A 144,179-nucleotide genomic window follows, 5' to 3' on the forward strand; every position below is an offset into this window, starting at 1 on the left:
TACTGCACACAAAGCCTCCTTGTAAGTCCCTCTGCTGCCCCCGAATCACCACGTTCGGAGTAAGAAAAATAGCGCTGCTGCTCCCGTCAGGCAGCCAGACAATAGGGGCGGGCGGGCCCCTCCACGCCACAGGGCAAAACACCGTCATCTTTGTTTCCACTGCATCCCTAAAACGAAGTCTCCGGGTACTATCGTAGCGAGGAGGACGTGGAGGCGGCGAAAACGACTGCGGACCACGGTCCTCATTCGTTCCTTTCTGGGGACAGGGACGTGGCGGCCAGCCCTGGAAGTGGCGGACGCTGCGCGCTGCCCGCGCGCTTCGTCGGCTCCCCTCGGCCGCAGGAGGCAGCGCGGCGGCGACGGTTGACGCCGCGCCCCCGCCGACGACTCGGCGCCCCTCCGCCCCCGCCAGCCCCCGGGCCCCGTGGCCGTGGCGGGAAGTAGCGCCGTCCGCGCGCGGAGGGAAACGCCCGGGCGGCCCGGGGTGAAACGCCCGGGCACGCGGCGCGATCGGGCGCCCGCGCCGTGACGCGTCCGCAGAAACGCGGCGGGGCCGGCCCTCGGCCGCCGGAGTCCAGCCCGGCGTGGCTCCGGAACCCCGCGGCCGCCCCGCCTCCGCTCCTGGAAGTGGCCGCTCGGCGGGAGCAGGCAGCCGGGGAGGCCGGCGGCTGGGGGCGGCGGCTCCGACGCCGGGGAGTCTCCGCGGGGCCTACGTCCCGAGCTGGCCAAGGCCAGGCCCCATCTGCCCCGTCGAACCGGACAACAGGTGCCACAGGTCGGGCTCCGGAGCACGGTGTGCGGAGCCGCCAGGCTGCCTGACTGGCAGGAGTCGGCCCCGGGCCCCTCCCCAGACTCCGCTGCTGGGCTCCCTGAGCCTTGGGTCCTTCCACTGTGAAGCGGGATGGTTGTGAGAACTGCAGGTGAGAGAATGCGGGTAAAAATGCCCCACGTCCAGCATACATAGTAAGTTCTCCAAAATAGGAATAAAAAGGGACACACTCTTCATACGTGGATGGACCGGAAAAACTTGGTGCTATGGGGAAAAAGGTAAACACGGAAGGCCTTAGTCTGTATGATGCCGTGTATATATGAAATTCTAGAAGAGGCCAAGCTGTGGTGTCGGAAAGCGGTTGGCCTGGGATGGGAGCAGGAGCGGAGGAGCAGGGGAGAACTTTCTGGGGCGTGATGGGACGGTTCCGTATCTTGATAGGCGTGGTGGCTGTAAGACGTGTAGTTGACAAAATTTATCTCACCGTCGTCTCCACGGGGGCGAATTGTAGTATATCCAGGTTACCCCTCAAAAAAGGGGGGAGAAAAGAGTTAAAAGTAGTTGCTAGGGATAGTTGAGGAATAAGGGACGTGCTGGTTTACAAAATCTGAGACCTAAATGTGTGCCCCCTCTGAATTGAGGGGCTCCTCCTCCCCTAAGAATCAGTGACCACCACCCCTGGGAATAGCTCAAGTCCTAGAGGGATACACTGGACCAGACCCGGTTTATTATGCACCTCCCCAGATTTGCTCAGTCGCACCCCCAAGCCCCCTCTTAACTTCGCGCTCAGGGCAGAGGCCTGGCCTCTGCTTCCATGGCTTCCTCTTGGGACAGCCTCCCCTCCCCCGTTGAGGGTCAGGCTTCAGCACTGCCTCTCATACCATGGTTCTGAGGTAGAAGCCTCTGGCTCCTTCCATCAGTCCCAGACTCAGGTGAAAAACCTTGGGGTTCAGCATGCTCTTGCTTCCCAGGCAACAGCGTGGACAGGTCATGTGGCGTACTCAGAAGAGCGGAGCCTTAAAGCCCCAAGATGCAAATTTGCGCCAAAAAGGACGGGAAGTAAGAAGTAGCCAGCATATAAATTCCTCCCCTTTTTCTCCATAGACAGGTCTCAAGACAAGATGGTTTTGTATGGTTTGTCTGGAAGCGCTCCTTTGGGACTGAGCAATCAGCTCTACTTTCTAGTGAAGTTGTTTTCAGCTCAGTGATGTACTGCTTTGTATTTGCTTCCTTTGCATTTCCCTTTACCCTTGCTGCCCTGGGATTGTACCTCCTAATAAAGCGTTAGCACTTAAACTTGGCCTCAGGCTTTGCTTTCTAAGGTAATCCTTTAGCAGCATTTGGCTTTAGGTCTGTGCCTTACTGAAAATTTCACAGCCACGATAACAAACAATTACGGTTATTTTTGGTTCTGGCTCACTGTCTTGTTAACCCTAAACTACTTTAAAAGGCAACCAGTTACGACCAATACTGAATACATAAATTTATATATACGTGCCTCTGTTTAAAGCTGGTAGAGATAAAAGTTTGCTTTTCCATTTATTGGTTCCTAATGTCTCAAAAGAAAATTCCTAGAGCACAGACACTTATAAGTTTTAAACATTTGGAAGCTTAAAAAACTTGAAATGCATGTAGGTGCAAAAGAAATATATGTATATTTCAAATATATTCAAAAAAATGTTTTCCATCATGATCATAAAGTTACTAGTTGGGGGGTGTCTAGTTATGTTTTTGGTTTATTCATAAAGCCATGTTCTGTCTTCCCTAAAATTTTATGTAAAAGCCTTTTGAAACAACTTTTTCTGGAATGCTTTGCAAAACAATTTTTCTTTCCATTATTTTAATTATTGAAGATTTAAGTAAGTTTGTATTTTTAGTGATAACAGCCACTTGCTTTGTGGCCTGTGTTTTTGCAACTTTGTCAGACGTTTCTCTTCCCTCCCACCTGGCTTGCCAACCATCTGTAACTTGATCAACAGTTACTTGAGATGGGACTCGTCAGGGTCATATGTTAAAAAGGACATTTCCACTTTCTTGTCCGCAAAATCCTTCCTTTCCTGGCCACTTACATACTGTTACATAGTCTACAAACGCGTGGATCTGATGATCTTCTGCTACATATGTTGGCAAAGGTCACACTTGCAAATCTGCCTTTCTCTTGGCACAGTATTTATTACTTCTTTTTATTGCTTATAATGTGGCCTATCAGAGTGTTAAAAATTATTTTTTTATGAAAGGTTTTATTTATTTGACACAGAGTGAGAGAGGGAACACAAGCAGGGGGAGTGGGAGAGGGAGAAGCAGGCTCCCCGCTGAGCAGGGAGCCCGATGCGGGGCTCCATCCCAGAACCCTGGGATCATGACCTGAGCCGAAGACGTTTAGCTGACTGAGCCACCCAGGTGCCCTAAAAAATTATTTTAGAAAAAATGTTCTGCCTTCATCTACATCATCATAGTGAATTGATTTTTGCAGAGAAAACTTTGTCATCCTATCATGTGAACAATTTTTAATCTTTGCACTTGAAAAATCTGCATTTCTATTTGGGATTAATTTCAATTACAAGCAAATATGAAGCCAGGCTGTACACAGAAGGTATGTAAACACATTTTCACAAAACTAAACATTATTTAAACATATCTTCAGTTACAGTAGGCAATATCAGAGGACATCCCATTAAGCAAATGTGAGCTACTCTTTAAGTCCTAGCTTAGAATCAAGAAAACTTGATTCTTTTCAAATATGGAAAGGCAGATGATGTTCTAGCAAATGCACAGATTTTATATATACAAATAGATGTTGTCCCCTTCAGAATAGGCCATAAGCTTGCTGCAATTGTATTTCCATTACTCAAACATTTAAAAATTTCTTTAGAAATGTGCCACAGGAGACTGAGTAACATTTCTTTAAATGACATCATCGCATCAGTGATAGAAAATCTTCCTCCTCTGAGATTAGATTTAATTTTTAGAAATACCCAAAGTCATTTGAAACCAGACCAACCTTAGTAACATTGTTTAGCAGGAGAAAATTCAACAAGAAAGAATAAAAATAAGTGAACTGAGTAATGCTTAAATTAACTTTGAGAAAAGGAAAACTAAGGAAAGACTGAAGCAGAAATCAGTGAATTAGAAAACAAACCAAAAACACAATTATTGATCAATTCCAAAAGTAATTTTTTTGGAAAAAATAGGAAGAAAGTAGAGAAATATCTGGCAGACCTATTTAATAAAAAAGAGAAAGTGTAAATTAAAAAGGAGAAAGACATAATAGCTATGGAAAAGTTTTTGGGTTTTTTTTTTTAATTATATGAGAATACTATGTGTAGTTAACTACATGCTGTTAGATTTTTTTTTTTTTCCTGGAAAAACATGAATCACCCACACTGAATCAAGAAATAGAAAAAAATAAGTAGATCAGAAACAGAAGAAATCAAAAAAGGCTCAGCCCTGTAGGCAAATCTTTGCAAATTTTTAAGGACATATAATTCTCTTTCTAAATACATAAAGATATAACAATCTAACCCATTTTATGAAGCAAATATAATTATTATAAAGCCTGTCAAAAATACTACAAAAGTACACTCAGAAAATACAAACTCATAAGAAATTCAATGCCAAAATTCCCCTTGAAAATATGACAAAATCAGGGGCATCTGACTGGCTCCGTTGATGGAGCATGTGACTCTTGATCTCAGGGTTGGGAGCTCAAGCCCCACATTGGGTGTAGAGATTACTTAAAAAAATAAAATCTTGGGGGTGCCTAAGGTGGCTCAGTTGGTTAAGTGTCCAACTCTTGGTTTCAGCTCAGGTCATGATCTCAGGGTCATGGAATTGAGCCCTGTGTTGGGCTTCACACTCAGCAGAGTGTCTGCTTGAGGATTCTCTCTTTTCGTCTGCCCCTCCCCACCATGCTCTCTCTGTCTTGAATCTTTAAAAATAAAATCTTTTTTAAAAAAAAGAAAATAGCAAATTATTTTCAATGAAGCTAAGTAATTTTTAGCATGAACAGGTAGATTTTGTCCTAGAAATGCCAGGAATTTTAATAACACAATAATTGAAGTAACATATCATACATTAAGTCACATATGAAAACCCCTATCATGGGGCGCCTGGGTGGCTCAGTTGGTTAAGCTACTGCCTTCGGCTCAGGTCATGATCCTGGAGTCCCAGGATCGAGTCCCGCATCGGGCTCCCTCCTCAGCAGGGAGTCTGCTTCTCCCCCTGACCCTCTTCCCTCTCGTGCTCTCTCTCATTCTCTCTCTCTCAAATAAATAAATAAAATCTTTAAAAAAAAAAAGAAAACCCCTATCATGTAAATAGGTGATAAAAATCTAACATTCCTGATGAAAACAACAACAAAATTTTTAAAAACTTCTTGGTAGATACTAAACCAAGAGCTAACATCTTATCCTTTAAGGAAGTTTTGTAAAAATAATGCTAAGGGTTTGGAAGAATCATTTATCCCATTTTTAGAATGCTAGGTTTTTGTTGTTTTTATGTTTTGTTTGTTTGCACATCATTTCATGTGATGATAGTTGGATTACAAATGCTTTTTGCCCATTTTCTTTTTCAAAGGCACCCCTAGAATATTGTGCTTCCTGTCTCCTCTGAAGGAGGTTCACTTGATTTATCTCATTACAAACCCAGGGGCAGATACGCTTACTCTCCCCATTTTCCAGATTAGGAAGGGTTTATCTTTGTGACTGTATGTTCAAATAGGCAGCAAACTGAAATATCAAGATAAATCATTCTAAACAAAGTCATTGGAGAAGAAGCCAAGGCAAGTGGACAAGATTTAAGAAAGAGGCAGGTGTTAAAGGTACCTGCCAGTTTATACGTGTGCTCAGCCAGGATTCTTAGATCCTGCTCCAACCTTAGCTGTCACAGACCATGCCCAAGGGATATAGCCTAGCATTCCATAGTTACTAAATGAGGACAGGTCCCCGAAGGCCCAGGCCTGGGGGGAGATGAAGTTGTGGACGTGAACTGATGCCTACACTTGTGCTAACACTTACTGGGGCTTAAAACGGGGACTGTTCCATGCATGTTCTGACCTCGTAATATGCATGAATTGTCTCATGTAACCACCACCAAACAACCCCACGATTTAGGTACTTTTATAATGTCCATTTTCCCCATTAGGAAACTGGAGTCCAGAAAAGTTAAGTAGCTTGCTCAAGTTGTCACAGCTAGAAAACAATATTTGAACCGGGCAGTTGGAGCTGGAGCCCAAGCTCTTTGGCCACATGTAACCATGTATAAAGTCCTTTCATCCACAGGAGCTCATTTGACCCTCACAACTTTGTGAAGTCAGGAAAAATTCTCCCCAGTGTACACCAAGGCAGTGGGAAGCCAGAAATAAATGGGTTATTGGAATTAGTGATCTTTTTTTTAATGATCTGAAAGAAGCTGACAGGAGCATGGATAAGCATGTGATAAGAAATGACTGCAGGGAAAACAAGGCTTCGAAGGCTTGGATCAGAGAAAGAAGTGCCCTAAACTTTAAGTAGATTAAGCATAAGCTGCATGGACGGGAAAGGAGCTGGGAACAGCTCTCCTTTTTACCAAGGGGAGGTTATCCTGAGCACAACTAGCTTCGGACCCATCAGCTTTGTAACGATGTAAATATAACGATGCTAGATGATAAACAGCGAAAGAAGTCCCACCCATCATGTCGAACTCGTCTCCCTTCCTGAAATACTAGCTGCTACTCCGTGTCACTGTTGGTCTGAGAAGCCTGTTGTTAATTTATGTCTCTGTTTATGTACCTGGCCTTTGCTAGTTCAGATAACAAGGCTAGCAGTTGTGTAAACCACCAAAACAAAGCTCCCATTGCACAATAGGGTTTTCACCTAGTTTTTAAATACAATCATGATAATAAAGTTTAGATGAATACTTTTAGAATTTCCTTACCTATAACCAAAATAGTATTAGTTAACTTCTGAACTTGTTGCTTGCTTTTTGATTACATTATTTTTTATTCTGCAATGTTGCAAATACAAAGGAACTTCTCAAGAAGCATACATGTTCTGAGAAACTTTTATAAAATAATCCATGTTAAATGCACTGGAACTGTATTTAAAAGTAGGAAAATAAAGAATTGTTTTGCTATATGACTCTCACCTTACCTGATTTTGTTCAAGTTTTAATTGATAGGTATCAAAAAAGATCAATATATCCTAAACTCATTTCAAAATATTCTTAAAGTCAATATGTACCATCAATTACAAGGGAAATTCTTTTACCTACTATAAATTACAGTATTAAACTCAAGTTTTATGTAATGTTGTATCAGTATCATAAGATTTGTCTTAACATTATCTCTTTATATATTTTCATAAATAAATTTCCGTCTAAATTGTCTCTCAAAAGTGAGTAAATTCAGGGGCGCCTGGGTGGCTCAGTCGGTTAAGCATCTGCCTTCAGCTCAGGTCATGATCCAGGGTCCTGGGATTGAGCCCCACATCGAGCCCCACATTGGGATCCCTGCTCAGCGGGGAGTCTGCTTCTCCCTCTCCCTCTCCCCTTGCTTGTGTTCCCTCTCTCGCTGTCTCTGTCTGTCAAAAAATAAATAAAAAATCTTTTTTAAAAAAAGCGAGTAAATTCCATGTAATAAGTCCTTCCTAACTTCCCTTTCCTGCTCCAAACACACTTTCTTCTATAATTTTTGGCCATCAAAAGCTTTCAGTGACCTGTAGCAACCAAACAGGTTTCCAGTATTTGATCTCAAATAGTTAAAAAAAAATGGGGGGATTGTTCAGACTAAAATATTTGGCTATGCCTCAGGGGAAAAAAATAAAAGGCACTCTTAATCCATGGTTCTAACAACACTGTTCTGATTTTTTTTTCTTTTTTTTTATTGCTGGTGCTGGCATGAATGAAATGTAGGATGATTCATCTCATGAGAATTTGAACGCTGGTGGAAAACTGTACAGAAAATCCAGGTGAGCTGAAAGAGAAAGAGATCAGGGATTTGTGAGAAAATTCAGTCAGAACTGAAGAGAGGCTCTGTGAATGCCGGAAAACAAACATAGCTGGCAGGAGCTCTAATATTTGAAGCCTGCTAAAGGCCAGTGACATAGGACACCAGGATAGCAGAAAAGCCAAGGGTGAAAAGTTTCTGAGCTGGCTATTAAATAGACGTAACTCACGGACGAGTGTGCCCATGTGGGATTTTAATTACTCAGACATCTGTTTAGCGAAGTGTACTACTAAATAGGGATCAAATACAGAGATCAAATTACGTGGGGAGGAGAGTGGGGATGACATTCATGACTCAGAAAGGAGAGCTATCGGCCAGGGGAAAATCAATCCCGGCTTTACATCTCACCAACAGAGAAGCAATTATTTTAGATGTGGGGCTGGTTAGCATCCTAGGTCATGAATTTAATTAAATAACCCTCGAGTGGCAGAACACAGAACAAACCACTGTATTTAACTGTCAGTAAGACATGCTGCAAATAAATGGTCCAAATTCCTCCTCTCTTCCTTCCCTCCTCCCACACAGACTTGGTGTAGTTTTCTCTTAAATTCACAACTCTCTTCCCCTTCCTGATTTAGCCCGCCCTTCCAGCAGAGCCAGTAAACTCATCTAAGTAGATGGCTTGAGCCAGAGGCAGGATTTGACTTCGACATTTTCACAATGAGATGCTTGGGAAGATGGAGAGAAGGGGTATGGATTCGGTCTGAGTTCCCTCCTCAGGCTCAGTGAACATGGCTGATAATTCAGAGAAACAATCCCGGAATCAAAAGAATTCTGTGGCCCTCTTGTTGGCAGCACCTTGGAAAGAAAAGAAGCTGAGGGAGGGAGACTCAAAACAAGTAGTTGGAGCAAGAACTGTTGGAGAGATTCCTAAGCAGAGAAGAGAGGAAGACATTCAGCTTTTTTTTTTTTTTTAAGATTTTATTTATTTGACAGAGACAGCGAGAGAGGGAACACAAGCAGGGGGAGTGGAAGAGGGAGAAGCAGGCTCCCGCTGAACAGGGAGCCCAATGTGGGGCTCGATCCTAGGACCCTGGGATCACGACCTGAGCCGAAGGCAGACGCTTAATGACTGAGCCACCCAGGCGCCCCAACGTTCAGCTTTTAAGATGAATATTTAAAACCCACCCTTCCTGGGCGCTGCCCCTGGCAGGCCTCTGCTGAGCTCCAGTCAGCCATCCACGTGCAGCCCCTTGCCTGTAGCTGAAGAAAGGTGATTCTTCTTAGAGACTTCACCCCAGCTCCACTCACTTTCCTTCCTGCATCCCACCTCTTCCTTCGGTGACACCATCATTCTGGACGCTGGTTTCCTCTACAGCACTTTGCTTCCATTTGCAAGTGACAGAAACCAAATGGAGAGAACCTAAGTAAAAGTGCAGATTTACAGGAAGGATACTCAGGGCCTCGTGGAATGCAGGGAAGAGTGGAACAGCCAAGCCTTCCTCTGGGAGACTTTGCCCAGGAAGTCCACTGGTTCCTCCAAAGCCCAGCACCAGCGACTCAGCCACTAGCCCCTGCTCAATGTTTCTCTGTGTCAAACCCGAAAATCCCCGTAGAGTTTGATTCACACCCTTGAAGTATGCATTCAAGCTCACACAGTTTAATAAACTCTGAGAATTATTCTACATGGGGGTTCATTCCTTTGAAACTGGGCCTTTTTGCTATCATCTTAAAGTCCTAAGAACTACGTGAGGCAGCACTAACTTGAGTTGAGGGGCTGTGGCTGACAATACAGCCAGATTCCAATGCCCAGTGTGAACAGAGTGGCAGCAGTCTGGACAGAGTGCAGCTTGGAAGGAGCCTCTTCTTGCTTGGGCAGGCTACTTCCCAGTGTCCTGGCCAAGGTCCCTGCTGCCAACAACCAGCATGGCTCAAGGAACTCTGCAGTGACTCTACTGATCTACTGAGGGCCAGGCAGCCATGCTAAGTGATATGTTGGATACAGAGATGAATGGTTCCTGACCTCGTGCTGCTGAAACCCAGACCGGTATCTCTCATGTGAGCAGCAATCTAAAGACTTCTAAGAATAATTTCCCACATGAATACTGTTTAACTCCCTCCCTACTCCCACCCCCACCCCTGCCCTTGGATGAGAAGCCCAGAGATTTTTCCTGAGCTGTGAGGCAACCTCATCGTAAATGAGGTTATTTCACCCTTTATATTCAGAGCCTTCGTTAGGCTAAATCAAGGAGAACCAAGATGACTTTACAATTAACCACTGCCAGGTGTCACTTACTTGTAGATGTGACTTGGGTGGTATGATGTTGCGTGGGTGTGGAATTACTTTTGGAAATACAACTGATGTTTTCTTCCCCATCTGAGTAAGTTAGAAGCTTCTGATTAGCAAGAGTTACTAAGGCCAAAGAGAGGCTAGCCAGGGTTAAATGTGCAAAGTGTCTGAAACTGTGGTTTGGGTTTAGATCTGAGAAAATTTGATGTTCTGGTTTGGTTTGGTTCCAATTTAAACTAGTTGCCTAAGTGTTCTTAAGCTTTGGGGGGGTTCAACTTAAGGTGTTAATTTTAAGAGTTAGCAAATTATTAAGGCTCATTCAGGTTGTGGGTTGAGTATTTAATTCAGTTTATATTTGTGGTAAGGATAGAAAAGGTCTGCCTAGGAAAGAGCTACAGCTGGGGAATGGGTGGGTGCGTTGGCCCTTGGCTTTGAAGAGGCGCGTCCATTACAGTTCATCCCTGCTTAGACCCAACTGCTGCTTCTTTCCTTGTTTTATGAAGTGTAGTTGACACTCCGTGTTAAATTAGTTTCCAGGTGTACAACGTAGTGGTTCAACACCTCTATATATTACGCTGTGCTCGCTGCAGGTGTAGCTGCCATCTGCCCCCAGATTACACTCTTACAGCACTGCTGTGTTCCCTGCGCTCTACCTTTCCTCCCCGGGACGCATTCATTCTGTCACTGGAAGCCTGGGCCTCCCACTCCCCTTCCCCCATTTTGCCCAGCCCCTCGCCCTTCTCCCTTCTGGCAACCATCAGTGTGTTCTCTGTATTTGTGGGTCTGTTTCTGCTTTTTATGTGTTTCTTTGTTCATTTGTTTTGTTTTTTAGATTCTCTGTATAAGAGAAATCATATGGTATTTGTGTTTCTGTGTCTTATTTCACTTAGCATGATACTCTCTAGGTCCATCCATGTTGTCACAGTTGGCAAGATTTCATTTTTATAGCTGAGTAATGCTCCAGTGGGTATATATATGTGTATGCATGTGTATGTATATATGTACACACATTCCACACCTTCTTTATCCATTCCTATATTGATGGACACTTGGGTTGCTTCCATATCTTGGCTGTTATAAACAATGTTGCAGTAAACATAGGGGTACATATATCTTTTCAAATTAGTGTTTTCGTTTTCTTTGGGTAAATGAATACTGGATCATATGGTATTTCTCTTTTTAATTTTTTGAAAACCTCCATACTGTTTTCCACAGTAGCTGCACCAGTTTACATTCACACCAACAGTGCACAAGAGTTACTTCTCCACATCCTCACCAACACCTGTTATTTCTTGTCCTTTTGATTTTAGCCATTCTGACAGGTGTGAGGTGATAGCTCATTGTGGTTTTGATTTGCATTTCCCTGATGATGAGTGATGTTGAGCATCTTTTCACATGCCACCGACTGTTTCTTATAATAAATTCATCCACCTAATAACCAGCAAGTCTAGGATTCTGGTTGGCCTTTATTGCTGGGGAAACTTACAAGACGTTTTGTGGGAAAACTACAGTTGCTACAGATGCAGTGGATCTCAAGCCTTCAGTAATTGATACTTTATTTCCTTCTCCACCACCCATTCTAGATTTGCCTCAGCTAGCACCCATGTTGGTTGAGGGATATTGCCTGGTAGGTGACCCAGGCCCTCATCTCCAAGAGTCTTAAGACCTGGTCATCATTCCCATCTTAGATCATGGCTTCTGTTCTTATCTGTTTACTGTTAAAACTGGGCATGGGGGGTGCTTGGGTGGCTCAGTTGGTTAAGCGACTGCCTTCGGCTCAGGTCATGATCCTGGAGTCCCAGGATCGAGTCCCACATCGGGCTCCCTGCTCGGCAGGGAGTCTGCTTCTCCCTCTGACCCTCCCCCCTCTCATGTTCTCTCTCTCTCTCTTTCTCTCTGTGTCAAATAAATAAATAAAATCTTAAAAAAAAAAAAACTGGGCGTGGGGGCGCCTGGGTGGCTCAGATGGTTAAGCGTCTGCCTTTGGCTCAGGTCGTGATCCCAGGGTCCTGGGATTGAGTCCCACATCGGGCTCCCTGCTCAGTGCGGAGCCTGCTTCTCCTTCTCCCTCTGACATTCCCTCTGCTTGTGCTCTTCTATCTATCTCTCTGTCAAATAAATAAAATCTTGGGAAAAAAAAAAACTGGGCATGGGAGTATCAGACTTCATTGGATCATTTGTGTGCCAAACATTGTTCCCTCTCTGCATTCTGTAACAGAGCTCTACCTTTTGATGATCAGAATCAATGATCTTTGCTAGTTTAGTCACTCCTTTCCTTCCTCCTGGTCTCTTGGCAGAGGAGACTGAAGTGACTAGAGTTGCAGCCATCGTATAAAGTACAGTGGGACTTTGTGTCCACTGATGAAGCATTACCCCTCTGAGAACAAAACCTTTTGACCCACAGAGTCTAAAGTTTTGGGGACAGGAAGCACAAACTTTCCAAGTGTACCACTGGGAACTCTCCAGGTATACCACTGGGAATGCCACCTACTGAGGGGCCATAGGAAACAATAGAGGCCGCGCGCGCAGAGCGAGCGCCCGTAGCCTCCCCGCCCCTCCCGCAACGCTCGACCCCGGGATCCCCCCAGCTTGCCTGCCCGCCATGGCCGACAAGGAAGCAGCCTTTGATGACGCAGTAGAAGAACGTGTGATCAGCGAAGAGTACAAAATATGGAAAAAGAACACCCCTTTTCTTTACGATTTGGTGATGACCCATGCTCTGGAGTGGCCTAGCCTAACTGCACAGTGGCTTCCAGATGTAACCAGACCGGAAGGGAAAGACTTCAGCATTCATCGACTTGTCCTGGGAACACACACGTCAGATGAACAAAACCATCTCGTGATAGCCAGTGTGCAGCTCCCTAATGATGATGCTCAGTTTGATGCCTCACACTACGACAGTGAGAAAGGAGAATTTGGAGGTTTTGGCTCAGTTAGTGGAAAAATTGAAATAGAAATCAAGATCAACCATGAAGGAGAAGTAAACCGGGCACGTTATATGCCCCAGAACCCTTGCATCATTGCAACAAAGACTCCATCCAGTGATGTTCTTGTTTTTGACTATACAAAACATCCTTCCAAACCAGACCCTTCTGGAGAGTGCAACCCAGACTTGCGTCTGCATGGACATCAGAAGGAAGGCTATGGACTTTCTTGGAATGCCACCTACTTTCCCCATAGTTCCTGGACCCGTATATTCTACCTGTTGGGGACACAGTACCATCTAACAGTTAAAGGTTTAGGGTTGCATCTCAACCTCAAGGCGTATCATCGCCTAGCTGGAGCCTCAGCTATGTCTTTAAGAGGCCATTCTACCCTTCTGTCATGCCAGTGATTTAAGATGCAGTATGGGATTGGACCTGTGTACTAGTGTACTCTTTGGTCCAAAGCAGTGTTGTATGGGATCTTGTGTCAGTAGATCAAACATTCTTACTCCTCAGATGGTGATGTTGGCTGGGTCCTGTAGATAGAAAAGGAAAACTAATTCTCAGACAATATAACAACCCTAGTCAAGATGAACACAGAGGTCCACTGTAGTCAGTTTACCTCCAGGTGGTTGGTTGGTTGCCTTAAGGGATGGTGTTGTAACTGGGGGGGTCAGCATTCATTTCTCTGATTGACAGGTTGGATATTTGGCGGCAGCAGTGGCTGGATCAGCCTTGGTGAGTCGAAGCCCTGTTCACAGCCACCGTCCCCATTACCATGGCTACTCCACTTAAGTACCCATTAGTGCTAGCACTACAGTAGCTGATGAGAGACTGGCCGGGTCATGAATGTTGTTTAGTGCCTACCTGATAGTGGCACTTTGATATGCATGAACCTGGGACACAACATTCTTTACACTTTGTGTCCACACCTTATCCGTGATATTCTAATATTTCTCCTTCCAAGCCTCTGGCCCAAATTGCCACTGCATTTACCACTGTCCATGAGCCTGTGTATATTCTTACCTTGAACTGTTCTTGTTTCCACACAAAGCAGACAACCAGGTACATCGCCAGAAATTTTCCTTCAACACTGTTTTCAGGGCCCACCTAAGTAGACCTGCAGTGCAGCAGCCCCTTTTTGGCTTACACTCTTGTGCTGGGCCAACCCATTTGTAAATGAAGGTTGGCCTTTCTCCTCTTCTGTCAGCTGGCCATAAAAGACACCCCCATGTAGCCACAGTCGTGAGCTAGTTGTGAACCCATAGTTGTGAATGCCAGCACAATAGTGGTAGAAGACGTGGCAATCTGGGCCACCAGCTGGAACCACTGACTTGTGGCCTCTGGCCCTCCTGCCCATGCCCAATCCTGGATCTTACATTCCCATTTTATGATGGATTGCTGCTGGGCCCACCCAAATCATGACCTGATGGGTCTGATAGAATCTAGTCCATGATTATCTCTGGTTGCAGAGTTAGTTACTTGATGTCCCATGGTCAGTTGTTCTGTCTTCAATCAGGGCCCTCAGTCTATAAGAACTTCTTCTCAAATGGTGTACAGTTCATTACTATAGACGGTATGACCTTGCTCCCAAATCCCAGAAGCCTATGCTCTGGTTCCCCTATTGGGATTAGCAGTAACTTTGTACAGCATCCTTTCCCACCACAGATCCCTCTAATACCACAGGGCCTGCTGAGTGATCTGGCAGGGCCCCTTGTCCTGGGGCCTACCCCTGCTGCAGTGCTCTGTCACCCACTAAAAGGATGGGGGCAGTATTTTGAAGTGCATGGGAAATAGCCCCTCAGTACACTGGATGAGGCATTTCAGGCTCCATCCTCATGGTGACCAGCCTGTCCTTCAGTCAGTTGGTTCCAGATCTGAGAATTGACTCAGGTCTGGAAACTGGGCAAGTGACTGTGACTAAGCTGCCCTTAGCCTACTGACCATCCATTTTTCATTTATTTTTATTTTATAAATGGATACCCTTAATGACTACCTCTAGAAACACCAAGTTCCTTTAACTGTCTTCATGGCTATCTACAGATTGGATCCTTGGTTGCCACTCCAGTTTTGCAACTCATTGCAATAATTGTACACACCTTGCTTCTTCTGACAGTTAAGTACTCACCTGGCCTCCATTATTTCAGGACCCCATCATCCCTACTAAGGAGCTCAGTTTTCTAACACTGTCTCCACCAGTCAACCCTGGCATAGGAAGAGCATTACTACTGAGATTCTCAATGGCTGTTACCCTCTTAACAGTTCATTTCTTACCAGCTTGGTAAATGGGGTGTTCTCTGGGCTTCTCTTAGAACAGAGTCTGCCAGCCAGTGGGTTTTCCGGTCCTATCTAGGGTCTGTGCAGCAGCATGCGCAGCCCTCAAGTCATGTGATACCTTCGTCCTGTCTGCCATGGCAGATGCAGCATTTCCACTTCACTTACTATGGGAAGTCGCTTCCTCCAAGCTTCCAAGAGCCATCCCAGCTCCTAGGGTCCTTGCCAAGGAGATGAATCCTGTATCCTGAGAGAGTTCCCATTATCAATAAACTCTCCCTTACCCAAATGTAGTCAATCTTCATGATTGGACTGCTAGGTATGAAAATGAGCCAGATTTTCGCCTTTTGTGTACAAAAAGGTCCTAAAATGACCCCTTCAATGAAGGCTATTTGGCTAGAAGAGAGAGTACGCGTCATATCCCAGCCCAGGTTCTGGGATGAAGAAAGAGTAGCAGAGCCCCATCAGAGTTGCTTTCCAGAGATCTGCCATTTTGCATTAACAATGTAATATTCTGGAACCAATTTTTAAAATCAAGATTAAAATGCTATATGGATCATTCCAGAACATACTTTGATTTTGCATATATATGTCCCCTATTTGGTCTTTCGGTTTTTATAAATGCCAGAATAATGGCTTAGTTTGTATCTCTGCTAACTTAAATTGCAGGTTTTACTGTAGAACATACCTTTCTGTGTGGGAAGTGGGAAGCGAGAGAAGTAGTAAGCTCAAATGTTTCCAGGCTTTGTAACAAAATAGAGATGAACTATTTATAGAGATTAACTTTGACTCCTTGACTTTTTTTTTAATGAATTGCTTCATACAATAGCATTGTTTATCTGGAATTTTCTTCCAAACCCCATTTACAAAAGTGAAAAGAAGAGTAGCAAATATGATCTACTGAGCATGTATGTGCACAGTTGTGCAGGTTGTGTACTGCACAAGGGCACCTGCACATCTAAGGGGATGTGGTTCACATCATAGAAATCATGGATTTGCATATTTACTAAGAGAATTTTCCAGCAGATGGCAGTAAAGTGTCTTAATCTAAAAATCAGAATATTACAACAATTTCTGCTAGATGAAAGTAAAGTGTCTTGAGAAGAGTGCATCTTTTTCTAATTACGCAAAGACACCATATAGTTAGTGCTGTCACTGCTTACTACATGCTAGGCCCTGTGCTCATTCACCCTGTTTAATTCTCAGGATCCTATAAAATGGGTACTATTGGGAACTAGCTGAAGGCCACTGAGTCAGGGTATAGAAGTTTTGAGATTCTAAAATGGGTCTCTAACTAGAGCCTGTGCTCTTCTACACTAAATGATGGTCTTTCAAGGGTGCCTGGGTGGATCAGTTGGTTTAAGGGTCTGCCTTTTGGCTCGGGTCATAATCCCAGGTGCTGGGATCGAGTCCCACGTCAGGCTCCCCGCTTAACAGACAGCCTGCTTCTCCTTCTCCCTCTCCCTCTGCCTGCTGCTCCCCCTGCTTGTGCACGCTCTCTCTATGCCAAAGAAAGAGAGAAAGAGAGAGAGAGAGAGAGAGAGGAAGGAAGGAAGGAATGGAAGAAAGAGAAAGAAAGAAGAAAAGAAAGAGAAAGAAAGAAAAGGAAAGAAAGAAAGAAAGAAAGAAAGAAAGAAAGAAAGAAAGAAAAGAAAGAAAGAAAGAAAGAAAGAAAGAAAAAGAAAAAGAAAGAAAGAAAGAAGAAAGAGAAAGAAAGAAAAAGAGAGAAAGAAAGAAAGAAAGAAAGAAAGAAAGAAAGAAAGAAAGAAAGAAAGAAAAAGAAAAAGAAAGAAAGAAAGAAAGAAAAAAGAAAGAAAAAAAAGAAAAGAAAAAGAAAAAGGGAAAGAAAAAGAAAAGAAAAAGATCTTTCGGTAAAGCAAGGTGTAGGGACTTGAAGAGACGTGACCACAGAGGGCTGCACTGCCGTGATGCTCAGCCCAGCCAGCCACTGGTTGCTCCCGCATGCTTACAACAGTGCTGGGTGGCACTGGGGACAGAAAAGCACAGGGCGCTTCATCCAAGAAAAAGATCATACTTAAGTTTATGAAGAAAAAAAAAATGGGAGAATGATAACATTCTCTTTGGAATTTTAATTACACTTGTGTGATTTAAACTATATGTGCTACAGAAATTCAAAAAGCAGAGAAGTCAATAACAGGTTACAGTAGTTCTCAAAGGATTGGACTTCTTTATATCCAAAAATACTTTGAGTAAATACTTACCATCAGTAATGTATACATTCTATATTTTAGTATAAATTTTAGCAGGAATGTATTACCACCAATTCTGTATACATGGGAAAAATTATAAACTTTATTTTAATATATAAATATCTACACCAACCCACCTTGCAAAATGTTATATTTTTAGTGTAATATTGATCCAGTGTTGTAAAACTGATAAACCATAAATAGCACTCAATTTAAAATCTCTGTAGCATTTAGGGGTGCCTGGGTGGCTCAGTCGGTTAAACGTCCACCTCTTGATTTCAGCTGAGGCCATGATCTTAGGGTTGTGAGATCGAGCCTCGTGTTGGGCTCTGTGCTGGGTGTGGAGCCTGCTTAAGATTCTCTAACTTCCTCTCCTTTTGCCCCCCAACCTCGCCATGTGCACTCTCTCTAAAAAAAATAAAAAATAAAAATAAGAATAAAATCTTTGTAGCATTCACAAAGTCATAGCTTCAGTCATGAAGCGGAAAGAAAAAGACATTAAACTTCATGGTTTGTTTTAATAGAATCATTTATGAACTTATGAAATAAAATGTCTGCTAAAAAAACCCCAAAAATATAAAAGATAAAATCTCTATAGCAAATACTAGTCAATCATTAATAAAAGGAGCCCACTTATAAATATTTTATATTGATCCTTAATTTACCACCGAGGAGACCTTTCCCCTATTAGACCCACTAAAATAAAATAAAATAAATGAAAAAGCTCCATCTTTTGTGAAACAAGCTATTACAACTTTTGCTTTTTATTTTAAAACAGCACGGATAGCACGAACACACTTCTCTAAAATATCTGTACAAAGTCTCAGGGAGGTATCTAGGATTATGTCAGCTTGTTAATGACAATTATTTTCTGGGTTGTGAGATTTGGAGTGATGTTTTTGCTTTTTTCTTTATCCTCTCGTATACTGCCTAAATTTTTTAAAAGATTAAATATAATAAAACTTACCATTCTTTAAACCAATATCACTGAATATTATCTAATTTTATGCCCTGTGAGGTCCTCTTAAAAACAAAAGTGGGGCACCTGGGTGGCACATTTGGTTAAGCATCAGACTCTTTGTTTTGGCTCAGGTCGTTATCCTGGGGTGGTGAGATTGAGCCCTGTGTGGGGCTCTGCGCTCAGTGCAGAGTCTGCTTAAAAAATGCTCTCTCCCTCTTCCTCTGCCTCTCCCCTCCCACTCTTGCTCTTTCTCTCTCTCTCAAATGGTTCTTTTTTTAAAAAACCCATAAGGGGACGCCTGGGTGGCTCCATCGGTTAAGCATCTACCTTCGGCTCAGGTCATGATCCCAGGGTCCTGGGATTGAGCCCCGCATCAGGCTCCCTGCTCAGCGGGGAGCCTGCTTCTCCCTCTGCCTGCTGCTCCCCCTGCTTGAGCTCTCTCTTGCATGCGCTCTCTCTCTGACAAATAAATAAAATCTTTAAAAAAAAATAAGTATCCATATTACTAGAAAAATAATTGCATAGCCAAATCATATTTTAAAAGTCCAAAGTCCCTGAATGGACTGGTAAATGTAATAGTTACAGTTATGACTGTCATTTAATCCTTTTAATCTCTGAAACAGAGTAGCTACAAATCAATATTCTCTAGACAGTGAATTTTGTGGCAAAATAAGCTACAGTATACACCAGCCTCAACATTCACTAGCACCTAACTTACTCAGAGTTGGTGATTTGAAAACAGACAAATCACTCTTTCAAGGTTAGTTTCTGAACTTGACACATTGGAATAGGGATGGCCTCACCCAGGAGTTTAAGGCCAAGGTTTATGTTATGCAGGACCTCAAATCAAGATTAGAAATGAGCAAATCTAATCCTTTAAGGGGGTAGTTTGAGAGGAAAAGATTAGAAAAACAGGTCAAAAGCAACTAGAATTAAAAACTTGAAAAACAGGACAACCTCTTGTAAATATGAGACTGTCATTTGCTTTTACATGAAATATGCCTGTTTTGTGTTCAGTATCTTGTGCCTATTTTATTCCCTGGGTCTGGGCAAAGTGTTTCTATTAGAAAACTCCATGAGGGCAGGCAATGTAGCTTTTCTTTATCCTAATCATTTGGTATCAACTCCACTTACCTAAAAGGATGTGCGCAACTGCCGGTCAAAATGTGTGATCTGTTATTGACTGTCAAGATTCCCCTTCGTTCATATGTCAGTTTGCACAGAATGGAACAGTTTACAAAACTGTTACCTGTATCATTGGAGGTTAATTCATAAGCATCTTAAGAGTAAGCTGAACGAATATTATCACTCCTTACTCTGTAACAGATATGTTTAGAACCTAGATTTTCAACATCTCTCTTCAGCACCACTGATATGCACCTGTTTTCATAACAAGCAAACTGTATGAATAAGTTTCAACCAATAAGATTCAAGTATCCTATTCCTGAAGTTGTAAAAATAAAGTGTTTATATAAGCTAAGTGAGATATCTAGGGAAGATCATTGTAAGGAATGTCCTTCTAGATCAAAAGACAGACAGACAGACACACACACACACACACACACACACACCAACTAGCCAGAACTTTTAAACCTAATCATGTAATCCCCAAGATCAGAAGTACACCACAAGAAAAAAAGGCAAAGGAGATTCTAATGTTGTTTTTATTTAAAAATTTTTTTGAAACTCCCTCTCACCTCCTTTCAGCTCTCTAAGTGAAAATGCATGCAAAGTCTAAGTCTGGTGGTTTTTTTTTTTAAATTATTTCTTAAATCCCTGAAAATGTGGCTTTTAAAACTTGGGGAAGTGAAGCGAGGACAGGGTATACTGAGGACCCCTTTTATTTGCCTGCTTACTTGTTTTTTCATGAGCAGGGCTAGACTCAGAAACTTTTCAATGAAATGGGAAGCATGTCTGTAGTGGAATAATGCTTAATGTTGACTCCCTCCCTCTCCAGCCCCATGAAAGGTAAGGAAGAGTTTCAGGGAGGTGAGAAAAGAGCTTAGAAAATTTGCCACGAAGAGGAGAGCTTCCTAAGTTATTGGGAGAACCTGACAGGTTATCCATAGATTCCCTGTGTTTGGATAATGCACTGATGCAAAGAACATCAGAGTCTCTTCCAGTGCCCCATACTTCTGTCATTAGTTTTCTCTTTTGGCTGTTTCCCGTCTATGTCCTGCTGAGGAATTTGCAAGGCCAGTTTTCCTTGCCTGTGTCTAGGAGGAATTGGCCAAAGTAACTAGAAGTTTTCAACACCATCTTTCATCTATATGTAGTTGGGGGTGTAAGTGTTTGGGGCTGTGGAGAGGGGTTTAAAAGAAAAATAACAAATGCCTTAAGACCTTTTAGTGTCTTCGAAAAATTTACCCTTAGAGCAAATCCTATACAAATGACCAGTAGTTCATCTATTCAGACCACTAATTTTTCAAAGTATTACATAAATTTAGAAAATATTATCCAGAGGTATTTCACACTGAATAAATCCAGAATGCACTTAGTTCAAATATTTAGAAAGAGCTTTGACAACTATCATTCATAAATACTCCATTGTGAATTAGAGTATGAAAACAGAACTTTGCTTAGTGAGTAAGTGGTTGATAGCTGTCCACTCTCTGCAGAAGTGTGTCTGAATATCCAGGGGAATAATACCTGAAAAAGAAAATTTTCTATTAGATACTTATGAAAAGGTTCAGCACAGCAGGCACAAAAGATGCAATATAAGATATTTATCTAAATTAATTCTATCAGTGAAACCTCAAATATACTCGGAATACTTATGCTCCAGTAATGCTTTGTGCATAGGGTTAGAGACTATCAAGGAAGAGAACACCAACTCACAAGACTGTGCTACATAAATAGCAAAACATTGAAAGGCTATTAATGCAGTGGCACAGAAGGGGTATTTTCAAAGCAAGATACTTGGATCCAGGGCTAGTGTTTTATTACAGAGACTGTTTTTATTATGTTAAATGACTGGTGTTGCTTTAGTGATCATAGCTAATTGTTTTTTTCATAAAGTAGACATTACTAATCAATGACTGCATTCTGATTGCCTTACAGATTATTCTCACTGTATGTCTTAATCAGATCTGGTCACCAATAAAAAAAAATTTCTGGGAGTATAATTCACATTAAAGAACTATTTAATAAATGGTTTACAAATATCCCATCATACAAACTTAGGAAATTAGTCATTTTCATTGATTTGGGGCATCTATAGTACTAAAAATTTATATTTATAAATTGAATGTTTTATAAAATAGATAGTATAAAAGTATTAAATATATTGATCAATGCATTATGGAATGCTTCATATCTATGGAAAGAATTTATATGCACATAAAAGTATGTCAAATAAAATTTGTTAGGCATTCTAGAATATAATAAACAAAAAGTCTAAGTGTAATTTAAAATTTTCCAAAACACTCAAAATAATTAAACTTCCTAAGGTATTCTCTCCAGATAAAATCTAATGTTTAAGATTTGCTTTGTCCTTGTTAGTTATCTTTACCCATCCTCAGATGCTTGACTTAAAAACTCACAACTTGTATACTAATTTTTCCCACAATTTGTCAAGTGGAGGTGAACAAAACAACAGTATTTTCTGTTAGAGTAAATAGAGTATTTATAAATAGAGTATTTATAGGCAGTCATAGTTAAACAGACACATACAAAATTTACCCTAAAGAATGTTTCTCATCTAAAGGCATCCTACCCTTCAAAAAACTGTCCTTCAACAGTGGGTCTCTCTGAAGTACTCTTACACTGAGGAAGTCACAGCTGTTTTTCTCAATGAGTTAGCTACAAATTTTAAAACAGGCCTCACCTTCCTAGACCTGATAAATGGGTCAGATACAAGATAGGTACCTTTTATATAAATGGTAAGAAGTAGATTTAGAAAAACCAAAACTTAAAAAATTGTGCTGTTTCATGTGGTAGCCCCTAGCTACATGTGACTATTGAGCATTAGAAATATGGCTAGTGTGACTAAAGAACTGAATTTTTTTATTTAATTGTCATAAAAATGTGAAACTGATATTCAGTTCAGATATTTTAGGTGAAACTTTTTTCAAGAGATTGAGAGGGTGTGCATGAGTGGCGGGGAGGGGCAGAGGAAGAGGGAGAGAGAGAATTTTAAGCAGGCCCACACCCAGCCTACATGGGGCTCAATCTGACGACCTTGAGATTATGACCTGAGTCAAAATCAAGAGTCGGGCACTTAACCCACTGAGCCACCCAGGTGCCCCCAGGTGAAACTTTTAGGTGTCTTTGAAACAACTTGTGAATCTATCTTTTCAACTGTAAACTTTATATACTCCAAATACAGATAGGTATTTCTAATAAAATTCAGCATCTGAATTGAGATGAACTGGAGGTGATAAAATACCTACCAGATTTCAAAAACTTAGCATAAAAAATGAAATAACTCATTAATAATTTTTTATATTGATTACAATATAGTCTAGTCTAGGCAGAGATCCAGAAGACAGAGGAGTTCCAGAAATATTCCTGGCTGTGGAATGGGTCAAGATTAGAACTCAAGGCTTCTAACATCTAGGCCTGAGCCCCTTTCTGCTCATCACACCAGCCACCTTTATTAGAGATCTTTAAAGATTACTAAAACTGCAAGGCAATATGAAATAAATGTTTAGGCTAATAACAGCTGAAAGAATGTATCCATTGATAATCTGTCTTATAAAGAATAATTAGTTCTAAAAGTCACCAAGTGATTCTTGAGAATCATATGATTACAAAAATAAAACCATTTTGAGCTTATATTTGTCCATTTTCATAGACAATGTTTCAAAGATTTCTACAAAACACCTCTAAGTTCTATAGAACCTAATGTTTTAAAAACATAAGAACCACGAAAAGTCAGCTAATCAGAATTCTTCAAGATAATTAGCCAGTTTTTAAAATGAAGTCAAACATATGATACTTTATGAGGAAAACCCAAAAGGCTCCACCCCGAAACTGCTAGAACTCATAGAGGAATTCAGTAAAGTGGCAGGATATAAAATCAATGCACACAAACCAGTGGCATTCCTATACACCAACAACAAGACAGAAGAAAGACAAATCAAGGAGTCGATCCCATTTACAATTGCACCCAAAACGATAAGATACCTAGGAATAAATCTAACCAAAGAGGCAAAGATTCTGTACTCAGAAAACTATAAAATACTCATGAAAGAAATTAAGGAAGACACAAAGAAGTGGAAAAACGTTCCATGCTCATGGATTGGAAGAACAAATATTGTGAAGATGTCAATGCTACCTAGAGCAATCTACACATTTAATACAATCCCTATCAAAATACCATCCACTTTTTTCAAAGAAATGGAACAAATAATCCTAAAATTTGTATGGAACCAGAAAAGACCCCGAATAGCCAGAGGAATCTTGAAAAAGAAAAGCAAAGCTGGCGGCATCACAATTCCAGACTTCCAGCTCTATTAAAAGCTATCATCATCAAGACAGTACGGTACTGGCACAAAAACAGACACATAGATCAATGGAACAGAATAGAGAGCCCAGAAATGGACCCTCAATTCTATGGTCAACTCATCCTCGACAAAGCAGGAAAGAATGTCCAATGGAAAAAAGACAGTCTCTTCAACAAATGGTGTTGGGAAAATTGGACAGCCCCATGCAGAAGAATGAAACTGGACCATTTCCTTACACCACACACAAAAATAGACTCCAAATGGTTGAAAGACCTAAATGTGAGACAGGAGTCCATCAAAACCCTAGAGGAGAACGCAGGCAGCAACCTCTTCGACCTCAGCCGCAGCAACATCTTCCTAGAAACATCGCCAAAGGCAAGGGAAGCAAGGGCAAAAATGAACTACTGGGACTTCATCAAGATAAAAAGCTTTTGCACAGCAAAAGAAACAGTCCACAAAACCAAAAGACAACCGACAGAATGCGAGAAGATATTTGCAAATGACATATCAGATAAAGGGCTAGTATCCAAAATCTATAAAGAACTTATCAAACTCAACACCCAAAGAACAAATAATCCAATCAAGAAATAGGCAGAAGACATGCACAGACATTTTTCCAAAGAAGACATCCAAATGGCCAACAGACACATGAAAAAGTGCTCAGCATCGCTCGGCATCAGGGAAATCCAAATCAAAACCTCAATGAGATACCACCTCACACCCGTCAGAATGGCTAAAATGAACAAGTCAGGAAACGACAGATGTTGGTGGGGATGCGGAGAAAGGGGAACCCTCCTACACTGTTGGTGGGAATGCAAGCTGGTGCAGCCACTCTGGAAAACAGTATGGAGTTTCCTCAGAAAGTTGAAAATAGAGCTACCATACGACCCAGCAATTGCACTACTGGGTATTTACCCCAAAGATAAAAATGTAGGCATCCGAAGGGGTACGTGCACCCCGATGTTTATAGCAGCAATGTCCATAATAGCCAAACTATGGAAAGAGTCAAGATGTCCATCAACAGACGAATGGATAAAAAAGAGGTGGTATATATATACAATGGAATATTATGCAGCCGTCAAAAGGAATGGAATTTTGCCATTTGCAACGACGTGGATAGAACTGGAGGGTGTTATGCTGAGCGAAATAAGTCAGTCAGAGAAAGACATGTATCATATGATCTCACTGATATGAGGGAATTCTTAATCTCAGGAAAAAAACTGAGGGTTGCTGGAGTGGTGGGGGGTGGGAGGGATGGAGTGGCTGGGTGATAGGCATTGGGGAGGGTATGTGCTATGGTGAGCACTGTGAATTGTGTAAGACTGATGAATCACAGACCTGTACCTCTGAAATAAATAATACATTATATGTTAAAAAATAGAAGAAGATAGTAGGAAGAGAAAAATGAAGGTGGGGAATCGGAGGGGGAGACGAACCACGAGAGACTATGGACTCTGAGAAACAAACTGAGGGTTCTAGAGGGGAGGGGGGTGGGGGGATGGGTTAGCCGGGTGATGGGTATTAAGGAGGGCACGTACTGCGTGGAGCACTGGGTGTTATACGCAAACAATGAATTATGGAACACTACATCAAAAACTAATGATGTAATGTATGGTGATTAACATAACATAATAAAATAAAAAAAATGTAACCCCAGATCACAGAATGTGAGGTTAAAATTATACAAAGGTATTTTGACAAAGCAGCAGATTAAATTATAATATGACAGAGTTTTCATTTTCCCCTAGTGCTCTGTAAAATAATTCTAGAAAGGAGTAGAAAGAAGACTTCTGTTCAAGAAAGTACATTACTGCTGGTTAATTCTAATAGGTCATTCCATTTTGAGCCCTTTAGCTTTTTTAGTTTTTTTCCTATAATTTTGTTTATGTTAGAAAATTACATTGAAAGCCATTTTATTTATTTACTTTTTAAAGATTTTATTTATTTGACAGAGAGACACAGCTAGAGAGGGAACACAAGCAGGGGGAGTGGGAGGAGGAGAAGCAGGCTCCTGGCTGAGCAGGGAGCCCAATGCGGGGCTCGATCCCAGGACCCTGGGATCATGACCTGAGCTGAAGGCAGCCGCTTAATGACTGAGCCACCCAGGCGCCCCCATTGAAAGCCATTCTAAACTTACATAAAATAGCATTCTCCCTGAAGGGATGAATGTATGCAAATTAACTTTATTTTCTTTTCCTGATAAAAGATTTTCATTTTTTTTTCATTTAGTGGTTTTACACATATTTTACATAAGCTTTTTTGTATATTATTTTATCTGTATATTATATGTAGTAGATATACATTTATGATATACTCCTTAGATATATTTTTATATATTAATATTCTTAAAACTAACTCATTGGAACTCTTTTGGTCAAGCAGTACTCATGAACCTCACAAAAGTATATGAACTCTACCTCTAGAAAGAATTTGCTGGAAGAATATATATGAACAGAAAATTAGTTTTGTGATTTTACAATGAGTCTTACCATATACATTAAAAACCACTGATATTAAATAGGAAGAAGCATTTATATAACATATATAAATTATAACATAAGGTTTAAACATTGTAATATACATTCTCTAACATTAACTAGGGAAAATAAATGAGTGTAGGACTGGACAAATATGGATAAATATGGCCTTTAATTCTGAATGTTTTACTGGTGTTTTTCAAGATTCAGTTGTTTAGGGTGCCTGGGTGGCTCAGTTGGTTAAGCGACTGCCTTCGGCTCAGGTCATGATCCTGGAGTCCCAGGATCGAGTCCCGCATCGGGCTCCCTGCTGAGCAGGGAAAGGAGTCTGCTTCTCCCTCTGACCCTACCCCCTCTCATGTACTCTATCTCATTCTGTCTCTCAAATAAATAAATAAATAAAATATTAAAAAAAAAAGATTCAGTTGTTTAAATCATTCTATCTTTTCTTGGTAACTTTGCTTTTGTTTATTTTGGGTTTAGTGGTATAGTTCTTCTTTAGACTTACAAGGACTGAGGCTTAAGTTTAATGTTCTGTAAATCAACCTTATTAAAAAAATTAATCTTGAAAAGAACTTCCTACTACATTACTATGAGGCACCTGCATATCACAAACGTTTTTTTCAAATATAGATAGTAACTTTCTTTTTGCCACTCAACATCTCTTTTCTATTTGTAATACTCCTGTTGATATAAATGTGAGCTTAAGGCAGAAAAATAATATGCAGGGAACTATGAAAATCAGGATCTACAGGCCCCTTCTAAATCAGGGTCACATTAAAGATTGCTAACTTAACTTGCACTCTGTATGCAGGTACTCTTTGGTAAAGCATGTGTTGGATTAGTATAGATATGTCTCAAATGACATTCCAGTTTGATTTGGAGAGGTGTGTGTCAATCAGAACATTATTAAATTTGAGGGGAAAAAGAGATCATGAGAGAAGTAAATGTGTACATTGGTCTTATGTAGTATTTCAAGACCACATTTTGACACAATGGATATAAAATCTAGATTTGAAAACAGAAAAACTACATTATAATTTTGAACTACTCAAAGTCCATTTTTCCCACCTTACTATTTCCTCTGGGTAACAGTTGTTAATACTGTTGATGTATTCTTGAAGGAGAGAGCCAGGCTCTGCTTTTATCTCTTGAACCTTTTTAAGTCCACCACTTGTTACAAAAAGTCGTCGAGCTTTGCTGTCATGTGGCAGTACCTTGAAAAGTCAAGCACATGAAAATACTCAGCTTTTCTTTTCCAAGTGGGATTATTATTAGTGAAAAGAAATAATCTATCTGAGAAACTATAAAGGAGAATTTATGTACAATATATCTGTAACAGAACGAGCCTAAACTTGCTAATGATTAGAAGTAAAATGTAGTGTTTGTAGATATGTATTAGCCTTTTATGTTGTGGAGTTGGAGTAAAGGCCTTGAACATGAGCGAAGTATGGGGATCCACTCATATATGTAAGATAAATCAGTGTCCCTCCTTTGCTTACACCCATTCAGGGTCTCTCCACTACCCACAAAATTAAAGGCAAGATCCTTCAGCAGGCACAGAGGGCCTTTTGTGACTCAGGTCCTAAATACCTCTCCAGCTTCCTTCCCTACCAATCTCTATCCTAAATTTCGATTCGGTAAGCTCGACAGGTGCATGTTGGGCCATTTCTTGCCTTTGCCGATACTGTTTCCTCTTCCCAGAATGCCCTTCCACCCTCCACACTTCTCCCACATTTGTTTGGCTCTTACTCATCTCTTAAGACTCAGCTCAGGCATCCCCTCCTTTAAGAAACTTTCTCTGGGACATTCCTATCTACCCTCTTATCTCAGGATGACGTAGATAACTTCTCTTCTCTCATAGCATTCTGTTGAACAACTGTCAGTGCACTTACCACATAATATTTTAACTACCAGCTTCTATGTCTGTCACACATAAATGTCATTGAAGACAGAAATTATATATTCATTCATTCATTTTTTCATTCATTTCTCTAGTACCTGATGCCTAACAGATGCTCAATAAATGTTTAACAAATGAATGGACATACTAAGGAGTAAGCAGAGAAAGGAAATTGAGGAGATGTTAAAAAGGTAAGACAAATCAGAAAAGTAAGGAATCAACAAATCCAAGAGAAGATTTTAAGAAGCAACCAATGAGAACTTTAAAAAGTCACTGGATTTTTTTTTTTAAAGATTTTATTTATTTATTCATGAGAGACAGAAGGAGAGAGAGAGAGAGAGAGAAGCAGAGGGAGAAGCAGTCTCCCAAGGAGCAGGGAGCCCGCTGCGGGACTCGATCCCAGTACGAGCCGAAGGCAGACACTTAACCATCTGAGCCACCCAGGTGCCCAAAAGTCACTGGATTTGACAGTGGGTGTTCGTGTGTTGAGGGGAAAGAGCCAGTGGAGATGAAGAAATAAATTAGGCAAGACAACAATGACTGACCAGACAAGAAAGGTCCTGAAGAGGGGGCAGGTTTGCATTATGGGAATCCCTGCTCCCTTCTTTGGTCATTGCTACTATGCTCTCTGACAGAAACACCCTTTCTTTCCCCCTCCATTCCCTCTCTTTCTTCAAAGACCAGCTTTATTCCCTTGTACTTCCTGCATTGAAGGCCTCTCTGAATACTTCAGACTGCATTCACTTATTCCTTCTTAAATTAAAAAAAAAAAAAATCATGAAATCTAGCACAGTGAAGTGTTTTTGAATTGTTTTGTCTGGTCTCTCAGCTAGATTATAAAGTTCCTTGAAGAACTTTGTCTCATTGATTTTTTTTAATCTATCCCCCAATGTTTAACAGAGTATTGGGTACGTGTAGGCACTTAGCAGATACTCAAAATTACAAAAAGATCTTGATAATACACATCAACTGGACAATAAAAGATGACACTAGTGGGGCGCCTGGGTGGCTCAGTCAGTTAAGTGTCCCACTCTTGATTTCAGCTCAGGTCATGATCTCAGGGTTGTGAGATCGAGCCCTGCATAGGGCTCCATTCTCAGCGTGAAGACTGGTTAAGATTCTCTCTCTCCCGCTGCCCCTCCTCACCCCCCCTAAGCTCACACTCACGCCTGTGTTCTCGCTCTAAAAAAAAAAAAAAAAAAAAAGATGACACTAGTATGTATTTCTAAAAAGTGAAATAAGCCTATAGATATATTTGTTCTAAATATATTGTTTGGCCTGGAGAGTTTTCATTACCTCCTATCTCTGACCCCAGCCACATTAAACTAATGTCTTTTTACCTTTTGCCTAGCTTTCTCATCTCTTCCTAGTGTCCTGGTATCCTTAGATTAAGAAAACACAAAATTCTGCCTGAAGCAAATATTCACAAGGCACATTTGTAAAAGTGTATCATATGTGGTACTGTATTTTATCTAGGCTGCCTAACGTCCACAAATCCCACTGGTTTACTCTAGTGACTTATTTTGAACTCAGTTCAGGTTAGTGTTCATTTTCACAGTAGGTTCAATAAACTAGAATATCTCCCTCAGTAGCCTAAAAGATTAGACCATAAATTAAAACTTTCAGAAATAATGTCAGCTACTCATTTTCAAGAGCTGATGACACTTAGATGAGCCACTCATCAACTTACTCCCTCCCCCTTTTAGTTGATCAAATTGACTGCTCAGTTTCTTACCTAGTACCCAAAGGGGGGGAAAAAAAAGGTTTGTTTATTTTCCTAGAAGGGGAAGACAGAATCTAAGTGTTTGATACCTAGAACTATATCCTGAGGCAGCCTCAGCAATGTAAAACCTTCTGCTATCCAGTGACTGTGGTGCTTGAGGGTCAGCCTATTGGAGATCATGGAAGACAGAGAACAGAAGGCTGTTAGTAGATAGTATTATCTTTCAGATGAGTACCTGAAACTAGACCTATTAGCTGCGGGGCCTCGTTTAAAGGTTGTAACAATATGTAGTTTTTGTTTATTGTTTATAGAAATACAGTATACAAATAGTAATACCTCCTTTATATAGCATTATACCTAACTATTCGCATGAATTTGCCCTCCCCATTTTTATTAATTTTTAAAAATTAACCTTACCACTTCTATGTTTTATTTCTTAAAAACAACATTTTGGGTTTTTCAGTGGGGAGAGGGGGTTTGAATGCTTAATATGTGCCTGGGATTAAGCTAAACCCTTTACATATAATATCTCATTTAATCTTTACAGTCACCTTATAAAATAGGAACTCTTATTACCCCTATTTTATGGGTAATCATACTAAGGTTTAGAAACATCAAGACTTTGCTAAAGATATTACAGCTGGTAAATAGGAGATCCAGGCATGCTAATTCCAGAGCCTGAGCTCACACTATGGGATGCTACTTCCAAAGACCCCATTTTCTTAAATCAAATCTCCTGAGCACAATGTAATTAGTTCTTTATATTTAGGGTTGCCCCCTGGCCATCAATGGCTATGGGGAAACAGTTGTTCTTTCTCAGCCTTTGCTATCAATAGTGGGTCCTGCTGGCTAAGTGCACGTCCAGCAGCTTGACCTTTCTACCTTACTACTTTTAATCTGCAATGATCTAAGAAATATGATGGCTATATTTGTTAAAACTGTTCATAAAATAAGTCAATAAACTCCAAATGAGTGTCTGAGAGCATCTCCAAAAGTGCATGGACTCTGTCATAAATGGCTCAGAGACCTTTATATTTTTCTTTATAAGATCTTTGCAGTGTTCCCAGGTGAGTGAGACTAACAGACACCAGGATAATTACTAAATTACTTATCAATATAAATTATCTGTATTATGAGGTGTTTATATGTTGGCATACTATTTACCCTGCAAGAACACTGAGAAAGACAGTACAGAGGCTGTAAAGAAAATGTGAGGAAGAAGGAAGTGTGAATCATTTATATGTGAACTTTATTAATTTATGTTAATTTTATTAACCTATGTTACCCTTCCCGTCACTACAGTCAGTGAGAGCTAAGAAGTAAATGCCTGCACCCATCTTTCGGAAGACATTGACCCAACAGAAAAAAGTTAACAAATCATTTAAATTTTCTTCCCCTACTTCCAGAAAAGAGAGCATTTCTTACCTTACTGAACTGTCCAACCACGTGCTTCAGAATATTGGGAGGTGCATCATACAGAAATGGCTCAAGGGCTGGTAAATAGGTGCATTTTTGTAGGATACTCTTTATGGCTTTCTTACTCTATTGAAATACAAAGCAAAATATAGACCAAAGTAGTAATCAAAGCTTGACCAAAATTCCTGCCTCATGTTCCTAGAATTTGAAAATGAAATGAACTTCCAGGTCTAACCTGCAGTTATTTCATTGTTGAAGAGAGCTGTCAGAGAGACTTCTTATCTGGCATTGGTTTTACCATAGAATACCCTGCCCGTTGTCTTCATGTTAAATTTTAGAACGCACAGTGTATCACTGATGTCCTAAAATCACCCGTGAGGAAAGTAAAACTAAAAAGCATAAAGCTATAGACTGTAACTGAATACGTCTTCTATTTTATTGGTACAAATGTACAAACTGTGAGATAACCCACACGTCCTACTGCTCCCAGTCAACAAATAGCAAACAGTTTATTGTACAAAGTCATTATCAACCACTCTGTGTTCTCTAAAGGTTTCGTGGCCTATAGTACAGAGTCAGGAGGATTCTACTGTGTGCGTGATTCAGTGAACATTTGCAGACATGCGGCTGTAGCTCGTGGGGAGAAACTGCCCCATTCACAGGCACAGCAAAACAGAGAGGATCTCCTTGGCTGCAAAGGAAAGCTCCCCTCAGCAGCAGGGAGCCTATCACCCACAAGCAAAACAGCAGGCACCTTCCCCATTCTCCCCAGCACTCTGTACTTCACAGTGACACCGGGCGTGACCAAGAAGGGTCCTGATGTGACTGTAGCCGTCACTGCGGCCAGCTCTCAGGACACAGCTCGTTGTGACTCTGTTTCCTTGTCTTCAAGCCTGCCCTCTTCACTTTGGAAGGCTTCGCAGTTGGGTTTGTCTACAGCTGTTTTCCACTGGAATTCCACACTTGCTTGTAGGTGGTTTTATGCATCGGTGTATCCTTTCCTCTGATCTCTCAGATTCTTTGATTCTCTCTCAGGCCTTAGCCAACCTGGTCTAGTCCTTTTGAAATGTCAAGGAGCATTTTGATGTTTTGCTTTGTTTTTCCCAAGGAGCATTTTGATTTTCACATCACGAATTTTACAACTGGCAAATGGATTCAGGAAAAACTTTCATCACATTTATGCTATCAGTAGAGGCTCTGTTAATTTCATGGTTTCCCAGAGGCCCAGGCTAAGCAGTCCTGTGTAACCTCTTATCTCTTGACACATTTGTCCTCAAACATTGTTTCATAAACTAAATGAAACAAAATAAGGAATGTAAGAAATGCCACCCAACTTTCTTCCACAATAGCATAACCTAAATTGGAATTAAACTCTCAATGCCCAACATACCTAGTTATAGCTTTGTGAGCCATCTTAGGATCATGGTGACCTTAGCAGGTCAGCAAATTTAACTTAACTGCTCTTGGTAATAAGGTCTACTAATTGTATAGCACAGATCACATCCACTGTGCCATGGTGATGTACTGTCAAGTTATTAATTAAGAACTCTAAAAAGGGTCTAATATCCTACAAATTCACTGAGGTTTACTATCCTTTGTCAAGAAATATACTTGATTTATGACTACATGTACTTCTAGATAGGAATGCATGTCATGATTAATAATCAGCTGTATTTCCCAACATGAAAGAAATATTAGTATATTAGTTAAGATTTTATTTACTTGTCAATTTCTGGGCTTAAGATTTTTTAACAACCTTATTGAGATATAATTTACATACCATAAAGTCACTCATTTTAAATGCACAATTCAATGGATTTTTAGTAAATTTACAGAGTTAGGCAACCATCACCACAACCTAATTCTAGAACATCTTCATCATTCCAACAAGGAACCTCATTCCATTTGTAGTCACTCCCCCACCAGCCCTGGGCAATTGCCAACCTATTTTCTGTCTCTATAAATTTTGCTTTTGTGGACAATTCATGTAGGTGGAATCATTTAATATGTGAACTTTTGAGTCTGGCTTCTTTCACTAAGTGTAATGTTTTGGGGGTTCCTCCATGTTATAGCATGTATCAGTGCTTCATTCCTTTCATTGTCAAATAGTATTATACAGATTTATCACATATTGTTTATCCATTTACCAGCTGATAGACATTTGGGTTGTTGTTTCCACTTTGGGTAATTATGAATAATGCTGCTATGGAGATTCATATACAAGTCTTTGTGTAGACAAATGTTTTCATTTCTTTTTTTTTTTTAAAGATTTTATTTATTTATTTGACAGAGAGAGACACAGCTAGAGAGGGAACGCAAGCAGGGGGAGTGGGAGAGGGAGAAGCAGGCTTCCCGTGGAGCAGGGAGCCCAATGTGGGGCTCGATCCCAGGACCCTGTGATCATGACCTGAGCTGAAGGCAGCTGCTTAACGACTGAGCCACCCAGGTGCCCCTGTTTTCATTTCTCTTGGGAAGATACCTAGGAGTGAAGCTGTTGGGTGATGATGGTAAATTTATGTCTACTATTTTGAGAAACTGCCAAACTGTTTTTCAACGTGACTGTAACATTTTACATTTCGACCAGTAAGGTAAGAAGGTTCATGATTCTCCATATGATAATCAACACTTGTTATTATCTGTCTTATTAATTGTAGCCATTCTTGTGGGTGTGATGTAGTAGTAGCTCATTATGGTTTTGATTTGCATTTCTCTAGTGACTAATGATGTTGAACATTTTTTCATGTACTGATGGATCATTTGTTGGTGAAATGCTTATTCAAATCTTTTGCCCATTGTTTAATTGGGTTATTTGTCTTCATATTATTGAGTTGTAGGAGCTCTTTATATATTTTGAATGCAAGCCTTTCTTGAATATATTATTTGCAAATAATTTTTTCAAATCTGTGGCTTGTCTTTTGGTTTTCTTAATGGTATCTTTTAAAGCATACCAGGTTTTAAATTTGATGAAACCCAACTTAGGAATGTTTTCATTTATCACTTGAGCTTTAGGTGTCATTTCTAAGAAATTAATGCCTAATCCAAAGTTTCAAAGACTTCTCTATTTTCTTCTAAGAGTTTTATAGTCTTAACCCTTATATTTAGATCTATGATCCACTTTTAGCTACTTCTGGTGTATGGTCTAAGACAAGGGTCCAAATTAATATTTTTGTTGGAGAATACAGTAATTGTCTCAGTGCCATTTGCTGAAAAGACTATCCTTTTCACATTAAGTTGCCTTGGAACCTTTGTGAAAAATCAGAAAAGGGTCTATTTCAGATTTTCAAAATTCAATTACATTGATATATATATCTTTATGCAAGCACCACACTATCTTGATATAGCTGCAGCTTTGTAGTAAGTTTTAAAATTGGGCAGTATAAGTCCTTTTACAAGATTGTTTTGGCTAGTCTGGGTCCTTGGCATTTCTATATGAATTTTAGGATCAGCTTCTCAAGTTTGGGGTGGGAGAGGGAAGCCAGTTGGGATTATGATAGAGATTGTATTGAATATTTGGATCAATCTGGGAAGAAGCATTGCTATCTTAATAATATTAAATCTTCCAGTCTATGAACATGGAGTGTCCCTCCATTTATTCAGACCTTCTTTAACTTTTTTCAGCAATGTTTTGTAGTTTTCAGTGTAGAAATCTATACTTCTCTTATTAAATTTATTCCTAAGTATTCTTTTTGATGCTATTGTGAATGAAACTCTTGTCTTAATTTCATATTTTTTTTTAAAGTTTACTTATTTATAACCTCTACACCCAACATGGGGCTGGAACTCACAACCCTGAGATCAAGGGTTGCATGCTCCACCAACTAAGCCAGCCAGGTGCCCCACATGTTTGAATTGTTCATTACCAGCCTATGAAAATATGATAGATTTTTATATATTGGTCATATATGGTGATCTTTAACTCTTAGTAGTTCTAGCATTTTTGTATGTGTGTGTGTCTGTATTCCTTAGAATTTTCACAAACAAGATCATGTCGTATGTTGGGTTTAAAATTTATTAGCCTTTAGAAAATGTGCCTTGTGTTTGGTTATTTATGGCACTGAGCAAAATAAAATCATTCTTACAACTTCATACTGTGAATTATACAGAATTTATATGGAGTAAACACACCCTTTTATTCTCCTATTTCAGTAAATCAAGTAATATTTTACTTTGAAATAATAACAGATTATGAATTTTTCTAATTGTCACAGCATTTAGTAGCTTGTGTTTATCCTTAGACATGTATAATAGATGATGATGTTGGAGAAGGAGTCATGAGCTGTCTATTGAGGGCAACTTGGGTTTGAGCCTGGTTTTCCTATAAAGTAGCATAGCATGTACCAGTTCTACATTCATTCATTTTTCTGTCATTTCTAAAAACTGACTCTGTCCACAATGATAAAAGCTATTGTAAAAACCACAGTAACTAGCAACACTATTTTTTAATCTCTTAACAACATACTTAAGAGGAGTAATTAACAAACTAAAATTGTCAATACTATGCAAATATTTGATACCATTTCAATTGTTTTTCACAGAAAACGAAAGAAATAACAAAAATTATTCATTGTTGCTTTCCTTAATGGATGATCTTTAATGAAAATTGCCTAAAATAAATAATGTTTCTTATTCAAAAGTTAATTTTGTTCTGAAAGCATTCTGGCCCAAAGAGTTATACTTATTAAAAGGAAGGGGGGCGGCGCCTAGGTAGCTCAATCGGTTAAGTGTCTGACTATTGATTTTGGCTCCAGTCATGATCTCAGGGTTGTGAGATTGAGCCCTGCGTGGGGCTCTGTGATGGGCATGGAACCCAAGATTATCTCTCTCTTCCTCTCCCTCTGCCCCTCCCCCCAAAAAATTAAAATTAAAAATAAATAAAAGGAAGGGGGAACATAAGAATAAATCTTCATGACCTTGGGTTAGGCAAAGTCTTTTTAGATAAGGCTCCAAAAGTATAAGCAACAAAAGAAAAAATAAATAAATTGAACCTTTAAAATTTTAAAGACTTTTGCTGCAAATAATACCATTAATAAAGTGATGATAACCCACAGAATGGAAGAAAATACTTGTAAATCATACATCTGATGAGGATTTGTATTCAAAATATATAAAGAACACTTATAACTCATTAATAAAAATATAATAGCCCAAATTAAAAATGAGCAAAGGGTCTGATTAGACATTTCTCCAAAGAAGATATACAAATGGCCAATAAGCACATGAAAAGATTTTTCAGCATCATTAACCATCAGGGAAATGCAAATCAAAACCACATTAAGATGCCAATTCACACCTACTAGAATGGCTACAATAAAAAAAAATAAATAAAGGTAATAACAAGTGTCAACAAGAAGGTGGAAACATTGGAACCCTCATGCATTGCTAATGGAATATAAAAAGGTACAGCCGTATTGGAAAAGTTTGGTGGTTCCTCAAAATATTAAAAAGAGTTATTGTTTGATCTAGCAATTCTCCTAGGTTTGTACCCAAGAGAAATGAAAACATACATCCACACAAAAACCTGTACAAATATGTTCATAGCAGCATTATTTATCATAATAAAAAGAGTAGAAACAGCCCAAATGTCCATCAACTGGTGAATGAGTAAACAAAATGTAGTATAGTGATACAATGGAATATTATTTGAGAATAAAAAGGAAGAAAATATTGATACATGCTACAACATGGATGAACCTTGAAACTTACGCTAAATGAAAAGAAGCCAGGCACAAAAGACCACTTATAATGTATGATTCCATTTAAATGAAATGTCCAGAAGAGGCAAATCTCCAATGACAGAAGGTAAATTAATGGCTGCCTGGGGCTAGGCAGGGAGGGTATGGAGTGACTGCTCACGGGGGAATGAAAAGATTCTAAAATTAGATTGTGGTGACGGTTGCATCTGTGAATATACTAAAACCACTGAACTATAGACTTTAAATGGGCGAGCTGTATGGCATATGAACTATAATTCAATAAAGCTGTTAAAAAATGAAGGGAAACAACCATGATGACAAGAACACAATAATTAAATCAAATAATCTCAGAAATACTTTCATAACTAAGGTGATAGAATGAACTTAACTCAAATGGCAAACTAAGATGGACCGTTTCAATATGATGCCTCTAAATCAAAACATATGAAAATGCAACTGTGTGAACATTTTCAAAATATATGTAGGTGAGCTTATTAGATAAAAGATGGAATTTTTTCCCATTTTTAATAAGGTGCAGGCAGATATAAAGCTATGTGAAAACATGTGAGCAATTCCAAGGGACTGCTCATTGGTTCTCCTGGATCAGAACCAATTAGAGAATGCTTACAGAAGCTGACATGCCTTTGGGACAAAATGAACTTGAACATGGCCTTTAATTTGAAAGCTGCCACAGAGTAACAAATGAGAAATACCATTAGACAGTTCCTAAAGCTCTTGGATACATTTTTCCCTAACTGAGATAATGTCAAACCAAACAGACTTGGACTTTCATTCGAAAGCCCTTAAAACAACCAATGTTAGAATCCAAGAAAGCTTGCAGAAGCAAAAATAATAAGTCCCTACAATAAGAAAATATTTGGATGGACTTAAAGCCTTGGAAGGACTGCTGACAGGATAACGATTAATAAAGATCCCACTTTTTAATTTAATACCCATTGTATATCCTGAAAGTAAATATTCTATCAAATACAGGCAGAAGGAACCTTAACTTCTATTAGTGAACCTGAATGTTTTAATAAAACTACTTCTGTTAAACTTACAATAAAAATGATCTTACTTCAAAAGGTGAAGTTTTCAAACTTATTTTACTCTAGTGATATTTATACAACAAAACAGCATAATAATTCATTAAAAACCAAGTTACATAAACTTAGTAGTATATAAAAAGTATTTAGTGCTACCTAAGACACTATTTGCAAGGGTTTCTCAAACTACAATTACTATCGATTCCACTATTACTCATGCTGTAGCTGATATATTCCTTTATTTCCAAAACGTAAAGGAAAATAAAAGTTGTTACATGCAGGAATCTGAACGTGATAAAGACTATTAGTAATTTGCCTCATGATAGTCTAGAAGTTGAACATGATTACTATTATATTTTGGCACAGCTTATACCTGCAGAGACCCTGCAGAGGAGACCATAGTCATTGGACCGCGAGCGAGAGGAGGGAGGAGGCGTGAGGAGGAGGAGGCCGGGGGTGGGAATGAGAGGGAAGAGGGAGCACGAAAAGGCAAGCATGGTAATGGGCTAAAGAAATATGAGGCAAAAAGTGAACTACATGCATAAGCTAAAATTATACATATGTAAATCAGCTGTACTTGGACAACTCAAAACTGGAAATGTAATTGTGGTTTCTCACCAGAAAGCCAAAGAATCACAGAACTGTTAAACAGGGAAAGGCCTTAGCATATTGTCAATCGTCCTCTCTACCAAGCATTGCAAAGGAATATACTCAACACTGTGGAGAAATGTAAGGGGAGCCCCAAATCTATTAAGTCATTGCTTTGATCTAGAAAGTCTTATAAAAATTGAAAAAATGTTGTTAGAAATTCCCTTAATGAATGTGTAGAAAAACAACACATAAACATAACCAAATAAACATAAAGTCACCTTTATAAGATTTATAAATCCAATAAATGACGCACTATATACTTTCAGAGTCCCTCAGCTATATAGTTCAAGTAAACTTCCTGCCTTACTATACCATCTAAAGTTGCTTCAGGAAATGTGCTTTCCTATTTGTTAATTTATTGTTTTAACTAAATTTAAATGTCATTTAACTTATTCGTGTTAATTTTATTTTGAATTATTATTATCTTTTCTGTGTACTTTCCTCAGTCTAAGTCAATTCTGAAAACTGCTTTCAAAAAGGTACATGTTTTCTTAAGGGAGTTATGCTGGGGAAACATTTTTTTCTTTCTTTGAAATTCTAAAATTATTAAACAACCCATCCTAATTAAGTGTATGTTTTGTGAATCATTCTAGAAGTTAATATTTTTTTAAGAAACCTTGCTTTTTAAAAAACACATGATTTTAAAATGTTTAACTTAGTGAATTTATGGGCATTTTTCTTGTAAGGAACAAACATAAAACATATAATTAAAAGATCAAGCAGAGTTAGGAGAGGTAAATCATAGCTTCAGGAATACCCTCTGACAAGCTGCATTATGTCTTTCGAAAGCACCTTAAATTCTTTTGGACTCAATTTTTTAATATTAACTGGACTAAAGTTCTAATTCCACCTTCAAAATCCTATTATTCAATTCCTATTCCATAAGAAAAGTCAACATGAACGTAGAATGCAAAAACCAGACATTCATTTTACAAACCACTTTGCACCTATAGAGAACTTCCTTTAAACTATAGCACTGTTAGAGATAAGGGTAACCCATTTTCAAAGAAAAGCCACCTCAGTTCTTCTGATAAATTTCTATTTCTCGACTAATAAAATCAATATTATCCATAATGATAATTAAAACATTTAAAATTACATATTTTTCAGAATGAGTCAAATCTAACAAATCTTCATACAACTGTTAAAAATTAAGCACTTACCTTTACTTGAAGATCCTCGGAACTTTCTGTTGACATGTACAATGAAAGCAGAACCGGCAAGGTGTTTGTGACTGCAACAGCCCGGGCGTGCTCTGGAGTGTGTCTCCCGATCTGTCCTAAGGCCCAAGCAGCAGCAGCCTTAATATGATCTTCTGGTTCTTCTGACAAGCAGACTGACAACTGGGGCACACCCTGCAGGGTTGATCAAAAGCGCAAGTGTTATGAATCTAGAGCAGGATTAAAGAGTCTTCCATGTCTCTCAAACATTAGAAGAAATCATTTTGGCCTTGATCCTTTTTTTCCTAAATGGTTCAGTAAATGAGCACATCACAGGGGCTGTCATTTTTCAAGTCAATAAAATGACTAGAACTAATTTACCTTAATTATCTGTAACAATCCAACTAAACTAAGAATATCTCTGCTAGCATTTACTCCCCAAATAGAGAGGCATTTAACTAAACAACAGATGCCCCAGACTAGTATGTTATAGGCAAAACCAGATTCCACTGTGACAAAATAAAAGTGTTCAGGATTTTAAAACCTTTCATTGTCCTTTATTTAAAAAGTTAGAATCCTTTAAAAAAAAAATGCCTTTCACCAAGTATAATAGATCTGAGAACAAAATAACCACTATAGATCCAAAATCAAATGAATGAGCAAGAATCCTATTTAAGTAACTTTTAGATGAAATAGATTCACTAAAAACTTTCCTGAAATAGTAAATAATTTTCACTTCTTTTGGCTGAGTTTTAAATGATAATTTTGCCCATTTTAACATGACTAAATGTCAAAATAGAATGATTACTTTTGTTACATAGGTATCATGTACTTATATTTTACACAGGCTTCAATTTTATCTCAATAATCAAAACAGAATTAACTAAAGGGTTATATTCCCAAGGAAGACTCAAATAACCAAATCAAATTATAATTCCAGATTCTATATAGGCATCATTTTCTAGTGAATTTGAGACTATAATAATTATCACCTTAAATTTAGTATCACAAAAGCCATTATCACAAGGTCAGGCTACCATAGCAAAGGCCAAATGATCATATATATTTTCTTTTTGTCCACCTTAAAATTCAGTTATTAGTAAGACTAATTTCCTGAAGAAATCTGCCGTATCTCTTCATTGGCTTCTTTCTTACAACTAAAAATGTGTGTCTGCCAATACAAAAAAGGTCAGATCTGTCTTCAGAATGAGGCAACTTCCAGAAACCCCATACTTCTGGGATATATCACGAATGAAGCAGAGGAAGAGAAGACACCTTTATCCCCATCCCCCAAATTCTGACTTATGGGCCTCCAATGTTATGACTATCAAATGATATAAGGAACATGAATGTGCTTTGAGAATTATAAAGTGTGATGTAAATGGGAGTTGTTGTTACTGGTCCTTACAGTGCCCCATAGGGCAAGGAAAGAGTCATGCAGCCCATTCGCGTGCCTCGAACTGCTGCCGCCACCACCCCCATCTTCACTAACTGAAAGGCAAACTAGGTAGGAGAGGCCAGCGGCAACCCTAGACCAAAGGAGGGAAGTGCCTCCTGGTTAGTTGGGGGAAGAAATACAGGAAGCAAAAGTAATTGCTTCTTTCATCCTTCTTCCTATGTGTAAGCTTTCTGACTATGCACAAAAGAACTGCAAATCAAAAATCCCAATAACATCCCCATGGCGACCCTTCAGAAAGCACTACTGCTCTAGTCACTCTCATAGTCTTTGGTAATAGAAGAACTAAAGGAAAAGCGCAGGATAAAATGGGAGTGAAGCAAAGAATTATCAAGGAATTGGTAGAAAATAAAGATCTGAGGTTCCTCTTTATTCTGAGGATTAGCAAGAGATAAAAGAAGAAAAACACACCCCCCCCCCCCCCCGCACTTCTGTTTAGCACACAGCAGCAGGTTTTCCATGCTGATAAGAAACCCACACCCTAGAGGGTTGCCAGAGACACTGTAAGCATACAGCCTTTGAAGTATTCTTTGGGAAATCAATATTTATTCATTCAACAAATATTACTGAGCACCTACTATGTGCCAAGGCTACACTCCATGCTGGGTTAATACCTACCTGAGATAAGGCCAAATCCCTAGAGCAAGGAAACAAAAACATTACTATCTGATGTGTGCTCTGAATTGCCTCCATCTAAGAAGAGAAATCAGTTCATGAAAGCTAACAGAGAGAAGGTAGATAAAGAAGGGATGTCCTAGCCCTGTCATCTTTTACCCAAATGACAGGAAAGGGGGTAATGTATAGACCTCAGAGAATAATGAAAATGAATACCAGGCATGTCATTTATAACAGCTGTATTTTTAAAAAATATTTATTTATTTGAGAGAAAGAGCATGCGCAAGCAGGGGTTGGGGGGTGGGTAAGTGGCAGAGGGCAAGAGAGAGCATCCCTAAGCAGACTGACTACCCACTGACCATAGAGCCAACGTGGGGCTCGATCCCAGGACCCTGAGATCATGACCTAAACCGAAACCAAGAGACAGATGCTCAACGAACTAAGCCACCCAGGCGCCCCTAAAACAGTTGTTTTTAATCAAAGTTTGCTTTATATGTCTGTAAATATGTAGTCAATCCTTTGAGATAGATACTTAATATTTAAGTACAGATAATACTAAAACTCGGAAGTGTTGATAGTTTGTCGATACTAAACACTGGCTAAAACATTAAACTTCTGCAAAGTAAATCTTACTTCAAGCATTGCTTTGGGAAACTTACTAATAAGCCTTGAAAAAAAGCTGAAGATTTTCTGAGGTAATTCTTTCACCCCGGTCAGTTCTATTTTATTCTCTGTGGGAGGGCATTCACGTGTTGTTCTGGGTTAGCACATCTCACTGCAATAACTAGAGGAAACAAAACAAGCACAGACCTTGGAAATGATCACTGCCATTGCCAGGTTCTCAGAATGAGCCGCTACATAACCAAGCATCATGATGCCAGGCAGTCTTATGTTTCCTTTGCAGGACCCGATACAATCAATCACGGCAGCCACTCCTCCGGCGTTAACGATCAACTGCGAAAGCTAGGAGGAGAGGAGAGTCAGAGCTTCGTGACCATGAAGCATGAGATTATCTTTAAATCTTAACTTTAGTCTTGCCCAATTTTTTTATTTAGGACCTAAAAACCATCTGGTGAAATCTGAAATACCATTTAGTGAGACTGTTGTATTCATTAAGGAATATATAAGTAGAATAATCCTGCTATTTCAAATGTGCAGACATACTCATTGTGAGGAGCCACTCTGTGGTTCAGTTTTTCATGCATCAAAAGCACAACTTTTATCCTTATTGCAATAGATGTCAAAATTCCTCACCTAGGCACTAAGCCTAGGGCTAGTTCATAACTAGCTAACTACTGAAACCCCCAATCACAATGTGTGAGTGTGAAGCACATCAATCACTGAATGCTAAAAGACAGTGTCAGCCTTGAACTATTCTAGCTGAATTATCCCCCCTTTGCTAGCAATGACTACTAGCGGATTGCACTTCACTCTTGAAAAATCTCAACCAAATGAAGATGTTAGGTGACATAAAGAATGAGGACTTTAAAGTTTCGTGAAATGAAATTGATTAGTCAAAATATACACAGAAAAAGATACAACTTCAGAATCCACCCAGATTTCCTTCCTCTCTACTCCTTCAGCATCTGAGAACTCAAGCAGTACAGAGGTTGTCCCAGACTGTGGGCCTGGTGGTCCCCTCAGACCTGGAGGCATGCTGTCTCTCACTACTCCCAGCTAACCTAGGATGACAAAAGTCCACGCCCCCCCACCATCTAGAAATGGAAAGCAGGAAATTATTAAAAACTGAGATTTTAGACTCAAATTCCATTGATATAACCCAGCGGTTCTCAACTAGGGGCACTTGTATCCCCTGGGAAACATCTGGCCATATATGGAGACTTTTTTTATCAGGATGGGGTTGGCGTGCTACTGGGATCTAGTGGGCAGAGGGCAGGGGATGCTGCTGAACATCCACCCTACCATGTACAGGACAGCCCCCCACGACAAACAATTACCTAGTCCAAAATGTCCATAGTGCTGAGGATGAGAAGCCCTGAGCTAATCAGATCATGTGGCACAGCATTTGTGCCCTGTAAACAAGTTGATGTTTTGTTTAAATACTAAAACTAGCTATATATTACTGTATTTTAAAACCTTAATTTTTTTTTTTTTTTACCTCAGGTGTATGTTTTGCAATCTCTCTAATTAAAGTAGAAGCATTTTTCTTCACGTATTCGTCTTTGTCCTTCAGGCAGGTGAGTACAACTGGAAAAATCTCTGCTTCCACCACCATTTCTGCCAGATCCACAGAATGTTTTGCAATCTGACTAAGAGCTGAAAGGACCTGACGCTGTTAAGCAAAAACCAAAATAAAACCAAACATGACACAGAGCTTGCTGCAGAGTTCTGATTTAAACAGCTTTATACACACTCAAATTCCTTTATAAAAAGGAAAAAACAATTACTTTTCTAACAGAACCTTAGATTTAGGACCCTTGAGACTATCAATTCCTAGTCTTATACCTAGACAATTTCTTAAATTTCCTAATTCCCAAATTAAATGCCTTCATTCTTCTGTGGACTCTTTAAATTCCTTATCTATGCAGATGATCGAAGAATATGATCTTTGGATGAATAGTATTCTTAATTAATACTTACATGGTTAATTTATAACACATGTAGTACAAAAATGATCAAGCAGAAGTAACATCTTACTTTTGGCATCATGCTGATAACATTTCAAAGAACTTTCCATTACTTAGTTAACATTAACAATTTTAGAATCTTATAGAATGTAACTACTAGAATGGCAAAGTATAATTAACTATTTACTGAAAATCAAAGTTTAGAAAGCTATAAAAAGACTAAGATAAATATGGCAATTTTCATAAGAAACTTACATAAAACAGTGGTGGGCTAGAAGACCTTTAGATCCTTTCCAACCCTGAGATTCAGTATTATGTAATTCCTTATTTTGATGAGTAATGTTAATACCGATGCTACTCCCAGTTTTCAGCATTGGGCATATTTTAACCAGATAGGTCCGTCCACTGTCCGATCTTTACAGCATAAGATTCACATATTAAAAGACCAAACACATAACATACCCTCTCTGTTTTAAATGATAAATTTTCTAATTATTTCTAAATGTGTAATATTAATCTACCCACATTTCTATTTTCTTAGGTAATCAGAAGGCTGATTTGTTTGTTTTTTAACTTTATTTTTAAATACCTTTAATTTAGAATCAGGGTTCAGGATCATCTGGGCTAAGTGAGCAATAGCTCCTGCGTCCACTACCGTCTGTGCTAACTCCGGAGAATGCTTTGAAATATCACTGAGGGCCGAAGCAGCAATCCTTTTCAAAGCAATTTCTGGCTCCTGGATACAGAGTACTAAAAGAGGAACAGCTCCCGCATCCACCACAGCTTGTGACAGTTCTGTGGGTCCAAGAAAAGTAATTAAGTGAGTATGGGTGACTGACCCTTGTGCAAGCCATTTTTCACCCTGACAGATACAGCAAAGAAAAAAGGGGAGGGTGTACTTCACTGTCTCGACATCTGCATTTCAAATCAGCCTTTCTGGTTTCATAAACCATGTGGACCAATCCTGAGCTGAAAAGAATACAGGTCAATAGATGGACCTCCATTTACATGAACACATTTGAGGTAGATTAGGCTGAAATGGCTTGTTATTCTTTTTTTTTTTTTTAAGAGAGTAAGCAGATGTCAGCTGTTTAAGCTCTGACAATTCTGCACTTCTCAATAGGCAAGCATTTTATGCATGGTTTACAATAACAGAGAAAATTAAAGTACCAAAAATTTACCAACCACACTAATTAGGCAGTATTTTGTGCTATTTACATGAGTAAACATTAACATGAATCTTGTGCCAATAATGTCAATTTTTAAATTCCTTTCATCTTATAGTACTTTTAAAAGATTTTAACTTATTCAGAAATTAAAAGGTGCATTTTCATTGTACATATAAAATGAGATCTACAACAGAACAACATATTTTATCTGTAAATGTTAATGTTTAAAGGAATAAATTTATCGTAAACTTTCATATCAGAAATAAAATATTTTGAATATACATGTTGATTTGCTTGTGTGTCCAAGACAAACAGCTATAAAAATAACACATTTTAAATTGTAGAGAATGGGAAATGAGCAGGCAGACCCATAAAAATATATGTAGAAAATGTCTTTTGAGAAGCATAAAACACCATACATAGTTATGGATTCTCCCCTCATTGTATCCATGGCCTCTCTTACTAAATCACATATACCCATTTCTAGAATCTCTTCCTTTCAAATTATGTTCTCATCTTCCCAGATTTGTAGTGCCTTGGTAATTTATGTCTTAATAGTCAAGCTAAGATATCTATTTAGCATATCACTTAAAGTCTTTAATTAAAAAAATAGTATTAATTTTTCAAAAGATTGGTGATATCACATTTTCTAAAAGGAAATAATGTTAGAAAATACAGGTTATACTATCCAATATTTGTTTTCCTTCAATTATTATAATTATCTTAGAAGTTCTAGTATTATATAAATGGTTCATTCATCCTTTCATTAAACATGTATCAATCAAAGGTTATTATGTGCCAGACTCAAATCTGGTACAGATGACACACTTGTACAAATTAACACTACGTTGATTAGCAAATATATTTCAATTAAAAAAATCTAACGTGGAATACGAACTACAATGGGAAGTCAATATGTAATCTCAAGAACAAGAGGCAGGTAAGAGGACGATGGTTAAAAAAAAAAAGACAACAGCAACAGACTGGAATATCAACCTCGAAATATAACAGATTCCTCAGAAGCTTCTCTGGGATTCTGCTGTGATTGCCTTAAGACCAATAAGCCAGCAGGTGAAACAGGTGATTACTGTATCTCTCCTACCACCCCCACCCAAGGGAAATGGAAAGAAAGCATAAAGTGTGATATTATATGTAATTTATAGACATAATTTTCATATTTTATGTTAATTAACATAAAATAGGAACATAATAGTAACTTAATTCAGTTCAGTCCAAATTATACAGGTGTCGTATGGTAATATCAACTTTATGTGTACATATTTAAGGGCACCTGGAACATATACACAGACAGTCCCCAACTTAGGATGGTTTGGCTTAAGATTTTTCAACTTTATGATCATGCAAAAGCAATATACGTTCAGCAGAAACTGCAATTTGAATTTTGAATTTGGATCTTTTCCCAGGCTAGTATACATACACAATACAATACTCTCGTGATGCTGGGCAGTGGCGAGCCTCAGCTCTGCCAGCCACAGGACCGAAAGGTTAAACAACCAATACGCTTACAAGCATGCTGCACCCACACAGCCATTCCATTTTTCACTTTCAGTGCAGTATTCAATAAATTACATGACACATTCAGCGCTTTATTATAAAAAGGGCTCTGTGTTAGATGGCTTTGCCCAACTGTAGGCTAATGTGTTTTGAGCACGTTTCAGGTAGGCTAGGCTAAGCTATGATGTGCAGTAGGTTAGGTGTAGCAAATGCATTTTTAACTTGGGATATTTTCAGTTTCACAATGGATTTACCAGGATATAACCCTATTGTAAGTTGAGTGAGATCTGAAACAGGCTGCATTTATTTTGGGAGAGTATAAAGAGTAGTTTATCTATTTATGTTTGCTCACTTTTATTTCTATTTTCTAGGAGTAAGAATGTGCAGTAAACTACAACTGTTTAAAAGTACTATTAACAGGGGAGCCTGTGTGGTTCAGGTCATGATCCTGGGATCCTGGGATTGAGCCCGGCATCAGGCTCCCTGCTCAACAGGGAGCCTACTTCTCCATCTCCCTCTGCTTCTCCCCTTGCTTGTGCTCTCTCTCTCTCTGTCATATAAAATATTTTTAAAAAATAAAAGTACTATTAATAAAAACTAAGGTTCTTTTTAAAAAAAATCTACTATCTTTGTAATTCCCATGCATTTTATCCTTTCCTTGAATAACTGTTAGAGTGCCATATCCTCCTTTTCCTGAAATCTATAATGTTATTAAGAAAGCAAACTCTGTTCTTCTGACTTGTTACCCAGTCCCATCCTCAGCTGTTTTATATTCTCTCCAGAATAGTGATGGTAAATGTGGGGAAGGCTGGGGATCGCACTGGAGAAATATTTACAGTGAGGGTAATGAAGCTTCCAAGAACATGGGTTGGGCCTACCAGTTCTGTACTTGAGATCTCATATACATCACATCTCCAGATTTATGTGGTCCTATAAAAACTGGGATCAGAAACACACTGTTATTTATAAATGATGGTATTCTATTACCTTCATACACATATAAGGCATAAAGCAGTGTATATACAGGTAAAAATACAGTAGGCCTAAAGAATGCACACCGTACTATATTACACACACTACAGACTATTTCATCCTCCCTCCATTGCTACTCGTTTTCCTATGGCATATCTTTCTCCTCTTCCCTATGGTTGCTTCCTCTGGCATTTCTGTGCCAGTCACTGTTGGTGTCGACCCAGTAGCCTTTGTCAGCCAAGGCATGAGTAGAAGTCAACTAGAAGCATCTGTGAAAGGGTTTTTTCTCTGTCGTCAATAGATACACACAGAAGGAAACTCTGACTCTTTGCTGGACATGGCCAAGTGTATGAATGACATCTACAACTCCTACATCCATCTTGCAATGATAATGGAAGAAATCACCAATATTCTGAGGATGACTGAGTATAAAAATGAAAAACACTTGGGTCCTCCATGACACTGTTCAGCTGCATAACCAACCTTGGAACTGCCCTGACTCTGAACTTGTGTGTCATGTAAAATAAAAAATGTCCTTATTTTTAAGCCATTTGTACTTGATATTCTGTAACTTACAGCCCAAAACATCCCAGTGTAATCCTGTCCTCTCTCATGCTCGGTACATTTACATATTTTCCTCTCTTCCTCTGGTCATTGGGTGTTCATTAAGGGCTTACTATGTGCTAGAAACCTGCCTAGATCTTGGGGAAGCAGAATAGAGTAAAACATTGTTCTGTTCTAACAGAGTTGGCTCAGGGTGAAGGTACAAACAGACCACACCAAGTAAGAGCAAAGAGTCAAGTCTGTGGAGCAGGCGGGGAAACCGCATATGTAGGGGTGTCACAGGCCGTGTTTCCCATATTACTTCCTTCTCCCCTTTCCTGTGTCCTACACTTCTCTATTCGGACAAAAGCAATGGTAACCAAAGCACATGCCAATTCTGGTACATCTAAAAATTACTTCCCATAACAGAAATCTCACGGAGTTCATTTCTAGCTCTAATTTGAAAATAAGTTTTGGTTGTTAATTATCATACTTACAAAATCAAAGATTGATACAGACTCAGATGCTGATTACAGGTTTGACCAAAGCAAAGCAGTGAATCAAGAAGTTTATCTTAGGACCCGAAAATAGCTTCATTTTAAATTTTAAATAAATCTTCAAAAATTAGTTTTAAAAAAAATAAATCTCATGCAATAACATTCAACATAATCATTACCGTTAGATAACAAGCAAGATTAGGAGTTATACAACGAAAAATGCAGAGAAAGAAGGTTATATATTATACCAACACACTAAGAATTTATAGTGAATTGATGGTACCATTGCTGATATATTTTTCTTCTCAATTTGCCAAATTTTCTTCGATGTGGTTATAAATTTTTTAAAAATAAAAGAAACGTGAACACGTCTTTTGTCCATACACACAGCCACTGCTGCGTTAACTATACTAGTATTACTATTACAAAGGAAAAATAAACATTTTAGCTTATTTCTCAAGATGGCAGGAATTTTCTTATTTTAAAAAATGGTGGGAATCTATGTCTCCTTTAAGCATTCTGAAAATTAAAAATCTTGAAAATTATTAATACATAGTAGAAGTATTATCCGTTTACTTTTTCACACTTGCCCTCTTGCCTTAATTTACGCCCTTATTACATTTAAGTTAAAATTACATTTTTAAAATGTGAAGCATTATTCATTTGTAACAATTTTTTAGACTGCAAATTGTCAGAGGGAATAAAACTATCCAATAGCACTTGCTTTTTCATCAATAGTAATGAAGGCCATTTATTGCAGACATGTAGACAACTGAATATCCAGTCCTCAGACCTGATGGTCAGCTGTTTTCAGTAAAGGAACAACTGTTCTACTGGGCCGCGTGAACAGCTCACTGTTGAGTGAAGGAAGGAAGGCAGCCTCCCCCAGGGGACTGTGACATGGGTGGTCATCCGTCACACTTCTCTCTGCCTCTCTCAATTTTTCCATGATCCTTTCTACTAGCATTTGTAAAGGCTTATGTGCATACAATTCTTTGAATATTCTTAATATGAAATTTTTGGGTGAGAACTCCTTGCTTCTCACAGAGTTGCTTTTTCTTAAGGATTTTATTCTGTGCTGTTCTTGGGACCTGGGTTTGTGTTTTTGTTTTTGTTTTCCTAACAAAATAAAGGCTGAACTTGTGGCACTCTCTCACTGAGAGGTGTGAAGGATTACAACTTCAATGGATGAAAGTCTTTAATACAGAAAAATAAAAAATTCTCAGGACACTTTGATTTTAAAACAAAAAGACACAGCATAAAGGGAGGACTTTTAAGAACAACAATACTCATAAAATTAGTACTGCCTAGAGCTGGATGAATGGAATATTAGAAATGGCTTTATGCTGGCCAGAAGAGGCCAGTGCCCATCAGTGTATAACAGCCATGGCTATAGCAGGAAAAACAGGGATTTTGCTTTAATGGTGCTCCCGGTGGCTTCCACCCCTCCTCTTAATTGCTGTGGCTGTTTGTTTAGATCTGGAGGGGTGAACTCAAATGTCCACAGGGCCCAGGCAAGGACCTCAAATAAGTGAAGTCAGAGGGTATAAGAAAAACACTGAGAAGGGGAGCAGTCGAAGCCTGGAAAAGCACACGCACCAGCTCCCAGCAGCGGAATTACTTCGCTTGAGCCGGGTGCTGCCACGTAGGAACATAAGCCTACTGTCATCAGACCCTATGATGTTTCAAGAGAAGCCAGAAATCTGGTTTTTAATGTGAAATCACCTGGTTTTTTAAGTGTGGGCAACCTTTTTTTTTTTTTTTTTTTAAGAACACTCTGTGAGACCATATAGTGCAGGCCAAAAAAAACACATCCAACTGTGGGCCAGCTACAGCCTGCAACCATCATTTCACAACCCTGGGCTTAAACTTTATACCTTCTAAAATGACCTGTGGGAGGCTCTGGATGTGGAAAGGTAATGTGCTTTCTACCTTTGATTCTTGAAGTCATGTTTTGGAGTCATAAAAGAATCACTATAAGTGAAATAAAAATAAAAATTTCAGCGCCAAATTTCAAGAAACTGATGAAAACCTAATAGTTGGCCTGCAAAAAAAGAATTAACCTAAATATATATTATGATACTTAACTAATTTTTCTGCTCATAACAGAGATGTAGGAGAGAAGACTGTGCAAAACTAAGTGATCTAGCAGGAGAATTCATAAAAAGGACTCAAAATGAAGAGACTCTCCAATAAGAAAAAAAGGAAGAAAAAATATGAATTTCGCACACTAATTCAGAAATAATTAGGCAAATCGAACACCTCAGGAACTCTAATTTCTTTTAACTTTATTGCTTTTTAAGATTATTTTTTCAAACACCATTTTTAATCAATGTCTCTAAGCCCTACAAGTTATATTAAAGACTAAAAGCAAGTCATGAATCATCATTTCTCTGTTTATCCATTTAAAGATAGGACGGTTTTTGCATCTGGATATAAAAGATATCACTAGCATTTCAGAAATAAAGCAGGTAAAAGATACATTTAAATTTGACTACACACTTATGACGTTAATCTTACGTTATAAAAGTCACCCCATTCAACCAAACTTTTCATGATTTGGTAAAATTACAGTAAAAGCCAAATATGGTGTTGCAATTGCCAAAGCTGGTTATATACCGACCATACTCCAGTGTGAGTATAGGAATGTGACTTCCAAAGTGGAAGAAATTTGTCCTGTTGTTGGTCTAACCCAGCAAATCTACTGCTTAGTTATCTACTGCTATGTAACAAATCACACCAACTTAGCTGCTTCAAACAGGAAACACTTACTATGTCGTGGTTTCTGTAGGTCAGGAATGTGGGAGCGGCTTAGCTGGGTGGTTCAGGCTGGGGCCTTTCACGGCTGCAGTCAGGATGTCCGCTAGGGCTGCATTATCCGGGGCTCCACTGGGTCTAGTGGATCTGCTTCTAAGCACACTCACAGGAATGCTGGAAGAAGCCTTCATCAGGTCCTCCCCATTTCTGGGGCCTTTCCATAGGCTCCTTATGATGAGGCCTCTCCCAGAGTGAGTGATCCAAAAGAGAGAACCCAAGACAATGCCTGCAGTCTTTCATAATCTAACCTCAGAAGTCACATAACATCACTTCTGCTATATTTCACTGGTGAAATGTGGGAGGAGGCTACACAAGGATGTGACTAGGAAGAGCTGGGCATCATTGCGGGTTGGGAGGCCATCACAGAGGCTGGTTTTATTCTTCGCCAACACATCTGCAAGAGGCAACATCCCTCTGTAGGTAACAAGTCTTCTATAATTCTGAGCTGAGACACAGACCTCTCCAGTTTCAGGGTGAGAAAAAGGTGGAGAGATAATTTGCATATTATTATGAAAAAAATCTAATATATGATTTTTATTTATTTCCCCCGCCCCTCAGATGTCGTTTTTCCTACTCTCATTATTTCCACACCATGTCTCTCCAGTCCTCAGAGCCATTGGTCTAACTCGTACACATGGGTTGAATGTTTGAGAGATTAAGGGTTAACATACATACATATGCTTTGAAGGTTAAATAATTCTGGCTCCTTTAAAAAGACAAGTGAGTCAAGTAAGCCATTGATCTGGAGTTAATGGTGCCGTAGTAAGAAATTACAATCAGCTGGGATGGACGGTGCACTTACAGGGCTCAAATATAAAAGGCAGCTTCAAAATATGCTAAGGAAAAGAAGTGGAGACAAGAGCAAGAGAATGTGGGAAATGAGAAAGACCTGGTCATGGCCTGGAAGTTAATAGGTAACATAAGATTTAGAGCAATTTTTAAAACCCCCAAATTTTGGCAATTTTTTTGTTTTTGACTTACAACGACTTCACAGCTAAGACTAAGCTGAAGAGAAGGAGGCAAAAGCTAATTGTGGTGCTCTATCCATGAAGAAACTGATGATAAATTACTGGGAATCAGATCTTTTACAAAAAATAGTTTTTGTATCTAGAAATGTTTTCATTTTGTTTTCCAATTGCTAGATGAGTAGATAATATTGCAGCCATGGCTGTAGCTTTCCTCTGCCTGCAATTTTGCATGCTGCTTCAAACAAAGTAAACTGAAGTGGAAAGGGTGCATTTTATGATTGCGACATCCCTGGCACACTTTCTTTGCTCCAGCCCAGTTTTAAGTCCCTGCCTTCAAGTTGCTCAGGCAAGGGTGGCCGGAGGAGGCTAGACAGTCAAGAGCGGCTGGGGCTCTGCTAGACTCTCTACAAGAGCACACAAAGAGAGGAAACAGAAAAGGGAAACAAATGGAACACTGGATGATTAGAAAGTTTGCCAGGTGCTTTTATAAAAATGGCCCCTGGTCGGAGAGGTTCTTGGTGTGACTCCCTCTGAGTGGTTCCTAGAAGCTGCCCATGGGCTTCCTCTGCCCACATTTATTTCTAAGGATGGATTCAGCTCAACATTTTAATAATTGCATAATATCCCACTGAGTAAGTATATGCCATAATTTACTTAACCGTTCCCCGCTTTAGAACATTTAATTGTTTTGTTTGATTGTGGTTTGGGTTTGGGCCATTATAAAGTACAGTGTAGTGAACCTCTTTGTGCATTAAGATTATGTATTAGTTATCTATTGCCGTGTAACTAACGACCCAAACTCAGCAGCTTCAAACATCATCATCTATTATCTCACATTTTCTGTGGGTCAGGAATCCTGAAGCAGCCTAGCTGGGTGCTTGTGGCTCTGAGTTACTCATGAAGTTGCTATCACACAAATGGCTGTAGTCATTCGAGGACACAACTTGGGGAGGATCCGTTTCCAAGCTCACTCAGCTGAGTGTAGTTGTTGGGAAGCTCCAGTTTCTTGCTGGTTGTTGGAGAACTCAGCTCCTCACCATGTGGGCCTTTCCCTAGGTTGTCTGACTGTCCTCGTGTCAAAGCAGCCTGCTGTCCTCAGAACAACTAATGAGAGACAGAAAGGGAGAACAACGCCAGGACAGAAGCCTCAGTCTTTTGTAACTGGTCACCTCTTCTCAGAAGAAACCTGCCATCCCCGCTGCCATATTCTAGGGGCCACACAGACCAGTCCCGGTATGAGGGGAGAGGGGCCTATACAAGGGTGTGAATACCAGGACACGGGAGCTCTGTGGGGTATCATGGAGGCTGGTTTCCACTGGTCATACATACACACATCTAGAACTCCACAGGTTACACAAACACACATGCATGTGTGTATTTACTTCCAGTAGTGGCTCAGAGCTACAATTACTAAGGGGGAGAGTGTTGACATTTTTTGAGGTTCTTGATATTTTTAATCACATGAAACTGCTCTTTTTGTTAAATCAAAACCAATTGAATATAGGTAATTTCATGTAGGTCAACCACTCAAGTATGTGACAGTAACATGTGACTAGTGCATGACCATATTGGGTAAAGCTGTAGTTTAAAATCAAAGGAGATACAGAGAAATCGCTAGTAATAGAATTATCACACAAATAAATAACTGCAGTCAATACTTTTTCAAGGCCAGAGGTCCTATCCTCAGCAAAATGCTTTGATGCAATTAACTTAACACTACATTTTTATAGCAAGCTGGTTCATTCATCTACAGCCACAGATGAGAGCAAAGTAGGCCAAAAAGTTAACTGCAAAATCAGCCAGATAACATGGTAATTATACAATAACTATTTTCCCTGGAGACAATGGATTTTAAGATTTATGGTAAGATAAGGATGAACACGACTTATCTCAAAATACAATCCTTTTTTTTTTTTTTTTTTGGTGGAGGGGAGGCGCAGAGTCTCAAGCAGACACCCTGCTGAGCGCAGAGCCTGAGGTGGGGCTCCATCTCACCACCCCTCACAACCTGAGCGGAAACCAAGAAACCAAGAGTTGGAGGCTCAACCAACTGGCCACCCAGGCACGCTCAAAGCACAATTCTTATGCTAACAAAGTCCTAAGCTTTTAAGAAGCAAATACTCTTGTAGATGTTTGTGAATGCAGTACTTTCAAATTTCAGTCAAATACACTATGACTAGACTACTTCTAGAAATTCAAACATAAATAAAGAGTTTTTTCCCCTCAATATCTAAAAGGTGTTGGAAGGTTTTATACACTAGTGACTGGAAAATAAACCAAGTCTGAAAAACATTTTTGTTCAAACCCTAAAAATATGTTATGATGCACCGTTCAAACTTGATTTATTTCTAGACTAGTAGGATACAAATACCCTTCTCTTTATCTACTTAGTACACAATTTCGTGACATTTCTTGTGCAGATATTTGCACCCAACAGAAAACAAAGCCTCAGACTAAAAGAATATTAGGTGGCATCAGGTAGGGGAAGTATTTTGGTGGGTAGAGGGCTTTCCTTTCCTATAACTGTACGATCAATGTCACTTCTTTTTATTTCTATGCCCAAAGTCTGTCCAGCGGTTATCTGGAGGTAACAGGTTCTTAAAGAATAATATAAAGATTGCCCTTTCTGCAATGGTACAAAAAGGATAACTCTTAATTCATTTTTCACTTGATCCAATTTAGAATCACCCAGTGTATTATATATGTACTCTTAAGACAGTATAGTACATTTCTGTCTAATGTGCCCAGCTGTCTAGATGACTTTTATGCTCATCTCTATCAATTTTTCTATCTTAGATTGTAAAGTCCTAGAGAGAAGATATTAGCCGACTTACTTTACTTTGAAGACATGGTAACATACACAGAAGACACATAAGTGCCTCAGACACTTTTTGATGATTACAATGATGACAATGGTGATAAAGAAATTGTTCGCTGGCCTCATATATAAAGTTAAAGGTCTCAGTGACTTAGGAATCTGAGATTACAGAATGATATGGTATTGTTCTATATTCTGAATCATAAAAAAAACACGCACAAAAAAATCTCAGAAGATTTTGTCAACTAAGAGTTTATAACTTTAAAAATCACAATAAATAAAAATACAGAAGAATTCACAACATATCTTTTCTTCTACTAGCATGCAAACTACCCTAAAAATGACTAACAAATGAGGTAACTACTGAGTAGTTATAATTAAAGTGTTACTTTGTTTAACACATTTGGTCTCCATGCCAAAAGAACATAGACGAGACATTTATTTTCACTTCATCTTTTTTTTCACCAACACTTAAATAAGTAGAAAACTTATTTGTGGAAATCAATGTTGGGATCAAAATAGGTGTAACATGTAATACATATAATCCCATATACATCATTTGCCTCTATGCTTATGTCTTCCTCAACCCCTCCAAGATAAAAGAAGTTGTAAAAACAAAAAGATAGTACAGAAACCAACATTATTATCTACAAGCATCAGTAAAGACAGTTGTCTGTAGGGCTTTTAAAATAATTTTTAATTACCAGGCTGTAGTCCCCTTCACCCCTTCATCGCCACCACACAAAGTCCCTTGTTATTCTGAGATAACACGAATTGTCATGAATATGTGGATTTTTCAAAAGTTAATTACTGCTTCCCAAGCCTGTTCTACATGATTTGGCCTACTGGTATTTATAGATGGGTGACATGAGAATATTTGCAAAAATTCTGAATTTTAAAATTCTCTTTTCTTTTTATCACATCATCATTCTATACAAGACAGAAAAGAATCAAGCTGGCCAGCTTGGTCTGGATTCCTCGTTTATATTATCTGTTTAGCAAATAGAATATAATCTACTAAGTGTTTCTCTAGTGTCCAAACTGGCCAATTCCTGTCAGCACTGCTCATCTTGGCCATCTCTTCTCCTAACTGCCACTGAGCTGGGATGGAAATCTCTCATTTGATTTAGTCCTGTAGACATCAATCAAGTCTATAGGAGAAAGGATAGTCACACATGTGGAAACCAGCCATCAGGGATTAAAAACAGAGGTATCTGGCAAGACTTTCAGATACAACAAGGAGCTTAAAATGAAGAATGATGAGCTCTCATACACTTTACTTTCTCACACTATAAAAAAGAAAATCTCTGAAAGATTTTGAGTAATTGCCAAGCAGTTCCACCATAAATTGCTGTCTGGTCAAAATAAATCCTTCCTCTCTCTACTTCAGTTTCCTCATCTATATAATATGACAATTATATTAATGATTAAAATGTTTTAGAACACCTAACCAAATGTACTGTATTCCTCTTTGCCAGGTTTGAGAACAAAGTTTACTCTGAGACAGCAAAAGTTTATAAGAGACGGCATATTTAGCTAAAGCTCCCAAAAGAAACACTTAAAACTTATTTTTGAGCCCGAATGTGGAAAATGATTCCTACAAAACCCTTGTATGGCTCCTCCTTCTTCACCCCTCCAGCCAGGCTATTGCTCTCACCTTAGTCCCAAGTGCGGCCCTCACTGCGGCCACACCCTTGCTACAAGGTCATTGGAAGCTCTCCTCCATGAAGCTGCTGTGCTCCACACACTAAGGAAGCCAGAGAGAGGCTGCCAGTGGGGAACAGGGAAGCAGGGCCTGGAGAGGGCGAAGCGCTCCTCTGGGCCTCTCCGGGTGGAAGCCCTGCACCTGCAGAGTTCCTTCAGGTTCCTTCCTCACCCCTCACACTTCCGGTCCACACAGGCCTCTCGCCTCATCCCTTTCATCTCCAAAAGCAAGACTAATCCTCAGAAACAATGAGAGGGTGACACTGATGAGGTAAATATGTTAATAGAATAATGTCACTAGAATAATGCTGCAGAGTGGGAGAATCCAGCAAGAAGGAAGAAGAACCAGCCTGAGAAGACTTTACCTCAGCTTTTATTTTAAAAGCCAGAGAAAATATAAAGAAATAGCTTATTTATCTTCAAATTAAGAGGTACATACATCAGGAATATTCGATAACTGGTGATTCAACCACAGAAATTTAAGGACACGATTTATACAGAGTTAAAAAGAAAAGAAACCCCACACCATTTTGGGCTGTTAGTCCCCAATTCCCTTTGATTATCTAAAATACTTTAAAATCTACACATAGAAGTAACTTTCAGAAATTGTATTTTTCAAATAAGAACAAGTCAGATGGTGCCTATTGGTTTTTCTCTTCTACCAATTGCACACTTAACTTTATTTTTGTTTCCTAGACATAAAATGTTTTCCTTCTATTGCCCGTAAAGGTACACTTTATTTCTTTTGCATCTCCATTTAAGGCTTCTATTTCTTGAACTAATAAAATGTTCTTCTAATACTAAGAAGAAAACACTGAATGAATGTCTTCCCATTAATCTAACATATTCTATTTTTAGGAAATCATTGAAAAAGAAATCAGATTATTTAGAAGTAAATCCTCTATTTTCACTGATTTGGGATGTGAATGATGACTTCTTTTATTGCCTACTGGGTAACAATTCCTTTTCCTTCTGAGAAATCTATGCAGTAATCTCTTCAGGGAGCTTCTGGGTCCCAGACCCCTAACTACTGTGAAATATTGAAATTACAGTGGGAATTCCATGTGGGAGCCAGATTATAGCAAGAAATTGGAATGGAATCCCTAAGACAGATCCTATTTATGAACTATAATCATTTAGCCTCAGACTCAGCGAAAGGGAGATATGGAAAGGTTATCTATAGGCACCTGCCTGAGAGTATATCTGTACGGCAGTCCCTCAAAGCTCCTTTGCTGCACCTCTTGAAATACTCATGTTACAATCTGTTTGCCATAAAGTCTTCTGACCAAAAGCAACAATAACAACCACAAAAACCCCAACCTAAATATGATAACCAGCTTCCCATGATAACCAGCTTCTGATTTAAAACACTGCCTTAGGGGTGCCTGGGTGGCTCAGTTGGTTAAGCATCCAACTCTTGATTTGGGCTCAGGTCACGGTCTCGGGGGCGTGGGAGCAAGCCCCCTGTCGGCTCCGTGCTCAGCGGGGAGTCTGCTCAAGATTCTCTCTCTCCCTCTGCCCCTTCCCCCACCCACTCTCTCTTTCCAATAAATAAACAAATAAATAAATCTTAAAAATAAAAAACTGCCTTAGTTTCCTCTATCAACATATATTAAACAATAGTGCTAAGGTGACCCTATTTGGAAAACCAAAATCCAGATATTAAGGAAATCATTTTAATATACTAATTCAGAATCATTCTAAGCATGACAATAGTTTTCTTTCTCCATTTATTTTTCTATCATTTTCTTTCCTTTTTGTCTAACGGTGCCGCCATTTTAAGAACCAAATTAAACATAACCATGGGAGACCCTCTTCTATTTCCATTTTGAATTTCTTCTTCAATGCTCTTTTAAGAAATATGTAGTGACGCTGTTATGGTCAATGGTGAGCATGGGCTTTGGAGTCAGATTTAGACTCAAATTCTGGTTCCACCATTAACATAACTTCGGGTACCCTCTCTGAATTACATTTTCTTCCTCTGTTTAACAGGGAAAGTAATACCTACCCTATGGGTAGCTGTAATCAAAATGAGATAACGTATCTGAAGCATACTGCACCGAGCCAGGCATACAGTAAGTACCCAGTAAGTGGTAGCTATTGTTTTATACATACACACACACTGAAAAATCTGGAAAGCAAAGAAAGTATATCCTTAATTCTATCACCCTAGTAACACAAACATGTATTTCTCTGTAATTTATGTCCACATAAAAACTTATTTTTATATTATTATAATTGCAATATATAATTTTATCTCTCTTTTTACATTACAATCATGTTTCCATATTACCATGTAAGATTCATAATTACCTTTTTAATTCGCCAAGTGAAATTCCATTAAGTAAAAACTACCATAATTTAACCGCTATATTCCTGCCAAATATTTGAGGGTTTTTGATACTACAAATATTACTACAATAACATTTGCATGAATATAACTTTTTCATTCTGTGGAATTCTTCCCTTAGGATGAATTCCCAAAGCAGGCTTTTTAGAGTAACCACGAATTCTTTCATGACTTAGATTAATTTTGCCAAACTGCTTACCACAAGTTTAAACAATTTGTAGTGCCTCCACCAACGGCCACAAACATCAGTATTAATACTAATATCTTGTATTTATTGAATATTTACCATATGCCAAGTGCTTGTCTAAGTGCTTTGCATATATTATCTCATTGTGCTCACAATAAATCTCTGAAACACCTACTTTTAGGTACCATCTTTTGCAGATGCGGAAGTTAAGGTTCAGGAAGTTTAAAAGCCATGTCCAAGGTTATACAGAAACTAAATGGTAGAACTTGGACTCACACTCAGATCCTGTCCACAGTACTCTTAATCATTTGGCTATATTTCTGCTTTACTCTTTTTTCCCCCTAAATAATAATAATAATAATAATAAAGTGGGGAAAGACATTTTTACTGATGTTTTAATATGCATTTCTTTGATTACTAGCAAAGTTGATCGTTTTTACATATGTTTGTTTTAAAACTGTATTTTCTTGTTGTATTATTTGTTCGTATTGTTTAGCAACTTCCGTAAAGTGGTGGGGGCAGTTTTGTTCTCTCTGTATTCTTTACCAATCAGGTGTGTCAGCACAAACTTCACACAAGAGTTCCATGTCCTTCTTGATGAATTCATTGAGCTGTCAGTTTATAAGAGGAGGTACTACTCTTTCCCCTCCCTCTTGCCCAGTATGGGTTCAATACAAATATATTCCAGAAAGTTATCATGTCCATATCTCTTTAACATTATTCATTCATGCGATATGTCTCCTGCTTGGTTTAGAATACCCCTGTCCTGAGAGAAAGTAAAGACCCAATATCCCCTGAAGTGTGAAAAACTAAAATTTTTTCAGTGAACAAATTTACCCACATCTTTGAGAATCCATCAGTATCTCACTCTCCTCATTCCCCACTACCATCCCTTTCTATCTTCAAATTTCTCTTCTACTAACTAGGATAAGGACTGAAATGTGCAGGGGTTTTTTTTTTCTTTTCAAATTTTTATTTAAATTTTAGTTAACATATAGTGTAATACTGGTTTCAGGAGTAGAATTTAGTGATTCATCATTTACATGTAACACCCAGTGCTAATCACAAAGAGTACCCTCCTTAATACCCATCATCCATTTAGTCCATCCCCCGCCCACCTCCCCTCCAGCAACCCTCTGTTCTCTATAGTTAAGAGTCTCTTACGGTTTGCTTCCTTCCCTCTTTTTTTTTTTTCCCTTCCCCTATGTTTATGTTTTGTTTCTTAAATTCTATATATGAGTGAAATCATATGTTATTTGTCTCTCTGACTGACTTATTTTGCTTAGCATAATCTCTAGCTCCATCCACATCATTGCAAATGGCAAAATTTCTTCATTCTTTTTGATGGCTGAGTAATATTCCATTATATATGTATATATTATATATGTATATATTATATATGTATATAATATATATTAATAGATTTGTATTTTATTTATTTATAGATTTTATTTAAATTCATGTTAGTTAACATATAGTGTATTATTAGTTGCAGGGGTAAAATTTAGTGATTCATCAGTTGTATATAATACCTAGGGCTCATTACATTAAGTGTCCTCCTTAATGCCCACTGCCCAGTTACCCCTTCCCCCACCCACCTCTCCTCCAGCAATATACCAAATCTTCTTTATCCATTCATCAGTTCATGGATATTTGGGCTCTTTCCATAATTTGGCTATTGTTAATAATGCTGCTATAAACACCAGGGTACATGTGCCCCTTCAAATCAGTATTTTTGTATCCTTTGGGTAAATACTTAGTAGTGCAATTGCTGGGTTGTAGGGTAGCTCTATTTTTAACTTCTTGAGGACCTTCCATACTGTTTTCCAGAGTGGCTGCACCAGCTTGCATTCCCACCAACAGTGTAGGAGGGTTCCTCTTTCTCCACATCCTCGCCAACATCTGTTGTTTCCTGTGTTGTTAATTTTAGCCATTCTGACAGGTGTAAGGTGGTATCTCATCGTGGTTTTGATTTGTATTTCCCTGATGATGAGTGATGTTGAGCATCTTTTCATGTGTCTGTTAGCCATCCGGATGTCTTCTTTGGAAAAATGTCTATTCATGTCTTCTGCCCATTTCTTAACTGGATTGTTTTTTGGGGTGGTAAGTTTGATAAGTTCTTTATAGATTTGGGATACTAACCCTTTATCAGATATGTCATTTGCAAATATCTTCTCCCAAGACTGAAATGTGTAGGTTTTTGTGAATTTGTGATCCAAATAACTTGGCCATCATTCAGAACTTATCTCCCATAATGTATGGAAACATCATTAAAACTGCATCTATAGTTCACCAAGCAAAACCAGATTTACCTAATAAATCTAAATTTTAATAATCCTGTTTTCAGATATGCTCCATTACCTGCATTATGTCTTGCAATATATCCAAGTGCCCAAGCTGCAGCCTCCTTGACTCCGGGGTCAAAATCTTCCAAGCATATCACCAGTGTATCCAGTGCTCCACAGTCAACTATAGCCTGAGCTAGTTGAGGAGAATGTTTACCAACTGCTCGTAACACAAAGGCAGCTGCTTTCTTGTAAAAACGCTACAATGATAAAATAGATAAAACTCAAAGTGAATTAAGCACTTATAAAAACAGAAGTTAAAATAGACCAAAACCAGCTTTTTTATAAATTTTTATAAATTTTATCTATTAATATAAATAAAGCTCAACAGCTTTCAAATCCAAAAGATGAAAAACATCCTGCAAAATTATTTTTTGATGTTCCCCTATTGTTTTTGTTCAGAAACTAAACTGAAATAATATGTCTTAAATTACATTTCAAATGTTTTATTCTGAAATATTCATTTGGAAACTCTATAAAATAAAATATAAACATTGTATTTCCTACCAATTCATAAAATAATGAGACTTTCTGTATCTGCATCACACTGAAAAGTATTTGTTTGACCCATGGGAACTCTTAGATTGTTAGCATGTGCAACAAAACTGTCCACTGACAAATTCATTTCCTTTACTTGCCCTCAGTCTCTAAGCATGGTAGGCTTTTCATGACCTCAACCAACCTTTTGGTGTCCCAAGTTATCCTGAAATAACAACCATGTTTCAAGATGTACTACCAATTGCTGGATAAACATAAAGGCGAAACACTCATGATACATTTTTAAAACCTTTCCTGGTAAATAAACTAACCAAACAAGGAGATGTGTTATTTATCCCCTCTTAGAAATGCTTTTTTAAAACAACAAATACAAATGACTTACTGTTAGGTGAATTTTAAGTAATGCTTCATATTTATAAAATTTTCTGTATAAAATTTTATCAGATTGAGAAATAATAAAATTGAAACACAAGACTAACATGTTTTTCTTCATATAACTAAAAAAAATTAAATGTATAAAGTATTTGGCTATAGCATTCACTGTTGTTTCAAGGTTGGTATAATGACACAGTAATGGTCTCTGTCTTTTATTAATAGAATCCAATTAACCCCCTATTGTAGATTCCAAGTTTTTATTTCTTTACACTGATGACTAAAAGTGATTAGGTGACTATAGCACCTGTTTTGAAAGCATGTTATTTACTTTGGCTAAAAGATTAAGATACAACAAAAATTATAGGAGAGGGAAAAAATACATCAAGTATATTTTAACATATTATATCTCAAAAATTGGTATATGTTGATGATATAAGAAATATGCTGTGTTAATAATGATGTTTTGATTCGATATATTTCTTTAGTTTCTTAAATGTTAACATATATAGATATTAAAATATTTGTTATAAAGGTTACTTTTATGTCAGTAACCAAATATCTACTAACTTACTATAAAACTTAGAGTTTTAAAGTAGCTTTCCATTATTTTCTTATAATCATGGAAAAATAATGGTGATACATTTCCTGTCATCACCTTAAGCTAAGGTAACTTTTATATGGCAGAATTTTCAAATTCACAATTTACTGGCCATTGATAGATCGTCACTGCTAACTACAGTGCCTATAATTCACACCTGATCTCATTTCCCTTTTCTCCTAATTTCCACTTTTCCAAATTCCTCTCTCTTCTCTCTCATTCCTCACCAAAAGAATTGCCTTAAAAAAAAAAAAAAAAAAAAAGCTCCACGCAGGGACTTTGTACCTCATAAAGAAGACATTAAATCCTGTGAAAAATGAGTTAAAGGACGGGTAGGTGAAGGACACAGAAGCCTGGGAATCCTGACTCACATTCTCACTTTCTCCTCACTTCGACCCTAGCACTTTTTTGTCTCTTTACAACTAATGGACATTCATTCACATTTAGATCTATTGAGAACCTTCTTTGTGGGATACCAAAACACAGACCCTGCCCTTGAAAGAAGGAGTTAAGAGTCCAGGAAGAACAAAGTCTAACAGTATTTGACTATAGAAGGAACATCTGCAAGAAAAATAAAATTTCTGAGATTCCTTGTAGAGAAAAGACAGTCAGTAAATGACTCTCCAATCTATAAAAATAAAGCAAAATTTTAAACAATTAGGATTTATTTTTTCTATTCTGGTAAAATACACATATTTACTATTTTACCCATTTTAAAGTATACAACTCAGTGGCATTTAGCACATTCATGGTGTTGTACAAACATCACCATCCAGTTCCAGAATATTCTCAGCAGCCCAACAAGAAACCTCATACATGTTAAGGAGTCACTCTTCATTCCCCTCTCCCCCCACCCCTGGCGACCACTAATCTGCTTCTGTCTCTATGGATTTGCATATTCTGGACATTTCCTATAAGTGGAATCATACAACATGTAGCCTTTTGTATTTGGCTTCTTTTTTTCAGTGTAACTTTTTCAAGGTTTATCCATGTTGTAGCATGTGTCAGCACTTCATCCCTTTTTACGACTGATAATATTCCATTATATGGATGTCCAACATTTTGTTTATTCAGTCATTCTTTTGTTATAGTGAATAATGCTGCTATAAACATTTGTGTACAAGTTTTGTTTGAACACCTGTTTTCAATTTTTTTGGAAATCTAACTAGGAGTAGAATTGCGGGGTCATGTGGTAATTATGTTTAACTTGACTGCCAGACTGTTTTCTATAGCAGCTGCACCATTTTATACTCCTATCAGCAATGTATGAGGGCTCCAATTTCTCCAAATCTTCACTAACACTTGTTATTTTTTTCTTTTCCTTTTTTTTTTTATCATGGCATCCTAGTAGGTTAAGTGATATCTTGCTGTGGTTCTGATTTGCATTTCCTAATGACTTATGCTGTTGAATATCTTTTCATCTTCATTGGCCATGTGTATATCTTCTTATTATGTGTATAGATGTCTATTCAAGTCTTTTGCCCATTTTTAAATTGGATCGTTTGTCATTTGGTTACACAAGTAGGAATTTAATCTTAAAAATATGTCAAGAAACATATATCCTTAGGTTATGATAAACTAACAGAACGGAATAAACAGACCAAGACCCTATCTATAGGGAGGTCCTTAACTGTTGTTAGGTGATACTGTACATAGAGTAGAACCAGACAGGAGGGGGAAAGATTGGGGCACTCTTAGATGACCCTTAAAAGGACTGATATGTTTACATACTTGGTATAAAATGCTTTATCAAACCTTCCACTACATGTATTCTCCTTCCTTTTGTATGCCTCTCTACCCCTCGCTTCCAAGCTGTCTCTTACAGTTTCCACTAACCAGATTTCACCTGCATATAAGGAATGCTGAAAACAACTTTTTATTTGCCTAAGGCTCCATACAGCTCTCAAAGACTGATCCCACAGGTTTAAGACTCTCATATACAGAAATACTGCTTTATATATAATCCCATTAAAAATTGTGTAATCTTTTTTCTTATATTAACAGTAATAGAAAAAAGCTGCCTATCACTCCCAAAGTAAAATACCCTAAAGGTATTATTATGTGCAGTTTAAAGAATTAAAGGTTGTATTAACATCCTAAAATTCTAAAGCCTATAAGCTTACAACTGTACCCAAACTAAGCAGATTTTTAAAAATCTAAAACAAAACAAAAAAAATAACTAATTTTTTAAAAATCTTACATTCTGTTCTGCCAGTGAATAAACAAGCTGTGGAAGGATGTCACCCTTCACCACTGCTTCTGCTAGGTCATCATTATAATTAGCCAGTCTCCCAAGAGCCAACGCAGCAGTCTGTTGAATTGTTGGGACCACATCCAGAAGAAGAGGCCTCAGCAAAGACATTACACCTGAGTTTAGTTATGAAAGAACAGAAGTCAGCAAAATTTAAATGAAAAAGCAAATATACAATTCAGCATATATGCAGATAAGAAAATTGTAGGAAAAAATCAGTAAAAACAAAAAAAAATTATCCACTAAAAACTAGTGGTATATTTAGAAGCATCTAACTGGCCAAGACAAAGAATAATACAACCTGTAATTATCAAAGCAGGAGCAAAGCATGACAAGAAAGGCTTTGGAGTTAGGTTAAGAGTTTAAATCCCCGATTTGGCAAATAGTAGCTATGTGACCTGATAGGGCTGTCATGAGGAATGCACAGAAAGATTGTGGAGCATGTAGTTTAATGCCTACCTAGCACATGGTAAGGGGTAGAGGGGAGTTGTGGGGGATAGGTTTCCCCCAGCTTTTGCAACTCCTATCTTTCAGGGCTCAGTTCAGGTCCTTCATCTCTATGGAGTCTTCCATTTGTTTTGTTTGGGTTTTTTTTTTTTCCTCTGATTCCAACTGTTGGATCTTTACTGTGATTTCAACTGGCTAGGGGCTCACATTCATGAAGGGACGTAAATTCAGATTTCTGATAGTATTCCAAAGAAACAAATTCTTTGAGATAAGTATTTTGTATTACTAGCTCTCATAATATTCACTCTAGGGTTGAATACATAGTAGGTATATCATCATCACAGCAACAATAGTAAAAGTTAGCTTATATTTATCCAGCACTTATTATATGCACATGTTGTTTTAAGGACTTGTTTTCCATATTAATTCACTGAGCTGTCATAACAAACCTATGAAGTTGGCCCTATTATTATATATATTTTACAGATGAGGAAATGGAGGCTGAGAAAGGTTAAGAAATCATCACAAAACTAATAAATGATGGAGCACGGTTAGAAATTCAGACTTTCCTCATTAATAATTGCTAAATAAATAATACATATTGAAAGTTGAGGAGGTGGGGAAAGGGAGATAAAAAATAATTACCTTTTAGTCATTTGGCTATTCCAACTCTTTATAGTACCTTTGCCTTACTATAAAATACCCAAAATAGTCAACTGCTATTTGGGCCTTAATGATGCTGTTTTAGTCTAAGGTTACAAGAAAGGTAATGACAGAGTTCAAACTGGAACAAAACACCCCTTGACTTTCTAAACTTTACTTAATTTGCAGCAGGCTATTCAACTAGTTGCTATTACATCTCTTCTTTAAAAACATACCACAGTGATCTAGAAAAGCAAATATTATCAATATTCTTTTATAATGTTATATCCAGAAACATTTGATATAGAATAAAAGGCAAATATTTATAATAACAGGATTAGAACAAATTAAGATGAACAGTACTACCAATAACATAAGCAGAGCACAATGATGCTTATCACAGATACATGTAATGATGTGACCCGTGGCTTTTCACAGTTTCCAGTTTCATTTAGTGATCATTTTTATGGCTAGGGTAGCTTGATGAGATCATCTTACATAAGACCACAGTTGCAAGTCTGAACCCCACTCAGGCTTTGCAGGCACACAGCACTTCTACTCACACCTAGGTCATAGCTCACATTTAATAAATCAACATCTCTCTACTCATAAGTGTTGCTAATATTACTATCTATACTTTTTACAGTGATAATTTCTGAAATACCTCACAACAAAAAGTTTAAAGTGCAGAATAAGGTATTAGAATGACTACCAAATGTTAACATGGGTTCTTCCTAGAAAGTTGGATTTGGAACAATTTGTTGATCTCTTCTTTGTAGTTGCTTTATTACCTGATTTCTTTTTTTAGTTTTTTAATTGTGGTAAAATACACATAACATAAAAATTACCATTTTAACCATTTTTAGTGTACAATTTAGTGTAATTATCACCACTACCTAGGAACTGCAGAATTGTTTTCCACAGAAGCTGCGCCATTTTACAACCCTACCAGCAAAGTACAAGGATTCAAATTTCTCCACATCCTTACCAACACTTGTTATTTTTTGTTTTTTGTTTTTAATTTTAATAATGGTCACCCTAATGGGTGTGAAGTAGTATCTCATTGTGGTTTTGATTTTCATTTCCCTAGCACTCATGTCAGTGAATATCTTTTTATGTGCTTATATTGGCCATTTGTACATGTTCTTTGTTGAAATGTCTATTCAAGTCCTCTGGCTATTTTTAAATTGGGTTGGTTTTGGTTATTGTTGAATATAACTTGATTTTTTATAACAAATATGTATGGTTTTAAGTAAAATAAGTCAATACTCTAAAAAACGAGCTAAATTTGTTAACATATATTTGAAGTTTCATAATAAATACATTAACAAGGTCAAAAAATATAAAGTATAATAAGTATGCTTCAAACAGTTTTAAAAGAATTACTATTATGTTTCATGTTACTTTTTCCTGATGATTCTGGTATTTCCTTTTTTTCCCCTCATTTGATATATTTATATATATGTGTGTGAAGGCAGTGGCTTATTGTCTTTTGAAATATAATTTGGAAAATCAATCTATACTGGGTTATTCATCCTGGTATTTTGAATTCAATCTCAAAAACTTTGAACTTCTGTGTTAAGAAGTTGAAGAATGAATTCATCTATCTGGGTCTGTAATGCTTAATTTAGTTATAAGTGTTTATTATTAGTTACAGTATTTAGCTAATATACCATAAGTCTCCCAATTTTGGAAAATTTCAATTTGCAGTTTTAGCAGTAAAATATTTTACCCCCTACAGGTATTTCACCTGTCCATATATTCAAAGGAATTTTTTGCTTTATATATTTTCTCCTCCATTTTTCTACTACATCCGGCCCAGGAAAAATAAGATCAACAAGATGACACACCACTCCTTTCCTTCTATCCCTGTATTTAGTATCAAAGTGAGGCCTCTACGAAGATGCCTCTGCTCTATCATTCTTTTCCTACATTCCTTAGTTCAGACAGTAGCACAATAAGACTTTTGAAAAATTTAACACTTCTGAACCTATAAAAGTAAAAGCTAAAGTTTCAGTTCAAAATCTTTGTTTGGGGGCACCTGGGTGGCTCACTCAGTTAAGCCTCTAACTCTCAATGTGTCAGGCTCCATGCTCAGCGGGGAGTCTGCTTCTTCCCCCACACCTCTGACCCTCCCCCGCTCAAGCTCTCTCTCTCTCTCTCAAATAAATCTTTTAAAAAATATATCTTTGCTTGAATAAGGTCATCTTTATTAGAGAAAATATTGCCCAAATTTCTAGTCCTTGAATTGCCTCTAAGTGCTTCATAATTATCAGTCCCCAGGGACATGTTTTTTTAATCTCTTACACAGATTAAGCATGGAGACCTCGTTATTCTAATTACAAGTGTGTCCTAAAAATACAGATAACGATACAAGAGGAAGGAAGGAAGGAAGGAAGGAAGGAAGGAAGGGGGGAAGGAAGGAAGGAAGGAAGGAAACACGTGAGGGAGCAGGGGTGGGAGAAAGGAGAAAAGAAGCATATATAACATAAAAAGAAATTTTTCCTTACCTGCCTGTCCATTAGGTATCCATAGCGTCTGATCCTTGGTGAATGAATGCATGAAAATTTAGAGTCCATAAATTACAGCACTTTGAATAGTGGCTACTACAACATCGGATAAGCAAGGGCTCTAGTGACAGCTAATGACCTCAGTAAGGTCTCTACTGAAGGAGCCCACAGGTACTAATATTAAAAATAATAATTCACGGGGCGCCTGGGTGGCTCAGTCGTTAAGCGTCTGCCTTCAGCTCAGGTCATGATCCCAGGGTCCTGGGATGGAGCCCCACATCGGGCTCCCTGCACAGTGGGAAGCCTGCTTCTCCCTCTCCCACTCCCCCTGCTTGTGTTCCCTCTCTTGCTGTGTGTCTCTCTCTGTCAAATAAATAAATAAAATCTTTAAAAATAATAATAATTCACATATTATACTCTAATATCGATAAAACAATTGTTTCCTCTATAAAAACTGATCAAATGGTGTGAAAGTCTTTCTGAAACTTCTAGATAAATCTTTACAATCTCTCCCCTCCCAACTTTATAGCTCTGAGTTTCTTTTCTCTTTTTCTTGTTCCAGTGCCATACTGGTGACATTGTTTGTAATATCCACATTTCAATTCAGTTATGAAAAAAACAACAACAAAAACAACTTTGCTGATCCTGCCTCCAGGCATTCATTCAAAAAATAGATCAGAGCTTATCAATTGGCAAGCAATAGGATTACATACCTGAGCAAAGGCAGTTCCTTCCCTCAAGAAACTAATAACCTAGTGGAAGAGATTATAAACTAGCCTCAAAATAATCACAACTCTTTAATTTTTTTTAACACAACATAGGCCTAATTACTTTGATTGTACACACCAATTACAGATATAAATCAGGAAGGAAATATCAAACGTTTCCAAGACCCAAAAAATCCCCTTCTCGTATTACATGTATATAGTTTATATACATATTACCTCAATCTGCTGTGCTTTATAAAGATAGTTAACATCTCAACTTTGTTTCTTTAGAAAAACAAGTACCTGCAAACTGGGTCTTTGGGTCCACATAAGTCCTAGTAAAGATTTCTGCTTACCCTGGTTACCTCTCACCTTCTTTGTTTTTTAATCTTTAAAAATTTTATTTTTTTATTGTGGTAAAATATACATAACAAAATTGATAATTTTAACCATTTTTAAATGTACAATTAGGTATGCATTAAGTAAAATTGTGCAACCATCACCACTATCATTTCCAGAACTTTTCATCGTCCCCTAACAAACACTCTATAATTCCCCCTTTTCCCCTTTTCTACCATATATTTTAGAATGAATGAATAATTATTCAGCATTCAAGAAATATATATTAAGAATATACAAGGTATTGAAAACCCAATCATCCTTGACCTCAAGGAACTTAAAGATGGGTCAAGAGAAATAAACAAATGCAACACATTATGATATATGCAACTAAAAGAGAAGTAGAGGGTGCTTTGCAAATATACAGTGAAGCATCCAACCTAGGCCTTGAGCGACACAAGGAAGACAACCCCAGGAAAGGGACATCTACGTGGAGATTTGAAGGCTTTCAGGCAGATCACAGATTGTCTGAATAATTGGAGGGAATGGAGAAGGGAAGGACTGGACAGTTTTCCAACCAGGAGGAACTGTATAAATGAAGCTCAGAACCAAGAGTTTGATATGTTGACAAAACTGAGAATGCAGTATGACCATAGTACAAGAGGGGACCAAATTGTTGGGAAAGAAGGCTAAGAGATTAACAGAGACAAAAGTACTGAAGAGCCCAATAAATTATCTTAAGTATTTTGAATTTAATCTGAACATTAACATCAGTGTTTCTGTACTTTCTTTGTTTTGTTTTGTTTTAAAGATTTTATTTATTTATTTGACAGACAGAGAGAGAGAGCACGAGAACAGGAACACAAGCAGGGGGAGTGGAAGAGGGAGAAGCAGGCTTCCCGCTGAGCAGGGAGCCCGATATGGGACTCGATCCCAGGACCCTGGGATCATGACCTGAGCCACCCAGGCACCCTGTGTTTCTATACTCTGTAAAGAAGGATCACTGATTACACTGGGGAGAAAGGATGAAAAGAGACAACATGGGAGGCAGGAAGACCACTTAGGAAGCTATTGTATGAATGTAGGCCAGATGTGAGGATAGCCTGGAGAATACTAATGGCAAAGGGAAAGAGAAAAGTGAAAGGTCTAGATATTTACAAAACAAACTGATTATTGTGAAGAAGAGGGCGGAATTAGTGATACTTCCAAGTTTCTGGCTTAGACAAAAGATGCATGATTGTTGCAGCCTGTTGAAGAAGCCATGATAAATTCATGCTGGCCTGAAATATGAAGTGGGAGGGAGCCTGAGGTGGGGCTTGATCCCAGGACTCTGGGATCATGACCTGAGCCGAAGGCAGACGCTTAACCGACTGAGACACCCAGGCGCCTCCCACAGTAGGTATTTCTTGACTGATCTAACATACACTTACATAGCATTTATCATGTGCCAGGGACTCCCTTAAGAAATTTACAAATAGGGCGCCTGGGTGGCTCAGTTGGTTAAGCGACTGCCTTCGGCTCAGGTCATGATCATGGAGTCCCGGGATCGAGTCCCGCATCGGGCTCCCTGCTCGGTGGGGGGTCTGCTTCTCCCTCTGACCCTCTTCCCTCTCATGCTGTCTCTCATTCTCTCTCAAATAAATAAAATCTTTAAAAAAAAAAGAAATTTACAAATATTAACCCATCAATCCTCATTACACTCCTATGAGGTAGAAACAATTTTATAACTCTAGCATCTATGCTCTCCTGTTTCTCCCTCCTCAATATCAATCACAGCCCATTTGCCAATGAAAACTAGCCTATATGTGCCAGGTTTCAAATGCATAATAAAGGGTATAATCTGTTGAATTCATTTAATTCTACCATTAACATTACTGTAGCTCTCTTCCATGATTACTGCATTAAACTGAAATTTCATTCATTCTTCCAGTGCAACTGTCTGACTCTTGGCTTAGGTCATAGCCACCACTGTCTATATGTGAGATTTGAATTAAGTACACAGATCACAACAGTTATGGCAACTTCAATTTACATGATATTTTAGATAAAATGATTGGAACTTACGTGTTTATAATCACATGAAGAAATATAAGATGGGCCTTTAAGACAGTTTTCAAATGAACATGTTAATTCCACATATCCAAACCTCTCTTTCCAAGCCAAAATCACTCTCGTGAGCTCCAGAGCCCTACATATCCAAACTGTTCACTTTAGTCACTGGCACATAGATATCCCAGACACTTCAACTTCTACACTATTAGAGAATGAAGTCACCATTTTCCTCTGCTGGCAACCAGAAGACTGTGAGTCACCCTGAACTCCCTCTCTCCTCACCTCCCCCTCCCCTTCTACTAAGTCACAAATCCTACAGATCTGTTATGCAGTACAACAGCTGTAACAAAAATGGGCACATGGTCTTCCTGATCCTGTTTTAATTCTCTCCAATCAATTCTCCACACTGCTGTGAAAATCATCTCTCAAAAACACAAAATGGATCCCTTCATTTCTCTGATGAAAGCTTTTCAGTGGCTTTCCATCAATTCCAGGATAAATCCAAACTTCAGATGAGGTCCTTCAGAGGTAGGCCTGTTTTCCTCTCCAGCCATGCCTTGCCTCTCTGTAGCCCTATTACCTCAAGAGGCTCCTGCCATATCTAAACATTCGCCTTTTCTATCAAGCACCACCTTTCCTCTTGCCCCTGTGCCTTTGCTCATAATGTTCACATTATTACAGTTTTCCTCTCCGCCTTCTTCATCTGGCTAACTCCTAAGAAATTCAGCCAGATAATACCTCCTTCTAGAAGTCTCCCATGAAAGTACCCCTCCAAAGCTTGAGTTAGGTACCCTTCATGTGTGCTCCATATGTCTATGTAATGGACACGTATCAAACAAGATTCATATAGCTCTCCTTTAGCAAATAAGCTCCTTAAGGGCATCGTCTATGCCTTCTATTTTTGCATGATCAGTATCTAAGCATGCATCTGGCCCTTGGACACTCAATAAATTTTGAATGATGAATGAACAAACTGTGAAATTTAATGTGCCATTTTCTCTTTTTAGGCAAATTTTAGTTAAAAAAAACAAAATGAGCTTCTGTTTGGGGTGACTTTTAAAAAGTTTTGGAAATAGTGGTGATGGTTGCATAACATTAGGAATGTCATTAATACCACTGAATTACACACTTACAAACGGCTAAAATGGCAAATTTTGTTATATTTTACCACAATTTTATGAAATTAACAATGTATTGGGGTACCTGGCTGGCTCAATCAAAACAGCCTGTGACTCTCAATCTCAGGGTCATGAGTTCAAGCCCCATGGTGGGTGTAGAGATTACTTAAATCAAAAAATTTTCAATGTACCAAAAACCACTGAATTTTACACTTAAATGGGTGAAAGATATGGTATGTGAGTTATATCTCAATAAAATGATTTTTAGAAACTTTTTAAAAATAAAAAATAACAAAATGGATATGTTCATAGTTCTTTTTTTAGGTATATGAGTCATTTAAACATACCCTTTGCCCCACAGCACCCCAAACAGATATAATTGTATCTTAATTTGGAAGTTTTCTAGAGGGCTGCAAATATTGAATTAGTCCTGTCTTCTTTTGTCAAGGTGTTTTCTCTTTTACGATTTGTACCTATAATACCCACCTGCCTGCAGAAAATTGGAATGTTCGTGAGTGGGGTAGGTAGAGAATAACTAGGGCAATTATAAGAGGGCTGTCTGCTCCAAGAGGTTTCATGGGTAATATTTGAAGAGGTCACTTTTGGAAGGTAATCAGTTCAAATTCTTTCTTCAAATAAAATGTTTTATTTTATTCATACTCCACTTACTCTAAAAATTTTTGAGAAAGTTTTCTCTAAAAGATATATATACAAAGATAACGATGTAGTAGGAGCGCCTGGGTGGCTCAGTCTGTTAAGTGTCTGCCTTTGGCTTGGGTCAGGTCATGATCCCAGGGTCCTGGGATCGAGCCCCGCATCGGGCTCCCTGCTCACAGGGGAGCCTGCTTCTTCCTCTCCCACTCCCCCTGCTTGTGCTCTCTTTCTCACTGTCAAATAAATAAATAAAATCTTAAAAAAAAAAGAGCCATGTACTAGAGAGATGAGAACTGATAATTTTACAAAAATATAGGTTAAAAGTAGCTGCTGCAACTCTGAACTCTAAACATATCACTGAGTGTCCTGGAAGCAAAAGTAAAAAGGGAACCACTGTGAAATAAAGTAGGAACAAATTTTTTTCCTGAAATTTCATATGTAGGCCTAGCTTGACACATAATAATAAAAATTGGTTGAATAAAAGAGTGTATCTTTACATAAAAAACATTTAACATCAAAATGGACAATGTCTTCAATGATAGATTTAAAGAAACTATGGGGAAATTTATTTTTTAATAAGCCCTCAAAAAAAGGCACATTATTAGACTCATTCCACAAAGACATTTCAATGGAAAACTAATGTAAGCTAGTCTATGAATATAACTTAATAGTGATTCTCGGGGCGCCTGGGTGGCTCAGTCATTAAGTGTCTGCCTTCAGCTCAGGTCGTGATCCCAGGGTCCTGGGATCGAGCCCCGCATCGGGCTCCCTGCTCCGTGGACAACCTGCTTCTCCCTCTCCCACTCCCCCTGCTGTATTCTCTCTCTCGCTGTGTCTCTCTCTGTCAAATAAATAAATAAAACCTTTAAAAAAAATAGTGATTCTCATGACACAGAAATAGAATATACAGAAAAAGTGGATAGAAATCATTTCCTCTGTAGACACATGTACACGTACATACAGCACAAATATGACTTGTTTTCACCTGGATTTATAACAGAACTTGAATAAAAAATAAATTTAAAATTGAGCCACCCTATGACAGAAAGCATGGGGCATATGGCAAAACCAATATGTCACTTTGAAATTAGGGAAGTCTGACATGTTCAGAGGGGCCATCCCACCCAGTACAAGGCAAGACTAAATTTTTTTCTCAAGGGTGGCCCTGGATTTCCCCTAGGGCCAGTACATCTACTCAACTGAAATCCCAAAGTTGAGACCCCAATCAACGTGGAGTAAAAATCCTTCACACAAAGCATGATTAAGTAAAAAACAAAGGGAAGTATTAAATATAATCAACCAACAAATACCAAGTGCCTGCCTCTTCATGGTGCTCTACACCCCATGTTCTCAAAAACAGAGCAGACAGTTACAGGGTAGCTGACCACCTTGGGCTTTGACGAAGTCTCCGTCTGCTGCACTCTCCCTGATCCCAGCAGGGACTGAGTCCAACAACTCTCTGAAGTATTATCTCGGTTTGCAACTTCCAGTGGATTACACACTTTTCCCGGGGTGCTTTTAAAGAGTTCCTGGCTTGATAAGGCTTTCCTTAGAAGTCAGAGGAAGCTGAAGGTCCTCTAGAGTTCTAAGTCCAGTGTAAGCCCTAAATACAACTCCCACTCCCTCAAACCTCTAGATACTTATTAATTAAAGTTAGTTCTCTGCATCTGGACTCCACTCAAGCTCCCATAACGGTCCTCAAGGAAATCTCAAAAGCTAATTACACACAATTACTGGATAGCCTTTGGTACCCAAAGGCCTGAAAAGATGACTTGTTTTAATAGTTAACATTAAGGTTTATTAGGAACTCCTAGAACCATCTAGAAATAGCTTACTAATACCTACAAGGTAACACAGAAAGAGTGCAATGTCAGGCAGCAATTAAACATCTTCTAGTCCCAGTTTGTCTGAGACTAACTCAGTGATGAGGGCATTTACCCAAACTTTTGGGGGCTTAATTAAGAAGATACCTATTCTACCTATCTGAGCTGTTATAATAACCTAATTTTTTAAGAGATGATGTGAAAACACTTAGAAAAACAATTACTCCTGGGGCACCTGGCTGGCTCATTCAGTAGAGCATGTGACTTTTGATCTCAGGGTTGTGAGTTTGAGCCCCATGTTGGGGACAGAGATTACTTTTAAAAATTAAATCTTTTAAAAACAATAATAATAATTATTCCTTTCATTCTATTTAAATACCTTGAACATCTGCTCTATACTAAGCATTATGTTAGGCATGGAATTTAGTTTATGGAGAAAACAGAAACTAAATCATTGCAATTGTAATGAGTATCATGAAAGAGAAATATCAGGAGCAAGGAAAGCATAAATCAAGAGACTTAACTTACTGACAGGGCTCAAGAAAGGTTTCCCTGAGGAATCAACATCTAAACAGAGCCATAAAGAATGAGTAGAAATCACTTAGACAAAGAAGTACAAGAAAAGGTTCTAGTCAGAGGAGCAAAAGCCATGAGAAAACACTGAAATGTGAAGAGAAGTTAGGAAATACCTAAATAACTTTTCAAAAACATTAAATTGTCACATTTCCTCCCTCTCTCACTCCCCTTGCTTGTGTTCCTTCTCTTGCTGTGTCTCTTGCTGTCAAATAAATAAATAAATTCTTAAAAAAATAACCCACACAAACTTGCCATTTCTAAGCCCCACTCTTATAGGGTCATCCATAGCTTAGATTTTTCTTTTTTAATCATCCAGTTTTTCCTAAGAAAACAAGGATATCCTAGCCCTGGCCATATTATTTTCTACTTATGTACCAATGCTTAGATAACAAAACAGATAAATGTCCATGTACGAACAAGGGTTTGGAACACAGAATAAAATTTTGAATGATCTTGTTTTTAGGACATATTATTAGGTGCATACAAGTTCAGAACTTTTATAGTTCCCTCAAATGTTTTCCACTTAAGCATATGTAAAACAAGCAAAACACAAAACCCACCATCCCTATCTTTTGAGAAAAGATCAGTACTTTAATTATCATGCATTCAAAAGTCCAAGACTCCTTTTATATTCATGAAATTTAAATAGCATGATTGGTTAAATTTTTTTGAAGTTGCTCTACTAATTATCTTTTCAGTTTCAATATCCTTTGGAACAGTGGGTTTTGTAAGAGAACCATGGTACTTGTACCTACCAGGCTATGTTTTAAACATATTATAAATTCTTACCACAGACTTTTCCTTCTCAGCAAACTGAGGTGTTAAATCATTAATCTGAACACTTTCACCCTGCCCCAGACACGTGTAACTTAAGATCATTATTATTTTCTTGAATTGTAAACTCATTAAATTGCCTAAATTTGCAAATTAGCTTCACAGAGATGCATATTTAAAGTGTTAGCAATTTTCTCTATTCCTACTCTTCTGAAAATGTGTATAACTAGTGATTAGCCATGTTTATTGTTCTGCTATAGGTTATATGTTAAATATTACAAAGTATTAATTTAAACTTTATCCCAATTTTTCTTACATAAATAGTTGTTTCAGAAAGTTCATTTTATGAAACTGAGCAATTTAAAAATAAGTTTTTATATTAGCTTAGTATAAAAGACTTTCTAAACAACCTAAGTAAGAGAGCCTGATAGTCCAACATGCCACAAAACTTGATTAAATTCCGTTTTATAACTAAACAACCACCGCCATTTGCTGAAATTCTACAACTGGTAGAAATAATAATGTATTATCTCTACTATTTAAATTGTGTTACATGTGTTACTGATTATTCAAATAGGGGAAGTATCAAAATTCATTTTTTTAAGTAGCTGCAAGATGTAATGGTTCAAACGTACAGGGTTGGAAGGTGCATAAAGAGATTTTATAACAAACATCAAACTTTAATGTTTTCCTGTATGTATTTGATTTAGAAGGAATAAAATCTCAGTAAGAAAAAAATAAGTCTAGGTTATAGACACATTGTACACCGTTCTTTCTAGTAACAGTTTTGGCTAGAAATCAAACTTATTTTTGTCCAAAGACTCTGAAGAAGATATCTTGCAACACTTTGTTTGCTTTAGTAATTACTTTCGGCATATGTAACAAAGCAAATATTCTTATTAGCACATCAAAAATATAATGAAAAAGATCAGAGATAGAAAATGAAATAAAACTCCATTGATAATTTTCACCTTTAAGGTTCCTTTCACAGTGAATGACTTAAAAAATTCTTAACAAGTGAATTACTGATTTATCATGATGCCTATATAGAAAATTTTTTTACCTTATCTCGGATCCATGATACATATTTATTTAAGCAGTTCATTAGGGGAGAAAAGTGAGAAAACAAAACAAAACCTTCCCAGGTATGCAGAGAGTATGTCAAAGTCAGGAATAAAATGCAGTGGTATTTTACGCTATCAAAATGAAGTCACCTGACTGAAAAAAAAACTTGATCAAAATACGTAAGTGATGCATACGTATTGTGGCTCATTCAAAAGTATTTTTAAATCCATGTTGATCTTTTTTTAAAGAACAAACCATTTCAATAGTTTATAGGCTATTAAGGTTTCATAACAAAGCTTACAGTTTATTTTAATTAAAAGAATAAATATACTGGAATATTCATTAGCTGTATCTATTTAAAATTATTAAAGGAGTGCTTAAATTGAATCTAGATAACATGAATTATGTTAAAATAAGTTCCTCAAGAAAAATTTAGCATTCCATCAACATTGGTCAAGTGCAGACAACTTCAAAACATTGTTATATTCCTTTTGTGTTCCATTCCTTCATAAGCCAGACCATAAGTGGAAATAGGTGGCTATTTAAGATGTCATAGGTAGGTCCCTTATATTTTGGTGATCACTTAGCCTAATGGTTTGGATTGATTAAATTCCATAGTACATTCTATATTGTACACTTATAGGAAGAGATAACCTGACACTACTATATTAAAATGTTATATTCTGTATCTTAAGTGTTACTTATACCCCCATATTACAGTATCAAATTTTTTAAATAATTTCATTTTCCCTTTTAAAAAAATGTTTGTTTAGCTGTTTAGCTATAGTTCAGAAATTAGATATTTGTAAATAGTAAGTGTCCATTCACAAAAGCCATTGACAAGTAGGACTGAGAGTGGGGAAGAACTAAAAATTAAGTGCATTTTAAAAATGTAATATACTCTAATAAATTTATATTTGTCAGTATACATGAAACACTGTCCAACACTGTTCTGGGTACTTTGGGGAGTATACATCCATGCACATAAGTACACACACACATGAAGAAAGAAAATTAATCCACATGAAACAACTACAGAACAAAAGATGATCAATTTGAGATTTCAAACGGAGAATATATTAGTTGTTGTCCAGGGTTAGGGACAAGAGGAAGGTAGGTGTAGTTATAAAAGGACAATAAAAGTGATCCTTGCAGTAATGAAAGTGTTGTGTATCTTGACCATAGTGATGATGGATACACACAGGATAAAACTGTATAGAATACACACACACACACACACACACACACACACACACACACAAATAAGTACAAGCAAAACTGGGAAAACCTGAATAAAATGGATGGATTTTTATCAGTTTCAATATCCTTGTTGTGATATCATGCCACAGTTTTGAGGTACAGGGGATCTCTGTATTATTTCTTACAATTCATGTAAATCTACAATTATCTCAAAATAAAAAGTTTTAAAACATGATTATCAAATACACTTTCTATAAATACACCCCTCCAAAGAAATATACAAGGAATAAACACCAAAATCCCTCTCAGTGACAGAAAAAAATTGCCATTTAGGTGCAATTCTCCTCAAAGAAACCAGAGTAAACATTATTTCTAAACATTCTTGTCCTGTCAATATGTCCTTAAATTTCTTTTAATTCTGTGTTAATTTGAGTTTTAAAGATTACAAACTATAAATTGAACATTTCTTATGACACAGTAGTGATAAAATGCTACGTTTGAGTTCTGATGGCAGTGGAATCATCCTTAATCCACCATTATCTTCTCCATCTGTTTATGTTAATTGATAAGAAGCAAATCACACACTCTCTCTTCCTCTTTCTAGAGTATGCATGATTTCGGACTGAGGGGGTGGAATGACAGCGCCTTAAGGACTTCTCAAAGCTAGCACTTTACCTACTTTGAGTGTCTTAGAAATTATTCAAGCAAATCTTTGCCCTTTCACTAATGCAAGGCGAGAAATAATGTGTCAACCGCTCTGGAATTCCTTTGGTGTGAGGAAGTCGAAGGTGATCAAAGGCAGGGTGACAAGCAACGGCCCCCGGATAAAATGGGTCTGATTAAGGTAGATTCCCATTCACGTAAAATGACTTCCAGGCAATTCTTCTGGCCTTGACTTTCAACTTAACACTTGGCCTGCGATAAAGATGGAAATAGGGACGTCGGGCCCCTCTCACACCAATCTGGAAGCTTCACGCTCTTGGTCTCACACCCAAAAAGACCCGCTAAAGAGAAAGAATGCTTCTACTGTCTCCGCGGTGGACTGGAAGAAATTAGGGACGCCGTCCTGTCTCCACCCTGCCCTTCTCCAAAAGCTCAGCTGGCAGGGGAGCGGGGCGACAGGGAGCCGGGGTAAGGCCGAGGTTGAGGCAAGGGACCGGGGACGTGGGACTAGGCGAGGTCAGGGACCCTGGCCGACAAGGGGCCAGGGATCACGGGGTGAGGGGGAAGGAGGTAAGGGGCGACAGAGGGCTGAGCACCCGGGGTGACTAGAAACTCGAGGTGCAAGACGAGGCAGGGGCCCCAAGTGACGCAAGCCCGGGGGTACGGAGCGACCCGCCAAGCGGGGCGAGGGGCCCTGAGCGACGCGGGGTCTGTGCGGGCTCACCCGCGTTCTGCAGCGTCTCGATGTTTTGGGGTCTGGTCGCCAGCTCCGCCACCATCTGCACGAACTGGGTCCGGGCTTTCTGGTACTGCTCGAACACTGCGGAGGAGAAACACGGTGGAGCAGGCCGCCCCGGTGCCCCCGCGGCTCCCGCCGCCATCCCGTCGGGGCGCCGCACGCCCCGGGCCTTACCTTGCAACACCTGCCTCTGACTCATGGCGCCGGCAGCTCTCGGCCCGCGACCAGCTCGGCGCCGACGCGGCCCGTCCGCTCCCGGCCTGCGAGAACGCCGAGGGGGCGACCGCGGCGACGACTCGGCCACCGACGGGAGCCTTTTCTCTCTGTGTACACGCGTCTCCCGGGCAACCGACCGGAACCGGAACGCGACCGTCTCGCGGCAACGGCCAGTCCCGGGCGTGACGTCACGGCCGCGGCACCGGGCGTGGGGCGAAGGCGGACAGCCCCGGGGGAGCTCCTCCTGCAGGGGTCCCGAGACGTGCCACACTCGCCAAGCCGCCGCGGAAATCGTGCACCGTCGATGTCACGGTTTTGCCGCGCCTACAGGGCGTCCGCCAGGAGCCTAGGGTTCTTTGCAAACCGAACCGCACCCGCGAAGTTTCCTGACTGCGCCGTGGACTCGATCCCGACGAGGGGGAGTCCCCGAGAGAACCCAGTTAAAGCGCGGCGAGGCTAGTAAACTAAGTCAGTGGAGTCGTCTTTGGCTTAGACGGTCAAGAGACATCTTACATATGACATTGTGTAATCTGATATATACATTGTCAACGCAACCTTAACGCCGAATGGTTTTCCCCTTTAATCCAGCTTTCATGTGCCTGACATTTCTGGTTTCAGGATTCCTGGAAGGTCAAGACAACTATGTTCATAACTTAAGCATGCTGCTTTAAAAGTATTTAATAAACACTCCTAGAGATTCAATGAGAAAAGTAGATGGGGAATATGATAAATGTCCTGTCCTCCGTGACTTTCTCCTACCTAACCACCAACTTTGCTGTTTCCTCACTTTTGTGATTTTTAAACAGTTGGCTTTGTCTTTTAAACTTAAGCTTTATTTTGTTGCTAAATGACATTTCCAAAAGAAAGGGAGAGAGAATCTTTACCTGGAAAGTTTTGAATCATATTATCTTAACCAGACTTCCCTAGCTTGGGTAAGTTCAAATTTTTACCCAGAAACTTTTAACAGAAATTAAGTACTTAGTCTATCACTGGTTTCTAGCTTGCCTGAAAACTGTATACGAAATGTTTTAATGACAGGTGTTAACTTTAAATGTTTCTCCATCAGAAACTACAATTTCACCAGGTGTCAAGTGAATAGATAGCCACAGCCGCTGCTGAGTAGTGCCAAGACAGGAAAGAAACCTCTTGATAGCTCTTCAATAGAAGGGAGTATGCAAACTTAGCTGGTTCTCATATTTGGGGTGAATCCTATATAATGATCTTTTAGCTCTCCCTCTGACTTGAGCCCTCTGATGAAGTCCTGATATTTTGTGGAGCCCCAGATAGTTGGGCAATGGACCAGCAATAAAAGAGAGGAGTAAGTGTGTTCAGTCAGGTTCCCTGTTACCCCCGGAACAGGTGCATGTCTTTTGCTCCGCAGTTCAGAAGCCAGTAATACTCACAATTCCTTTACCTAACTCCAAAGTCATAAGTTTCACAATGATCTCCACATTTCTCTAAGGAAACAGGTCTTTTAAAATTGAAGTTTTTGTATGTCCCCATTTAGAGACGTGGGGGAAAACAATTGGGCAAATAATTAAAGTGGCAAATAAAACCTTCATTGTAATTTTGTTTTCAGTTCCTTGTTGCATTATGAAAAAAAATCCCCTTAAAACTAAGAGGTTCCATATTTGGTTTCAGTCCTTAATTCAAACTCCTAAGCTACCACAGCTGTCATTTTTAGTGATTGCTTTACTATGATTTTTTACTTTAAAAGTGTTGAGATAGGAGCTTGATAGTGAAAAAGATGTGTAAACCTATAAACATATTACTTATACAAGTCTACTTATGGAATGCTACAAAGTTTAAAAACTTAAGTTCAAATGGTATAGAAACTATTTTAAACTATAGACTCTGAATATGTATCATTAACAAGGTCTGAGGGTTAAATTGTATTGTTCCTGGTAAAACATAATATAGGAGTCCTACTTTATATCTGAAATTGGACACATTAAAGAAGCTAGATCTTTGCTCTTTATTCTAGCTTTTTGGGGAAAAAAGTCTTTAAAATTAAATAGAGAAATGCAACAGAATGATTATAATATACATATAAATGAATTATCAGCAATTCAAATATAAAATATGGCAGATTACTTTTACTGACAAGAAAGCCAATCTATGTTTTCTGACCCACTTTTCAACTTACTAACTTCAAAATAAAATACCATTCTGTTTTACAAAGCTAATTGAATGCCCCATGATCACATATACAACTGTAACAGTTAAGTAGTGAGAAAGAAAACTGTTCAAAGGGATATTTCAGGGTTTTTTTTTTTAAAGTGCTATTTAAGATTACTGTTCTTAAAGTACCAGCTAACTTTAAATACAGGTATACAATGTACTTGACCTATTAAACTATACATTTGACTGAGGATGAAACACATTATCTGAACAAATTGCAAACGTGTTTCTATGAAAGACTTGTTTGGAAGACTTTGGCTCCTTTTGTAAAAAGGTAATCATGTGTAACTTCAAAATCACTTTTGCATTTGATTTTTTTACTTATGAAAATTAGACTTTAAAAAGACAACATTATAAAGCCAGTTTAAATATCCTGTTCTACTTCTCTAAAAATCTGGTTTGGGAATTCAGAAAACTCTCATTATCATGGGAATATATTTTCCATATGCCTAAAAGAAATTATGCTAATTTTACCATACATGTATTTTTTTCTTCAGCTCCTAGCTGAATTTTAAAAGTTAAGGTTCTGTATGTGCTGATTAGATATTAACATCCACACTTTAAAAATTGTTGAGGTGAATCAAGTGTATATATATTCCTCTATCAAGCTTTATACTTTGATACAAACACATATTAAGTATCAAAGTATGCCAGACACTTTGCTAATAACAGAATGTGCCTGTCTTCTAGCACATGAAATCTAGTGGGAGAAAGATATATAAACAAAGTACTAATTCATTCAACAAGTATATACTGCAAACTGCCCGTGTTTTAAGAGCTATCATTGCTCTAAGCCACATAAGTGCTTTGGAAGCAAAGACAAGGGACTTAGGGTAACCTAGGTGAGGAAAATGAGAATATCTACATCACTTAAATAATAAAAGGCTTCTTGTTTTTGAGAGAAATTAGCTGGGTTTTATCTAGATATGAAATCTCCTTCCTTCTCCCCCAAAGAATTAAAACATAGTATTAGCATTTAAATAGGCATTCATTTGGCAATTTCATGTAATTATTATTTAAGTTATAGAATACAATAATCACTTTGCCAAAAACAAATCTAAAATTATTGAAACAACTCCATATTTGCATGCTTGAATTAAAAAAAAAACACTACACACCCCATAACAAAATTAGTGGACTCAAAATATTATCTATAATGATGAAAGCAAACATATGACTCTTAAATGTTGCTTTGGCACTCTTTTGGGGAGAAACATCAGGATTTTGCATTTAGGTCTCAGCAGACCATCCATTTGTGCCACCAGGTTTGTCAGCTGCAGAAGAGACTCGGACACTCCTATCCAGGAGGGGAAGATTAACATTTCTATGCTTGGGTTGTATTTGTCTTTTGTCCTATTCTTTGCTTTTCAAGACTTTTAAAGTCAATTCTTTACATTTTAAACTTTAAAGTGTTTACGTTTTAGTGTTAAGGTCAGTAAAATGTTAAGATGACAGTGATTGAACTGGCCCAGAGTTCTAAGGATACACCTGTACATGTCTTTCTTTTCCAGTAATTCAATGGATGCAGAGATTGAACTCATCTTTTCCACTCTCAAAGTAAACCATGATTAGGAGGATTCCATACACGAATAATTTCGCTTCCAAAAGCACCATATAGCACAAAGTGATTGATACTAAAAATGGATGCTTTTAACGTAGAAGTCTGAAACAGGCACTGGGACATGCATAAAAAAACCAAATTATTGCTGCTTGGTGTGTGTGTGTGCGCGCGCGTGTAATGTGAATATCTTTTTATTTATTTATTTTTTTAAAGATTTTATTTATTTATTGAAGAGAGAGAATGAGAGAGAGCAAGCACGAGAGGGGGGAGGGTCAGAGGGAGAAGCCGACTCCCCGCCTAGCAGGGAGCCCGATGTGGGACTCGATCCAGGCACGCCAGGATCATGACCTGAGCCGAAGGCAGTCACTCAACCAACTGAGCCACCCAGGCGCCCGTGAATATCTTTTTAAGGAAGTGAGTTTTCCTTAAAAATTGTACCCAAACCCCGCATCACCAGGTAGAAAACTCCAAGCGCCCTGACATAGGTGTCTGTCAGCCACTCCCTCTCAACACTATCCATTCCCCCCACCTCTTTAAAATCTTGGTGTTGTTGGACTTGTCTCAGGGAAGGCAGATACTGTCCTATTCCCACCTTTTTATTAGTGCAGGATACAGGAGACAAAAATGGAAAGTGTCACATAGGAAACGAACCCTAGAGCCCACCCCGCCTGCATGCGGTCCAAGACCTGGGAGGACTCGACCCATGCACCCCTCAGGTGCGGGTCCAGCCACAGCTACGCCGCGGCTCCGACAGCCAGGAGCTGAAGGTTCTTGTTCCGCACCGCAAAACTGGACACAGGCGGGTCTCCGCGCGGTGTGGACGCGGGGTTCCCCGCTCGACGGCGCTGGCCCCGGCAGGCAATAGTGTTCAGTGTTGATGGGGGTGTTGGGGCCCCAGGGGAAGAGGAGAATGCAGTACTCCGGGACGTTCTTGGCTTTTCCTTTAGTCTAAAATGTCTCTTAACTCCAAAGAGCATCTCTGCTCAGTTTCTAACAAGGGAGGGGGCGCCGGGAATCGGTGGGGGCTGGGGTCAGTCTGTGGTTTGGATCAGAAGCCCTCGAGGGCCCGCCGTCAATCCCTGAGCTAGGCAGAAAAGGTGGCGCAGGGAAATCAGGGTCGGGGGTGCAAGCAGGGGGAAGACGCGGGGCGCCCCGCCCGAGGGCGCGAGTGCGGAAGCGCGGCGCAGGCTCGGCCCGGCTGCTTCCCTCCCGCGGGGCCTCCCGGGACCCGCTGTGCGCTCGGCGGGGGCTCTGCCCAAGGGTGCGAGCGAGATGGGGCGGGGGGTGTCCCACTCTGCGTGCATCCTCACATCCGCGGTCCGCGGGCTTGGGTATCTTGAGGGAAGGGGCCGCGGTTCCCGCAGAGCCGGCGTCTGCTCGGGGGCGGGTTGCAGGAAAAAGAAGGCCTCTATCCTTTCGTTTTGCTTCCCCAGGCCAGGCTTCCAGCAAAAACCGCACCGCCACGCGGGCTCTCCGGGAGAGGGCCTGGCCGACCTCCCCGCGGTGCGGCTAACCCGTGGGCCCAGGAATGGTGTGGCCAACTCTCAGGGGCCAGCCCGGAGCGGGCGGAGACCCGAACCCCGGGGCCAAGGTCCCACAGCGCTGGCGCAGCCGGAGAAACGCCGCGGCCGCCCGGGTCGGCCCTGCTTCTCCCTGACTTTCTCCTACCAGGAGTTCTAAAGAGACCCCCCACCTCCCCGCCCTCGGTGGGGGGAGCGAGGAGGTTCCGACTCTTTTTGCCAGGGGTGGGGTGTGGGAAACCTGCACCACCTTACTTCAGCTAGCTCCCTAGACCCGGTGGCGCAGGCCAGATCCCAGAGGAGAGTTGAAGAGCCAAAAGCTTATTTGGGGGAAAAAAAAAAAGCCATACCTCACTGCGCATGTGCGAGCCTCAATTTTTTTTTTTTAATTTTTGACGTCATGTTGTTATATCAAGTCCTAAGCCAAAACTTCTTGCTCATTGATTACTCTGAAGAATAACTGACTGTATGCTCTGACCTCTCGAAAATACTGCAAAAGTAATGAGAGAAAAATTCAAGGTTTCTGCTTTTACAAAAACGGCCCAGGCTGTTGATACACTCTGCATGTCTTTTTCCCCCACAGAGATTATCAGAGCTCCGCTAAAACGTAGACTAAGTTGTAAAACGCGGTGGCACAGCATCTCATTCTTTAAGAGGAGATACTTGCACTACAATTTGCATTCTCGTTAGCCCGAGTAAGCCATAAAACACAACTCCTGTCATCTTATTTTTTGATTCCAGAGGAGACATCTGAATATTGCTAAACCTGGGTTATTTTAATTTGCCTCCCACTCCAACGATACCCCATATTTATTTTTTAAGTGAAGAATAAAGATTTTCATATGGAAAACATAAAAGATTAATGACTACCTATATGAAGAAAATACTAATACCTTTCCCATTAGCAAGACAGGAGATGAATTATAAAGAAATGTTTTTTATTCTAGGAGTGAATAGACCCTCTGGTGAAAGAATATGTAATTGCTTATCATTTTAATTATAAGTCAAGAGTAAAGTTCTTGAAAGTTTACAAATAAACTTAGAAGTATACAAATAATGCCAGAATGTTTATGGCCAAATCCCAAATAGAAACAAACTTACTAACAAACTCTGGGCTTAAAGAGTGCCTTGCAATACTATGGACCCCAAATGGGGAAAGTGAAGATAGAGACTTCTTATAGCACAATTAGATTAAAAAACATTGATTTTTAAAAAAATGTGATGCTTATGCATAATGCTTTAAATGTATGGCAAGAATTTAAGAGTGATACCAAGAAACTGCTATCAGTTATCTTTGTGGGAAAGGATATTCCCAGAACCCATTGCAGACCATGGTAATATAATAGATTTGTATTGCACTAGAGTTTCTTTTTCAGTTTAGAGAGCCTGTATGAATTGAGTATATTAAAGTTCATGAAATCCATTTTCTTAAGTCTATTTTAAAGAATGCTTATATTATTCTGTTGTAAACTTACTTTATTGTAATGAATTTCCTTAGGGGTATTCTCCAAAGTGATAAGAATTTTAATAGGTGAATAATTTGAGTAGAATGAGCATTTGGTAAAAGTGAGTGGAGTCCTTTGCATCTTATAACCTTTTTCTCCTTAGAAAATGATGGGATAGTTTGAAAAGAACCCAAGTGAAAATATTTTAAGAAAATTGTCACGAGGCATATTTAGAAAGAAACAGCTGGTAAACACATTTTCCCAAGCTTACTCTGACAAAGTTCTTCAGTTACATTAGAAAACAAACTGTAATGAATCATTTTCAAAGCAAAAACACTGTCCTGGGTTAATTACTGATAACATTAATTTTCTGATTCATGAACAACTAAATGCTTTCTAAACATCATTTTATCTTCCCAGTATGATTTACACTTAAGTATTTTGGTAGTGTGTTTATTAAACTTTGGGGGTTTTTTTTTCCCCCAGAAGCTTGGAAGGGAGTCAAAATTGCGTGGTAAGATTCTATAGAAATGTAACCGATTCCAATAAATAGTCCTCTGTACGGAAGTACATTATGGAAATGACGTGGTTGTCAGACCTAATTGCTTGGCTTTTGAGTCCTCATAGAAGAAATTCTACAGCCTTAGGGGTGTAGACTCAAAAGCAGCATTTCTGGTTTCAGTTTAAATAAAACAATGAAATCCATCATTATTCAAGTCAATAGCGATAATTCACATGAATATGAATGCACTTTGATCTTATCCTTCAATTCATTGAAAGACACAGTCGTAATGAAAAAGGGAGATAATCTCTTTAACTTGGTCCAAAGCAAGTTGTTGGAGCTTTTCTTTCTTGAAAGACCGTAGAAGGGAACTTTTCACTAAAGCCTTGCTTTCCTATTTTTAAGGTGGTGGTGGGGTGTTTGGGCAAGCTACAGGTCATTATGTTGCCTCCAGGAACCAAGTAGTGCTAACTTTCTTCTTTGAAGTAAACTGTCTTATTTAATGAACTTGACATTTTGTGAAGCTTAAAAGTGAACCCCTTTTAAAACATCATACCTAAGAGTCATTTTAGGATGCATGTTGATTTAAGTTTACCATCAGATATGATTAAGACATATTAACTACTTTCAGTATGTTTTAAAGCTGATTTAAATTAAAAAGGATATTTCAAGATGCATTGCCTTGGTAGATGTGCAACATCCAATACTAGCCTCTTAAGTGTTCCTGTTGAACTGTGAAGAAAGTTAATGTCATGCTTGTGCCATATGAAAGTATGAAAGTCACTTTAAAATCTCATCTTACATATGGCTATTTAACCAATTTTCAGACCCTTTAGTGGGAAAATAGCAAAGTTACTAGTTCTTATATACAATTTATCATTGTCCTTAGAATTCTGGAAACATTTGTCAGATGATTTTAGTACACTCTACCACATTTGAAATATAACTAGGCAAAAATATGCATGAATGAGAATATCTGATTAATGGCACTAGCTTGGAAAATGTTTAGCTTTTCACCGAGTTCATTAAAGGTACCCAAGCTTTATAGTATTTATTAGTAAATTGTTTTTTTAAATAAGGTTTGTTGAACTTCTGGAATCCTCTAGAAATTCCCATATTTGTTGAGTTATGTTAAAAGGACTCTGGAACACACAAAGATTTATAAGACAGGTGCTTGTCCTCTAGGCACTTTAAACTTAGAAATTTCAGCACATCTGTGATTTACATGAAATTTTAATCCTTGAAGAACACTCAGCTAACTTAATCGCTATTTAAAGAAGGGCCAATTATCAAGAGTGAAGAAATTTGGCAATGCACATATTTCCCAAGTTATCCTAACAGCTAAATAAAATACTGTGCTGGATACCTGGATACTTTGAAGATTTTTCTTCAATAAAAACCTGTTTAAAACACTAACAAGTTTCTGTTAAAAAAATTAAATCAGTGTCCTAGAACCACAGATATTAGGAAAGGCAGAAAGATTCCTGAGGGCTAAGGTCAATCATTTTTTTAATGCATCACACCACTCAGTCTACACTACCAAGAGCTGATGTGGTTCATCAGATGAAATGAAGGGGGGGAGATGCTCCATCCACTTATGCATAACAAGAGCAAGTATCTGGACGTGATGTTGGAGCAAATGCAAAATACTCGCGATAGACAAAATAGCAGATTGTAGCGTTTTCCTGTGGTTCTAACCCAGAGGAAAGCCACTGTTACCAAGAGCAGATACAACCATAAGCTCTTCTTTGTGTCCATGTTAGTAGAAAGGGAATGGGCGTCTTGTCTCGACTTCTTTCTTTACCACCATCCTTATTTCTGATGTCGAGGAAAGCTTTCTACTGGACTGGCCATTGACGAAGCATTTCAGCTCAAGTTGGAGACCAGGGCACCTGGGGCTGGGACTAAGCAAAGAGCCCCTATCTCGGGGGCTCAGGTGCCTGTTCAGCGAGGAGCTCGCTGCAGCGTGCTCTCCAAGCCGCCCCTATTGTCTGCGGTGGGGGCAGGGCCAAGCCAGGGGAGCTGGCTTTTGAGCCGAGCTGAAGGTACCGAAGGATGAGGACCCGGAGCGGGGGCGAGAGATGTCAACGAAGGCAACCCCCAGAGTTTCAAATGCTCGACCCCGAGGTGTACGAGGATGCAGCGGTACCAGCGGCTGCGGCGGCGGCCCTGGCTGCAAATCGCCGTCGTGTGGTTGCTACTGGCAACCGAGCCTCTGCCTAGCGCGCAGCCCCGCAGCCCCTGGAAGGAAGGTGGCGAGGGGAAGCCGCCGCGGCGCCGCCGCCACGCCGGCTCGGCAGCCCACCAGGCTCTCGCTCCCGCCCGCGCCCTGCGGGCCCTTTCGGGCTTTGACCGCAGCTGTGAGGCACGAAGGGCTGAAGGACTCATCGGTTGGGGGTGTCGCTGCCTCGGAAGCGTCAAATTACTGGCGCCCTCTGTGAATGCAATATGGCAGCTCAGGCTCGAAGAATGGGTTCATTTAGTCCGCCGGGGGGGCGGCCGGGGGGAGCCTGGGCGCGGACTCTGCAGAGCGCCCACCCGCTCCCTTCCAGGTCGGGAGTCAGTCCTGCCCGCGCCCCCGACTCCGAGACCCGCCGAGCAAAGGGCTGCGGCGCGCGAGGACTCGCCTCGCGTTCACCCCTCGGCCCTTTGTTCTCCTCTCGGTAGGCACCTCACGCTTCGGGGGCTTTTAATGGAAACCCTAGAAGACCCGGCAACCCTGGGTGGGACACCAGGCCTCCTGACACTCTACGGATTTGTCTAGCTTTCCCGGTCCCCGAAGGGCTCGGGGCAGAGCTGGAGGCGCGAGTGCGGGATCCTAACCCGACATTCCCGGAGGAGCCGCCTCTCGACGGGTGGGTTCCTTCCCGCTAGGCCGGGGCTCGTCACGCCCGAGAGGTGTGAGGCGGGAGACCAGGGCAGGGATACCGGCCAGCGAGAAGGCCATGCCCGTCACGACCGCAGGAAAATGAGATTCTCCGCACTGGGGAGAGGAAAGCTGCGGGCTCGCGGTCGCCCCCGTCTCTGAAGAACGGGGAGGAAAACACCCCTTTAGGTGTGCGCCGGGCTCCGTCACGCTTCACTCCAGCCTTTGGGCACGGGTGGAGGCCGCCGTCGCCCCGAGGAAACGTCCCCGCCCCGGGTCGGGGGGCGAGCGGAGCGGTCCAGCGGGAGTGGGGGAGGGGGTTCAATGCCCCCGAGGGGGAAGGTTAGGGGAAATTTTGAATTTTTAAAAAAACCGCGGTTTAAAAATGACCCTGCCACGTATACAAGCCAGTTGTGACGTTCAGCACAACGTGCTACTGAAATACCAAAATCCGCCACCAAATGGCGGCTCCTGCAGTCTGCTGCACTGATAAAGAGGACTCGCCCGGCGTCGCCCATTTTAGGCCGCTTTCACTTCCCTGCCGTTACCCCGACTCCCCTTAGCAAGTCGTTCCTTTCCCTCCCGGTTTTCGGGTGCCGGCGGGAGGCCCAGGTCAGATGAGCGTTTCTACCCTGGGGATCCGGCAGGCGCAGGCTCTGTAGGAAACCAGCTGCGTCCCCGCGTCTTTCGGAGGCGACATCCCAGCCTCGGACCGCCAGCCGCTCTGCCCGGCCGGGGGCGCGAGGGTGCCACACCTCCCAGGTTTGCCTGGCCCCGAGACCTATTTAGGCGTCGCCTTTGGGTCTTCAAGGTGCGGTCCTTTGCCCAGATCTTGAGATTCCTGCCGCGAAGCCACCCCCTCCTTGACACTGTCACCCGGCTAAGCCCCAGGGGATTGGAGCCATCGGCCCTTCCAGTCACCGCCTTCGAAGCGCGGCCTTCGGGAACCTTCAAGATGGCAGCTTTATGTTTTGTTAATAGTCTGCAGTCTATCCAATAAAAACTCAAACTGCAAGGGCACCTCGTTTTTGAAGGAGAAAGGGCATAGGATTTGAAGCGGGAGGAGGTGGAGGGACAAAGCAAGGATGCGCGTCTGTGGGCTTTGCGGGCGAAGCCTCGGCCTCCCTGGACGCGGGTCCGTTGCCTACCCGCGCTGAGCTCGAGGCCCAAGGGGGCCGGTCGCCGAGCCTCGGCGGCCCGGCCGACCTGCCGATGTCTCGCCCAGTGGACAAGCCTTCGTCAGGAAGGTGGCCACCTTCTGAGGCCACGCGCACCTCCGCTGTCGCCGCCCCTTGCCACAGGTTCCGACTTTGGAGAAAGGACTTATTTTCGCTGCTTCCCAAGCCGATAGGGCCTGAGAATCTTGCTTTCAAATTTGGCGGGATCCTAATCCTCTGAACCCAGGGCGGCGCGAGGCGAGCGGCGCACGCGCAAAATGGCCTCCCGGCGCCCCGCCGCCTCGGCTGGCGCGTAGGGCCTGGCGGAGCCCCGGCGGCGCCGCGGTAACCGAGGTCTGAGCTGTAGCTCTTCACACTCCTCCGAGAGCGGCTAGTTAAAAAATAAGGACAGGGAGAATGGCGGTTTCCTCCTTAACGTGTCCTTTTGGTGAAGGCTCCCTGACCGAGAAGACAGCGCGGCCGGGAAAGGGAGGTCATTTTCTCCAGGCGGTCGTCCTGTGCCCTTTCCACGCGGCACCAGAATATAAGAAGCCTTCTCTTTCTTTCTTTTTTAAGCCGTTGCTCTTTCCTCCCCAATCACCCTCGCCCCCCGGTTTTTCTTCCAAGCCGCGCAGTGCGCTCCTGTCTTCGGCTTTGTGTGTGTATCTTTCACTCTTGGGGGCATTTAGACCAAACACTGTAGTTTCTGGACAGATTTCTCAATCTCCAGTAACATCTTTATCCATCTCGGTAACGTTCTCATTTCTTCCATCTCAATTTTCCACGCGTTTTCCCGAGTACCCTGGTTCGCAGTCTTCCAAAGTCTCTTCTCTCAGTTTGAGTTCTAGCTAACTTAGGGGGACAGAATTGTGAGCACCAAATCGGCACCGAACTTGAAATCATGTTCTCTGTGAAGTTGGGATTTTATGATGACCCAGCAATCAGAGCAAGAAGTAATATTTTTATTGAAATGTAGGTGACTCTGAGGGAACGACACCTGCTATTTTTGAAAGTTCTTTCTGATTAGTCTCTGGAAGGTATATTTTAAGAGTCTGGAAGAATGGGAGTAATTTAACTCATTGGAAATTTTATTGAGTGCTTACTGTTTATTTGGAGGGTTAAATGAAATTTCGGGAGGAGTTTTCCACATGATGTTGAACTTCAGAAAACTCACAAGGATCCTAGAATAGGTTTGTAGTGGTAAATGACTTTTGATGTCGTCGACTTGATGAAGACAAGGTTGACAGTGAAGTCTGCATGTGAGAACTCTAGAAATTGCACACTAAGAAAAAGAAACTGGTGCAAATATAGGAAATCCGTTTCAAGAACCAAAAGAAGAAAAAAACGTTAAAAAAATTAACTGCGGAAACAGGAAACACTCGACTGTGTAAACATTTTCGGAGACTTTCATAATCAAAACTGGGCGATCTTGAGATTTGCAAGGAGATCCACAGGCTCAAGGTATTCGCGGGGGTATTTCCCAAATCTGACTTACTAGGAGGTTCTAATATGTGTTACTTTCTCTTTCTTGTAAAGGACCTATCTGAATTCTGTGGTCCCAGTGTAATACAAGGTTTTATTTGGGAGGAGTCAATTTTTTTTAGAGCGATCTTAGAAATAACCACCGGCTGTGCTATTCATTTTATACTTGAAGAAACATCCTCAAGTGAAATGATGCTATCTAACCCAAAAGCCTTATGCAGGAGCTGCCTTCTGTGCTCTTTGCACATCAGATGTCTTTAAAATATATACTGTTATTAAATAGGATCATCTTAAATGTAATTTCATCAAGACTTTAGCTTTGGCTAAAATGCGAGGAAGACTGCATGAGGGAAACAAGCACTGTATTTCAGAGTATGATGTAGCCTCCATTTCATAGAAACACTAGACTAAATCAGAATTCCCAACTTTCATTCCAGGGGCAATGAGAACAAAAAAAATATATTTACCAAACCTTTAAAATATAAAAGAAATAGGAGGAAAACCCCATTTTCATCACCCCAAGATTCTAAGACTAGGTCCCATGTGCAGATTGTTTCTAAAATTAAAATTCCATCCCCTCAAAAGATGACCATAAGCTATTTTTAAAAAACCAAACATCTACATTTCTTGTTGGCCAGTGGAAAGCAATATTTCACATGGGTTCCTATTGAGATTTCACAATAAAACTTGATCTTGATAGGCCTATGCCACGTGTCTACTGAAACTCCAAATATTGGGAAAAGAATGAGGAAAGGATGTAGGAAAGCCCCTGCGAGCTTACTCTGCAAGTCGCATTGTACCTCCAGAAATCCTAACATTTGCACGTTATGAATATGGAAACAAAGCAATATGGTTGGTAGGTTAAGTCAACTGATGGGCAGCTTCTTTTTTTTCCCCACTCAGTGCAATTAACGGCCGGCAATTTTAAAAGCAAAAAGTACTTGTAAAGTGGTATGCATGTGTAAAGCAAGATAGATCGCTATTTACACAGCAGTAACCAGCCTCATTCTTCTTGCATTTAAGCTAAAATCTGCGAAATCAATTTAGGCATTTTCTGTGGAATATTTTGTTAGCACTAACTTTATAATACAGAATCCTAGAATACTTTACAGAAGCAAAAGCCAAACTTAAAGCCTACTTTTCATGTACTCTGCTTTTACTGCTAAGAGTTACAAAGTTAACAGCTTTGATATGGGTTATTATAAGATTGAAACTTTTTAAAGTGGTAGCTTAGCAAAAGTTTAAATCTTAATTGTCAGAACTGTGAAAGCTGGTTATGGGAGAATGCAAAACATTATAATCTTTCTTCTGTTTTATTAAAAGACAAAGACATTTTAGATGAAATATCCTTTAACGGTTAAGAAATTTTCAAATGGAGTAGGGGAAAAAATCCTTTCGAACAAAATAAATGCATGTTTTCAAGTATGGTAAAACAGTGTTAAGTGAGCCATAAATGCAAGATCTGATTTTTAATAAGCAATTTCAAAAATAAGTCCATCATAAAAAGGTTGAGATGTTAAGTCTTTTAGTTCCCTGTTGATCTCACAACTTGGTTTTGTGCAAGTCAAGTGACAGGTCCCCACTAGCATTTGAAGTTTTTAGTCTTTGAAAAATATTTTTTCATTCTTTATATACATACATGATCATCCAAAGTAAAACTATCATTTGAAACTTCCATCAACTAACTTTTCTTTCTTAGGTAACATCATGAAAAACTTGAGAAGCCTAGAAAAATGAGTTAAATTCACCAAAATTGGCAAACATGGGTAACTTTTACTTCAAAGATTGTAGAGTAAATAAACAGATACATCTTTCAGTTGGGCTTTCAAGCAATTATACAACAAAGCACGGACTTCTTAGCAACATCACTATTTTAAGACAGCAATGGATTCTCTTTAGTTTTACCTGTTGTAATCCACAGTAGGGTTTCCAAAACTTCTGCACATTGTGCTTTTCATATCAAATTTTTATTAAAGTCTTAGCTATTTTCTAAATGAATATCCTTTTTATTGGATTTTCCCAATTACAAATGAAATTTAATTTTACATCTATAATTAGAAACACTTACAATGGTACTGTACAAATTTAGGTCAAAATAAAAATATATGTATTTTGTGGTTTCATAAAACTTCATTTACTGTATCTTTAAAGAAAGCAGAAATAACAGCAATATATGTAAAAGTAATGATTTAATGACTATAAGCAAGACAAAGCAATAGAATTGTGCTTCTTTTGCAGACTGGGGACAATGAAATGTTTAGCTACAATTTTCCCATACAAACATGAAACGATATTCATATAGAATAAACACCCTCACAAATAACTGATGGGTGATGAACACACACCAAGTTCGACCAAAGCAAAACACAAACTGAAAACGGTTGTGGTTATTCATATTTTAAATTCAACATGTTCACTCTATTTAAAAATTAATACCTGGAGAAGCTAAAAATAAATTGCTTCTATTTCAAGATTTTAGAGAGAGGGCATATGTCATTGTTTATAACTGTAAAAGCAACTCCTCAAATTTGAAGTAACTGCTAAACCACATGTCAAAATAATTTTAGATAAAATGCCTTCTTCCAGCAATTTGCTGGTTTAGTTAAAAATTTGTTTTAGAATTATAGTGATCAATATGCATTTTAAAAACACATTCATTCCATCAAAAGCAATAGGAAATGAAGACACTGTTTCCAAAGTCTTTAGTTAAAAGTTTTTCTTTACTGCAACAATTTTCAAAGTAAACATGAATTACTAGAGAAAATCAGTATTATGATTTGCCAATTGCTTCCAATGGAATAGAATTTAGAATTAGAGATCCACATTAAAAATGTTCTATGATGATAAGGCTCAAACATAGGGTATCTGCAAAGGTCGAACCAGTTGGGAGAATTTTAACAACCATTTCTGAATGCATGAAACACAATATTTTCTTTATAGTATTTATAAATATATCATACAATACTGTTTCCTGTTATGTCATATACCAATATGGCATTGTACAACAAGCATAATGCCATCTGATTCTTACAAAAGCGAATCATTTAAACAAGTCAGTAAAATAAACGGTAGTACCCGCTTTTAGGCATACAGATTGTAAAACTGAAGTTTACTATCCTTTGATCGGTTTTGTGTAGCAACAGAGAAGTAAAAATCAAACAGGAATCAAAATGGCTAAATATGCAGTAAGTCGTTATTCACAGTGACATGGCTACATAGAATGCATCATTCTATGCATATTCTTTCTGTTTGTTGAATTTCAAGATAAAAAGCACTTGTTTTCTACAGGTTCACAAAACAGCATAATAACAAGAACAATCAAGGAGAATGTAATGTAGGCGTTAGTTGAGATTAACAAACTATGGCCCAATGTTTATATCCACTGCAGAATTTTTCAAATCTGAACAATGGTTACAGAAACCATTTCACATCTTGCCTAACACACAGAAAAACATCTTGTCTCCTTTCTCAGAAACCAATTCTTGAGGAACAATCTTTTCCATTAACGTCCATATGAATATCACATCTAGTCCATCTTTTATAGCCAAATTTAATGTCACTACAAAAGAAAGCAAATTGGACGACAGTCACATGTATTAGCATCTCTAAAGCTGTAATGGCATGAAGATATCTATATAAATCGGGGATTTAAAATTTTTTTTCCTTAAGAGTCTCAGGTATCAACCAGATGAAGTTGCTGACGACCCATTTACTGACGATTTTCGAGGTCTATTGGCAAAGGAAGGTTGGTGGTTACCGCTGGGGCTGCTGCTGGTTCCATTCATAGTGCTGGAGATGTGAGGGAACTGAGGATGAGGAGACTGAACGGGAGTGCTGGGGCTAGGCAGGCAGGAAGAGGTGGAGGGAGCACCTCCTGCAGGGCTGTTGGCCTTGTCACTCCCAGAGTCACTTTCCAGTTCTCCAGCATTTGTCAGTCCATCTCTCTGGTGACTCATCTTCATTCTTTTACAAGTAGGTCGAACTCTGTATTTCAAAGGAAGTGGACCATTCTACAAAGTGAAAAGGAAAAAAAAAATCAGTGCTCTTTAAATACAGTTTTACCATAATACTCTCGGAGTGTTAGTTAGGCTACTTACCCTTCTCCAGGTATAAATGTAGGCAATATCCATTAGTGTGTAGTAATCCTTTAAAGGTTCCTCTTCATACATGACATCAATCTATTGGAAAATAATATTTCACTTACTAAGTACCATGAAGAACAAAGATAAATTGAGATTTTTTTTTTTTGTCATCTAAATGCAATCCAAAAAAGCTTTAACAAACATTCTCTTCAAACATCTAGACAAGGGAAGACTCCCTCTTGACACCTCAAATGAGGACAAATATTTCCTGAAATTACTAAGGAATTTGTTTTCACAGCATAAAACAAAATTCATTCTAAACATTTTAAGAGAGAGTTCCAACTAAGTTCTAAATTTAAAAAAATCTGTTGCTTTTTTGGGGTTCAGAATCCAAAAAGAAAAAAGTCATTGAATTAAAAAAAAATCCACATTAAATGCACAAAAACCATAAAGTAGATACCTGGAAAGTATTAGGTATGTCCATTTTACTTCTGAGAAACTTTCTTAGGTGCATCACAGTCATTGCTGCTGGGCAACGTAAATATCTTTTATCATTCACCTAAAAATACATTTAGAAAAGTTATTTTTTAAAATTCCTAACTTTTGGGTATGAAAAAAATTTCCATTAGATTGCCTCAATATGATAAAAAGTATGAATACCAAAACTGAGATTGACTAAATTCTCAACTATACTTTGAGTTTACTATTATAAATATGAAATAAGGTGATTGCAATTGTTAATATAAGAAACTTTAAATACATCAAAGCATTAAACATTAATCATTTAAAGCATTTTGCAATAATAATAATCGTATATAAAGTAAATTCTATCTACTTACTATCGCATATAAATCACTCTTAAACATCAAATATGATCATTTTCTCCCATTTGACAGCATCATCTGGCCTTAGAATATTCTAAAGGGCAAAATACACCTTCATAAAATCTAGAATCCAAACAATGTTTCTTCTGTATGTTTTTGCGACATGGAACATACCTCCTCCTTAGGTTTCTCCTTGTCTTTGTTTACTTTCCGATCCAATCTAAGAAACATAACTTTATTAGTGGAACAATGCATCTACAAACAGATTAGCATAAAACACATTTCCAACAGAATTTACCTGTTCTGGTCAAAGAATTCAATGGATAAGCTTATTATCTCATCATCAGTTATAATTCTCTTATCTTCATCTGCAACTTCTCCTCGATCTTCATTAGAGCCATTGGCAGCTATAAAGACATTTTGAAATGCAATTTTAAAATTAATATTTAATTAAAATATTACAGATGTAGGAAAATGGAAATGGTACTTTGAGTTAAATTCAATTTTAATAAATTATTGAATAATAAATTCTCCCTCCAAATAAAATGTCTTTTCCCTCTCTAAAGAGTTTACCATCAGCTGAAGGATGAGCTGCATAAAAATCCCTTCTTCTCTTCATTTCATCTAAAGGGGGGGGAAAAAAAAAGACTTAAACATTTGTTATAGCAGGTAAAACTGATGAAATACTTTGTAAAAATTCATTTGTCAGCAAGTTACTCACTTTTGAAAAGCCCTGGAACTAATTTGTATACAATATCTTGGAGAGTTTTATCTGACCTGAAAAAGAATTAGAAAAGTAAATCATTAATTATAATGGCAAAATTTTAAATGCTCATAAATTATTATAGATTCTTTTTTTGTAGTGTTTTACTTGATTGTGAGAGTCTACATCAGTAAGATAACAATTATGAGAATAAAAATTCTTTAGCAGTTATCTTTTAAATCAATGGAAAAATACTTTTACATTCATTAAGAAATTCTTCACATTTCACTGAATCAAGAGAAGTATGCCTTTCAAGTTACTAAATTAGCTAATATGAAAGAGAATAGAGAGAAGAAAATGGAAGCACTTTAAATACACTCATTCCTGCCTGTCATAAACTCAATAAAGCAATGCAGAAATAGAGAACTAATTCAGGTTTTTAAAAAAATGTTTTTAAAAAACCTTAAAATCCACTTAAATAATACCAAACTTTGCTTAAAGTTAGCCATCCTTAAAATGTCGAGAAATGAAGAGCAACCTTCACAAAACACACACATTAGGTAGAGATTCAACGGTAAATTTTGTGTGAAGAAATAAAACAGGGTAACCTTCACTAAATTATGCAATTCCAGTAACAATTAGAGACAATAATTTTAAACCTTTTCTTACCTTATATTCAGTAGTGGTCTGGTTTTGTGAACTTGGACATCACAGATAGGACAATATTTGCTGGTCTCCAAGTAACGCACAATACATGTTTTACAGACTGGAAGTAGAAAAACAAAGTTTTTAAGTTTAGAAATTAAATGCTAAGCAGTGAAATTAGTGTCAAAAATAGAGAACTAGTAAAATGCTAAATGTCAAAAGATACTTCCAATGAACTCAATTAACATTCTTAGAACACTTATACATCCCATAGTTACACCTTTAAACCATGCATTAACAAAAATTAACCAAATGCAAGAGTAGAAAATGATTCCATCACTTTGTACCAACATTCTCAAGGATTGCTGGAATTGTTAACAGTTTTCAAACGTCAGAAAGAAATGTGAAATATACATGACACACAAAAAAAGGTCTAAAACTTTGTACTTACAGGAATGTAGACATTCTATTATGGTTGTGGCATCAATGAAGTACCCTCCACAAAGCACACACATTAGGTGGGGATTTAGCTCAGTGATCTTGATTCTAGTTGTTCGATGCATTTCTGCTTGATAAAATATCCTGCAAGACACAGAAATATTGGCCATAATCCACAGAAACAGAAACGAGATTATCTCCCAACTTCTCGTAACCGAACGCTCTGAAATGCTGAGTTCATAAAACTCATTTTAACACTGTACAGCTGGACTGTCCCAACGTTTTCTACAGAAGGAATTTACTAATCAGACCTGAATCAATTATAGTGAAATGATGAAAAAGGATTCAGCTAAAGTAACTTCTGGTCCCTCAGGTCATTCCACGAGGGAGAAGAAAAGGTCTGGGGTGGGGGCTGGGAGCTGAGAATATTCGGGTCTCTTTCTTCCATTCCTCCTCTAGCCTAGCAGCCCCCCGGCTGCTGCACACGCCACGCAGTCCCAACAGATATTTACCAACCGCCAGGGCTTGTTCCAGGTCTCCAAATTTATTGTAAAACTTCCTTATGGATCTTCAATTGAAAATCCGGGAGCATGCCCTGGCTTCCCAGGGGTTCTTGTTGTTTTAGGCGGTTCCAGCAACCAGAACCTGGCACGTTTTCACGCGATACAAAGGGAAAACAAATTCTGCCCTATCTGCATCCCTGGCATTTCCGGAGCTGGGTGCTGGGGCCGCAGGAGCACCTCCAGTCGGCCTCGAGCTGGGGCCTGAGCGCGCGGACGCCCGGGGGCCGGGATGCGAGGGGCGGATCCGGCGGCGCCCGGGGCTCCGTCTCGCTCCGGATTCGGAACTCGCCTCTGTCGGGGTTTCCATAGCAACTTACACTTACACTTGGCATCCGGCCACCGCTGCAACTCCGCGCGAAGCCGGGCCGAGCCCGGAGCTCCGGCGGGCGTGCGGGGCGGCGGGGCGGAGGCGGCAGCGGGCGCGGGGGAGGGGCCGGCGCGGCGCGGGGGCGGGGCTGGCGCGGGGGCGGGGTGGGGTGCGGGCGGCGCGGCGCGGCTCGGGGGTGGGGCAGCCCCACGAGGCCCGCGGCACTGGGGAGCAGGATCCCGGCCCGCGGCAACCGGGCGGGCAGCCTGGGGGGCCCGGAGCGTGCGAGTGGTAAAGGAAAATGCAAACCGCACTCTCGGCCATTTCGGACACTCTTGGGGGCCTCTTTCCAAGTCGACTCGGTGCGAAGAGCTTCTTTCAGATCTTGACTTGGTCTCTCCTGTTAGCAATCACTAGGTCAAAAATTTCACGAAGGGACCTTTTGAGAATTGCCAACTGTGCACTTAGCCCGAAACCGTCAGGGCTCAGACTGCAGAGATGTTTATTGAACTGAACCTCTTTAAAGCTTTCTTCTCTAGTATGAAGTTCTCTTGCAGATTAGATGAACGATACAAAGTTTTGCTAAGGCTAAAAAGTGAAATCTGTTTTACAAGAAGACAAGGAGGGGGGCAAAGCCTTGTGTTTTATTTCAACTATGCTGGAGGCAAGACAAACTACTTTAATCGGTACGGTAGTGACAATATGTAAAGAACCATGTGACCAGTCCATTCCCAACGCTAAATCAACACCTTGTCAACCCAGAGCAACATAGGAGAGAAAAACAAATGTCATTTTCTCAACCTAACCTCCATACAAATCCCCACACGATGAAATAATATTCCCAATAGATACCATATATTATAGAAAAGTCACGGTGGGGAACTGTCAGCAACAATACACCAGCGGACAATCAGGGAAGTCAATTATTTCGTGTAGTACTCTTGAAAAATATATTTCTTACCCCCACTTCATTCATTTCAGAACCTAAAATAGGACCAAGATTCCAGACCTGTCTGAAGTACATTCTCAAAACCGCTTTCAATAGAAATCTAGGAATCTGTGAAACTTGGAAGATGCAACTGAGGTTTTAATTCTTAGGGAATTTTAATGAAGAAGTAAATACCAATCAACATACCTCAATGGCTGAAACTAACAGCTTTACAGTACTAAAAAACGGTAAAAACAAAACAAAGTTTCTTCTATGAAAGTGATCATAGTGGCAACTGGCAACTTCAACCAGAAACCTTCATGTGTGATTCCTCAGTTATCTTTGGATTACTTGTTTACAAGACTATTGTCAACATACTGTTAAAATAAATCTAAGTGGAGTTGCAGAGGAGTTGTGGGTGGAGCACTGTCCCTAAAGAGTAGCAATATTTAAATCCATTGTGGTTGACTAAAGACAAACTTTAATTCTTAAAGAAAACTCTCCTTGTAGAAACCACAGGACCTTTCCTAGAAAGGTGGCAAGGTGATACTTAGGTCTCCTTGTGAAAGCATATCACACTAATGCCACCGAACATCAAGTTTAGGAAGGGACATCAGTAAAAATAGTTGTCTTTATTTCTCCACTGTACAGAAAACACCAAACACAAATACTAATACACAAGACAGTCAAACCTCAGTGGAGGATAATCTACTGGTTAGCTCTTAATTTTAAGTCACAGGTACTTGACTAAAACCTTTCCAAATTCATCTTAAGTCTTAATTCACACAACTCTTCTAAGTCAGTTCTGAAGAATTTAGCCACAGTCCTATTACCATCTATAATGCTAGTAAATATCACTTTGTTACTTACATAAAAATCAGTTCTTTATCTTTTTATACCACTTGAAAGTCCTGGCAACCTAAGGATGACTTCCAAAACATTTGACATGCTTGATAGATTTAAGAAACAATCTCTTGCACCTTAGAAATGAAAGCCTTCCAGGTTCTAACACAGAAAACTGCCAGGCAGGCAAGTAAAAATGCACCAAACGTATCACAGTAAAAATACTCAACTTGCCATTATAACATACTCAGTAAGGGCTGTCAGTTTAGTTGGGAGGCCTAACACCAGTAATGTCAAAATGAAGCAAAACAGAAGCAAGTTCTCATGTTAACAATCAGCTTGACTACAGCAATCTAAGAAATGCAAATGAACTCCATAACCCCAGTTGGGGTTCACAGCCCAGTAGAAGTATGGGTAAAGTTTGGGTTAACTTGACTCCTAGGGAGAATTTTGCCTAGTTGGGTACTTAATGCACATCCCAGAACTTGGTGGTATAGTATTAATGAGTTTATCAAATACAATTAAATGTTTGTTTTTTTTTTTTACAAAAGCATATGTGTGTACACCACATGCATACATAGTGACTTTTATATGGCTTTAAAGATACTGTTACTAGGCATATAATTTGCACAGGTAGGTTATTTCAAACACCTTTGCACTCTGGGGCAAATGTATGGGAATGAACTCAAATATTAAAAAGTTTTTAAGTTTGCTCATAAAATCAATCTCTAAGGGATTCTGATCGGTCTACTTAAAATAAAATTCAAATATTAACATAGTCACATAAGTTAGTATATACTGTCAACAATTTGCATTCTTAACTTTCAAGTCTTTATTATAGCTTATAATGTGTTTTCAGAACTTGAGGGTTAAGGTTCCTTTAAAATATATGTTGAATACTCGTAACATTCTAGGTACCACCAACCTACCCTTAGATTTGGATAAACATGCCCAGAATTTTGCCTACTTTCAGAGAAGGGGTTAAAATACATACTTCTCTTTCAAATACTGGACCGTGACCACTAAGCCCACTAAATCCTTTTATTGCAATTGGGAATGATCAAAGTCTCTCTACTTGTTTACTTCCAATCATTAACTGTAAATTTCTGGGAAAAAGATCATGCTATATCGCTGTCAAACCCAAAAGACTATGTAAACATACGTAGTCAACTTTTTGGTGCTCCTTTTCCAAAGCATCTCTTTACCACATGACCTATGCTGACATGTAGCAAAACCTATAAAACGTAGTGGACTCAAGTCATGGTTCTAAGTGCATCCCATAATAGAGGATGAGAAAAAAATTGCAGTCACAGAGGAGAAAAAGCAGAAAAAGAGAAAAAGAATGGGGGGGGGATGGAAACCTCTTGCAAGACTAACGTCCAGTCACCATCATCACTCCAAAAAAAGCTCCAAATTTGAAATGCCCACTTCCCAGTGCGCACGTCCCAAGTAATGTTTAGAGAACTTATCTAAGACTCCCAACAAATAACACCTTGAAAACTTTACCATTTTAAACACAAATGCAGGAGACCTTGGAAACAACTGGGAACCGCCATCTTACAAGCCATCCAATTTCACACAAGTGTCCCTCCAACTTAAGTTAATAACATTTTTGTTTGAGCTCTTTCCAGTTTAACAGCCACCTTGGCGGGATCGCTGCCCCCCACGTAACCCGTCCCTATAAAATGAGGGCATTCTCTGGATGTTTAAACCCCTCAAAAGCCCTTTCTTCGGGAGAAGAGGGAAGCCACTTGACCCGAGCAGCTCCCGATTTCAGGAACCCGTCCCCGTTTCATCAAAATCTACCTCTCAACAAAGGGCGCCGTGGCGGGGAGAGCCGCAGAGACTGGAAATAGAAGTGTTCTTCTCGGGGGCCATGTGCGTCGCGAGGGTGTAGAGGGGCGCTCGGGGGAGAAAGGAACTAAAACGTGGGGCCGCGCGCGGCGCGTCCGGGGCTGGAGCGGGCGGCGGCTGGAGCGGCGCCGAGCCCGGCTGGCGGCGGCGGCGGCGGCGGCGGCGGCGCGGCGCGGGCTGCGGGTCGGTCCCGGCGCCGCGGGACTCGGCGGGCGGCGGCGGGCGCGCGCTCGCGGGCGCGGGCGGCGCGCGGGGCCGGGCGGCGCGCGGGACCGGCGGGCGGCGGCGGGCGGCGGCGCGGGGCTCGGCGCCCACGCTGTCAGCGCCCTCCCGGCCGGCGCGGGAGAGGCGCGGGGGGGGCCGCTCCCCATCCACCCGCGGCCGGCCCGAGCCCCGCGCGGCCCCCGCCACCCCCCGGTCCCGTCCCGGAGGCGCCTCGCCTCCTACGTACCCGGAAAAAGCAGCCGGCGAGAGGCGATCGAAGCGGGCGGAAAAGACAATGAAAGTTAAAAGTCGTTCAGCAGAAAATGAATGTGAGCCAAGCGGCCATCTTGAAGCGAGCTGCAGACGCCGCTGTCAATGGGCAACGAGCGCAGCCGAGAGGAGCCGCGGCCGCCGCGCTCGGCTCATGCTGCCTCCCGAGCCCGGCCTCCTCCTCCTCCTCCGCCTCGGCCTCCTCCTCCTCCGCGGCCTCCTCCTCCTCCTCCTCCTCCTCCTCCTCCTCGGCCTCCAACGCCTCCTCCTCCTGGGCCTCCTCCTCCTCCTCCTCCTCCTCGGCCGCCGCCGCCTCCTCCCGCTCCGCACTCGGGGGAGGGAGCGCGCGGAGGGGGCGCGATCAGTATTATTCTGCGGGGCTGGGAGGTGTTTCTAATCCGGATCGGGGCTCCCTCGCCAACATCCCCATTGTCTCGCCCCGATCTCTGCCTTTAATACTACGATTATTATTTCATAGTTGCTGTGGGGGGAGGAGGGCGAGTGGGGGGCGCCGTGTGTGTGCGTGCGGAGAGGCGGGGGGAGGGGAGGAAGGATGAGGAGGGGGGAGGGGAGGGTGGAAAAAAAAAATGCACCGCTGAAGGCAGAGTGGAAACTGACACCGGCTCCAAAATGGCTCAGAGTCCGCCCGCCCCCTCCCCCCGCCGCCCCCCCACCGGGTCACGTGCTCCCCTCATTCCTTAAGGGCGGCCTGGGAATTAGTGTCGGTGTAGTCGGGCCCGCGGCCGCCCCCTCCCCTCCGAGCAGCGCGACCCGGCCCCCTCCCCCTCGCTCTGCACGGCGGCCGCGGCGGCGCTGGCGCGGCTGCGGAGACATTTCTCCACAGCGCCACACGCGCCACCCTGCTCTCGGAGCGGGCATCGCTTCGGCCCCGCACACAGCTCAGCCCACCCCACCCCCCGTTATTTCTTTCTTTCCGCCGCCCGCCTCCGCCCGCGGCGCACACGTCCACTGGCTCCCGCCGAGTAGAGCGCCCGGCCACCGCCCCCGCCTCGGCCCCGCCAGCCCAGCGGGCTGCGGCCCAGACTTCGGCGGCGCGGCGCGGAACCTGCGCCCGAGTTGGGCTCGCGGAAACAACAGCGCCCGCCCCTGTCTTCCCGCGGCCGCGCCGGCCCCCTTCCCCACCCGCCAGCGGCCGAGGCGGGGCGCGCGCGGGCAGTGGCTCGCTCCGGGCAGGGGCTCCGCGCGGGGGCTGGCCGGGCCGGGCCTCGGGAGTCCCGCAGGCGAGGGTCCGGCTGCGGGCGAGGGGCCCCCCCCCACCCCGGCGCAGGTAACGGGACCGGCCGGCTCCCGACGCGGGGCAACTACGTCCGCTCCCCACGTCCCGAAGCTGGGGTCTTCAACAAACCCTGGAGATCGCATCCTTGCTCACTGTGTTTAACTTTAATCCAGAGAAAAGGCGATCGTTAAAAGTTAACGCTAATCGTATGTATGTCTTCAAAGTAATAATTAACACACAAACTCAGATCCAAACTCTCACCACTCTTTTTGTGGGAACTTATTTATTCAGAGTGTAATACTGTCTACTTCCTTTTGTAAGACTTGAGGAAGATCAAAATGGGATCAATGTTCAGTTTATACTAAAGATGTCTGAAATATTTAGGCAGAGTTTCCCTCAACTCTTTTACAAGTGTAAAAAAATAAAGTGTCAAAATTGATGAGCGGCATAAATCCAAAAGGAAAAAAAAATTCTACTTAAGAGGAGGACATCCAGCTCGCACAAACGGTGGTTCGGCCGACGACAAGGCGTTCCTGGTCTTCTAGACCCGGGCGGATCGTTAACTTCCCCACGTTACAACTGAGTTGCTCTTTCCAGACTTTTCGAAGCATCTTTAAGTTTCCCCACTAAGTCCTAAAAGACGTTTATAATACCACGTTTTTAGGATAAAACACAAGACAGAAGTATCCAAGTTTGAGAAAGATGCAAGAAAAAAGTCGGGGCACTTTCTAAACGAGTTTAAAATTCACGAGGATTTTAACCTTTGACAAGCTACTATCGATCAAAAGGTTTTCCTCTAAAATATCTCATCTTCAAGTGGGCTACTTTCCCTCAGATTTGAAATATAATTTCCAATCGAATCCTCGTTAACAGGCAAGGTATTGCCTGTTAAAACTAAATTTCTCAAGTTACCTAACAAAAACTATGCTGTATTCATACTTTCTGAAAGTTTAAAGTTTGATTAATGGTTACATTAAAATAATTCCACAGGAGATGCCTTTTGAAAAATTCAAAATTCATCAAAATATCAAGTAATGCTCTTCATCTTTTTAAGAGGTAAGAAATAAATTCGTTATCATGTCCATTAACCAATGTAGTTTTGAATTTTTCCAGTCTTATATTGGCAACATAAAGAGTTTTAGAATTTTATGTATACTTCCTCCTTTATAAAAACTCATTTAAAAATTATTGAAAATCCTGTTTGAAAGTTTAATTCAATTTCCGAAAGTAAAGAAGACATTTTCAAAGATATGTTCTTAATTTTGCTTTGTCCTATTGGATCAAACTAATCACAAATAGAAGGAATACTACAATACTACAATACTCAATACTACAATTCAGAAATTTATCTTAGAGGGAAAAGCAAATATAAAACCAATTCTTTATGAGTAACATCTTAATTTCAAAAGTGAAGCCTACTTTAAAATACTGCTTTTGAAGCCATTTCCCATTAAATCCTTAACCAACCTTCATTATCTGCTGACAGATGGTTAATTTTTCTTTTGAACTTTCCATAAGCATAATTCTCAATTAAACATCTATAAACAGAGAAGTATATTCACAGATCCTAATACTGTACCTGTAATTGTTCCATGTTGCAACTAAAACTAATCTCTGGGTGGGATCGGGAATCAGTGTTCTAGGGAAGAAAAAAAATGCTGTTTATGTAAATCAAGGACATTTAAAATTTCATTTCTCATTTAAATTTTAGATAAGGCTTATATGTAAATACCTCTACATTTAAGGTCACCAAATATGCAGGTCTGTACATCTTATGAAGTTGATTGGTCTAAAACAACACAATACATAATTTCAGTCTTTAATTCTATTTTTTTTTAAAGTTCCCTAAATCCCCCTAGAGAACAGTTTATTAAACTTTACCTTTATCTGATATTCCAAACGCCAAGAAACATCAGTTATATGAGGGAGAGATCTGCCTATACTAAAAAATACAATGATAATTTTGTACATAATATCTACATAAAAAACTTTCAGTATTTATTTTTTACCAAGAATGGTGTCTACCTCCCCTCAACACACACACATTTTCAATTTACTCTGAATTTAAAACATTGTTAAACTTTATTTTCAAGTTCTGAAGAGTAAAAGAGCATTTTAAAAATTATCTCAATAAACTTTGTCTTTAAAAACATTAGCTTAACTTCAATTGTTTCACTTGCCCTTTGGCCCCTTTTCTTTTGGTCAAGATCCCTGTCTTCTTTCCCTGTTTTGTTTCACACCAGCACTCTCCATTCATACCTGCAAGTGAAAAGTGGCTCAGCTTGACACCTTATACAGTACCTACCTTCCCAGTAGGCTTTCTAGGGAATTCTTATTATTCTGGAGGGAGGAAAGAAAGAAAGAAAACACATCTTTGCAAAGAGAAGAAAAATAGTAATTGTTAATTTAAAAAACTTTAAGTAAGTAACCTGATATTCGGTGCAAAACAGTTCTATTCGCTCTCTATCAAATTTACAGTCTTCTAGATAAGTGCTAAAGGGGGGAAAAAGCCAAAGTTTAGTGTCCATTTCAAAAACTGAAATTGGAATCTTAAAGTTACTATTTGAAAATAAATGGATATTTAAATAAATCCTGTACCTTAGAGTTGATTTGTCAGCTCTTTGCTTTCCTGCCTCCAGTATGTAAGTTGCAGCTGCTGTGTGACAATGTTTTAAAACCACAGGATCGATATGTTTCAAGTCTGGGTGATCTAAAATAAATTAATTGCTAGTGATGCCTGTGATAATAAATTCTTTATAGTCATATTTCTAAAATGGGTATTTTCATTTGGGCAAAAATCCCCTTTAACAAGAACACAAAAAGAATTCAACTACAAGGACTGGTAATTATAAGTAAATGAGATGAACTACAAGGTCAATGGAAAACAAAAAAGAACACACATCAATAATTCTGCTGTTACCAGTTTCAATTACCTTCTTTTATTTTGCCTTAATTTCTTACTGTTTTTAAAAAAACATTGTAGCCCCAAAGAAAAAAATAACTACACAGTGGTCATTACAATGCTGGTTGCAGTATATTCAGAGGAAAAGAAGATAAATATTTTACATGGTGTAAATTTAAGAATGAATAAACTTTCCCTCTAAAGAATGGTTACTTTTAGGATAACTGGCTCCAAGGACATTAATGTATCAGGGGCGGTGAACGAGTTCAGAATATAAAATACAATTTTCAAAATATTTTCAGATTTTGACAGCTATCCTTTTTTTGAGATTAACCCAGGTGGTGGTTACTATTTTCGTTTAAAGAACTTCCACTTTCATACTTTTTGTACAAGTGTTTAGATCATGAAACTACAGAAAAAAACAAAATTTGAATTGTTGGGATATTTATATTTAAGAAAATGATCTAAAAGCGATCTGTCTTAAAATATGCCTTCAATCCATACTGACAGGACACTCGGCAATCACTGACCGGACCACTTAAAAGAGACTCCTCTCCTGGTAACTGGTGCGGAACAAAACACTCTGCACGATAGTTTAAGATTCTAGGCGTGGAACCTGTGCAAAACATACTTAACTAGCGTGTTGGAGTGATCATTGGAACTTGAGGTATTCTCTAAGTTGGAAATGTCAAGACTACGTGACCTAGTAATTACTTTGGAAACAGACTCTTTAAAACCTTTGCCAGCCTAGCACTGAACGCCTGAATTGCAGGGAGCTACCCTGACGAAGTCCAAGTGTCAACCAGCCTTTGCCTCAGACCAGGCTGAAAACCTTATATGTTTAGGCCACAAAAAAGACTTGAACACGGGCCTTACAAAGGAACAAAGAGACTGGGAGGAGAAATCAGACCAGAAACGTGTAGCAGGCTATGTGCAGGTGCCAACTGGGAACAGAACAATGGTCAGGGTCCGCTCCGGGTTAACATCCCCACACTCCGTCCGGAGCGAAGGGCAAAGCCGGGAGACTTCCTCTTCCCGAGGTTTTCCCCTCTCGCTCGGTCTCGCTCCTCTTCTCCGAGCGCCCCTCCACCCAGGCCGATCTAGCTCAGAGCCGAGCGGCTTACCTAACACGGCCTCGTCCGCCTGGGCGTCCAGCAGGCTCTGGAAAGCCGCCCGGAGGAGAAGCGTGAAGGCGTTGGAGTCGAAGGAGCCAGGATCGGCCAGCATCTGGAAGCCTTTCTGCACATACTCCGAGAGCTCCATTGTGAGCGCGCCGTGACCTTCGACACGCGCACCACGTGACACGCGCCGCGCGCTCAGCTGATGCGGCCGCGCGCGCACGCGGCTCGGGGCGGCGGCGCGGGCTGCGGGCCTCCCAGCCCGGAGCCTCCCCGCCCGCCTGCCGGCTCGCGCCTCGGCCCGCGCGCCCAGCCGCCCACCGTCCGTCGCCCGCCACCCCTGTAGTCCCCGGCGCCGCGGCTTCCGTCCAGCTCTTCCTTCTGCGCCAGCCGCCAGAGCTGCGGCGCCTCGGCGAGAGGGGCGGCCCGGGCGCTTTGTGGACGCGCTCGGTGCTTTCTCTTCCACTCGCTGCTCACCTAGGTCTGTCACCAGCTCCTGCGGGGCTCCGCCGGAGCGTTCCTTGAAAGGACCCCCTTGGAGGGGGGGGGAGCGCCTTGGCGGAAGGTGTCGGGATCCCGGCCCGAGGGATCCCGAAAACTTCGTCTTCCTCGTTCCTCAGCGCGAAAGCCTGCGGGAAGCTCCCATTTGAGGCAACTGGTTGTGTTGTGTTTTGTTTTGTTTTTGGTTTGGTTTTTTGTTTTGTTTTGTTTTGTTTTACTCAACAGCTTAACCTCCCAGCATTACCCTTTTGTGAGTGAGACTGTAGGCAACTAACGATATAATTCTTGTTTATTTTTCCTTTTTCATTGTCATTTCTGGGATATGGCAGTTGATGCCTTCCTGCATGGATGTATGTGTGCACACATATATGCATACATATGGTGCGCGTGTGTTCTTACTGTACCTAAACAATTGGATTAGTAAATTATCCACAAACATATTTGACAGAATTATTAAAATCTTATATACCGCTGCAAATAAATATCATCCAAAAGCAAGCTGACACAAATTTTGTGCTACTGTACTCATTACATCTCTATGGTTTTAATTAAAGAATCTTCCATATATTTATATCAGGCAGCTAGGAATGGCAAGTTAGGAATGGCAAGGTCTTTACTAGAAGTGATTATTGTCTCGGATATCCATACTTTTAAAGACTCGAATATTGTATAAAGTTTCTAACTTCCCCTTTATATTTCTACACAGTTGGAGAACAAGAGTGATACTTTGGGGGGATAAAACGAGAAGCAAAGTAGATTATGCATTTTTGATCAAAAGAATTTAAAAAGAAAAGTTAAAAAGCAAGTTCTTTATGGTGGAGGGGAGGGATAAGGAACAAGAAAGGTGTTTTAGTCTTCAGGTGCGATTATTTGAAACACTCAACGTGAAACATTTCTGTGGGAATAATTTAGGTGCTTATTTGGGGAAAAAATGTGTCTAATGAATACAGTCAACATTTAACCTTGCAGCATTATATAGAGAGCACCTGGTTTCATAACAGGACACAAATGGAATAATTTAGCATCAGTAACAGATTGAGTAACTACTGAATTTTCCTTTCAAGGCTTTGAAAGGCATGTGAACTAACTCCTCACTTCGGTGAGCTTATAGGAGCAGTGAAGGATTTAAGAGTCTCCCTAGAGTCTTTATGAAACAAACACCTATTAATCATGTTCATCTTTTGTTCCATCTCTCATCTTCTTCCTAAACTCCTTGTTTCTCATCAGTAGTAAAATGTCAGTTGAAAAATGTCCAGATATCTGATTTACGTAGGGAATATTTTACAGGGCAGAGTTGTGTAAATGTTAATTTTAACAACACACAAAACCATTATATTTATTTCACATATATTTTATGACTGCATAACATTGATTGTTAATACTCTAATAGAATTTGAGTTGATAATTGTAATCATACTCAATGTAATGTCAAAAAAGAAAGCATTAATGCTTGAGCATAGATTTTAAAATGTTATTTTAAAAGAGGAAAGTAATACCATAAATGGTTGTAACTTTGAGGTCCTAAAAGTTAAGAAATTCACAGGGATTGTTTCCCAAATAGCTGTCATGTTACTCTCTTATACATATGTAATTACCTTCTCTTACAGGGCATTTATTTGTTCTCTTTTGCCTAAATACGTGTTAGGCCCAAGTGATGACACAGCTCACACAAAAATTTTAATTATATGTTTTTTGATACTAGAAAAGCTGAATTTTTCTATCATAGGTACATTTATTTCAACTTCCTTTGAAGGAAGCAAGTTTAAATGTAGATAGAATATGCTCTCGACAAATAAGTCATTGAAATATATTGAAGTATGATCATTAAAAAGCATGGTTGCACAGATGTAGACTACTGTTTGCAGCAATAAAATCAATGCATTTTATATTGTTAGAAAAACTATGTATGAATACATTCTGAAAGTATAAAAAAACTTTAAAATTTTTGCTTTGATTACTGCAAAGAGCATTGGAGCTTTCACTAGACTTTAAAAAATTCTGTAGGCTCAAAGCCAACAGACTAAATTTGGCCTCTTTAACAGAACCTTTTTAAATAACACTTAAGTGCAGCTGAAAATAACTAAATACTCAAATATCTTCATTTTATAATACTTTTTCCCTTCTAAATTGCAAATGTTAAGATAGACAATGCTGATAAATTTGTTTTTCTTTTTCAGAATCTAGAAATTACTTAAATAATTAGAAAGTATTTAAAACAATGTTTTAGAGTGTTTTAAAATCTATTGTATCCTTTGAGCTGTTAGTTCATTTTTTTAAGAAACCAATTTAATATTGGCCTCTGCATTGTGAGTACAATTAAAATTGCTGGGGTATTTACAAGATCTACGTGGTCAACTTTTCCCAAAGGCCTCATTGATACATTTGTTAGTTTTATGAAATAAAGTATTTTCTAGGATTCTTTTTTTTTTTTAGATTGTGTAAGGACTGTTGCTTTTGTGCAAAGAAAGTTGAAAGGAAGTATTCCTTTAGAGTGAAGAGTTTATTGAACATCCATGGGGAGGGGGGAGGGAAGCCAATATGCCTAAGTGCTCATGAGACATCTAGAAGTGTTAACCGACATACATACTATGTGTTCTAGTGGGGTTCTATTTTATCCTTGCCCATGGAATATCTGCTCATTTTCTAGAGAAAGTTAAAAACACTTAAAAATTACCTATACACAAGAAACCATCTTCTCTCTGCCCCCAGTACTCATTCTGTGATGGTTAGTGATCTGATCATAAAGCCTTGAGATATATATTAATGAAAATAGAATTTATTTTGAAGCTATTTTAACCAAAAATGGAGAGTTGACAGGAATATTTAACTGTTACACATGGCATCTGCATATAGGTCAAAATTATTTCAGTGAAGTTTGTAAGATCTATATGCATTCTCTTATTAAATACCTTAACTTGGTAAGGCATAGATTAGGACTTGGAATTTGAATGGTCAAGTTTTTGTACATTCATGATCACAGAGTTCAGTGGTTTCAAATTAAATCTTATGTCACATACATTGTCAAAAAACCACATTGAGAATTCAGAGGGAACAACAAAACTTATTTTCAAGTAAAAGCATTTAATCCAATCCCTACTAATTTATAAATTTTCATTGCTACAATAATCAATACAGACAAATATTACCTTTTTTCCTCCTTTACATCAGATAGCCTATCTTATATATGTGGACTTTTAGATAAACTCAAATTAATTTCAATGGAATTAGTGCCTTAATATGTGAGGGAAAGTGAAATGCCAATTACATTAGAGAAACTGGAACCACAGGAATGAAAATCAATCATACAGTGTTAATGCTTATGGTTTTGCATGAATGTATTGGACTTTCCCCCTAAAACTTTTATTCAAAACATTTAGACTAAATAGTATAATTTTTATTTAAGCAATAATTTCATCAGTACCATTTTTAAAATACTTATTTTTCAGATAGTTGTATCAGGGAAATATCAAGTATAAAACTTCAAAATGTGATATAAGAATAAGCAAACTTAAATATTTTAAAACTGTTTTAACAAAATTGTTACACTAGTAAGAAATTAAGTTTCTTAAAAAGATAAATCTCAAAGCATTTCTTAAAGTTAGGAAACTATAATTTTGTTAAGCTTTGCAAATAGGAAATTCTACAGTCAAGATATTGTCAAAAAAGGAGAATTTTCTTGAATTTCTGAAGTAAAATTTGGAAATTATCAAGATTGCCATGCCATGATTTTGTTAGCTACTTGAGTCAGAATGAGATAATTCTATAACATTAAAGGAATGTACCTAAGAGTCAAATGATAATTTTTTAATATCAAATCTTTGTATCTAACCAGCCTATAATTTTGAAAAAAATTTATGCTTACTAGAAAAGCCATGTCTTCTCTTTAGGGCTCGTTTAAGAAGTTTGAACCCTTATTCTGAAACAAAGCAACTAATGTGTCACATGGAAATACCTGAGTTGAACTGACTAAAATTGTGGTGTTCAACTAGGAAGAAATGAGGAATTGATTTTTTAAAAGGAAATAAAAATAAATGCAGTTTGGCAAGGGATGAAGGCAAATTTTAAAGTTAAATCAGAAAGAAACAAAGAAAGCAATCATACTCAATATTACATTTAAAGAACAGATTTAATTATGTGTCAGAATTCTCTGCATAGAAAAAAGCTAAAAGTTTCCCTTTAAATTCAGTAAATGATTTAAAAGATTACAATTTAATTATCTTTTGTATGGATTAAAGAAAACAAGTTTGTTCCTTAAGACACACAATTTATATCTATTTCACCAGTGAAGTGTTATGAAAATTAGGAGCTGGCCAATCATCCAATAAATTCAGTCAAATAGACAACTTAGATAATAAACATATTTGCCAATAAACAGCAGGTTGGTTTTTTTTCTCTACTTAAATTATAAAGATCACCTCTTCAATTTCCTACTTCATTGATTGGTTTCAGCCAGAACGACCCATGGCCTAGCTATAAGAAAATAAAAGTGAAAGATGGACACATTGAAATAAGTTTACTTTGAGGAATATATCTACTTATTCCCTATGTATATAAACTGTTCTTTAAATTGTTAGTATATTTTTAGAGAGAGATTGAATATTTTCAAAAAGAGAAGGAAAAGGAAGGAAAGAGAAAGAGGGAGGAAGGAAGGGAAGGAAGGAAGAGAGGGAGGGAGTGAGGAAAAGAGGAGAAATATCATGAAAAGCTTATTTACTGTTTATTTTCTCTGACACAGTCCATTACAGTGAGATTGTCTTAGCTACAATGAATTCAACTGAGCCTCACAATAACGCTCAGAAGCGACTGGAAGGTCATCTGTCACGTCTAGAACTTAGTTTCAAGATGTCCTACGTTTAGACTGCAACAACAGAGAGTATCTAACAGATTCCCTTTCTTTTTGATTCTGGTTTGGGGATCTAACAGTATTTTCTCATACCTCAGAAATTGATGTTTGAGCCAGTTCCATGAATTCGGACAAAAAAAAAAAAAAGGAACAAATGGGCCTACTCTATGGAATATTACTGTTTAAAGCCAATAGTTCTTAAAAGTTGGTATTTTGAGAGCATGCTTTTTACATATTAAATTTTGGGAAATTTAAGTAATGTACAAATATTCATATTTATTTTGTGTAAAGGAGTGTAATTTTAAAAAGAAAAATGACCATCACTTAACAGATCATTTCAGAACGAAAGTTATATATATAAGAATGCACAATCTGAATTAAATTCATTACAAACACTAAAAAAATACACAATGTGCTTTTAATTCATTTAAATTAAACATTCAAACCAGAATTAATATTTCTTTGGCAAAGAAAGGCCCAAGTAAAAGTGGGTTTTTTGTTGTTGTTTTTTTTAAGTGGGGCTTGAACTCACAATGCTGAGATCAAGACCTGAGCTGAGATCAAGAATCAGATGTTCAACTGACTGAGCCACCCAGGTGCCCCAAAAATGTTTTAATATCTTGAAATATATATGACATTTTAAATAAAACTGGTTAAGAATTTAACATTTTAATTACAGTTGTTTTGAATATGCTATTTTCAAGAGAGTATGTATTTTATCTTCCTTGACAAAATAAAACGTTGACTTGAAAACATTTTACACAAAATTCAGTCTAGAAATATTTTATTTATTTATTTGACAGACAAGGAGAGAGGGAACACAAGCAGGGGGAGTGGGTGAGGGAGGAGCAGGCTTCCCGCTGAGCAGGGAGCTCTATGCCAGGGCTTGATCCCAGGACCCTGGGATCATGACCTGAGCCCAAGGCAGATGCTTAACGACTGAGCCACCCAGGTGACCAGTCTAGAAATATTTTAAAGAAACCTTAGTAGATAATCGTGTTCAACACTCTCACTTTTATTATTTGTATCGATAGAAGTATTCAGAAAATACTTTAAATAGTTTATGCATAACTGAGTTTTTACACCATGGTAAATGCTCAGAAAGTGATTTTATAGATGACTATGAAAACAAGCACCTATAAAATAGATGAAACTTTTCCGTCCCTCCCCCCATAGTTTTCTCTCCTTAAGGTTATAACATAAATATAGCTGTTCTAACTCTTTCAAGTATTATTTTCAAAATCACATTTCTTTATGTAGGCATTTTATCTGTGTATTATGAAAAGGGATTGGAGGGGTGCCTGAGTGGCTCAGTCATCAAGTGTCTGCCTTCGGCTCAGGTCATGATCCCAAGGTCCTGGCATCGAGCCCCGCATAGGGCTCCCTGCTCTGTGGGAAGCCTGCTTCTCCCTCTCCCACTCCCCCTGCTTGTGTTCCCTCTCTAGCTGTGTCTCTCTCTGTCAAATAAATAAAATCTTTAAAAAAAAAAAGAAAAGAAAAGGGATTGGAGAGTAAGACTTATAAAATCATTTTAATGTCATAAAATACCAAGAAAATAATGACTAACAACAGAGTGGAGAGGGAGAATTGTATTAATATAGTCAATTTAGTCCATGTAATTAGAAACGAACCTGGGTTACTGGTATCTGGGTGATTACTCAATTTTCTTTTTATTTTGTGCTAAAGGAAACAGGCCTGAATCATTTGGAGCAATAGTATTCTAAATCAAAATTAATCAGATAATTGGCAGTGTTTATGTGATTTGCAGTGCTCTGTAAATTATAGACCAAGAAATGAGGAGAAATTTGGTAAAGAATAATAATGTAGATGGAAATCCATGGGCAAATGAGGCCTATGAAAACTTTAAATTTTCATATGCTTTTCTTAAAATTTGAAGGTGATGGAAAATTTTAAATGAGATCCACTACAATATATAGGTGAATAGTTGACAGAGGTTTAAGATAACTTTTGTTTTTGTTAAAATAGTAATTTAATTACAATTTTTGTGTATTGAAATGAAGAATTTTATAAGACCAATGGTATCAATTAGAGATATGTGTTTTGTTTTGGAAATTTTTAAAAAAGATTTTATGTATTTGAGAGAGAGAATGAGTGAGAGAGAGCGCGCAGAAGGAGGGAGAGGGAGAGGCAAGCTCCCCGCTGAGCAGAGACCCTGAGGCAGGCTCCCATCCAGGTCTGGATCCCAGGACCCTGGGATCATGACTGAGCTGAAGGCAGACGCTTAACCAACTGAGCCACCCAGGTGCCCCAATTTTAGAAATTTTTATAGACAATATGTATTCTTTACAAAAATCTCCTGCCAACAGCACATACTGAAAACATTGATTTTACATTTGCCAATTATAATAGAAAGAAAATAATATTCCATATATTGTAGTTTTGAAGTTTGCCTTAAATTATTTTTGCAACAAAGTGGACATAAATGAAGATCTAAATTTCAGATGTTTGTGAGATATTTTAACCAATGATTATATGTTTTTAGAAACCTAAAAGCATTTTAAAACTAATACTTCTAAGTTAATTTTAATTTTATTTTGCTTTTATTCTGTTTTTAAAAGTTGCTATGATCAATATTTGTCTATTTGTAGAAACTATGACATTCCATGATGACTAATGTTCAAGTTGAGTCATAATCATAGTCTGTTATATTAAAATCAAGAGCTACTATAGGAAAGTAGTCATTTTGTAAGTGAACATCCTGGCCAGTAATGGCGGGTGGTAGGGGGAGAATATGTCATAAAGTAACAAACTTAAATCTTTATTTTATTTTATTTTTTTAAAAAGATTTAATTTATTTATTTGAGAGAGAGAGAGAGAGAGCACATGAGAGGGGGGAAGGTCAAACTTAAATCTTTAGCTCAGCCTTTACTCTCCTTCCATTGACACAAATGGCATAAAGACACTCATTGTATTTATCTTAAGCTTTTTCTTTTAGCTTACCTTTATTTTATTAAAGATTTTAAGAATAGTATAAAGACATGGTTAGATTTAAACATATTTAACATGATTCCTGAGATGGTTTTTTTAAAAAAAAACCTTTACATTGAAAAGTTATCAGAATCTTCAGCATAGTTTTATATTATGCAAAATTTTAAGTGATCATTCCAGCTAAATATAATAATAGAAGAATAAATAATGCTACACTGTGTATTGGAATAACATTGCATCATTCTTTGAATGAAAATAGTTGTTACTCTCTCTTTTTCTTTAATATACCTGAATAATTATATGAATAATTATTTTGGAAATACAAGAGTTTAACTGGCAAATCTAAGGATTAGAGTTTATCTCTAGTTTCAAGTGGAATATCAATTTTTTGAATAACATACTTGATTAGGGTAACAAGATTCTGTGAAAAGGAATACAAAAAATCTTTTGGGGGGTATTTACCCAAAAAATGTATTCAGTTTTTTAATAGATTTTCATAACTTTGTTTAACATGTTCTTTTTATCTTAAGATAGAATCACTAGCAAAGTTCTATAAGTTACAGTGCCTTTTTTTTTTAAAGATTTTATTTATTTGACAGAGAGAGAGAGCACAAGTAGGCAGAGGGACAGGCAGAGGGAGAGGGAGAAGCAGGTTCTCCGCTGAGCAGGGAGCTGGATGTGGGGCTCGATCCCAGGACCCCAGGATCATGACCTGAGCCAAAGGTAGCCGCTTAACCGACTGAGCCACCCAGGCGCCCCCAGTGCCTTCTTAAAGTATACTGAAGAACATGGGATTTGAACCTTTATGGTTGTTTCTTTTTTACTTGTTTTCACTTTTTATTAGACAAGTACCTGGTACATGGTGGATAGTCAAGAATATTTATTGAATGAATAAAGGTAGTATGGAGCATAGTGTCATAGAAAATTTAGCTCAAACCTTTATACCACCTGCTTCTAGTTCTATAACATTGGACTTATTTTCTCTAAGTCTCATTTTTCTCAAATGCACAATGGAAGTGATAATGGCATCTCTTACATATGGCTCTTGAAGAACATTCGGTGCCTGGCCTTAGCATGTGCTTCATGCATGCAATTATAACCAAATAATGTAATTCTGTAATTGTTTTGTTTTTACTGGCATAGGTTTTTTTTTTTTTCATTCAAATTTACAGCTGTGGTGCACATGATGTAACCATTCGAGGACCCCAAGCACATAAGCCCCTATTTAGAAAATTAAATAAAAACCTTCTGGGCTGCCTAGCACTTCTTTGCTTTCAGGGACTCTAAAGTGAATCTGAAAGAGCTCTTTTAATAGCAGCAGTCATAAGATACACTCAAAGACCTCCATGACAATAGTTATCTTACTGTCATCTTTTGACCCCCCCCAGAAATATCAGAATCCAGGCCAGTATTCATTATGGTCAGCCTACCTGTAAACATCTCCCTCTTAAGAAGACCTAGGGAGCCATTCCCTCTCTTCCCACTGGTTCTTACTCTAGTTTTTCTTGAATCATATTCGTGGTTAGCGGCTCTTTAGAAAGTCTCTCGGAGCAAAATCAAGATGGCTTCACATTTTCCTCTGGAACATTTCTTGTCTTGTTTCAAGGAGTTGTCTCATAGACATCATCTAGAGTGATCCATAACTTGTGGTCCTTTGGCTCTGCTTGGAACACCTTCTACAAATGCCATGTGCTTCATAAGGTATTGAGAAAATTAAGCACATTTAAAACAATAAGAAAAAAAGAACCCTTACCTACCATGGAATGGAGGACACACAATTTGAAATGTGGAGGTTTAAACTCTACAACTCCAAAGTACTGAACAATTCAATGAGTTTTGGCAAATTTATGCAGTCATGTAACCACACCCCACCGAAGATATAAAGACTGCCATAATCCCAACAATTTTCCCTCTTCCCTTTTGTAGTCATTATACTTGCTCCACCCGTGAGCCTAAGGCCATTGATTTACTTTGTCTCGCTATAGTTTTGTTTCTTCTGGAATGTCATACAAATAGAATCATTGAGTTTGTAGTTTTTTTGTTTAGCTTCTCCTGCCAAGTAAAATGTTTTTGAGATTCCTCTATGTTGATGCATGTATCAGTAGTTCTTTCCTTCTTATTGAGAATAATATTTAATTGTATGAATATATCGTATTTTATTTACCCATTCACCAGTTGATGGACATTTAGATTGTTTCCAGTTTTTGGAGATTATGAAGAAAGCCTCTATAAAGATTTACATGCTGATTTTGTGTAGACATATGCTTTTATTTCTCTTAAATAACTATCAGTGTGGAACTGCCGGGTTATATGATATGTGTATGTTTAACTTTACAAGAAGCTGTCCAACTGTCTTCCATCATAGCTATATACTATTGCATTCCCGCCAGCACTATAGGGCAGTCTCAGTTGCCTCACATCCTTTTTACATGTGGTGTTATGAGTTATTTTATTTTTAATATATTTTTTAAATATTTTATTATTTTAAAGTAATCTCTATACCCAATGTGAGCTCCAACTTACAATCTCAAGATCAAGAGTCGCATGCTCTGCTGACTAAGCCAGCCAGGCGCCCCAGTGTTATGAGTTATTTTAGACATTTTAGCAGGTGTGTAGTGGTATGTGATTGTGGTTTTAATTTGCATTTACTTAATGACTAATGATGTTGAGCATCTTTTCATGTGCCTATCTGCCATCTATATATCTTTATTAGTGAAGTGTGAATTCAAATCGTTTGCCCATCTTTTATAGGGGTGTTTTGTTTTCTTCTTATTGATTTTGAGAGTTCTTTATATATTCTGGATACAGGTCCTTTATTAGATATGTTTTTGCAAATATTTCCATGAACATTTTGTGGATAGTCTTTTCACAAAGAGTGTCTTTCAGAGAGCAGAAGTTTTAAATTTTAAGTCCAATTTTTCTTTTATGGATTGTGCTTATTGTGTTGTGTCTAAGAATTTATTCCATAACCAAGCTCACAAAGATTTTCATCTATGTTTCCTTCAATAGTTTTACAGTTTCAGATTCTACATTTAGGTTTGTGATCCATTTTGTGTCAATTTTTATATATTGTCTGAGATATTAATTAAGTTGTGGGTTTTTTTGCACATATTCAATTATTTCGCCCTATTTGTTGCCAAACTGTCTCCATTGAGTTGTCTTTCCACTCTTGACAAAATTCAATTGATATATACGTGGGTCTATTTCTGGATCTTCTATGACACATTGATTTATTTGTCTAACCTTTTCCCAATACCAACACAGTCTTGGTTATTGCAGCTTTATAAAAGTTAAATCTTAAAATCAAGTGGTATGAGTCTTCCAACTTTATTCTTGTTTTTCCCAAACTCATTTTGACAATTCCATTTTGTTTGCTTTTTCCACAGAAATTTTAGAATCTGCTTATTGATTTCTACAAAAAAGCCTGCTGGATTTTGATTGGGATCATATTGACTCTATGATCAATTCCAAGAGAAATGACAATATTGAGTTTTCCAATCCATGAGTGTGACATATCTCTACTTTTATTTATGTCTTCTTGGATTTCTTTCATCACTGTTTTATAGTTAAGCATGAAGATTTTGTACATATTTTATTAGATTTATATCTAAATAGTTTATGCTTTTTGGTGCTATTTTAAACAATACTTTTAAAAGGTCTACTTTCTAATTGTTCATCGTGAGTATGTAAAAATACAATTGATTTTGCCTATTGACCTTATATCCTATTACCTTGCTAAACTCACTAATTAGTTCTAGGAGATCTTTTATAGATTATATTTGGAATTTTTCTGCATAGACAATCATATCTTCTGTAAATAGAGTTAATTTTTATTTTTTCCTTCCCAATCTGTATGTCTTTATTTTCATGCCTTATTGCCCTTGTTAGGACCTCCAGTATGATGTTGAATAAAAGTGGTGAAATTAGACATCCTTATCTTGTTTCTCATCTTCAGGGAAAGCATTTGATCTTTCACCAGTAACTATGACGTTAATTGTAGGTTTTCCATAGATATCTTTTCTTAGGTTGAAGAACATGAGGAACATCCCTTATATTCCTAGCATGCTGGGAGCTTTTTTAAAATTATGAATAGTTGTTGAATTTTTTCAAAACCTTTTTCTGTATCTATTGAGATGACAATAGAGTTTTGCTTCTCTAGTCTGTTGATATGTTGAATTACATTGATTGATTTTTAAATTCTGAAAAAACTTGCATTTGTGAGGTAAAGCCCCCTTGGTCTTGATGTATTAGCTGCTTTACATATCACTGGATATAAATTTGCTAATATTTTGTTGAAGATTTTGTGTGTATGTTCACGAGGCACATTGATCTATAGTTTTCTTTTTCTCTAATGTCTTTGTCTCTTTTTGGTATCAGGGTAACACTGACCTCTCTCCTTTTTTTATTTTCTGTAAGAGTTTGTGTAGATATTTTTTCCATAAATATTTAGTAGAATTCACTGGGGAAGCCATCTGAGACTGCAGTTTTATTTTAAGGTCTTGAGCCATGAATTTATTTTTAAAGTGGATGTAATTGTATTCAGATTATCTATTTTTTTCTTGAAAAAACTGTCACTTGTCTTTTCATTTTCTTAACATTGTCCTTCAAAGAACAAAAGATTTTATACTGCTTATATTACTTAATATAATAGACAATAACAAGCAGTTATAAGTTCTTGAGCAGTGTGGAACAGTGAAACAATAGTGTTTTAGGAAGATGAGTAGGATTCAAACAGGATCAAAGAAGACTGCAGTTGAGACTATCTAGCAGATGGGGGTCAAGGCGGAGGTTGTAGCAGTGAAAATGAAGAGGAAAGTGTGCACTTGGATGTCACTTTAAAGAAGGAATTGACAGAACTTAGTAATGTCTGGAAGTAGGTAAAAATGGAGAAGGGCACTAAAAAATGAACCCAAGATTCTATCTGAAGAGAGGTGAAGAATGTCAATAATGCTGACTGAGGTGACTTGATGGAAAGGGTAACCATTTTAGAGCTCAAGGTCATGTTTTATCTTGGAATATATTAAGTGTGAAATGAACTGCTATGGAAATTGTTGGCAAAAATAGTATGAGAAAGTATGACTGTGGAAGAGATTTCTTAATTTGTGAGACTAGGGTGCCTTAGCAGGAATGAAGAGTCAGAGTGGTTGCCATAAAAAAACAGGATGTTCAGTTAAATTAAAATTTCTGATGAATAATGAATAATTGTGTGTGGGGGGGTATAAGTTTGTCCCAAATGTTGCATTGGACATAGTTATATTAAAAAAACTATCCATTGTTTATCTTAAATTCAAATTTTATTGGGCATCCTATATTTTTATTGCTAAGTGTGGCAATCCTAGGATCTGAGAACTTTGACTTCATTTCAAAGAGTATGAAAATAGAGGATCATAAGGTGCCTGGCTGGCTCAGTGGGTAAAGCATCCTATACTTGATCCCAGGGTCATGAGTTTGAGCCCCATGTTAGGTATAGAGATTACTTAAAAAAAAAAAGTAAAAAAATAAAAATAGAGGATCACAGAACTTTTAGAGGAATCTAAAGATTCTAAACAGTATAGGTTGAGGACCAGGCTGTTGGTGATTACAGAGAATTCATATTATCCAAATCATATGCCTATTTTCAAATTTTAGACTGTAAATATAAATGTTAACTGCACCTAAATTTTACTTTCAGTAATACTAAAAATCATTTATAGCCAAGGGAATGGACACACTAAACACAATGTTAAACTGTATTTCAAAAAAAAATTAAATCTAGTTTCTTTTAAAAATAGCAAATCATACTGATAATCTTATCAAAAAAGATAATTTGAAAAAAGAGGAAATACCATAAAATTGGCCTTAAAGGCTTTACAAGAATTTGTTTTGGGGCACCTGGGTGGCCCAGTCGGTTAAGTGTCCAACTCTGGATTTCAGCTCAGGTCACAATCTCCAGGTTGTGAGATGGAGCCCCGCACTGGGCATGGAAGCTGCTTAAGATTCTCTCTCTCTCTCCCTCTGCCCCTCTCCCCACCCACGCACGCACTCATGCACTCTCTCTCTCTCTCTCAAAAAAAATTAAAAAAATAAAAATAAAGGAATTGGTTTCATGGGATAAATAATATTATAGCCTACAACTACAGCTACAATAACTCTCCCAGGTTAAGTGCTATTATTCCCTTTTCCAATGAGGAAACTGAGGCTAAGACAGTTTTAGTCTCTTATTTGAGGTAACATAGTATGGTGGCTTTATGCTGTGTCAGTTTAGCCAAGCTGGAATTCCCCAAACTTCCTGACTTGTATGGTTCCCACTCAGCTCTACTGATCTGTAGTAGCGTCAGGCTCACCACGGAGCCTTTACAGACCCATTCATGCTCCCAGGGTAGCGACTTTTTCTGATCCTCCAATTATCTCCTCCTTTCCAGATCTTTACTACCACATTTTCTCCCATAATTGTGTAAGTTCCAATTTCTATAATGTATTCCTTATTCCACATTACACCTACTGGTTCTGCTTCCCTGATTGAACTATTAACTGATAACATATAATAAGAAAATTGCTGGGTATCTTCTCAAGTCCATCTGTCTGGCTCCTAGGTGCCTATTAGTCTTCTCATTTTGGGGAAAAAAAACAATTAAGACTTTTATTTGAATGACACTCATTATCAAGTGTTGCTTGTTATAGATGGTATGATTGCTTAGTTGTTATTTTGCTGAAATTGGTAGGTTTCATAGCAATTTGAACCTCTTTCATGTTTCCCAACACATTCTATTTTGAATTACAGTCATTGTGTATATGTCCTCTCCAGTACTGAATGTTAAAGTTCTTTAAGGTCCAGAAAGCCCTATTTATTCTCCAATAGCCCTGCCACAGTATTTTGCAGACAGTAGATACTCAGTAAATGTTTGTTACTTTTAATATGTGTAGCTTACTTCCTCAAAAATATGCAAAACGGTCCCACATCAGAATATAAATCTATACTTGGGGACAGTAGGTATATGTTTTAATATGTAGAAGAGATATTGCAGTTAAATGGGGATGCATAGAAAGATGAACTATTTTTTTATTTTATCTTTAAAGATTGTATTTTTAAGTAATCTCTACACCCAATGTGGGGCTTAAACTCATTACCCTGAGAGCAAGAGTTGCACGTTCCACCCACTGAACCAGCCAGGCACCCCTAGAAAGATGAACAATTTTAAGTAGGAATTGGGCTGTTGTTCAAAGGGTTGGAATATTCCTGTTACAAGTCGAGGCTAAGCTTCAGAATGAAAGACAGAATCTTGCCTTCCCTTGAACATTGTAGGCTCATGGTAGAGATTTTTGTTACACGCTACTGAAAAGATACTGTCTCATGGCAGATAGCTTAGTACATCCACCGGTTTTCTTAGTCCTTAGAAACATATGCTACCTGATTAATTCAGTAAAAGATTTTTGAAAAGGATATTAAGTTGCTCTCAGATCTCTGGGAAGATCAAATAATGAGGCTTTTGAGCAGTGAAACCAGTCCTCTGGGAAAAAAAATCTTTCTTAATTTCTGTGCTATTTACAAGTAATGATTATAGACATAACACACTTTTAAATTTAATCTGTATTATTAACATTTTTCCATAACAAACTCTAGACAGTCAACAATACAATAAATCAAGCCCTACTTTGTGGTGTTTGCCAATTTCCGTGGTGTAAATATTCCCATCATGGCTGATTTCAAGCTCCTCATGTGATGTCACTGAACACGGAATTGGGAAGAGATGTATCATACAGATATAATAGATGTAAATAACCTTAAGTCCATAGATAACAGTAAAATGTAGAAAAATAATTAGGAAGTAATGAGTTTTGAGTATTTACCTTTGTTTTATATACAATTTATTTAGCTATGTATAAGTTTACATAATTTAATATTTAGTATTACATTTAATGGTTGATGACTGGCTCACAAAATTCTGGCAACTTAGCAGTCACATTTTACAAGCTGGTATGATGGTCTCTTGCACACCATTGCTTTGGGGCCACCCAGCCAGGAAACAGCACACCAAATCACCCATAGCACCACTCCATGGAAGATAGCACTGCACATGGAATAGCTGATAGCAGGCAGAATCACTGGGCACAGGACCTGTCAAGCTGGGCCAGGAGGGTTCTGCCAGAACTACTCCCCTTGTTGTTTCAGGAAATGGCTGCAGTTGACATCTGTCACCATGACACTTGTGTCTTTGTGTTGCTCACTCCCAAGACTTTGAATTGGTAGAGGCATCTGATTGGTAGCTCTCACGTAGGTGCAAGAAATCTGAAAAAAGAACTACAATATTTCGCATCTTCAGCTTAGTTGGCGTCAGGCTCCATGTCATAAAATGAGGGGTTCTACAAACACAGAAAAAGAGTTCAGATATTGGGTGCAAAAAGAATAACAAGCTTCTGCTCAACTCTAAATTTTACCCCTTTGACTGCCTAATAACAGCATACAATCTACTTCCCATACTCAAAACTTCCCAAAGTGGAAAGAAGCAAGGGAGAAAAAGGAGGGAGAGAAAGGAGAAGAATCTTAGAAGAAGAGAAATGATTCCAATTAACATGATGAGCAAGCCCCAGGACAATGGAAAATGTGTTCACCTCCTTTGCCAGAATGCTCAACCCAGTCTCATTAGTAACCGCATCCAGTTCCAAGTCAGAATCCCGGGATGATGTGCATTCCTTTTCTAGTTTCATCACCATCCCATCTCAATATTCTGTAATCCACGGACTAAGTTGTAAAGTCAATCACTAGATTAATTTAAAGTCAGTAGAAAATAATGGGGAAAAAAGACCTGCAGAGAAAATGGAACTTAGTTAAAACGTATAGATACATACCTGACTTAGGAAAGAAGAAACTAATCCTTGTTCATATCACGAATCACGAGGCAAGGGTTGATGTTACGATTTTCCTCCTCTACTACATGTTCCACATTCCCTTTGCCTTCAGCTGGTTAAGGTTCTTAACCCAAAGGGATTCAAACCAATGGTCCTGAAAGATCTGAGCCCTTAATGGTCCAGTATATTTGGGTTTTTATAATTTTCACCACTGTTAAAGTAGTATTAGGAGGTGATCTGCTGTATCCTCAAGAATCAGTGTATACTCTTCCCTCACTCTTTATCTCGTGGCAACCTTATTTTACTTAAGTAGGAGTAAGTAGTCAGGGGTATTTGCCCCATAAGACAATGTAATACTTTGTTTTTGAACTGTTATCCAGTGGCATGAGAAGCCCAAGTTGGCCATGTGACACTCTCAGTTTATAATTCAAGGGAATCTATGGTTTACCTCTAATGGAAACATTCTTTCCTTGGGTACTAAGACCTCTATGCCAGAGCCCAGTGTCACTGGGAGAGTAAGAAACATTTTGCAGATGGATCATTAGGGGTAATAGTGAAAGATTCCACTCTTACTTCCTCTTCTTGGTTCCCAAATCCATCTATTCAAGCTGTGGGAGAATTGGTTGTTGGTTAAAAACATTTGTTACATCCCATAAGAGAGCACAACAATCTGTCAAGGACAGATATTATTATTCTACTGTTCAATAGGGCCAGCTACTTCTGAGTGATGTCTATAAGATAAGTGAATCCCATGGCTTTCAACTCACTGTCTTACCTCTTTTTCTAAAAAGGAGATTAAATTTTTGATAATGTGCTTCCTTTTTCAAGACATCTATCAGCTTCACTGACAATACAGGTTAGTTAACAGTGATGTAAAAAGAATCATTAACCCTGCATCTGTTAGGGTTGTTATGATGCCTCTTACCTCTGTGGTCCCTCAGGGGTGGATATTGCTTTATGGTGACTTGTTGGTATGGAGAGGTTCACAGGGGATGCTACAAGAGCTCTGAATGTGGCCCTTCCTGCCATAATAGCTCTTGCTCTTGCCATGACAGGAGTCAGTGTGGAGATCCTTTCCTATTTTAAGTTCATCAGATCAAAATTTTATTTCTCATTTTTTATTTATTCGATAAATACTTATAAAGGCATTGTTCTGGTTGCTTGCAATGCAACGAGGAAAAAAAAAACAGACAAAAATCCCTGCTTTAATGGAGCTTATGTTCTAAAAGAAACAGACAATAACTGACTGACTAATATAGTACACTAATAAGTCAAGGAAGGGGGTTAAGGAATTCTAAATGGAAAGGTGTTTGCATTTTTTATAGGGTGGTCAGGGATGGACTTACTTGAGCTAAGATTAAAGCAAGCAAGGGAAGGAATCCCATCGTGTTCTATGAACCACAGTTTCATTCAGGAATTAGAGTTAGTTCTGAACCAGTTTCCAATAACCTTCCAAACATCTTTACAGTATATTCTCACACTGATCAATGACTTGCAAGTCCAGGAGGAAGATACACGGTACGGACATGTGATGTTGCTATGGGTTCTTCCTCCAAAGGTTCCTGCCTCTCTTTCAATGCACTCTGGATCACTTAACTGACTCAGCTCAGGAGTCAGATGAGTGGCCTGAGTCCCCACTATCAAAGCTCACAGCAAATCTCTGTTGACCAGATAGAACTTTTGGTTATTTAGATCAAGTAGGCCTTTAATGGGCTGACTGTCTGATTTGGTTCTAGGGACCCAATATTCAAATAGCTGCTAGCAAAGATTCCTGTAAGGCTCATTCTATTTATCACTCCCATTCTGCTGCCACATACACCTTCCCAGGTGATACTACACTGGGACCTTGGTACTCCCTTTGTGAGTTCATTGGGGAATGAAATCAAAGGCTCATTTCAATCACTACATCCCCCAGCTACACAGAACAGCCAGTACAATGTTTATTCATTTGTTTTTCAATGTTGACACAACTCTCACCAAGGATTATCTTTTGGACCCCCTCAAGGGACACAGTTAGGAGTTGGGAGAACAGCCTCTGCATGAGCAATCCGCTTCAACACTTTTATTTCCCTACTATTTGGATTTCTTCCTTGACATTATATCAAGCAATTTCAGATATCTAAACTTTATTTAGCCAGGTTTCAGGCAACCAGCTAGGTAATCCGTTAGAAACATTCCCAGCTGCTTGAGGCAGTGCACCCAATAAATTCAGTCTGACCAAAAATTCCATCCCATTGTCTTTGGTCGAACATCCTCAGAATCCATTTCCAAAGTTTAGCAATATCAATTAGCATAATCTTACAACTCTTGATGTATAGTTGGTATCTCTTTTATTGGATTGTGTTACTATAGCCTATCACCTTCAGGACATACTAGGATGTATATAACATATGTAATTATATGTATTCTATATACTAATACATGTATTCCATATACTACATAGTTATTTATGTATATGTGTATATATGTAACTATATAGAGCTATAGGATCTATATATGTATATACAGTAGTTGTATGTGTATGTATAGTAGTTATATATGTATATATAATAATATGTTAATATATGCATATAGCGATATTATGTTACTACCATATTAATAATAATTAGTTATTATTAATATCATTATTAATTTTACAATTAATCATATTATGTATATCATATTAACTAGATTTAATATCACTATCGTGACATATATGTTAATATCACAATATATACATATATAACTATATACAGTTATATATGTTTATGTGTATATGTGGTTATATATGTATACATAACTGTAGTTACATATATATCCACACAAACGTATATATAACTGTAGAGATAGATAAATAGACAGATACAATGAGGTGTTTAGAAGGTAAAGTATGAGGGAAATATTTCTCATCAGGTCAGGTCTTTATAGAATCTTCTGGCAAAGCAAGAACTGTCTTATCAGCTTTAGTTGGCAAGGGATACTCAATGGGGGTTGGAGGTTTAGTATATTCTGAGTTATTCTAATCCTCCTGAATATCCATATTCCAATCCTCAGGGTCCTACACTTTTTCATTCAGTCCCTTAACTTGAACATGAGAAATCTATAAGGCTGGTACTTCAACTGATTCTGAAATTAGATAACTCACAAGATCTAAGCTGATGTTTGATTTTCAATAATCTCAGTTTTTATTTGGGGGTCTATCAGCTCTGATGAACAATAGGTAAGAGATTCTTCAAGAATAATCATAGGAAGTTCCTAGTTTTAGTCCTTTATATATGCCAATTGGTTAGAACTTTGAGTTTGGCCATTTTTTTTTCCTTTAAGTTCTTCAATACCATTAGAAGCACCTACTCTACCCCATAGGCTTAGAATTCTTCATACCTTTCATACTGTTTCTTGGGAATAGGCCTTGGGTCTTTCAATGCTTTATATGAATTAGCACTTCATGCCAGGCGACCATAGTTAACTGCACCATGTAATACCAAAGTCCCATCTTTCAATACTACTTGAATTTTTACTCCATTTAGCCCCAACCTGGCCAGATAACTAATTCCATCTTCTCTATTACTCTAGATATTTTGTCCCCACCCATGGAACACTGCAGAAACACCAACAAAGTCAAATATGTTTATCTCTGTATTTAAGACCACATTCATATCATGGCTCTTCTGTTATGACATTGCACATGCAGACATGTTGCAAGAAATTAAATCATAGGGATAAGTCATTTTATATGATTTCTATTCTTGATATTTCTACTTTGATACTTTAGAATTAGGAAGACTTGGGTTCCAACCCTAGATCCATAATATGCTTGTGGTATAATCTTGGGTAAATTACTCTTTAAGCTTCAGTTTCCTTATTTGTAAAATGGGGATAATACTGTTTACCTAATTGTTGGGTGATGGTGTCATGAGAATTAAATAAAATCATCTATAAAGAACTCAGAAAACTCTGAGCTCCTATTTCTTAAGTGAAACCTCATGAGGCTTTGGAAATCACCCCATTTCATCAGGAAGACATTTACAAATGATCATAAAATGCCTCAGCAGGTGTCTAATCTCACCCATTATAAAACTGTCACGATTAAAAAGCAACACACACACTGCATCAATTCTATGGAGAGTCTCAGTGTGGAATTCAGAAACTAGTGAGGCTGATCCTTGGGGGCAAGTACTGTGTCTCCCTGCCTACTGTATCCCGATGTACTACCACACCTCCTAGAGAGCATGGCTAAGATCAGGCACTGAGCAAATATTCATTGAATAATTACAATGTTTCTCCTACTCTTGTCCCCAAATGCTAGGAAGATTCTTTTCTTTTCCTTTGTAGAAACTGAGAAGCTGGTTTTTAAAATTAATATGGAAATGCAAAGTGTGAAGAATACCCAAGGCAATCTTGAAAAACAAGGTTGGAGGACTTTCACTGTCAGATACTAGGACGTATATTACAAAGCTACAATAATTAGGCCAATGTGGTATTCGTGCATAGATAAACCATTATATAGAACATAATAAAGAATTCGGGAGAAGATTCATACATATACAAGCTACTGATTTAAGATAAAAGTGATACTGCAGGCCAGTAGAGAGAGGATTGGCATGGGTCAATTGGATGTCTATATGGAAAAAAAAAAATCTTAACCCTTACCTCACATCTTACACAAAAGTAAGTTTTCAGGCAGACTCAGGTAGATTGTGAAAGGTAAAATTATAGAGCTTTTAGAAGAAAGTACAGGAGAAATATTTATGACATTAGAGTAGGCAAAGATGGTTTAAGCACAATACAAATAGGGCTTTCCACAAAAGAAAAAAAATGATAAGTAGGACTATATTAAAATTAAGAAGCCTGTTCATCAAAAGGAGAAAAAGTTCACCCTTAAGAAAATGAAAAGGCAAACTATAGTGTGGGAAAAGATATAACAATACATATATGGACAAAAGACTTATCCAAATATATAAAAACTTCTATAAATCAAGAAAAGGACAGAATACCAATAAGAAAATGGACAAAATATTGAACAAACTTTCACAAAAGATGAGGTAAAATGGCCAAGAAGCCTATGAGAAAATGTTCAACTTCTTTAGACAATAGGGAAATGCAAATTAAAACCACATTGGTTCCTCCAAACATTTAAAGAAATGGGGCGCCTGGGTGGCACAGTCATTAAGCATCTGCCTTTGGCTCAGGTCGTGATCCCAGGGTCCTGGGATCGAGCCCCGCATCGAGCCCCGCATCGGGCCCCGCATCGGGCTCCCTGCTCCGCGGGAAGCCTGCTTCTCCCTCTCCCACTCCCCCTGCTTGTGTTCCCTCTCTTGCTGTGTCTCTCTCTGTCAAATAAATAAAATCTTTAAAAAACAAACAAACATTTAAAGAAGAATTAATAACAATTATTTTCAAACTCTTCTGAAGAATGGAAGAACAAACATGGACTCATACTATACAATCAGTATTGTTCTGATACTAAAGTCAGACAGAGATACCACACAAAAAAGAAAAGTATAGGCCAATATTCCTTACAAATATGAGTTCAAAAATCCTCAACAAAATACTAGCAAATCAAATCCAACAACATGTTAAAATCATTATATACAATGACAATGTGGGAAATATCCCAGAAGTGAAAGGGTGATTGAACATAAGAAAATCAATGTGACATGCCACATTAATAGCATGAAGATAAAAACTACATGATCATCTCAACTGATACAGAAAAGGCGTTTGACAAAATCTAAAACACTTCCATGATAAAAAACACTCAGAAAACTAGGAATAAAAGGGAACGTCTTCAACATGATAAAGGGCATCTGTGAAGAACCACTACTACCATCCTCAGTGGTGAGAGACTGAAAACTTCCCCCTAAGAGCTAACAAACAAGGATGTCTGTTTTAACCACTACTATTCAACAATGTGCTGAGAGTTCTATCCAGAGTGAGTGGGCAAGAAAAAGAAATGATAAGCAACCAGATTGGAGAGGAAGAAGTAAAACTATCTCTGTTCATGATGACATGATCCTACATGTGAAAAATGTCCAAGACTCTTCCAAAAAGAAAAAAAAATAACCTGCTAGTGCTAATAAATTTTGGCAAAGTTTCAAAGTGCAAGATCACACACATATTCTCTCTCCCTCTGTCTCACACACACACACACAGACACACACACACAGAATTGCATTTCTATACACCAGCAATGAACAATCTGATGAGGAAATTAAGAAAATAATTCCATTTTCAAGATCATCCAAAAGAAAAAAGTGCCTGGAATAAATTTAACCAAGTCGGTGAAAGAATCATACACTGAAAACTATAAAACATTGCTTTAAAAAATTAAAGAAGATCTAAATAAATGGAAAGACAGTCTGTGCTCATTGAATGGAAGTCGTAATATTGTTAAGATGGTAATACTACTCAAAGTGATCTACAGTTCAGTGAAATCTGTCAACATCCTAATGACAATTTTTGTAGAAATGGAAAAATCAATTCTCAAAATCATGTGGAATTACAAGGGGCCCTGAACAGCCAGAAAATATTGAAAAAGAACAAAGTTGAAGGACTCACACTTCCCAGTTTCAGAATTTAACTACAAACCTACAGTAACCAAAACATTGTGGTACTGACATAAGGACATATACGTAGACCAATGTAATAGAATAGAAATTCCAGAAATAAACCCATACATCTGTGGTCACTTGGTTTTCAACCAGGATGGTAAGACCATTCAGTGGGAGAAAGGACACTCTCTTCAACAAATGGTGCTGTCATAACCAGATGCAAAAGAATGAAGTTGTCCTCTACTTCACATTATATTTAAAAATTAATTCAAAATGGATTGATAATCTACATATAAGAGCTAAAATCATACAGGTCTTGGAAGAAAGCATAAAAGTAATTCTTCATAGCCTTAGATTTAACAATGGATTCTTAGATATGACATGAAAAGCACAAGCAACAACAACAAAAATAGATAAATTGGACTTCATGAAAATTAAACATTTTGTGCTAATGTTCAAGGACATTATCAAGAAAGGAAAAGATAACCTATAGAATGTGAGAAATTATTCACAAATAATATATCTGATAAAGGTCTAGTATCCAGAATATGTTAAGAACTCTCACAACTCAACAGGAAAAAGACAAACAGTCCAATTAATATTAATACAGGCAAATGACTTAAACAGACATATTTCCAAACAAGATATGTAAATGGCCAAGGAGCACATGAAAAGATGCTCAACATCATTAGTCATTAGGGAAATGTAAATCAAAACCACAATAAGGTACCTCTTCATACCCATTAGGATGGCTGTGGCTTATAGTCATAAGCGACTGCCCTTGGCTCAGGTCCTAATCCCAGGGTCCTCGGATCAAGTCTCACATTGGGCTCCCTGCTCAGCCAGGAGGCCTGCTTCTCCCTCTGCCTGCCACTCCCCCTGCTTTTGCTTGCTCTCTCTCTCTGTCAAATAAGTAAAATCTTCTAATAAAATAAAATAAAATCTGGAAAATATTTAAGCATTATTTTTCTGCTGAGGATGTGGAGAAATTGGAGCCCTGATACACTGTGGGTAGGAATCTAAAATGGTTAGACTGCTGTTGAAACACTCTGGCAATTCCCTGATAAGTTAAACAGAATTACCATGTGGCCCAGGAATTCCACTCCTAGGATTTATATATATATATATATACACATATACATATATATATATCTCCAAAAGAATCAAAAAGAGGGATTCAACCAAATACATGTACAACGTATGTACAGCAGTATTATTCATCATAACCAAAAGGTGGAAACAGCCCAAATGTCCATCAGTGGATGCAGAAATAAACAATTGTAGTATATTCATACAATGAATTATTCAGCTATAAAAAGAATGAAGTACTGATACAGTGTGAATGAACCTTGAAAACATATGATTCCATTTATATGAAATATCCTGAATAAGCAAATCCATATTGACAGAATGCAGATTGGTGGTTGCCATGGATAGGTGGGGAAGATTCAGGGAACAGGGAGTGAATGCTCAGTAGGCACAGAGTTTCCTTGTGGGGTGATGAAATGTTCTAGAGCTAGATAGACATGGTGATTGCACAACATTGTGAATGTTCTAAATGTTATTGAATTGTTTACTTTTAAAATGTTAATTTTATGTTATGTGAATTCACCTCAATAAAACAAATGTTTAAAAAATACACTTTGGTATATCCACCAGAAGAGCAAATCTGAAAAAAAAAGACATAAATTCTAAATTTTGGCAGGGATGTAGAGCAACAGGAGTTTTCATATACTGCCAGGTGGGTGTGTAAATTGATTACAATTCCTTGAGAAAACTGACAAGGTCTACCAGAGCTGCATTTGCATACCCTACGACCTAGCAAATCTTCTCCTCAGCATATGCCCCAAAGAAATGCATACCTACATATTTATTAAAAAAGAGGGGTACTCAAAAATTCACAGGAATACTATTTGTAATAGCCCAAATCTAGAAACCAGCCAAATGCCTGTCAACAGTAGTATAGATAAATGAATTACCATATAGCAACGAGAAAGAACAGTCTAAAACTACATGCAACAATGTGAGTGAATCTCATGAACATAATATCGAGTAAAAAAAGTCGACACAAAAGAGGGCATGTTGTATGATTCCATTTATACAAAGTTCAAAAGACAGTTATGGCCAATCTATGTGGGTAGACGTCCCATTAGTGGTTGTTGTTGTTGAGGTAGTGACAAGAAGGAGTAGTGAATGCCTTCTGGGGGTGCTGAGGATATTCTGTTTCTTGATCTGTTGCTGTTTCCATTGGTATGTTCTGTTTATGAAAGTTCATGAGCTATTTTTTTATCATATGTGTTCTTTCCTGTTTATATTATTATTCCTCAATAAAAATTAAAAAATATTTTTACAGAGGAGTTTTGAATGGTTGGGGACACCTGTCTCTAAGACCTTGGAAAGAGTGCAGATGAATCGAGACTTCCTTACCTCTAAAAAAACTTAGGAATCCAGGGCAATTTGGATCGTGTAGCGGGAATCCTTGGGCTCTACCTTCTTTTGGAGTTTTAACAGCCATGTGACTTCTCCTCGGAATTTTGATTCGTATTTTGAAAGAAAAGCATCATTTCATTTGGTCACATTAGGAATAGGGAATTGTAGCTGGAAAGGACCTTCGAGATGGTCTAGTCCAATTCCCTAATTTTATTAGGTAGGGGAAAAAAGCACAGAGAAGTTATGTAATATAAACCACATGTTTCCTTCTCCGTTCACATGAGTGATCTTAAGGGATTCCAAATCTCCCCTCCTCCCACTTCTGATTCAAATCACATAATTTTCGGATTTGAAGCTTTGAAATTATTTTTTAAAAGGAAAACTTAAAACACCAATAAAGTGTCCCCTCTGAGTGGTCTTTCTTAAATTAAAAACAAAGTAGTGTGAATCTCAGGCAGTTTTGAGATCTAACAGATGATTAAATTAGGAAATTCAATTTCATTGATTTGTTATGATAAATTTCCTTAAGAATTATACATGACATTGAAATAATAGAATTAAATGCACTACAGGATTTTAATAACAGATGAGAAGCTAATGAGCTAATTCTGTAAAATGCTCCAATTCCATATTTCTTTATGAGAAGCTTTAATAATCACGAAATTTTCTGGAGAAGTTGAAACATTTTCTGCTCACAAAATACCACCAAACCATTTTCTGCAAATGTTCAAGTTATTTTTGCATTTCTATTTAAAAAAATAAATCTGAGATTTTGTCAAAATCTGTCAATTCTCCTGAATTCCAGTCCATTTATATTAAACAAGGCATGAATTGACAAGCTCTTAACCATAAGCTTGAGACAGTCATTTTGATCTTCTCAGTTGGAATTCCTGTTCTCAACACCTATACTTGATGCACATACATAGTCCCTTGGCTGTCATCCCTGTGCCCATCTGTTGGCATGGCTTGGTGCCCATCACAAGTTTGGACTCCCGCCCTAGTGTGTAGGTGCCAGGGAATAACAGTTTACACGAGCAGCCTGCACGACAATGTAAATGTATTCTCTGCCCAATGTCTAGACGTGGTGTCCACTAAACCTGGGGCTGAGTGCCTCTCCCTTTGTTAGATGACATTTTTCATCACACGTTTTGACAGATGACACACAGAACACAATAGTGGAAGTTGAAGAGAAGAGGCTGAGGGAAGTGAGCATCCTGGTCTTTAAGGTTTTAAAGCCTGCAGGTTAATTTTACTGTGGCAGCTACCGTGGCAAGGCATGAAAATCATCACAAAGTGTCACCAGAGTGGTATAGGCAATAGGAGGAAACATCTCCACCCCTTGTGAGATCAGCTAGAGCAGACAACTGACCTGCAAAAGACTATACACTTGTTTCTTTCTTTTATTTTTTTAAGATTTATTTATTTATTTTAGAGAGAGCGAGCGCGCGCGAGTGCGCAAGCGTGTGCGAGCATGGCGGGGGGCGGTGCAGAGGGAGAGGGAAAGAGAGTCTTCAGCAGACCCTGTGTTGAGTGCCCACCGGATGTGGGGCTCAATCCCACAAACTGAGATCGCAACCTGAGATTAGGACCTAAGCTAAACCCAGTGGGCTGCCGACTGACTGCACCGTCCAGGTGCCCCTATACTTGTTTCTTTAAATTACCCAAAGGGTCAAAAAGCTGTTTTTTTGCTTTCTTTTTTTCCCTGAAAGTTTTTGTTTGTGATGCCCCTTCATATCAGGCAAGAAAAAAAGAGTTTTTTTTCTAGGCTTTGGAGAAACTACTACTTAGTGTGGTTGAAATAGAAAAGATAAAAGTCGGGGCGCCCGGGTGGCTCAGTCGTCAGGCGTCTACCTTCAGCTCGGGTCATGATCCCAGGGTCCTGGGATCAAGCCCCGTATCGGGCTCCCTGCTCAGTGGGAAGACTGCTTCTCCCTCTCCCACTCGCCCTGCTTGTGTTCCCTCTCCTGGTGTGTCTTTCTCTGTCAAATAAATAAAATCTTAAAAAAAGAAAAGATAAAAGTCTATTATATAGTATCTGCTGTGCTGTTCATAGCTCATTTAGAAACACGATTATTTTCTTTTTTTTAAAGATTTTATTTATTTGAGAGAGAGAGAGAATGAGAGAGAGAACATGAGAGGGGGGAGGGTCAGAAGGAGAAGCAGACTCCCTGCTGAGCAGGGAGCCCAATGTGGGGCTCGATCTTGGGACTCCAGGATCATGACCTGAGCCGAAGGCAGTCGCTTAACCAACTGAGCCACCCAGGCGCCCGAAACACGATTATTTTCAAACATAAGTCTTAAATGTAAATATCGTACTATTTCCTATGTTTAATCATTCCTAGAAAATGTTAGGAGTATGCAAAGAAATGTTAAAGCATAAGGTATAAGACAATTTAAAGTTAAATCTCTCTGACTCTTCAAATACAAGGAAAAGGGAGCTAGAATCATATATGCAGAAGGGAATACAAGATCTTATAAGATCTGATGATTTATTCTTTAGTTCGAAAGAAAGTGACTTAAGTCATGAAACTCAGGCATTAATCTTGCAGAACTCCTGAGACATGAATAGTAAATATGAATACTGATAGAAATCATGGGCCCATTACAATTGCTTTTGTGCCTTGGAAAAGTACTCAATTTGTATGAAAGTTAGCAAGATTTGAGGGCTTGTTTATTTTCTGCCAGAAGATGTGAATTATCTTTTTTTTTTAAGATTTCTTTAATTATTTTAGAGAGAAAGAGCATGAGCGGGAAGAGCATGAGCAGGAAGTGCAGAGGGAGAGTGAGAGGGATCGAGAACCTCAGACAGACTCCATGCTGAGTGCAGAGCCCCATGTGGGGCTCAATCCCATGACCCTGAGATCAGGACCGGAGCTGAAGCCAAGAGCCGGATGCTTAACCAACTGTGCCACCCAGGCACCCCTGTGAATTACCTTTTCTATGACAAGTCTGTAGTGAGAGTGAAAAAATAAATATATATACTTTTACCTTAATTGATTAGTAAACATGTATTAAGCATCTATTATATACCTCACATGTGCTAAATATAAAAGGGATATAAAATCCACTCATTAAATTCAGTGGTTTATCAATAGAAGATTATGGTTAAAAAAAACCCCTGAATTCAGTCTCAGAAGAATCAGTTTTCTAGTCCTGGATACGCCAATTGCCAGCTATGAAACCTCAAACAATTCACTTTTTCTCTTCGAATTTCACTTTCTTTATCTGTAAAATGAAAATAATGATGTTTACCCTGGTTTTGCTTTTTTTTATTTTAATTTTTTCTTTTTCTTTTATTATTTTTTTTAATTTAAATTTTAGTAGTTCACATACAGTGCAATATTTGTTTCTGGAGTAGAATTCAGTGATTCATCACTTACATACAACACCCAGTGCTCATCATAACAAGTGCCCTCCTTCATACCCATCCCACACCCACCTCCCTCCATCAACCCTCAGTTTGTTCTCTATTCTTAAGCATCTCTTATGGTTTGTTTCCCTCTCTCCTTTTTTTTTCCTGCCCTGGTTTCTTTTTAATGTGGTCATGGTTATAAACAAGTAGGCTATGTAAAAGCTCTTTGAAAATCACAAAGCATGGTAAAAATGGGAGGCATATTGATCCCTAGAAAGATTACCATCATCCATTTCTAGAAAATTCTTTACTTTGTTATTTGATTTTTTTAAAAAGATTTTATGTATTTATTTGACAGAGACAGACACAGCAAGAGAGGGAACACAAGCAGGGGGAGTGTGAGAGGGAGAAGCAGACTCCCTGCTCAGCAGGGGCTCCATCCCAGTACCCCGGGACCACGACCTGAGCCGAAGGCAGACGATTAACTACGGAGCCCCCAAGCGCCCCCAACAAGTATTTAATGAATGCCTACAATATGATGGACACTGTTAGATAATCGTGATCGCAAAGAGAAAAAGTTACGGTGGCTTCTTTTAAGGGGTCTATTCTTCATGAAAGCATACTTGTTAATTATGCTTTTGCCTTAGTCATAAATACTCTCTATTTACTTATTTATTTGCTCAACTTATATCTATTGATCACTTATTATGTGCTAGGCATGGCTCTAGATGAATAAACAAAATTTCCTGCCATCATGGAGCTGGCATTCGAGTGAGGGGAGATAGGCAATCAACTAATAAGTAAAATATACATCAGAAGGTAATAAGTGCTATGGAGAAAAGTGGAGACAAGAGGCAGAGGGCTGGGGGAAGGTGGAAGTGGCACTTTTAAATGGGCAGGTCAGCTAAAGACTCACTGACAAGATGACTTTGAATACAGACCTGAAAATATCTATGAAGCTATGTGGAGAAAGACCATATTGGTAGTGGACCAACCATTGCGAAGATCTTGAGGAGAGAGAGTGCCTGGAGGGATAGCAAGGAAGCTGGTGTGGCTAGGGCACAGGTGGGGCACCTGAGGTAGTTGTGAAGACTTTGACCTTGACTCTGCCTGAGATGGGAATACTTTGGAGGGTTGTAAGCAGAGGAGGAGACTTTAAAAGGATCATCTCGGCTGCTATATCCAAAGTAGACTTTAGGTATGGGGGTTAGAGAAGAAGGTTGAAGCAGGGAAACCAGTTAGGAGACTATTGCCAGAATTTAGGTGAGAGATAATGGCAGCCTGCACTGTGACAGAGGTAGTAAGCGTGGTCAAAGTGTGGAGAGATTATTAAGGTAGAACCCCTAGGCTTTCCTCCCAGATTAGATGTGGGCAGTGGAAGGAAAAAAAGAGAAGTCAAGAATGACACCAAGGTTTTTGACCTCAGCAATTTGGAAGGATGGAGTTAGTATTTATCTAGAGGGGGAAGACTGTGGGATTAAGTCTGTCTTTAAGGGGAAAATCAGAAATTCCGTTTTAGGATTTTTTTTTATTATTATGTTATGTTAATCACCATACATTACATCATTAGTTTTTGATGTAGTGTTCCATGATTCATTGCATATAACACCCACTGCCCCATTCAATACGTGCCCTCTTTAGTACCCACCACCAGGCTAACCCATCCCCCCACCCCCCTCCCCTCTAGAACCCTCAGTTTGTTTTCTCAGACTCCATAGTCTTTCCTGGTTCCTCTCCCCCTCCGATTCCCCCCCTTCATTCTTCCCTTCCTGCTATCAGACTCAGAATTGTTCCTCTCCACGGAAAACTTTAGTAAAAGGCAAAAGATTTATACGATCTGAAGAGAGACCAGAGTAGGATTAAGTTTGACATGGCTTTTGGACGTGCATGTGAAGCTCTATAGGCAGGGGGATATATAAGGCTGGAGTTTAGGGGAGAAGTCTGAGCTGGAGATAGAAAATTGGGAGTTGTCAGCACGGAGGTGGTTCTTAAAGCTGAGAGATTGCTCGATATCAGCCCAGGAAAGGACAGATGTGAGAACTGAGCCCTGGGGTATACCAACATTCAAGTCGCAGGGGACCAGAAGGAAGCAACAAAGAAGACCCCAAAGAGCAACAGGACGAATAGTGGAAAATCACTGGCATCATTTGGAGGAGGCACAAGATCTTATTTTGTTTTGAATTAGATTCACCAGCTTCCCAAGAGCATACTGTACTTGTTTATCAAAAACTTGACAGCAGTGTCTAAAGTGGCATTGTTTCTTTTTACAAACAAACAGCCTGTTTCGTGCTGTGTTTGAGTGCTACTAAATATTTAGAAAATCAGTTGCAAAACTAATTGTCCTTTAGGGAACTCTTTGTATCCCACGCTAGAAGGTCAAGTGCTCTATTTTTTTTAACAATAAACAATCGTTGCTTGAGAGTGGGCAAACTAAATTTCCAGCCCAATTAATTAAATTTTATGTCTTGTTAAGTAAGTATGCATAAGGTGAGATTGCTCAGTGGTCAGTTTTAGTGAGGAACCAACTGATATCTGGGGACACGGAAGGTCTTGAGAGCAGGAATAATGTGAATTGAGGGAAATGTCTGAATTATATCACAAGAGTTGTCTGTTCTCTTTGCGTTGAAGTTTTCCAGCTAGCGGAGTTCATTACTTGTCACATAAAGGAGATTAAGTATGTCAACACTGTAGCTGAATAATAGAAATTGTGCAGCAAAAGTATGACCAACCCTAAAGTCTGAATTTTAATTTCTAGGGAGCAGGAGAGAAAGACAGCGAGGAATGGGGAAATGGAGAGTTTTAGCATTCAGGGCCGAATTATGAAAGAGGACTGGTGAACAAAATGGCAAAGCCAAGAATGGAAAAGGTTGATGTGAGCTCACCAAGTACACCGCTCACTTCTTCAGGTTTCCCGCTCTGCTAGATACATTGCTCTTCTCCAGTCTCCCCATCTTGCTAACCTCATAAGTCATTCATCATACTACCTGGCTTGAGCAACTCCTTTATTTCATTGGCCAAAACATTCCTTGCTAAGGAAGGATTCCAAACCAGTTTGGGCAGCAGGACACACATGTATTCGGTATACTAGCCAGATGCCATCTTCCTGCTGCCATGTCTAACAACCCAGGTAAGCCAGACACTGTTAGAGGCTCCCAAATCCATTCTCCACCCCCCACCACTTTCCCCAATAGTAATTGGTGATTTTTAGCAAACACAAGACCACTCAGAGTAAACATTACTTTTCTGAGGCTCCCTTCCCTTTTCTTCTGACAACATACTCATTTTGAGATTCACAAAAAATGGGGCCTCTTTCATGAAACCCACTCTGATTCACATACCTGAGAGATGACTTTGCCCTTCCGTGAATTCTCATGGGATCTCATCTGCACCACTGTTGTGACATTTATAAAAATGTCAGATGTACATTCCCTAACACATCCACTATCTTGTCAACTCTTT

General features: G+C 38.8%; 3 protein-coding genes and 2 pseudogenes across 7 annotated transcripts; 1 reads left to right on the plus strand and 4 right to left on the minus strand.

Moving 5' to 3' along the window:
• Positions 1-12,489: 12,489 nt before the first annotated feature.
• Positions 12,490-13,315, plus strand: LOC148163665 (histone-binding protein RBBP4 pseudogene; annotated as a pseudogene).
• A 7,534-nt stretch (positions 13,316-20,849) lies between these two features.
• On the minus strand, positions 20,850-81,640 carry SPAG6 (sperm associated antigen 6). 2 transcript variants are annotated; one of them, XM_028114176.2, is made up of 11 exons: positions 81,616-81,640; positions 81,427-81,522; positions 66,082-66,248; positions 62,427-62,610; positions 45,115-45,320; positions 44,057-44,230; positions 42,748-42,900; positions 39,870-40,061; positions 31,326-31,442; positions 27,346-27,491; positions 20,850-20,999 (listed from the first exon to the last, which is right to left on the minus strand). In XM_028114176.2, exons 1-11 carry the CDS (start codon positions 81,638-81,640, stop codon positions 20,930-20,932), a joined length of 1,530 nt encoding a protein of 509 aa, XP_027969977.1. In that variant the 3' UTR covers positions 20,850-20,929. The 2 variants fall into 2 exon arrangements, with proteins under 2 accessions (XP_027969977.1, XP_027969978.1); XM_028114177.1 differs by lacking the exons at positions 81,427-81,522; positions 81,616-81,640 and adding an exon at positions 69,732-69,783.
• Positions 81,641-96,124: 14,484 nt separating this feature from the next.
• BMI1 (BMI1 proto-oncogene, polycomb ring finger) lies at positions 96,125-106,210 on the minus strand. Of its 4 annotated transcripts, none has more exons than XM_028114156.2 (10): positions 106,010-106,210; positions 101,077-101,207; positions 100,650-100,746; positions 99,999-100,054; positions 99,851-99,901; positions 99,576-99,684; positions 99,452-99,497; positions 98,914-99,012; positions 98,469-98,549; positions 96,125-98,381 (listed from the first exon to the last, which is right to left on the minus strand). In XM_028114156.2, exons 2-10 carry the CDS (start codon positions 101,186-101,188, stop codon positions 98,052-98,054), a joined length of 981 nt encoding a protein of 326 aa, XP_027969957.1. In that variant the 5' UTR covers positions 101,189-101,207; positions 106,010-106,210; the 3' UTR covers positions 96,125-98,051. The 4 variants fall into 4 exon arrangements, with proteins under 4 accessions (XP_027969957.1, XP_027969959.1, XP_027969958.1 ...); XM_028114158.2 differs by lacking the exon at positions 106,010-106,210 and adding an exon at positions 105,511-105,608; XM_028114157.2 differs by lacking the exon at positions 106,010-106,210 and adding an exon at positions 101,576-102,013.
• A 1,309-nt stretch (positions 106,211-107,519) lies between these two features.
• On the minus strand, positions 107,520-111,457 carry COMMD3 (COMM domain containing 3). The gene is made up of 8 exons (XM_028114159.2): positions 111,296-111,457; positions 109,868-109,979; positions 109,699-109,762; positions 109,575-109,609; positions 109,151-109,211; positions 109,002-109,058; positions 108,849-108,908; positions 107,520-107,902 (listed from the first exon to the last, which is right to left on the minus strand). Exons 1-8 carry the CDS (start codon positions 111,432-111,434, stop codon positions 107,843-107,845), a joined length of 588 nt encoding a protein of 195 aa, XP_027969960.1. The 5' UTR covers positions 111,435-111,457; the 3' UTR covers positions 107,520-107,842.
• Positions 111,458-142,489: 31,032 nt separating this feature from the next.
• LOC114217366 (U5 spliceosomal RNA) lies at positions 142,490-142,577 on the minus strand (annotated as a pseudogene).
• Positions 142,578-144,179: the final 1,602 nt, after the last annotated feature.

Source organism: Eumetopias jubatus, unplaced genomic scaffold (genome assembly GCF_037043125.1).
Source record: "Eumetopias jubatus isolate StellerSeaLion01/CBP00866 unplaced genomic scaffold, mEumJub1_p1.0 scaffold_8, whole genome shotgun sequence".
Lineage (NCBI taxonomy): Eukaryota > Metazoa > Chordata > Mammalia > Carnivora > Otariidae > Eumetopias > Eumetopias jubatus.

Excerpts from the sequence above, each read along its gene's own strand:
- COMMD3 (XM_028114159.2), bottom strand. The coding sequence starts at position 111,434 with ATGGAGCTCTCGGAGTATGTGCAGAAAGGCTTCCAGATGCTGGCCGAT. Across the intron at positions 108,909-109,001 it reads TGGTGACCTTAAATGTAGAG|AACACTGATTCCCGATCCCA; the intron begins GTATTTACATAT and ends TTTCTTCCCTAG. Across the intron at positions 107,903-108,848 it reads GCAACATGGAACAATTACAG|GACTTAGTGGGGAAACTTAA; the intron begins GTACAGTATTAG and ends AACGTCTTTTAG.
- BMI1 (XM_088025791.1), bottom strand. The coding sequence starts at position 101,233 with ATGGCCAATATTTCTGTGTCTTGCAGGATATTTTATCAAGCAGAAATG. Across the intron at positions 99,902-99,998 it reads AGTTCCAGGGCTTTTCAAAA|ATGAAATGAAGAGAAGAAGG; the intron begins GTGAGTAACTTG and ends CCCCCCCTTTAG. Across the intron at positions 99,498-99,575 it reads GAATTCTTTGACCAGAACAG|ATTGGATCGGAAAGTAAACA; the intron begins GTAAATTCTGTT and ends TATGTTTCTTAG.
- SPAG6 (XM_028114176.2), bottom strand. The coding sequence starts at position 81,640 with ATGAGTCAGAGGCAGGTGTTGCAAG. Across the intron at positions 66,249-81,426 it reads CGAGACGCTGCAGAACGCGG|GTGTAATGTCTTTGCTGAGG; the intron begins GTGAGCCCGCAC and ends AACTAAACTCAG. Across the intron at positions 40,062-42,747 it reads TGGCAGTGATCATTTCCAAG|GGTGTGCCCCAGTTGTCAGT; the intron begins GTCTGTGCTTGT and ends TCAACCCTGCAG.